The following is a 103,311-nucleotide window of genomic DNA, read 5'->3' on the forward strand; positions in this document are numbered from 1 at the left end:
TATTTTCATTTTGGTATGTTCCAGTACTGCAAAAATCTAATAATTTTTACTATTTTTTCCGATAACATAAGGGAAAAATTCTTATAGTAGTAAAAATAAGTAGATTCTTGCAGTTTCTGGAACAGACCAAAGTTGTTAGAACTGTCGTCGTGATGTTGTTACGACTCCCTTTAAGGCGGCGCTAGAGGGGACCTTCGGCCAGCTTTGCGGTCTCGGGGCTACGGTCCTCAACCCGCCCTCTTCTCTAGCCCATCAGGGGCGAACACGAATTGAAACATTACATTTAGACTGTCACACATATACAAACATTACAACACACAAAACCCTGCTTTGATCAGGAAGTATTGGTTTCCTACTCCCACATTTAACCCTCCCTTCCATGGTTTCCAAAATCCTCTTTATTTCATTTTTTTGTGGAAACCCCACAAACACACCAACTCACCTCATCACCTTCCGGAACTCCCCTTATCTAACACAAATCAACACATAATTTTGTCTATTTTAACAAATTCACAACATAATTTTTATTTATGAATATAAATAAATTTTAAATTTGTCTAAGCAATAAAACACTGAATATCCTAACACCAGAAAAAATCAAAAGAATAAAATGAAAATATTGTTTTCTTTGGGAAACCTAAAGTTTCTCGCCTGCACTCATCAGACACTCAAACTCATTCCTGCCTATTATAATGGAGCTCTCTTATAATGGCCTATAAAACCAAATTGGCTGTAGTTGAATAATACTCTCTAGTTTTCCCTATAAAATTTTCAAGTATAAGGCTGGCGTTAAAATATCCTCACAAAAATTATGATTATAATAGACAACACAACATAAAAATATTAAGTAGTTAGTTATTTTATATCAAAATGTTAAGTTTGCATCGAATTTAATATGTATGGTTTGCCTACTGGCTCAAATATAAATTAATTTAAAATGAAGTAATTTTGAGTTTAGTTTAATAAAAAAAAAAGATTTGGTATAATATACAAAGATTAACGTTTTTTTTTCTCTTTTTTCGTTTTGCTGTTTTACAGATTTTCGTTGGATAACCGCTGCCTTTGGATTTGGCACAAACAAAAAAAATGGCACAAACACAGATTACCTGTCTTATTGGCTTTTTATGTGCAGAATGACGGATTGGCTACAAGGACTTCACAAACCCCAAATAGCACGATTTTGTTTCGATCGGCACCAGTTCGAACAAATCTACCACCAACCAATATTACAAAAACAGGCTTCAGGCTCAAACAAAATAAAACAGCTGTCTGCTGGCACAAATAAACGATCTGGCTCAACCAATAGATATCTGGCCGCAAATAAACACAAATCCAAATTGAAGTTAAGAGGCTCACAACCACTGGGCAGTACAACCAGAAAGAATAACTGGTCCCCACTCGGGCGTTCTTGGAGACCAGTGAATATATCAAATTTTGTTGGGAACCTTAAGAAACAAAACACCATTAGATTTTATTATTTATCACTGTCAATTCAAGTCTGTGCTCACTTTTTATATGTACGTTCACAGGCATATGTTTAATTTAATAAAACGTTACACTTTCTGGCTATCACCTTTATTTGTGTTTTTCTGAAATCTGTATCTGTTTTCGAGGGTTACGCTTTTAGCGGTTATCTCAGCAAAACTAAACTGAAATTTTCCCTCTACTTGTCTTTTATACCACCCCGAATTCGTCACCATTTTCCTTAATTTTCCAATATTTGGTATAAATATTGCAATGGCGTTACCACTAGCTCTTGAAATGGCTACTTATTCAGTGTTGATGCATTTGGTAACCCATCTCCTTACTGAACACAGTTCTAAAATTTAATTGAGATGGCAACACCTTTTACTTCCTCAGTTCATAATTTTCTGAGGTTCGCATGGTGGGCGGCCGCAGCAAACAACCATTTTATAATTCAAATAAATTTGTTTATTTCCCCCGCTGTTAATACCGTCCTAGTCTCTTCCCCGTGAGTGATTTTACCAATAAAAATTGTTTTAAATTCTACCATGAAACTCTAAAGTCGATCCCCCAGCTCAAAAGCCGCCTCAGCAACCAATGCACGCAACAATGTTGTCTTACATTTCCTGCATATCAAACAACTAAAACTTCAAAACAATTGGTATTATATGAAGTCCCAACCATCGAGCTAAAAATAGAATCGGACTGCACACATTGCTATTTTAAAAGTTCCCTTGTCTGTTCTAAATCTGACATAGAATGAAATCAATCAAATCTCGCTTCTTGGAATTTGAAAAAAAAGTCCGAAACGAAAAGGAACAATAATCTGAAAATAAAGAAGAAACTACTTTTGGAAAGAAACAATTAAAAATAAATTAATTAAGCATAAATGGTATTTTTCATAAAAAGTCTCTCCTCCCCGTTCGTACCATTTGTTCTTAGAGATCCCTAAAGCAAGCCGGGTTGTAGATCCCTACATATTTCCGTCACTAAACAAAAGAGTATACATTACCAAAATGTTGTTATAAAATAACAAAATTATAAAATAAAAGTAATTTACGAAATAAAAATACTTAAAGGAGTGCATTTGGAGTCCATGTCGAAATCTGAACTGGTGATGGGAAGATAATTGAAAAAACCTTTTGTAAGATGAAAGAATATCAGTTGCGGAGAACGGAGGAAGTAATCTTTTGCGTTGCAGCGGTGGTGATTACATTGCAATTTTGGATGTAAACTTTTGAAAAACTAAACTGATAAATTAATTGTATTTATTTCATGAATTCGTTTGAATTAATAAAGAGTTTTGTTTTTCATGAAAACCATATTTCAATACAGCATTTCCATTTTCCAAACAATATGAAAATTTCATGCCAAGGGGTTGGTGAAAATGACATGCCAAAGCATTGGTTAAAATGACATGTCAAAGCATGGGTGAAAATGACGTGTCAAAGCATTGGTGAAAATGACATGTCAAATCATTGGTGGAAATGACATGCCAAAGCATTGGTGGAAATGACATGTCAACGCATTGGTTAAAATGACATGCTTAGGATCCAGAAAAGAACGTCATCTTTTGGGGTCCACGCTCATATAAAATTCATCGATGAAGATGCTAAAAAGATGACATGCTAGATCACTTGCACCCATGATTGAATGTCATCTTTGGCATCGAACATTTTGCTGGGTTATTTTCACTTTTGTCATCGTTTGAGTATTTTTGTTTTTCTAGAACACATACAAACAAACAAAGACATCATAAAACAGTTGCATTTTTTGGTAGTTTATGACAAAAAAAACTGGGCTGCTTATAATAGTATGGTGTTTTCGTGCGTTGTTTAGAATAAATGACGCAGCTGTCGACGAAACAGCTCCAAATGACGAAAAAGTTGCTAATGTGAATTGGACATTATCGGCATTTTGTCGATTTTTAGACCAAAAAAGCAGAAATGCCGATTTTTACCCCTAAAACGCAGATTTTTAGTTATGACAAGTTTTTCACATAAAATTTGCGTTTTGTGTGAATATTGAGATTGGAAGCACTGACAACTATACATTAGGGATATAACTTTTTGCACTTTTTTGCAGATATCGAAAATACCACCACATAGCCGTGTAGAGCATGAAAAACTATTATGAAATAAGCTGTAACTTTTTCTCTATCGCGAAAAAAGTTTCCGCACCAAATGCATTGAAGTTCAGTAATGCATTTTTCAATTTTATCTGTTATAACAACATATTTGCTTTTCATTAAATTTTTAATTTTTTGTAATCTAATTTAAAATCATTATCAAAGCGTTCTGGACCAATTTGTTCTCAAATCGGCCATTTCGGACCATATTAGGATTTTTTGACACTATTGCAATTTTTGGTTTTTCTTTATAAACTCGCGAATTTTATGTTTATATTTTTTTTACCTATCGGAAAAGAGAATATGGTGTCATTTGCGAGGGTGCTATTTTGGTTTGGGGGTGTGTAGCAGCTTCTGGATTGGGCCAACTTGTATTTATTGAATTGACAATGGACAAGTATGGTTACCTAAACATCATGAAGCGCAATTTGAACCAAAAATGCAGAAGAACTTGGTTCAGCTACGAAATTTTGGTTGCAACAACATAACGTTTCAAAGCATACTGCTGAGATTGTAAGGTTTTGGCTTCTATATAATGCCCAGATCTGGGTTTTGACGTAAAAATTCCGGTTTGTTTATAGTTAATTATCACTCTATGTATAGACTAACATTTCTACCTACAGTTTCGACAATATTTCGATAGCTTTTTCCATTATTTACCTAGAATTTTCCTTTTATCGATGCCAATTTCTTTGCCCTGGCTTTTCATTCTTGAAATACTTTACTTTTTTAAGTTAAGTGTGCAAACGACCTCACAGAATGACCAATTGTGACAATATTGATTAAAAATGGGAGAAAACTGCAAAAAAAATTCAAAAAAACTAACGGCATTATTGCAACATACAAAGTGAACGCAGACTTTTTGGGGCCCTAATTTAGCAGTTGCAACACTTTTTTACCGTTATCTTCGTAATAATAATATATTTCTGGAATTTTTCTTTTTATTCTGGTAGTAAAGAGTTCCAATAACATATTTATGAAAGAAAAACTGATCTCATTTACCTATTTATTAAAGTTTTAGCATCGTTTTTGAAAAGTAGTAAGGTGAACGCAGACTTTCTGGGCTATGTGTATATACTGTGTTTTATATGTCAATTCCATTGTGTATACGTCAAATAAATCCTTATAAAGGAGGTTAATGCTTGGTTTACATTTACGAAATCCACTCGATTTCAACTGTCAAATCCATAGGTTAAACGTCAAATGAAATCCAGATGAGATTTCATATGACGTTTGAACTATGGAATTGACAGTTGAAATCGAGTGGATTTCGCAAATGTAAACTTAGCATAACCCGAAAAAACCCTATAATATAAACAGACTATTACTTCTTAAAACTATATTTTGGTCTGTTCCTTTACTTTTGAAAATGGTAAAACCGGCAAAAGTTGTGAACTGATCTCATATGAATTGTGTGGTGTCAGAAGTAAAGGAACACTTTTCGAGTAAAAAGTGGTAAAACTTGAAGATTCTTGCACGTAAAGGAACAGGGCTTTTGTATTAGTTGTGTTTAAAGGGTCACACCTTGTCGTGCAGCTCAAAACATATTTTTTATGAACTTTTCTAGGAAAGTACCAGACTTTTTAACAGATATTTTTTCATGAAGAAAGGCATATTTTGATATACCTTCGGTAATTTTTTGTTGAAAAATATTGCATAGTATTGCGGCAAATGACCACGTAAGAGGCACTAGCTTTGTTCCAGAACTAAAAAGTTTTTACTATTTTTACGACTTTTTCACATTTTACCCGAAAACCCGTTCCCGTACACAAAAAAGTTGTAAAATGTTCACTTCTCTTTAAACAAAAATGGCCTTTTTACTCGGTTGTCGGCGTCTGATTGGCTTATACGCTGACTTTGACATTTGTTCCAGTTTTTTGACGTATTTTCCATTTTTCCGTTCCGAACTATTTCAAAAAACTTTTATGTGAGAATAATTTTTTTACAGTTTGCTCTTTTACGAGTTTTACTATTAAAAAGTACGGGAACGTAGCTATTTTCATAGAAACAGAATTGAGCCCCAGCTATGGTTTCATGAACGGCAATTCCCCGTGAATTTTTTCACTTTCTCCCTTAAGTTGCAATAGCGGAAAGACCGTACAGCGAGGCGAGTCATGTCGCGTCGTCTATCGTCTCTGTGACAAAATTTAAAAAATGCACTACGTACAGCGATAGAAAATAATCGTCGATAACAAGTTATTTTTATTTTATTTTTATTCGTTAGTAAAAATGTACGGCGACAGCTAATTTGTTGTCGCCGGAAAATGAACATTTCGGCGACAAAATTTGACGACGTCAGGCGATATTGCCATACGGAATCGAAAAATTGCATTTGACAACGCGACACGACTCGCCTCGCTGTACGGAATCGGCCCATTAATTTCTGGGCCGATTCCGTACAGCGCACGATGGGGCCGATGATATGCTTTTGAGGCAAAAAATCACAGGGGCAAGCTAGACCTTCAAAATTTCGTGCAGATGTTTATAATCGGCCTAGAAGCTAATCTGCCAAATTTGGTTGATATCGGTTCATATATAGATATAGCTCTCATATATATGTTCGCCCGACTTCGAGTAATTGATGGACCAAACACGAAAATTCTGTCCAATTATGATGATATTTGTAATATGTTGCGGAATTCGGACTGGAAATAAGTTTGCCAAGTTATTTTGAAATCGGTTCAGATTTGGATATAGCTCCCTTATATATTTTCGCCCGATTTGAGGTATTTCGTGCAACAAACACGCAATTTCTGTCCAATTTCAAAGAAATTTGAAACGTGTGACAGGATTTGGTATAGAAATATTTTTGCTAAATTATATTGAAATCGGTTCAGATTTGGATATAGGTCCCATATATATTTTCACCCGATTTTAGGTATTTGGTGCAACAAACACGCAAATTCTGTCCAATTTCGATGAAATTTAAAATGTGTGACGAAATTACGTCTAGAAAAAAAAGTATGTCAAATTATATCGAAATCGGTTCAGATTTGGATATAGCTCCCATATATATTTTCACCCGATTTTAGGTATTTCGTGCAGCAATCACGCTATATATGTCCAATTGTGATGAAATTTAAAGTGTATGACGGAATTTGGTCTAGAAAACATTATTGAGACATCATATTGAAATCGGTTCAGATTTGGATATATCGTTCATAAATGTTCTCTGTCGAAGTTAATTGTTTTCTCAATTTAGTTGGTTGATACCGAACTTCCTTGAGAACATAGTTTAAATATTTTTCTTGACAAATTGGCCGAAACAGAGGCGGCATGAATCAAGGGTTTGGTATTGTTGCCGTGTTCATAGCAGACTTCCGAAGCAAGTTTTCCTCCTTCACTATAATCCACATTAGGGCGCCCTCTCTTCTTTTTATCATTACCTTGTTCTAGCGTAAATACTGTGTCGCCAGCTGACCATAATCTTTCAAATTGTAATACACGACTTTTTGACCTCCAATTTTTTATCCATTTTTGGTTAAGGCGTGCACAAATATTATAAATTTGCTTTTTAACTTCCGTCATGAAGTTGTCTTTGACACCTCGATTAAATTTTGCAGAAATCCATTCTATAAGGAGTTTAGGTTTTCGCTGATTTTCCAACCAAAAATTAAAAATATCAAAGTTTTTAAGTTTTACGAAATCTGGAAGTTGACATTTTTTTTATTCGCAAGTATACGCAAAAATTCTTCTCAAAATCTGTTAGCGGACATTGTCACCTTTCACCAGATACATATTTTTACGAGAAAGCACCCTGAAGTCGAAAGTTATACTCCAAAGAACACATGGACGATACCACAGACTACATCAAAAACCATCACTTACTGACACAACAAATTATTGACCACATCTAATATTACATTTACACTTTTAATAATAATCTTAATTTACATACCATTACCCGTATTTTCCATTTTTAAAAAATATATAATATCAACAGATCAGGTTTTGGCGCCAAAATACTTAAATTGTTTAATTACGACTGAATGTCAGAAATAAACGGAATCATAATTATGACATCTTTGACAGCTTGGCATGTCGCCGTGGGTCGTTGCCAGATTGTAATTTTTTGGTTTTGGAGGTTTGAAATTGTTAAGAATATAATTCCGTTATTATTTGATTTCAATCGCTGACTTGAAAAAATGACTTTTTGCCTCAAAAACCTGCCATTGGCCCCATCGTGCAGCGAGGCGAGTCGTGTCGCGTTGCCAGTTGCAATTTTTCCATTACGTATGGCAAAAGTCGCACGACGACGTCAAATTTTGTCGCCGTAATGTTCATTTTCCGGCGACAACAAATTAGCTGTCGCCGTTCATTTTTACTAACGAATAAAAATAAAATAAAAATAACTTGTTATCGACGATTATTTTCTATCGCTGTACGTAGTGCATTTTTTAAATTTTGTCGCACAGACGATAGACGACGCGACATCCCAGCAAACCAAATGTCGGATGTCCGACATATCGAAACAATTTCGGAAGCAAAATCGTTCAGATTTCGTATCGATTTCTATACGATTTTTCGTAGGGGAATTTGTTCAGATTTCGTTCCGATTTCGGAGAAAATGTCGGAAGTAAATTTCCCTTCGAATTTGCTTATGTTTTTCTTCCGATTTCGTTACGAATTCGGATCGATATGTCGGAAACAATTTTCCCTTCGCACAACAACCACCTTTTGTATATATCTAAAAAGTAACATTTTAGTTTGTTGTCGAAAAACAAAATGGTTGGTTATAAAATTCGCATATACATTTTTTAAATATTTTAAATATAAATGCAACATATAATAATTCAAGCTAGTGCTGATAGACTCAACATATTCGTACACAAAGTTTACATTGTTCTACTATAACTACAAAATGATAACAACAGTGAAAATCACTAGATATCATTGAAATTATAATCTTCCAATAAAAAAAAATTATCAATAAAAAAGAGGCATCAAAGAAAAATTTTTTTCCTTCGATAATCATACGAAATTATTCCAAAATTATTCAGAAACCTTTACGAAAGTTCGGAAGGTACCTCCGATTTTCATACGACATTATTCCGAAATCGTTCAGAAATCTGTACGAAAATTCGGAGGAAGAAATTCGAATTCCGAATTTCCCAAGGATTTTGTTCCGATTTCGTTGCGAATTCTGACCGAAATCGATCCGATTTCGCTCCGACAATTCGTTCCGAAATTATGTCAACCACTTCATACAACTTTCGTTAAGATATCGTTACGATTTCTGATCAGATATCGGACGTAACGTCCGAAATTTGTTCCGATTTCGTTACGATATCGGTACGATTGGTTTGCTGGGATGACTCGCCTCGCTGTACGGAATCGGCCCATTCATTCATGATAAATAACCCCCTATTCAGTAGTCACACGCGCAAAATTTTCGGTAAAGTAAATTGAGTTTTTGGGAGAGAGCGGAGAGGAAAGAACCCCTCTCTACTTTTTCCTCCCCGCTCTTTCCCAAATTTTGCGCGTGTGACTACTGAACTACATGTTGAATAAAATGAAATTTAGCCGCGAGTCGGTAAATAAGTCGGCGCTCCTCCGCCGATTGCCTTGCATAGACGTGAGCGAGCGAGCCGAAAAAATCGGTCGGCTTCGTTGTCTGCCCCCCAATGTAAACAATGCTGCTCAAAGGCTTCTTTTGGTTGCTATCTGTTGGTTCACTCTATTGTTCGTTGTTTGTTTAATGATGTTTGATAAATGATTGAGTGAAATTGTAAAAACGGGTTCCTCGTCCTATTTTTTCTATAAACAACTTCTTTTCAGATATTTGTTCATTTCCATTCTTCCTCTGGTTGTGGCAAAAAAATAATAATAATAAACTTACTTTGATCTAAATACACAAAGCAATCACAATGGCTGGTGGTCGTATAATTCTCATTTATTTGGTCATTGCGCGCGCATTCCCAACCCAAACATTGGATTGCGGTTGTGGTAAAACAGACCGGGAACCTAACAAGGATTTTATTGAAGCTATTAAGTTAGAAAATGAGGTGTCTAATGAAGATTCGAAGGTATGTCAACAAAAGGCAAGAACAAATAATCAACATTACCGAGATTATTATCCTGAGCCAAATTATGAGGATATGGCCCTAATTCCTGGTGGAAAATATTTGATTGGTACCGATGAACCTCATTTCCCCGAGGATCACGAATCTCCCGAAAGATTAGTGGAAATCAGAGATTTTTATTTGGATAAATTTGAGGTGTCCAATCAAAAATTTCGAGAATTTGTCAAAGCAACAAAATATGTTACTGAAGCTGAGAAATATGGTGATAGCTTCCTTTTTAAGAGTTTACTTAGTACCGAAGAACAAAAGGAATGGGAAGACTTCCGTGTCGCTGCTGCTCCTTGGTGGTATAAAGTAAAAGGTATCACTTGGCGACACCCTCTTGGAATAGGCACCAATGTTAAGGGTTTGGAAGATCATCCAGTTACACATGTATCATGGAACGACGCTGTAGCCTATTGCAAATGGGCCGGTAAAAGATTACCCACTGAGGCCGAATGGGAAGTAGCGTGTCGAGGTGGCAAGAAGAGAAAGCTATTTCCATGGGGAAACAAACTAATGCCAAAACAAGAACATTGGTAAGCTAAATGGAATGTGCTTAAATTATTCATAAATAATCCAAGCTCATTGTCTACCATTTTAGGTTAAATATTTGGCAAGGTGAATTCCCTGATGGAAATACAAAAGAAGATGGCTATGAAACAACTTGTCCAGTTGATAAATTTCCTCAAAATATTTATGGACTACACAACATAGTGGGCAATGTCTGGGAATGGACACAAGATTTGTGGACACAAGGTGATACCGCTCCAAATCCTAGCCGTGTAAAAAAAGGTGGATCATATCTTTGCCACAAATCATATTGTTATCGCTATCGATGTGCAGCACGTTCACAAAATACGGCTGATAGTTCAGCTGGAAATCTGGGCTTCCGTTGTGCAAAGGATATGGAGTGATATAGGAATTTTTCTGTGCTTAAATTTATATGCAAACAAATGTACAATACAATTTAATTCATATTTTGTTTTGCCAATTCGGGATTAAATTGACTGTTGTATTTTTGCACAACACGGGGAATTGCTGGGGTTTCAGTTGTTTGTTTCACTTCCTTGGGTGCAAGTAATGCCTCCTGCCTGGCCTTTTCCACCATTTCCCTTCTCAGTCTTTCCTTTCTTAGCTGCTCGAGTTTTAGACGTTTTTGTAAGGCATCTTCTTCTTGACGATCTTTGTATTTTTTCTTCTGTTTGTGTTCACTGTGGTGCTTCTTATGTTTCTCCTTTTTATGTTTCTTTCGTTCTTTCTTATGTTTTTTATGTCTTTTTGTATCACTACCTTCGTCTTTGCCTTTTTCGGGTGATAGAACTGGCGTTTGACTTTTGCGCGTTGACCCCACGGACCTCCTTTTTTCTGCACTAGGCTCTGGTGGCAGAACGGCTTTAATAAATGTAAGGGGATCTTGATTGTGTTTCGTTCTTAAATCCTTTTCCACAAACTCTCGCTCTTCACCGACATCGATCCTTTTGGGAGCAACTTCATACCAACTCTTTAAACGCAGTGCCTCATTGGTGTCCTGTCCCAGATATGTTAAATAGCCTATCTTTTTCTCATATTTCTCTTGTTCTTCCTTCTTTTCCCGTTCCAATTCTTTATTCGTTGTCTTGACATGGCTTTTATAGTCGGCAAAGAGATTAACATGTTGGCCACCACTTGAGCTAGCTTCCTCGTCTTCTTTGGTGGGTGGAATTGGAACTTCATCACTGTGTTTCTCTTGAAGTCCAGATTTTTTTCGCAAAAAGTTGATACGAGATTCACTTTCCTAAAAGAAATGATAAACGTTTAAAATATCATGGAAATGGAAATAGCGGTGTTGGCCATTGCAATTTATCCTACCGCAAACTCTAGCTTTTCCTGTTTTTTGCGTTCTTCTTCACGTGCAGCTGCTTCATCTCGTCGAACGCGAGCTATATTATCCTTCGTCCGAACGTGCCATCTCTTTTTTGGTAAGATATTCATTATTTATAATCTTTTTTTGACAATTAATGCGAAAGAGTAGCGCTCTCCTTGGCCCACTCCTACCTAGAGGAGTTTGAAAGATGTTATTATATTATTATTATTATGTTATTATATTATTTATAATGAAATTGAAATGTGTTTTTGTTCCAAAAAATTGTTAGGAATTAGGGAGACAAAATAAAATTTCTGATAAAAAGAACACTGGTTCATTTTGGTGAATAACAGTTCATTGAAACGACAAGAACAAGAATAAAAATGAATAGCCAAAACAAACCTGACGGTTTGAGGCTGTTTACGAATGATACATGAGAAAATTGGTAATCAGCTGATCATTTAATAACGGAGCCAACTAAGCGAGTATTTACCGGCGGAGACTCTATTATACTCTGATTTATTTTGGTAACGACAAAAAGGTTTCAGAATCGTAATTAGTTTAACTATTTTCCCATCCGTCGGTTTTTTACAGTGTTTATTTAACTTGCTTTGTTGTCCGTTTAGTCAAATCTAGTAACTCATTTTTAACACAGTTGCAGTTGACCAATCGAACTGAATCTTGGCACACTGACAATACATGAATATGAAACCAAAACGGGTCCATTTTTTCCTATAACACAGTTGCAGTTGACCAATCGAACTGAAAGCAGAGCAGAAAGTAGTAAAAGAGAAATCCATTTTGGCTCTCTCCTCTCTTTCCGAGTTAAAAATGGTAAAACTTGAAGAAACTTTAACGTAAAGGAACACAGCTTATATCTGAATATGGCTGACTTCCGTATCGTCAGATGCTTTGTAGTTTTTAAACTTCGTCAAAATATTTCAGTTGCACAACTCGAAAATGCAACTAAATACATCAGAAATACAAGTTATACATGTTTGCTGTTTACCTGCTTTGTCATGCTTGCTTACCTTAAAAATGCGCAATTGTGACCTTTTCAAATACATAGCTTCTCATTTGTTAAGTATTAAGGCGTTATCAAACACAATGCTTCAGACATTTGAAGTCATTTGCCAAACATCTGATGATACGGAAGTCAGCATATATTATTTATACATTTATATCGGTTAAGGTTCGATCTAAAATTTAACATGCAAATAAAACACAAATTATGATTCATCTCCTTTACTTTCTGTCATCTCGTTTTCATTAAACGTAACATTTTGATTTATTAAGAGTAGTTAGTTTCAAATATTTTTATTATAAAATAAACAAAAATACACAACTTTTAGATATTTCTTAAGAATAATTGGTTGATTAATAATGTAATCCGGTGATTTTATGTAATCGATCGAATAAAACAAAATTTTGAAAAAATAAAATATTTCCATTGTTATTCTTTTGATTTCTTGCATTTATCGAATGAAAGAGAATTAAAAATGGATGTACAATATGTTTATTTACATCTCAATGTTGCAAGCAAAAGTGCATAACGTAAGTCAAGACTATTGAGTTGAGTAGCATCACAATTATTTTTATTCACTCCAATTATAAGTATTCACTTGTGGGAGAGTTCTCAATAACTTCCACTATTTCGCCCTAGGGTGAGAATGTGAAAAACCTTCCGCAAGTATACATTTGCAATTGGGTTGTTTTATTACGGTTATGATTATTGTGAAAATAACATACAAAAAAATGTATGAATCAACTATTTTTTATAAAAAAAATAACAAATTGTCTGTTCCAGTACTGCAAGAATATACTAATTTTTACTATTTATTTACTATAACATAAAGGAAAAAATTTTATCGTTGTAATAAATACTAGCTTCTTGCAGGTTCTGGTACAGAGCACAATTGTAAAAGTTTCGAAAATATGTAGGTAGATTCTTGCACGTTCTGGAATAGACCAATATTTTCTTTGTGGTAGAGTTTTAACTATTTGCCATATAAAATATAGATTTGGGAATCCACTACATTTACTCATTACCTACCCCTTAATATCTCTTCCTTTTCTCCGTTTTTATCTTTGTACAGATACTTTATTTTCCCCACCTACAAAATGGATGATCACAATGGACAGAAAGGTCTCCGACTAACTTAGCATTGAGACGACTAAAGAAAGAAAAATAAGAATATTTCTTGGTCTAGTATTATAAAAATAAGATCTCAAGTTTCAGTATGGTTAGACCTGACAAATTCTGTATAAACTTATTTACAGAGATGCAGCTTGGGAATTGGAACCGAATGCATTTGCAGAACTTATGGAGCGACCGAGTGAATGTGTAGCTAAGGAATGCCAAAATAAGAATGGACGCAACTACACATCCACTGCAAATCCTTTAATATTATGTTCCACTTGTGGTTCGATTGCAATGCACAAACAATGTTTACCACATCCCCGCAAGGGTCGTTTCCATTGTGCAGATTGTACCATCGCTTTTCAAAAAGACGATAGAGATGACGAGAATGCATTACTGTATGACAATGAGGTAGAAGAAATTGATGTTTGTCACGTCAGTGATAATGAAGATTTGAATATTGTCGAAAGACTCTTATGTGACGATGGCACACAGAACGAAACGGAACAGGACAGTGATTCCGATTGTGAGAATATTAAGATATCACATAGGCGCAGAACGAGGATTTTAAGTAGCGACTCCAATAACAGTGATGCACCGAAAAAACCTACAATGAGTTTAGATTTAATTGTAACAAGCTCCAGCGATAAAGTTGACGCTGCTTCAGATAGAAGGTTGGACATGTGTTTTTTGTGTAAATCTTCTAAAAAGGATGAATTCCAATATGGTGATTTTTTGAAAAATGAAGAAATGGAGATGGCAGTTCATACATTTTGTTTGGTATGTTGCCTTCTTTTCAGCTAGCGACTTGATAATAAACTTAAACATTTACTTTTAGTATTTGTCATCTAATCTTGCACAAAATGGTGCGGACGAGGAAGGTTTCCTGGGTTTTTTGAAAGGAGACATCAAAAAAGAAGCAATGCGAGTTTCATATCTAGTAAGTGTAGTTGTTCTTCTTAACTTTCGTATAAAAGTAATGGACGAATTGAAAATACAACCTGTATTTATTTTTTCTAGAAATGTTGTTATTGTTGTTGTTACATTATATCTTATGCCTTGTTCATACCGAAAGTTGTTCGCTCTCTATTCGTCGTTCAACATCGAACGACAAATTAATTACTTAATCACCCTTATTGCGGTTGGCGGTCGTATTCAAAATTGCAAGTTGACGTGTCGAAACGACTGATTGGCATTATGAATTTATTCGTACTTAAAAGCAAAAATATCAAATTTTAAATAATTCTTTTGGTAACAAAAATTAATAGAAGTGTTAGTAGATCATGATTAAACTTTTAATCAAAAAGAAAAATCAACCTTACAGTTTTTACAATCAAAATAATTGTTTGGTATCACGAACAATTTATGACGACAATTTTGTTGTCTTACAAAATTAAAAAAAAAATGAATTGTAAAATAATTCGTTTGAAATCATCTTTGGAACAAGAACTAAGAAATTGACATTGCTTGAATCGTTATACAAGGACTCTAACAGATTTTCAATAGAAAGATTGTCATCTGATAAAAACACAAAATTTGTCATACGAAAATGAATAGTGTTAGCTTTTTATTTATTTTAGTTATTTTCCAATATATTTCATTAATCATTGGGTGCCACCGTGGTGCAATGGTATGCACGCCCGCCTTGCACGCAGAAGGTCGTGGGTTCGATTCCCGGCCAGGCAACATCAAACATTTTTCAACGGTGGCAAAATACCCCTCAGTAATGTTGGCGACATTTCCTGAGTATTTCAGCCTTGAAAAACTTCTCCACAAGTGGTGTCTTAAGACCCGCCGTTCGGACTCGGCGATAAACAGTAGGTCCCATATCATTGAGCTAAATATTAATCGGGATGCACTCATTGATATGAGAGAAGTCTCCCTTGTCCCGTATGGGATGTTGTGGAACAATGTTTTTTTTGTTTTGCTTTTCATTAATCATCGCCAAAAATTCTTTTGAAATTGATTTGTTTTTATTGTTATATGCTATCGTTAACAAAATCGGTCACGACTCTTTTCTCGTATTTCAACGCAATACGTGATACCGATTTGTTGTTGCCAAAACACAGCATAATTTATATGGAAGTCGTTCACCACTTTTACGACTTTTGCCATAAATTACGGGAACAGACCAAAAGTAAATCGGTGCACATACCCGAAATTGCAACCAAATATATAGGAGTGAAACCCAAAGAGAAGAATCCCATGGGTCGATAACGTATTGCAACGCGAGCCATGTCGCGTCGTCTATCGTCTCTGTGACAAAATTTAAAAAATGTACAACGTAAAGCGATAGATAGCGTTATACAAGGACTCTAACAGATTTTCAATAGAAAGATTGTCATCTGATAAAAACACAAAATTTGTCATACATTTTCCAATATATTTCATTAATCATCGCCGAAAATTCGTTTTAAATTGATTTGTTTTTATTTTTATATGCTGTCGTTAATAAAATAGGTCACGACTCTTTTCTCGTATTTCAACGCTATACGTGATACCGATTTGTTGTTGCCAAAACACAGCATAATTTATATGGTAGTCGTTCACCACTTTTACGACTTTTGCCATTTAATAAAATACGGGAACAGACCAAAAGTAAATCGGTGCACATACCCAAAACTGCAACCAAATATATAGGAGTGAAACCCAAAAGAGAAGAATCCCAATAAAAAGAGAAAGGTAGAAGGAAAGTTTTGTGGATTGTTTGTTTTTTTTTTACTATTTGTTAACAATAACAAAATATATTTATATATATATTTAATATTTCTGATTTTTTATCTTTAATGTATAAAAATATAAGCGTTTAGCATTAAAATAAGTATTATTTTATTTTTATTTTTTCTTTAAATTAATTTTATGTTGTGGTTCGTGGTTGTTTTGTTTGCTATCTTAGGTTTGTTTGCTTTGCTGCTCTATGTTGTTTTGTTGTTGTTGTTGGATTTCCGAAAACTTATTCATTCTGTTGTTGTTGTTTTAATAATTAAATTTATTATTACTATTTTTGTTGTTTGTTTTTTTATTAATATTACTATAAAATAAAAATATTTTGTAATTATATTTAATTGTATAATGTGGTGATTAAAATAAACATTAACAAAAAATGCGCAAAATATATATTTTTATTTTAAAAATATGTATATATTTTTTTATAAAATACAGTGTAAAAATAATTATTGTTTTTTTTTTTCGAAAAAAAAAAAAATAAAGAAACCAAACATAACTAAAGTTGTTTTTTTTTATAAAAAATGAAAATTAAACTTCAAAAAATTAACAAAAATTTTACAAAATCATCTTTTTTTGTTTAATACGTTTGGAAATTTACAACTTCAGTTAAAGAAAAAAGAGTTAACGGTAAAATCAACATTTCCATTAATTTGGAAAATAAGAATTCCAAAATATTGTGAATAAAAACAGGAAGAGCCTACTAAAAATTAATTAATAATTAAAAAAGAACAATTTACAAAATGCATGTTTAATGAATAATTAGAATGATAATAATAATTTTGAAAACAAAGAACTAAAAGTTAATTTTGATTCATTTACAAACAAAAAAGAAGTTGTTAGTTTATTTGCAAGTTTTCTTTTAATTTACTCTGAAAAATTGTGTTACATTCAATAGTGTTTTTTTTAGAAGGAGAGTCTTGATGTGATTATTGCATAGTGTTTTTTAAAAACATTTATATGCTTTTTAACACGGCACGCGACACGGTTGGAAAGTCATGGGCATTATATTAAAAAAAAAAAACATTTTATTGATTGACAAGTTTAAATAAAAAAGTGAAATTTCCTCTGTTTTTAATGTATGCTCTATATTTTTCAATATATGTACATACATGAACATTTACAATACCCTCAGAGAGAATGATTCGAACAGAGGATTATGTTAAAGCAAGCCACTGGAATGATTATGTTGCTATTGCTGAAAACAATGGTTTTGAATAAAATTCTATATAATTTCTTTGCTAGCTGGGCCAGTGACTTTTCAACCCATGTGCTTTTTGTTATACTCTAGGGGTTTCTTACTATTTTTGAAGTAAGTTATAAAAAATTATTTTACACTGTAATTGGGATTTTATATTTTTATTTAATTTTTTGTTTGTTTTGTTTTTCTTTATAGGACCTTTTGTGATTTAATATAGGATTAATGTGTATTTTTATTATTAAAATTACAAATATTTTGAAGTATTTTGTAAATTTGAAAACCTGATTTTTTATAATGAGAAATTTACAAATAGTTTTCCTTTACAGAGTTGTTTTAAAACTTTTTGTTTTAATATTAAATTTATTTATTTTTTCAGACTATAGTGATTTCTTACTTTTTTCTTGTTGTTGTTTTTTAATATAACATATTTCAGCTAAATTTTAAGTGTGTGTGTAATTAATAATAATTACTAAAAATAAGAGCAAAAACAAAACAAAAATGATTTTAAAACATATTTTCTTTGTTTTGCTGTTGTTTTATGGAAATATTTTCTTCTTCTTCTTTGTTATAATTTCAAATTATAATTACCTAAAGAATGATTGAATTTAAATTTTAAAAATATATGAATTATATTTTTTGTGTTTTTGGTGGTAAAGAGCAAGGGGAGAGGAGGAGGGCTGGGTAAACGGGAATTATATGTAATTTTTTCTTGTTTTCTTCTTTAAAATGAATTGTGTACAAATATTGTATACAAGTTTATTTTGTTTTTTTTTACTATCTAAATTTAAACTAAATCATGAAATAAATCGATAAGACCCTCAGTTTGACCCAACGAGAAATTATAATAACCATCCAATGGTGGTTCAATGGACATCAGTGGCGGCAAGTCTTCTAAAACTAAAATGAAAAGAGAAGGAAGAAAAACATAAAACACAAATTAATTAGTTGTTGATTATTTTATTGCTAAGAATGTATAAAATGCGTTATTATTCTATTGTAATGTTCTTTGTTGTTGCTGTTGTTTTTTGTGCCTTATTATTGTGCTTTGAAATTCATGCCAGAGCTGAATCTCATGGTGCTACAAATTTTCAAATACAAAATGTTATACACAACAAAAACATGCAATGCCATTATTTTTGTTTGTGGTATGTGCCATGCAGACCCACGAGAGTTCAGTTCCAAAATGAATTTATTTTTAAAACAGTTTCGCGTTTTTTTTTTGTTTTGATATGATTGATTTTATATAGCGTGTATTATGTATGGATATGTTATTGTTTTCTTTCATAGTCATTCTTTCCAATTTCTTTATGTTTCATTCATTCATTCAACTCTACATAACATACACTTTCCTAAAATGTATTGAAATATGTACTTAAATTCGTGAACACATACATATGTACCTAAAATTTGTACCTAGATTTGTTTTTTACCAGCTGATGTCGTTATAGCAAACTTTGAATACCACAAGGACCCAAAAGAATAGCTTACACCAATACACTGCACCTTCAGAATATGCAACAACTGTTACGAAGAGAGTTTTCTCTCTTTGCCATGTAAGGATACTCTATTAAAGACCAGTAGTGGAATTCTGTAACGTGTTTTTGGGTTACCGACAAAAGTCGGTAAAATTAGAACGCAAAATTATGAATGAAAAGTATGTTGCGTTAATTGCCGAAATTATAAACATTTCAATTTTAACGATTTTTGTCGGTAACCAAAAAAGCGTTAGAGATGCCACTACAGATACAAATTTCTAACATCCAGTATCTTGCATATTATTATAAATCGATGTTTCCCATTCGTTCGACTACATCTACATAAACATTTAAATACTTTTAGTGGCAATACTTGGTATTTGAACAAAATATGTAATTAATTACTATTGAAAATTATGTATACAACTATGCTACAGCATTTCATTATTTAATTTGAAGATATTGAAACATTTTAACACTTTTCAAATTCAAATATTCATACTTAGTATTGATCACCTTTTCAAACACTTTTATTTTTCACTTTATAACAAAAATTTTAATTTAAACTCAAAATAAGAAAAACAAAGCGGGACAAAAGTTTTCTTTTAGAAATTAAATTCAAATTTTGGACTGAAATCTCGTTTTGGGTTTGGATGGTGTTTTGGAAAAATTTTTATGTACATGTATATGAAATAAATATAATTAAAAAATAAAATAATACATGATAGTGATGATGAATTTGGTTGTGATAATAAATAAAAACAAAATAAAATTTAAACACATTTTTTATGAATCACTTTGTTGTTTGTTTTTTTTTTTTCATGAAATTCGATGATACTCGTTTTTATGATGCTTTGGAATTTCGTACACGCTCAGCAAGAACTCAGACTGTGATGCGAATATGAAATATGATTACTTGAAGATTTATTGTTGTGCTGTTGTTGATGTTGCAGCCAAGAAACATAAATGTGTTTGTTGGTGATAAAACAAATAACATTTGACATTTCTGGCATTTAATGATATCTATCGATAATCATATGTGGTGATAAAATAACGCAAACCACAGAAAGAGCTCCCGCCGAGCATGATTCCAGTAATTTTTATTCGATTGTCTTTGAAACAGTTTCTCTCTTTTCCGAATTGTTGTCCGTGATGTTTATTTGACTGAGCGCACTGATAATGGAGAATGTATTCAACACACTTGCAATGACTTTTGGTAATACTTACAGTTATAGGGTGTGGGACTTAGATTAACAGTATCCGAAATAAGTGCGTTCCGGACGCCAGTTGTGGACGAGCTGCCACAATTCGAATTTGTTGTAACGATATGAGAAGAAAGTTGTGGCGAATGCGTAATATCAGCAGGCATAAGATGTTGCTGTTGATGATGGTGGTGGTGTTGTTCTTGTTGGTGGTGATGCTGCTGTTGCTGCAAAGTTTGACCGCCAGCGGACGTTGCTGTTGTTGTTTCTGTGGTTCCAACTGTTCCTGATTCATAACTATCATGCTGTGGTGATGACACTGACGAAGAATTGGCCGATGATGACGATGATGTACTACTGCCTGTTATCAATGCCGCATGTTGCGAACTTGTTTGATGTTCAATTGCACAATCCATAAAATTAACATCGTTACGTAAACCTGATTTCTTTGCTAGAGCATTGCTCGTTGAGATTTGCCCCGTGGGACAACTAGTAAGCGTAATTGTTTGATTGGAATCACTGCTATCCAGATTACTATCACCTGTAATGCGCCGCTGCTGCTGCTGCTGCTGTTGGGCATTTGTCTGGCACACCATCATACCCACCGAAGAAACCATGGCATCCTCTTGATGTTGCTGTTGGGACTGATGCAATTGTTCTTGAGCATGCCTTCTTTGTTGTTGGTGGTGATCTGTGGCCACTTGAGTAATAACAGGTCTTGTTATTGTGGGGAAAATATTGAAATCTTCATCAGTCACAATGGTTGCCTGTTGATTTTGTGGATCTTGACTACTGTAGGCATCCAACGATAAGTCTTGGCGTGCAGCTTCTTCAATGGATTTACTAAGATTACGTTGAGCTGAACGTACATTTGTGGGATATGTTGATGAGGGTAAACCTAAAGGCAACAGCAAACCCAGAAATGTCTTAATTACAACCAAACATATTTTGCAAATATCTTATGGGTTTTACCTAATCTACGCCTTTTCTCCGCTGCCATCATGGGTGTCAAATGGTCCAAATCATCAATGAGTGGGTCATTATGATGTTGTATGGCCCCAGGTGTTTGACGTTGGGCCAATGCCGCCGTTTGTCCAAAGTTTGGTGAATTTTCCGGTGATGTGTCATGGCAAAGGAAAACATTAATTTCACCATTATTTTCGGCTTTAACGTGAATTTCACGCGGATTTAATGAATCAGGTAACTGTAAAAGCAAAAAGACAGTTCATATTAATTACACAAATCGAAGAAAACCGCACAGATATTCTAGAAGAATAGGCGATGTGAAAAACAAAAACTTTTTTGTGTGGATAAGCGCTTTGCTTAAATACATGTTTCCGATTTGACTAAAACAGCGACAATAGCTAAAGATATCGGCACGAATTTTACTATTCTCAATCGTTTAGCCAGTCAGTGTGTATTTTCAGAAAAATGTCTGCGGATATATGTAAAGTTTTTTTAAAGATATTTTAATGGGTTTATAGAGGAAACGTTTTGTTGTTGCTACACAGCAAACATATGATTTCTCACATTTAAATTGAGAGTTTAAGTACATGTGTATGTTGAATGTACGTACGTTTGTCTGTCTGGCTGGTTGGCTGGCCACACAAACGGATACTCTATTATTACCATCTAAATATATTATAGAAATTTATTCTATTAAAGAAAGCAAACATCCCAGCAAAACAAACCAATCCGAAATCGTAACGCTATCTTAACGAAAGTTGTATGAAGTTGTTGACATAATTTCGGAACGAAATGTCGGAGCGGCATCGTATCGATTTTCGATCCGAACGACGTTGCTTCCGAAATTATTCAGACGTGTCGGACATCCGACATTTGGTTTGCTGGGATTGTACGTGTGGTGCGTTTGATGAATATTACAGACAAACTTGTGTCAAGTTTATAAAAATACATTTGGCATAGCGAGACACATATTTATAAATTAAAGGCAATACATGATTAATAATTTAAAAATAATCTCTCAAAAATAATGGAAATAACCAAAATATTGCAAGATCGCCTATACAGATTGCATGGAAAAATCTTAAGTTAGCTATGCAAATGAACATCAAAAAATCGAAACGTTTTGTTTTTCCATTACTTACCACAAGTTTTGCTTCTGGTGGCGCTTTAATAACTATAATTATTTGATCTTTAAACAGATCAACATTCAATAAATCACTATGCGTCACATATGCCAATTGATCGTTACGCGATATTTCGCCATGCAATTCATTGCGTATCTGATCAATCAACATATTCAACTCATTCTCCTTCTGTTCAAGACGTTCACTTTCCAATTTAATGTCATTCGAGCGTTCTGAGGTCAACAGGGAATTGCCACATTTCCATTGAATGTTATTTTTCGATTTCTTCTCAAGGATACCGATACCTTCCAAAACATTGGTAATGTCATAGATACGACGTTTTTGTACCGACAATTTTGTTGAGGCATCATTTAGATCGACCACACCATCGGGCGACTCTTGCAGCAGGTCAACAAATTTTTTGGTTAAAATACCTAAGGAAGTATCGGCACGATTGCCTTCTGGTGTACGTTTAGCTGAGGTCGCGGAATTCGTATTGTTTTGCGAGGAATTTGTGGAGGGTGTGCCGCCAAGTTTATAGAAAAAATTTGGTGCCATTAGCGCTGACGATGAGGAAGTCGATGAGGCTGATGATGGTGGTCGGGCAGGTTGGGGTGAGGGTGTGGGAAAATTTAGAGCAATTTGTTGTTGTTGATGTTGAGAGGATGTTTGATGTTGTTGCAGAAACTGTTGTTTGCCTGAACGCACTGTAGTGACAACATGATGTGTTTGCTGTTGTTGCGGCTGCTGCTGTTGTTGTTGATAGGCGGTTTGATGTTGTAGACTTTGTTTGGCCTGTTTTTTGGGATGGCTATCATTCATGGGAATGCGCCGCTTCACCTGTGAGTATAATAAGAGGAAGCCGGTAAATACATATTTTGAGCAAAATCAATTCTGTTAAAGCTCACCTTATAATATTGTTTCATATCTGTAGACTTGTATTTCTGTTGTTGCGAGGCAGGTGATGTTGAATTTGAATTATTTAGGTTTGCTTGATTTGTAGACGATGGCGACGTCGTCACAGTTGATGATGACAAAATCGTTGCTTGCTGTTGGTCAACTACCACGGTATTGGAAACAACATTAGGTGGTGTCATCGTGACACCATAACCATGATCCAACAAATGTGTTGCCATGTTGGAGGCGGAGGTCCCACCACTTGTTGTTAGTTGTTGCTGTTGGTTGTTTGTGTTGCCGTTATTAGCCTGTGTCATAAAGACACGGGCAATGGGTTTTGTCGTAGTGCCACTCCTTGAGATTGCCGCTGTAACTTTGCCGACTCCTGTTGCCACATTATCACCGAATAGTTTGCGTATCGCACCTGATGTTGTGTTTGTTGTTGGACCCACATTGCTTGTATTCGATTGGTAAATAATGTTGGCATTGTTGGAATTGGCTGCAGCAGTTGTTGCATTTGTTGTACTGATAAAATATTTGGACATTTTATGTAAGAATGGCTGTGGAGGAGTTGGTCGTTTTTGTTTTTTTCTTGAATGATTTCCCCAAAAATATATGCGCTTGCGTTCTGTGGGAAGGGTGGGTTTCTTAAACAGTGTGTAGTAAGTTTGTGCTTAATGGAATTTGTTGTTTTTACCCTATCTCCATAGATCCGAAGACGCTAGAAATATTCGTGTTTTGTTATGATAATTTTAGAGAATTTCTTAAACCAAACAAACCATCCCGTATCCTTCTTCCTTTTCTTATTTCGCTCTTTTTAAATACAAATTCTTTGTATTTTGTTGTGATTTTAGTTTTTGAAACTAAGTTTTCCTATAACTCTAAATGTGTGTTTTTGCTTATAAACAATTATTATCTTTATCTAAATTTGTTGGAGTTTTCCCTTCCTTTTTAACGTTGCAGGAGATGTGTAGCTTATGTTTCGGAGACAAGGAGATAATTTCTTCAATGCTGCATCAACTTTGATTGTTTTGAAATTTATTTTGATAGCTGCTATTATTGCTGCTGTTTACTTTTCTAGGATCTTGTTGACTGAACTTGTTCACCATTTCAAATTTTCTTTTGTTTGTGTATTTTGAAATATGTTTCTATCCTTCTCCGTATTGTTTGCTTAAAATTGTTATTTTGATGTGCTTCAATGTTGCAACTTGTACTGTGTAGATATATTTTGTTGGGGACTTTGTTGTTGTTGTAATTTCTTTTTCTTAATTATTTCCTAATTTCTAAAGTTAGCACCTAAGGATTCCATTATATCTGTAAGTAAAGAGAAGGAGACAAATTGTGGGTAAGTATAAGAGTGAATTATAGAAATAGAATAGGAACTGTAAAAATCAAAATTTCCAAAATAATATCTCTTTGGTATCCTATGTATGTATGTATAGAAGAAAATTAAACGAAATACATTTAGCAAAAAGAATTAATACTTTTTGTTACATCATTTAATATAAAGATTTACTTTCCACATTTCAAGGCCTTCATATCGCACACATTTGGTTTATAAGTTATGTTATGTCCCCTAAATTAGTCATCTTGATGACTTGTTACAAATAAATAATTCAAGTCATTTAGAATAAAAAATAAGTTGAACTCTTGGGGGAAAACTGTTTATTAATTGAAAAATTGACATCCGCGGAGAGAAAATACATGTCATTTCCGTTTCACAGCATAGGGTTGATCAAGTGGTGGCATTTAATGCATCGAGAACACGAAGTTGGCGGCAAAACTTTACAAAAACACAATTTATTAGTTTGGGGAAGTGGACTATTAGGTCAGTAATGTTGTAATGCAAAGTCATATGTGTAAGTATATAACAAAAAGTTATTATTCCCACAAAGAGATCCCTACAATTGAAATATTGAAAATTAACTCCTCTGTCACTTCCAGTTCCTTTTTAATAAAATAACGATAGGCATCCAAATACTCCGGAAATAAGGTATTAATGTGAAATATTGTACAAATAACGGTTGCAGATATAGTGGTAAGGCACATTAAATATAACCAGCCAACCAACCATCCATCCAGTTGACGTGATCACGAAAACATTCTATTGAAGAAGAGCAAATGGTGGCGATAGTAAAGAAATATTATGAATTGTACATAAAAAAATTATAAGAAGAATGAAGAAGCAACATTCTGATAACAAAAGACCTAGAAATACATCATATTAAAACACCCGCTACCTAATTGGAGTTATAATTAATGCAAAATAAATTGGATAAAAAACTTAACAACTGTGTTTCTTTTTTTGGATTTGCCAAACATTTTTTAGAATAATATTTTAAAAATAGAACATCAACGAAGCGAAGAAGAGAAGATACAAAAAACGTCATAGCTCCCACACAACAACTACATAGGTATTGTGTAGAATTTGTTATTTTTGCTTTCTGCTTTGAAATGACATGCGATTTTGTAGGGGTATTTATACGATTTGCCAAGTCAATAAAAAATTTTTAATTCTTAGTAGCAGTGTCGGTTGTTATTTATTGATGATGGTCTGGGCTGGGTGGTTTGTGGTGTTAAAACAAAAACGTGCTAAACTACATGTGTATCCATTTCAATCAATTTACAATTTACAGTACATGGCTTATTGGAATCATAAAACATGTGGAAATCATTTATGATGTTCTTTGCGTTAAGATGATAAGTGACAATTGAATGAATCTCTGAACCTTAAAATTTTAGAAAACTAAAAATAAATCCCAAGAAAATTAAAACACTTAAATACTTAAAACCGCCTTTATATTTGACAGGCAAAATAATATATCAATCATGGCACAATTACCAAAGTAGTGGTATCACACCAGCTGTTCGAATATGAAATCTCAAATCCCTTAACATATTCATGGGTAATTGTGCCATGATATCAATATTACTTTTGGAGGAGTCTTGATATTCTCACTGAAACGAGTGTCACGATGACATCTATTGAAAAGCTCTGTCAAAGAATTTATACGGTACATTACTCCTTTATGATCAATGGACAAGGCTGCTTTTACTCTCATAACAAAGTGGGCGGGCTCACCATGAGAACTTTCTGTGCAGAGAATCAAACCTGTATTATCGACAAACAACAACATTAATAACTTTTAACTTGTTTTGTTTTTTCTATTTTCCGTATTAGTATTTTTTAATGAATTAGAAAAAATCGAAGTTTATTGACATTTTTGCAATAACAAAACATTAAAAATATATTAACTGATATTTTGCTTTTGTTTGCAAAAGTCACAGAGGAGAATCAACCATATGACTGGTATTTTTCTAACAGAGATGCCAACTTTTAGAAAATTTTGTTTACATGGGGTAATTTTTTTTTTCTGAATAAAAACCATTATTTTTTGAAAAATGGAAAATGATATCTCTGTTCCTTTACGTTCAAGTCAAGATTTACAACTTTTTACTCGACAAATGTTCCCTTATAGTACGTTTATATATAAGTGGATTTAACAAACCCACAGGGTTTCAAATGTCAATTCCTTTACGTATACGTCAAGTAAATCCTAATTAAGAAGGTTAACCCTGCAAAAGGCTATAATATAAACATGTGCTCTGTTCCAGAACCTGCAAGAATCTACTAATTTTTACTACGATAACAATTTTCCCTTTATGTTATCGAAGAAAATAGTAAATATTAGTAGATTCTTGCAGTTCTGGAACAGACCAATAGTCTTACTTTGGACAGCATGCAAACGATACATGACTTGACTTTTAATACTTTTGCCACATGGTTTAATAAGAAAGGTTAGCTAAAGCTTCCTGTCAATTTAATTTTTTTCGACTGTACCTAAAACGTCAACACAGTATACACAATCTTTGTATTGGTCTGTTCCAGTACTGCAAGAATCTACTAATTTTTACTATTTTTTCGATAACATAAAGGAAAAAATGTTATCGTAGTAAAAAGTAGTAGCTTCTTGCAGGTTCTGGAACAGAGCATTTGTGTGTGTGCTTTTGAATAATATGCCAAACTATTTTAAAAGCAATCGAATTCAATGGTTTTTGAAATAGTTTTTAGAACTTTTGTATGGAAGAAATTTGTCAGCTTTTCATTGAAAAAAAAAAAAAAACATTTTATCATATGCACAACTCGATTATGTGGAGAAACCTTGGCCTTTTATTCATTTTTCGTGTTTTTTATAAAATGCTCAACATTGGTATTGTAAACAACCCCACTTGTTGCTTTTGTGTTTACTAATTTTGATGTTTTAGGAATTCAGGAAAAACAAGGGTTCTATAGATTTTTTTCCATTTAAATCTACCTCTTTACTTATACCATGTTTTTCCACTTTTACTATTTTAAAAAGTAAAGAAACAGGCCAAATATTAAACATAATCATTCAGTTCAACAAATATCAATTACAAAAAGACTTTAAAGATCATGGAAATAATAACAACGACAATATCTAAACTCGAAAAAAAAGAAATCGAGAACAGGAAATTAAAGAATAAAGAAGGAAAGGACCTTCTTTATTATTATTTTATTTTTATTATGTCAGAAATAGAGCAAGAAATCCGGCGAGGCTTCTTATGTACCGAGCCCTAATTTTGATTATTTCATATAAAAATTAAATTTAATGCACTGCCTCTTTTAATGCGAATCGTGCAAAATAGCGGGTGATGGGCAGGATGCTTTTCGAATTTAACAAAATCGTTTTCAAAATAAGTATTACGTTAAAACAAATCAGTTATATCAATCAATAAATAGGGCCGACTTCCGTATTGTCAGTTGCTTTGTATTCGTGCATGAAACTAGGGGTTCTTAAATCGATTTCCTCACTACTGCAATTTCATAAAATTACTCTAGTATGGAACTCGATTTATGAACCCCTAGTTTCATGCACGAATACAAAGCAACTGACAATACGGAAGTCAGCCTAGCTGTGTCTTTTTATTGTTTCAGTAAGATTTACTCAGTAACTTATTTTCAGAGAGTAAGAAAGATTTTACTCTTTAACACGGAAATAGCGAAAAAATCAAAAAGACAGCATTTAGTAAACTTTAGCAAGATAACAGTTGATTACCAAAACAAAAACATTGGCTACAAAGTAGGAAAGAAAAACTAATTCCAAAGCAGCGAAAAAGTCCTTCAATTTTAAGTGAAATAAATAAAAATTAATTGATATATTGAATTGCAATATTTGTAGTATTTTCCCACAAAAATTAAATAATAATGAACAGCTGACCATTAAGATCTGATTGAAGAACAGCTGATCGAACTTGCTAAATGTTGCTAGGAAAAATTCTTTTAGCAACCTTTATCAAGTTTCGAGCAAACAACTGTTAAAATTGTTCTCTCATTTCGCTTCATTTTATTGAACTTTTGTGTATGTATGTGCATTTAGTAACATTTCGTGCTGAGAACACAAAGTACCATCAAGTCGATTGGAAAGTATATTAGGAACCTTAAAAATAAGAAACTGTGGATCAATATGGTCCATCAACAACTCCATGCTACCCACAAATGCATATACATTTTTTGTAAAATATTAGCAAATACATTAATCACGGAATGTAACGCCATTTTTACATTAGAGCTTTTACCGGGTTAACCTTCTTTATGAGGATTAATTTGGCGTATGCGCAATGGGATTGGCGATTGAAATCCAGTGGATTTATTAAATTCGGTTATATGTAAACATACTATACTCATGATACATATATTGATTTATTTATTGTATATGTTCATATATTTTTTCGTCAAATAAGTAGTCACTCATAGAGGTGTATATAACAATTAAATCACTAGTGTAAACGCTGTTTTTACTAAAATAATACGTCTTACCAGAGACTTGAGCTCACGAATTTCTGTGACAACCGATATGACAACATTTCTTCCCCAATAATAAGGTTCTTTCACATACATAAACACACGCGATTAACTTTCATACATATACAGATCTTTTTAATAGATTTTCAGAAAATTTACGAGATGTGATGTGAACGCAATTCGATTTTACATTGCTACCTAAAAAAAATTAATGTTATCCCTTTTCTTCAATGTCGAAATAATATTAATGCAATTGGTGCTGCTTACTGGATTGTAGAAGAAAGACGACTAACCAAATCTTGACAAAATTGGTCAGCTACTCATCATCAGAACACCAAAATGAAAGCAAAACCCTGTCTAAGGTTTCATTAAAGAAGAGAGTAAGAACATTTTTTCTAAATATCCCCCCGTTCGAAAAAAGAGAACACTAAACATTTTCAAATTATCATCATGACCAGACACCTCCTCAATATCAGTTCAAGAATGCGCTGATCGTACACAAAAAGGAGAACGAAACAAGTAAAAGTATACAAGGCTTAAAAAACAACAGAAGAAAAAAGTCCACGCAGCTCCATAAAACAACAACAAAACTACTAACAATTAGGATGTTGTTCGTAATACATATCAGTTTTCTTGAAACTTGCGTTATGATGGCGACATAAAAATTAAGACGATGACGACGACGAGGAGCCCAGCCTGCGCAGTTAAACATTGAAAAGTAGCTAGGCATTCATTGATGTAACCCGAGTTGACTACTACATGGAAACTTTAGACGACATTTAAGAGAATGCTACTGCTGCTGCTGCTGTTCCACCCACCATTAAAAAACAAAAACTAATACTTGCTTTGCTTGACCCGGGTTAGCAAGTGAGTTTATATTTTCAATTGATTTTATAAGGGTACTATCAACGACAACTTTGTTTTTATTTTGATTTAACCAAAAACTCCTTCAGGTAGGTGTTCTTTTAATTGACGACGGCTTGACAATGTTAATAAAACTGCGTTTCTACTGCCTGTGGCCTGCGGCCCCAGAACATAAAGAAAAAGTAGCTGTAAAAAGTATAAAATTACATATTTCGTCTAAAATTTCATTGCAAAAACAAGAGAAAGACAACCGAAAAAAGATTAAGAAATATTTTTCGTATGAATTCTTGTGTGGACACACGAGTAAAAAATAAAGTCAAATATTTGGTTAAAAAAAAACGCTTTGAAATTAAATATGAGTTTTTTTTACTAATAAATAAAAAATGAAATTTTTTCGATAATTTAGTGTCTAATAGTACTTATACATATAACGGGATTTAATAAATAAACATGGTGTATGATATAATAAACATGGCGTATGATAACGTTTGTATACCCAAAATTTATATGAATTACTAGTGCTTGGTTTACATTTACCACAGGTTAAACGTCAAATGAAATCCAATGGATTTCAGATGAGATTTCATTTGACGTTTGCGCTATGGAATTACCAGTTGAAATCGAGTGGATTTCGTAAATGTAAACTTAGCATAGCATCCATTTGATCAATCTTTCAAACTCATGCTCATTTCACGCATAGGTGTCTTCCCATCATCATCTAAGAAAATGGGAGACTTCTTTCATATCAATGAAAGCAGCTCAATTCTAATTTAAGAGCTCATGTTTATATTGTACCACGTTGTCATTCAATGCACGTCTATATAAGTTTGTGAAATGAGTATTTTCACGGTTGATTTGTTTAAAAGAAAATTATTTCAGGTCGAATTTTAATGAATCTTCACATTTTTACAACCAACAATTCTTTTCTAAAACCATCAGCAATATATAAGTTTGAAAAGTTTTTGTGTAGGGGAACACACCAAATGTTTCTTCTCATAGTTGTATTTTACCTTGTTTTTAAATCGTAAATATTCCACATAAACTAAAATCTTACACGATAAACGGCTACATTACGTTACGTTAGACTAACTGAGGACAAAAATACCCGTTTCACCACACTTTTACTGAAGAAATGACAACAGATTAACATTTCAACAACAGTAGGGGAAAACACATTGAGAATTAGAACTGTTAATACTGAGAGTAAATTGGCCGGTTAAAGAGAGAATACTGTTAAAATTGTTTACATAAGTAGGAAAGGGGGGAGGGGATAGCAATTGCTGTTATCATCATTAACACTCACATGTTAATGATAACAGCAGAGAAAGAGCGCCAACATCAACAAAATACAGCGGCAAATGAAATCATATGGCCGAGATAAGAGGAAAACAATAACAAAACACACACTACAGCTGTTTTGTTTTTGCTGTTTGGCTCTGCTGCTTTTTTCAATTTTTTATTGTGTTTTTGTGGCGCTCTTATTAATAATACTGAGAATGACATTGAGGTAATAAAACATAAAAGAAAAAGTAGAATATAAATAAAATTCAATTATTCTGGAAAGGTAATAGCAAAGTGGAAGTAAATAAATATTCCTTCCCAAAGAGGAAATCAAATCTAATCTACAAATAAAACCAAAGATGATGCTGCTGTTACTCAAGGAAATAGAAATAATAAAGAAAAGAATACATAGTGGGTACATACAATTTATTCTACATTGTAGAATGTATGTATGTATGTTGTTATTGTCAATAAAAAAAACTAAAATAGAGCACAGAAGAAGTAGTTTTTAAGAAATAGAAAAGCAAATAATTTTTTTTCGTTTTGTTTGGCTAAACTCAGAGCCAAACAAACAAGACCGATGAAATGACAACTAAGAGTATTAACGGTGAAACATATGATTGATTTTGATTGTTTAGCTTCAAATATCACAACGTCATCCATTTATCATTCATTAGATACAAAAATAATGGTTGGTTAATGCTTTAGTTTCAATGTGATTGATAATTGTGTGGTTGGTTTTCAAACAAAAAAAAAAAAAAAAAAACAAATCTATACAAACAATTGAATTAACTCTGCAGCAATGGCATAATAGGACTAGGTATTAGATAAAATATCTTGTATCTAGGATTTTGCTAGACTAGCAGGTCAGGTGGAGAAGTCGTCAGTCAGCATGAAAGTTTAGAGATAACAGTAAAATAGTGTTTAAATGCTAATTGTTTGTTGGAATGTGATGACGACAGTATAATATTTGGTATGAATGTGACGAACGCTTGTTGGCTTGATTGTCGTGCCGCGCTGCTGTGTCGTCGTCGTATTGCGGTGTGGTGTTCACGTTTAATTCCCCTTTCTTATCGTTTTCGTCCCCCTTAATGATTTGTTGTTAGTTTTTTTTTATTTGTTTAACGTTAGTGACACATTATTGTTGTATGACCTAAAAGATACAAACAAAAAATTAAGAAATACGACGGACGACAACGAAAAAGAAATATACATTTGACAAGCAGTAAAACGTCAAAGTGTTGCCGAGTGCTTTTTTGGTGGGTATGGGGCCTTTGAATTGATTTTGTTGCTACGTTTTTTTCTTCGTTTCTTGTTGTACATCCGTAGGTACGTCAAAAGATGTGAGTTTTATTTTACTTTCATTCTGAAGAAGAAAAAAAATTGAATTACTGCACATGCCATTTTTTCAGTGATACTTTTGCTTTCTCTTTGCTTTTGGATTTATTTCAATATGCAGATTTTGTTAAATTTTGTCGTGGTGCGAATGAAATTAAAACCTAAAATAACAATACTAAAAAGCAAAAGAAACAATATACATAATAAAGTATTTGCAGTATTAGTATAAATAGCAAAAACGAGGTCGTTGTTGTTATTTTTTCGCAACGCAATGCTCTTTTTGAGAATTTTATTTTACGTGTTGTGCAAACCAACTGGCTGGCGTACACATACAGCATAGATGGGCAAAATTAAATTGAGAGTATGAGTGAGAGAGAGAATGAAAATGCACTGAAAGGAATTCAGTGCAAGCATTTTGTGGTTGCTGTCTTAATGATCCGTAAACATGTACATGATATTGTATGATTTGTGCATTTAAAAAATTAAATAAGAAAATAAAAATATTATTTTAAACACATTTTAGATTGCTTAGAGAAAAATTAAAAAATATATTTAAACTTTTGTATTTTTTTTCATCATATCATTTTTCCATAACATTAAAAAAATGTTTTCTTAAAACGTGTAACACTTTTTGTAAAATAACAAAAATTTTATTATGTTTTTATATACATTTTTAACAACATAATTAATTCCCTGAAAAATAATTATAGATTTCGTTGTGTGTACACAAGAAAATCACGCGCACACCCCATGTGTGTGTTCATTCTTCGGCTTCTCAGCTGTAACTGATTCGAAGAGCGTAAGAATGCGTGAGGGTTGACAATCAACGCTGGCGTGTATGAAAGCCCACCATTGACATACAGCGAAAAATGTTCAAAATGACAAAGAAATTAAAAAAATGTGTGTAAAGGAAGAGGAATTAAATGATTATGACCCAGAAGGAAATAAACATTTCCGAAAGTGGGTAGGTAATTTTATTTTTTATAGAGGAAAATGACTTTTTGTAAATAGTTGTAGGTATTTTTATGCTCTTATTTAATTGTGCTTACCAAGTGAATAAATCTGATGCATGGCCCTGCCACTTTATATTTGGCAAACAATGAAATTTGACGTAACGGCAAGGACTTTATTTCTGGCCAAGCCGCTTCATATACTATTGACACATGAGCTCCCACAGTCTACACAGTCGGACAATAAGCCCAGCTGATTGTTATGTTTGCTGTCAAAAAAATTGTGATTTTAAATACAAAGAAACTTAAATCACAATAATGTAAGTTCTATTATGTTGTCAAAAGTTGTTAACAGAACTCTGAATCAAAAGAGCAAAGATATTTGATGCAGAGCTGGCAAACTATCGATATTACCAACATCAGATATTTTCGATAATTCATTTCAAAAATCAATAGCTATCGATATTATCGTTAATTTGTCATCACCATTAATTTGGAAATAAAAATGGCGGAAATGTCTATACTTGACATTGTGCACAAGTACTTTACTGAAATATAGAGTAGAAAAAACAAAATTGAATGGACATAATTTGATATTCTGTGAGTAAAATATATTCAAAATGTCGGTGGCCTTATACCCCTTTAGACTATGATTGGTTTAGCAAATCCAATCTATTTAAGTTGTCATTTTCATACAAGATACATATGTCATCATATAAGTGCACAGTCTAAACCAAGTTTTAGTCAATGAAATATTTTATTTAATCTCACACATATCACATTTACATTAAGTCTTCAAATGATCAATTCCATTGAATATGTTTTAAGTGGCAGTGTATAGGTATGTGATCTGGGAAAAAAGTTAAGAAAATTTGCATATTTTGCAACAATTTTCACCCATGGCCATTAGTTTTTTAGGCGAAGAATTAATGAAGTTAACAATTCAAACTAAATGTAGTAATTAACTAAACTTCAAGGTGCAAAAATGCCTATTTATTTACTATTAAAACATGTTTCCAGAATACAAAAACACCCAAACTCACTCTCTTTCTCTCACACGAACTCTTTACAACATAATGGGATGTGGAGAAAAAGAAACAGCAAAAAACAGAAGCCAACAAAAACATTGGAAAAATAATAATGATGTAAATGGCCGGGTTGTGTTATCGTAAAATAAAAATAACTCGAAAAAGGCGCAAAACTTGATGTTGTTGTTTGTTTATACAATAATGCATGCATGTGGCAGCATTGCCCAAACCCCTAACTCAATGTAATGCCATAAAGAACGAGAGCTTGAACCCTAGAATGTGAATCAACAACAAGTACAAAAAAAAAACGAACAAAAAAATACAAAAAAGAGAGAAACGGTTTGTGTGATTAAAATGTTGTGGCACGGAATACTACAATAAATATGAAAGAGTAAAATGAAATAAAACTAAAAAAATATATTTTATAAAAACAATAACAACTATGTTGGGGATAAAGAAAAATATAAAAATAAACTAGAATTCTGGAAACGTTGAAGTGGTTATGGCTGGTGGCTACACGACAGACGTTCTCTTGCTCCACCATCAAAATGGTCGTCGCATGGATGAACAATGGTAACCTGCTATCATTTGTGTGTTTTGGCGAAAACAACAACAATCAGATATACTATTGTAGAATCCCAAACATTATTAAGATAATTACAGTTAAATCATTGCAATATTTAATTTACTAAATGTTGGATAATAATAAAAAGTTTAAGTGCCAGGGGGTTAATAAATAAATTGAGGTGTTGAGATGTGAAAATAATGCCGTTTCAAGTTTCAACGTTTTCCAATATGAGGAACATTTATTGGTTAAAAGGGATTCATATGTATGTATATACAAGAGAAATATGAAGAAAAAAAAACAAGTAAAAATAGTAATTTCTTGCAGGTTCTGCTACAGAGCTAATATTTTACTGCATACACAAAGAAAGGGGAGGTATTTCAAAATAAATTTTGTAATACATAGAAACATGAGCGCGGCGTATAACTTTTAAAGAAATTTTATTTTCTTTTTCTAATTACTTGTGATTTTTTTAAGGAGGGCGTAACCCCGCATTTTGTTTTACAACCTGTTTCAAAACTTTGTTACATAATTTTGTGTGATATGTTTACATAACAACAATTACATATCTATAGCCTAAGTTATGTTGTATGTAGTTGGGACGTTTCTTAAAAGTAATTATAGTTTATGAGTAAGTGAAAAGTTTGAAATCTTTGGTTATTGAGGGGAGTGAACCTTGACCTAAGGGCTTTTTGGCTCTTAATCATCCATGTGGTTAAAAAAGAAACTATTATCTCATTAATTACAATAGAATGGTATGTAATATACCTAATAACGGTATTTCACGTGGTAATACACGTGATCATTGGAAATGAGGTATGACATAAGATGTCAAAATAGGAGAATCAGGCAACGTTCAGATGGTAAGAAATACAAATGATATGACAGAATTTCAATAGAATAGCCATGTGTGTGAATAGCGCAAGAAATCCGTTATATAACTTACGGTTCTGTTGAAATAAATAACGGGAAATTGTCGCTAGTTAAGACATGTCGAGAGAACCTGTATTTGGTTACTTAACTCAAAACAGTACATTTTCATATAACTAGATTTAGTAAATCCATTGGATTCAAAAAGTCAAATCCATTGCGTATACGTAAAATAAATCCTCATAAAGAGAGGGTTAACCAGTCAAAAGGCTCTAATGTAAACATGGCGTAAAATTAAAAAAAGAATCTTAAAAATTCGTATAAGAAGTCGCTAAAACCACGTTTAGACTAATAGGCCATTTAGATATGAGTTAATTTGCCGGATTTAAAGCATTATGAGGATTTATTTGCTTAATCGAAACAATGAAAACAGCAATTAAAAGAAGGAAATCGAACATAATTGAATAAAAAGTTCTTTAATATTTGTACCTATTAAGTGTAATGTACTTTTTTGTTTGCTGTTTGCTGTTTTGTATGTTTACATAAACAAAAATCGGCTGATTGCCAGTTAAATCCTCCAAAGGTATATTTAAATGCAGTAAGATTTGTACAGGATTTATTAAATCCAGTTGAGGATTTATGACTAGTCAGGCATAGCAAGCGAATACGTCTGATGTATGGTCCTTTCACTTTATATTTGGCAATTAAAAGAGAGAAACGATTCGACTTAACAAGAAACCACTTAAGGTAGAATTAGACGTGACATAGCTATAACGCCATAATAATAGAAAACTAAAACCCAATTGGTTTCTTCTGGTTATGGCTATTGCATTATTTTATGTTACTACTAATCGAATACATTGACTTCCATAGGTTTGGCTGAATCAGCTGATTGATATCACCTTATGGCTTTATGGTTATGTCACGTCTAATTCTACCTTTAATGTTTGATGTGTGGCCAAGCCACTTCATGTACTATTTACACATTAGCTCTGTGCATATCCCTCATAAAATGAATCAAAAGAGCAAATCGACTTAATGTGAGAACACTTATTTTAGGTGCCAATGTAAATTAGGTTTTATAGGTTTTTTACATTTACGTTTTAAATGAACTGGTTTTATGAAATCCTAGAAATAAATGTTGCCTGTTTTAGCAAATAAATGACGCAACGGCCCTAAAACCTGTTTTTTTTTTTGCTAATGTACAAACCCTATTACACCCTTTCGAGAAAATGGCTCAGCCAATTACAAATAAATGCATTGATGGGCAGAAATGCTCTGCCTCACACACAAAAGTGTAAAAAATACATGAGTCTCTCGCAATTTGCCCATCAGTGAAATAAATGTCACCTACATTGCCTATTGTGCAAAACGAGAGAGTATCTATGTCAAGAACAAAACATGGACAATTTTAACATATTGCAAACCGCTTTTTACATACTATATGTATATATACATACATATATACCTATCTACACGCAGAGAAGAGATATTGCGGGAGCAATCATATTCAATCAAAAATGAAAATATATATTGTTGTTTCAACCATATATTTTGTGTCAGTAAACATAATGACACATAATATATTGTTCCACTGACACATAATATATTTTTCGACTAACAATATATATTTTCAGATTTTTAAAATACACTATTTTGCTCTTAGAATATGATTGCTCTTACAATATCTCTTCTCTGCGTGTATATATGTATGTATGTATGCACATAACATACAATTGGCGTTAATGGCATTAAATTGTGAATGCATTTCATGAAATATTAATCAGTTAAACTTTGATAAGGTGGTTTTGCGCTTCAAAAGCGTAAAAAAGTATTTCTTTTTTCACACGCTACATGAATTCACCGCACAATAATACCCCAAAAAGAAATTTTTTACTGTTTGGTCGATAATATTCAAATGGTTTTTGGGGACGATAACACTACGTATGGCTGGTTGGTGGTGGCAGTTCGTGGTGATGACATGTATTCGTGTGTTTATATTAAGTACAATAACAAAAAATTGTGTTATCACATTTGTTGGGGCTTCTTTAAAGTGGTTGACCTTATAAACCAAATGTACACATTCTTCAAATTAAAATATATTTTACTACAAAATTTCGGGGATAGGTGTATTTGTTATTAGGCTTATGTTAAAGGGGAGAAGAAAACATGATCCCATGAACAGGTCCCCCAGCAAGATCAGCTGGCTGGTGCTATTTAAGTCACAGTATGCAGTGTAAAGAAATAGGTAAACATTTTGAAATAAGAATGTGATAAATGTCAGTTGCACCAAGTGGAAAACAATTAAATATACATTATTTGAAGGGTCACAATCGAGTGCATAATTTACTTTGTAGTATTTATTGCTTATCTTGGATTTGCAGAAATGTTACTTTTTAACATTTTTTGTGAGCAGTCTAAAACATTAAAAGTTATCTATGCAATAAGGAAGTCATTTTGTTCTTACTATTAGTAAATAGTTACACAATTATTTTAATGGCACCATACAAAGTATTTAGTACTTTATAATAACTTAAAAAAAGTTGAAATATTTGTCTTGCACATAGTGTCATTATTACATATCCACTTCAAAACCAAAAATGATGTAAAAGAAAACAAACAAAACATACAAATAAGAAGAAAAAAATTAAACTTGAACAATTACAACAAGAAAATCGTTTTATCGTAAGTTTTTCCTTTTTTTGAGGTGGAATCAGTGCGCGCACTGATTTTATTTTGTGTTTTGATTTCATTACAATTTTTGCTGTTGTTGTTGTTTTTTGTGATGGCTGACTAGAAGAAAAATCAGAGCAAAGTGTATTCTATAAATGTCATTGAACGTTGAAGTATCAACAGCAAGCAAAACGTACAACCGAATAGTAGTGGTAAAGTAACTGACACACGACAATTCATCGCCGTCATGAACATCACCACCATCGCCGCCGTTGTATAGAAATAAAACAAATTCACTCAACTGTTGTTAAAAGAGAAATAATAAATATGAAAAGGCACGAAAACACTTGAAATTATGTTATTTACTATAGAATAAGAACAAGAAAGGCTAAAAACAACAATAACAAAAAAGCAACCAACATACGTGCATCGAGCTGTAAAATAATTTATTGTCTGCATGAAACAGAAACCCGCCGTTCATGAACGAAAAAATAAAGGGGGGCGAATAAAAAAAAAAAATAAACATTGACCATTTCTAGCCTAGCCGCTACCACAAAAGAAACTCTTCCTAGTTTAATGACCTTATAAAGCCCAGTTTTATTTTATAACATACGGGATGTTGTTGTTCTATAATAAGCAAAAATGCTAATAAGGTCACACAATGTTCCATCAATAACTCTAAAGAAAGGTCAATAATTTGTCACTCGCATACGCTTGCATGGAGTAACTGATAAAATATTCTCCGACTTCACGTGATAATGAAATAACAACTGACATTTTATGATGGTATCGCCACCACCACCACCGTCATCATTATCGTAACGTAGGCGTAACGTTTGTTCTAACGTTTAGAGAATAAATAATTATGCTCGACAGAGAGCAGAACGTAAATTTTATGCTTTATAATTAAATGACATGAAAGGGGACTTCTTCTTTGATGCACTTGCCTTCTTACACAATAAAAAGCTACCGTTCAATAATTTTGTAATTCTTAGGAAAATAGAAATTATTTACACGAACCATGTCTAACCTCAATAAAAACAATTTTACGAGCATGAGGTTAAATGGGGTTCATTTTATTTTAAATATAGAAAACATTTCTTTGGTCGCTTATCCTCAGTGGAACTTTTGAAACTGTATAAATGTACCTTTTACGTTTAATCTAAGGTCATGTTTACATCAAACGGATTTTAGTAAAACTGTGTTATTGCCATTGCATATTCTATATGTCAAATAAAACACATGTTTTACAATAGCCATAATTTGTTATTTATCACTGATGAGTGAACGTGAAACATATAATAGCTCAGTTCCCGTACTTTTTTTTTTAATGATAAAAGTTGCAAAAGAACAATACTGTCAAAAATTGCAACCACATGGAAACTTGTTAAAAAGAAAAAAAATAAACAAAAAAAAAAAAAATGGAAAAAGGGTAAAAACACAACTAATGTGTCAAGGAATCATAGATTTCTCGCCATATTTACATTTGAACCTTTTGTCGGGTTAACCTTTTTAGGAGAATTTATTTGAGGCAGGGTTTAAAAGCCAGCATCTAAAAACATTAGCATTAGCTGTACACTTCAACTGCTACACAATATTGACACACACGGCCAAATAAGCAACCGAACGCATATTTATTTTTGTAAGTTTTTGCTTATTTCGTTTTTTACGCTAAATATTTTTTTCGTTAGGCATAATCGACAACCACGCTACATATTTAGCAATCGACTGACCATTCGTCGCAGCGAATTAACAAGCGAAGGTGTTTTAAGTGATTAGGGTTGTCAACGCAGTAATAAAAAAGGTGTTATTTAATGTCAAAATGCATCCATCATATGATAGAACCTAAAGAATACTAATTATTATTGTTGTTTAAAATTAAAAAATTTATTTTGAACGGCTTCACCAAAAATTCATATGTCCTTTGAACGAAAAAGTGGAATTAATTATACTGGTAACCCTGATCTCAAAAACAATTGTTTGCTGAAACTTTGCTGCGTATTCTCTTTTCTGATATGCGTTGATCATGTGTGCTGCGTGTCCGATGCTTTTTTATTATAGCAACAATATCAAATAGCATCAGCATCATCAATATTTTTGTGAAATTTGTTGCTACATGTTGCCGTTGTTCATTGTTGCTAAACATATTTCGAAGAAATTTTAGCAGGTAAAGCTGCAAATATGCTGTGCTGTTGCTAATATGGCGTTAGCATTTTAAACCCTGATATGAGGTTTTCGCAATGGACTTCAAAGTTTAATTTCACTCGATTAACTAAATCCAGTTATATGTAAATATACTGTTAGAAACTCACTTGAGATTGATGACATCTCAAACTTGCAATCACTACAAGGAAACCTTGCAACCAGTAAAGGCCATCACTGAATCAATCTTTGCTTTCTTTCTTCGCTTTTCGAAGCCAAATGGAAAGCATAGAACGACGGCGGAATAGCAAAACTGCTCTAGGATTACTTTATACATTTGGAAAGTGGACAAAGCAAGCGCCCTAAGACTTACACAATTTTGTGGTTCCTGAAAATCACAATTTATTGAAGCGCGCCAAATGGGAATTAATAAATTTGGAGCACGTATAGAGGCTTTCGTAACCCCTAAATAACTTCTTATAAACCATGTTATCATACAAAGAAAGTGAATCTTGTGGAAACCATGAGGTACACATATGACAAAATCGCGTCTGCACCGAATCGGAGTCTGTAAAAGTTGGCAGTGAAAAATACTCTTTTCTGGTATCCCAGTACAGCAACCGAACGATGCTACTTGAATAAATAAATATACGCTTTACTAAGCTGACGGAGCTAAACCTTTGCTTAACTGTTTTGGAACATGTTGTTTGTTATGTTGGGCCCCGTTATGTTGGGAATTATGCCCGGAACATAACTTTTTATCCTCAAGTGTGGGAAATAATTTTTGGAGCTTAAAAAAAATAATTTTTAACATTTGTATTTTTTTAAACTGATACAAGCTCATTGGTTGCAATGGTAAAGAACCTCTTCGACGCATTCTATAGAAAGATTAACATATTTATGAATTGACTACAAAAATCCATCAACAGCTACGTGTTCAGATTGTTCCTATCTATGGTCCGCCATGTTTTATCTCTACTAATTACAGTTTGAAATTTTCATTATAACATCATGTTGTTTTGATTAGAAAACAACAAGGTTATAACATGGGCTAATTTCATTACAGAATAAGTGCAGATAAAAATTATGTCTCATTATTAATTGAAGGAACCATGTTTCATAACTATATTGCGCTTTTAAGCAATCAATCACACTAATATCATTTTAAGATGTTTTTGTTTTCTTTGTAATTGATATCAGGTTTCAAATTACTTTTTTCACAATCCCTTCTCTTAGCGAACACAAGGTGGTATTGTGCCAGAAACAAACAAAAAAGTATCGATAAAAAACAGAATGTGTTGAATATTTTGTTTCACTGTGACAAAAATAGTTTCATCTCAACAACAAAAATGTTATGTGAATAACTGATACCATTAAAAATAAAATACATACATAAATGGAGGCCATTGAAAACGTCATAAGGTTTGGCAGGCAGGGGCAACGGCGCATCATTCAAATGTGAAAGTGACAAAAAAAAAAACACCTTAATATATGTACTTCACAAGAATATGGCAACTATTGCATTTGAGACTTAGGCTTTGTTTTATTGGAAATAAAATGACATTTACACTGGCACTTATTATTACGTTTAACATATCTTTATTGATTTATTTGACATAAATTGTGTGAAAATTTATGTCAAATAAACCGGAATACAATACTTATCATGAAATAGTACGACAATGTTAATTTAAAGCACATTTACATTGAACGAAATTTAGTTTAGTGCCACTGCAAATTTATTGAAATATGTTTGACCTCATGGAGTAACGATGTAAAGACAACAATTACAATAACAATTAGACTGCACCGTTATATAAAGTATATTATCTTATTTGTTTGACGTAAAATGCATCTATATAACTAGATTTAGTTAATCAAATAAATCCTCATAAAGGCAGTTATCCCGGCAAAAAGCTCTAGTGTAAACATGGCCTCAGTCTAAACGTGCTATAGAACCAGCTGATGCATTCTCTTGCTGTCAAAACTTGTTATAAATGACAAAAGTATGTTTTGATGTAGGATTTGAAATGTCAATTCCATTGCACACACGTCAAATAAATCCTCATTTTAAATCCAGTGGATTTTTTGACGACACATTAAATTCAGTGGATTTCGTAGATCTAAACGCACTATAACATTTGTGAAACATATTTCAACGTTTTCTTCTTTTTCACAGATTCCTGTCAAAAAGTTTTTTTTTTTGACAGCATGATAAGGTTTTTGCCTGAATTTGCTTTCTGTGGTGTACACACTGCCATAACAAATGAATTATTGAAAATACATTCGTTATATATTTTAACGCTACGTTACGTGTAATTTGTGACTAATTTGAGAATGATGTTGGCATGCATATAAGCGTTGAAATATAAACACTTTTGCTTGATTTTTAATGCTCGCGCACTTTTGACATCTACAACAAATCCAATCAAATCAATTGTCGATTGTATTTTTTATGGTTAAGATTGATATTCTAGCACACAAACACACACGGATTTCGCATTAGAAGAATCAGCTGATTTTGTAATTATTTTTGTAGTATTTTTCAACATTTTTTTTAAATATTTTATCACTGTTTTTACTTTTTTCAATTTTGTTTTTAATTATTTTATTCATTTAAAGTAAGTAGTATATTTTGCTGAAATAGAAAGGTAAAGAAAAAATACCGAAAATCCAATAAAACAAAATATTTTAATTTTTGTTGTTTGTTTTCTTCAAGTCTATTTTGCTGCTGCTGGTGGTGTCGGACGTACCAAAGTGTGTCCGTCCGTCCCTCCGTTCACATATCCACTCAGACAATAGTACACCACAAAATGTTTCAAACACCACAGCTTTTTCTATTGTTGTTTTAATCGATTAGATTTCTTTCTCTACATTTGCTTGCTTTTGACGTTCACGGAAAGCCAGAAATCCCCAAGTGAGTGGTTTGCTCGAAGAAGAGCCAGCCAGCCAGTAAATACAGAAATAATAGTTGTTTCAATAATGAGTAGAAGAAGAAGAAGAGGAAACACAGAGCCGCTAGAGCGCTTAGAAAGCACTGCGGCAGCATATGAAAGAATAAAATTAAATCAATCACTTTTTGAGGTTCTGGGGGCCGGCCAACCAATCAATTTTCCCAATTTCTTTGGAGTTTTAAGTTTAGTTTTGTCTTAAATCAATTTTTGGAACGCCATTATTGTTTACAAAGGGATTACTTTTTTTACTCTGGTCGGAGGCAGGCGACGGCCGATGGTCGGTCGGCTTACGAGTTTGCTTGTTTTCGTGCGCTGTTACCCTGAATGACTGTTGGTTGGTTGGTGTTTACTTGGCACTATCAGAAGAAGAAGAATTGTCGTGTCAGCCAGTTTTTGATTTTGTTTGCTTTTTTAGATTTCCAGAATTTCAGGGGGAGCATTGTGGTGATACAGCACGTATCTCCACTTCTCTTCGTTTTTATAAACGAAGAACTCCGCCTCTGCTTGGAACCAAACAACAACAAGAAAAGCAGAGCAACAAATGTTTTACTGACTGATGGTGCGTCAGAGTGTATCTGCTGCGCTGTGTGTTGCTTGCCGCAATGATGACGTCTACATGTAGATAATTGCTTGATAATTAATTATAGTATTAAATACCAACAACAACAAAGTTTTGTTTTAACTTTTTTATGATTTGGTAATAAAAATTCTTGGCATAATTATAACACATATGATTTGCAAAGCCATTGAATTGAATTGGTACTTTGATTTCACTGACTATAATGTGGGCGGCAGAGAGTGAGAGAGGGAGAAGAGAAAGCAGCAGCAGCATCCAAAAACCTTCGTTTATTTATTTAAAAATTTAACAGAGTTTGAATTTTCTGGTTAAGGGGGTTGCGTTCGTTAATAGGCATTGGCGTGGCCAAGTTTTGTGTTTCGTATTATTGCTTTTTTCACATTGTTTTTGTTGTGTGCACCTTCTAATTTTATTTTCTTCTTTAAAAGTTTTGTTGTTACTATTTTTTAATTATACAAAATAGGTACGGCTGGCTAATAGCAGATTATGGCAAATTGGTTGGTATGTTCCACTTGATTCCACTTTTTTAGAGTAATTTAAAAATATTCATACGACCTGATGCCCAGATACGTAACTCACAGTAGCATTGATGGGAAGATCCCCCCTCCCCCTTCCACAATGACAAAATTCGAAAGTAAAGTGGCTTAATTTGGTCAGGGTTCAGGTCAATGCGTTTATTTACTGCATTACATTTAAAATATTTTTGCACAATATTTTTCCAAATTCTTATGGTAGGCAGACGTTCCAACTTTCTTTTCGGAGGAAAATCTGATATACACTCACGCACATTCTCCAAAAGAAAACATAACAAATCAAGGAGAAATCAGAAAAAATTAAATGCGGAGACAATATTAAAAGCGATAATGTTTGATGACGGCGGCGATGACGGTGTATTTAGCAAAGACACGACCAACCGCGACCAAATGCGACCGACCGACCGGTAGAAGAAAAAAAAATATTTTTTTCTTTTTGAAACGAAGGCAACGATGTTTGAGCATTTTGATAGGTTGTTATTGTTGTACCTTTTTTGTTTTATCTAGATACTATTTTAAGGCCGGTTTCTTTTTATAGATTTTTTTCCGACGAAGTATTCCGAATTCTTGCCATTTTTTCTTCAACATTTACAATAAAGAAGAACCTTTTTATTTTGGAATTTTTAATTTTTTCATTATGCGAAAGAAAAAATTCAGGCGCATTTCAATTTTTCGTTTTTTTCTTATTATACAACTCCATAGGTATTATCTTAATATAAAAATCATACAAATCATTGATTCGTACCACACACAGACGTACCACAATCACATAAAAAATAAATCAAAAATGAATTTATAAAAAGGTTCGATTTGTCGTCGTTCACACAATCCCAAAGTATTTAAAAAAATTGTATATTTGTCGATATTTTAATTTTTTTATTTTCTTTAATTTTATTTTCTTCTTCTACATCAGGGAGAAAATTACACAGACAACCATCAATGAGTGTAGCAAACGAAGCACTAACTGTTCGTATACCGGGAGAAAAGCCAACAAGTTAAAAATCCCATTGTCGCCCAAACAAAAACAGCGGCAACACTTCTGAGAGAAACACAAAGAGAGAGAGAGAGAGTTCCTTACTTTTTGCTCCCAAACATATTGTCTAGTTGGCTGAATGGCCGGCCTAACTCCCAGACCCCAATGGGAGAGAGAGTAAAACATACTCGAAAACTGTGATAAAACAATCAACAAAATCCCCCAAATAACATAAACAACAACAACATGAAATGAAAAAAAAAACAAGAAACCCCCACACCACGGACTGAGGGAGAGCGAAAGGTACAATTAAAGAATTTAAGAGATTACCAACAAAACCTTCTTTTAATTTATTTCATGAATTAATTGAAACAATCCGGAGGACATGTGAAACGTCTTTTTGAATAAATATTGAGGCATTAAAATGTAAAACTAATTGGAAACTTTTAAAATACCCAATAAGCTGTAAATGACTGCTGTTTGACTATGAAAATTTCTGAATTACCTAAAAAAGTTTGTTCGGTTTCTTCTTCTTTTGCCCCACATGTTTTACTAACGTTGAAGTTCTTTTTGTTCTTTAGTTTTCTTTTAGTCCCCCACACACACATTTTTTCTACTTAGGTATGATGTAGTTGTTGTTATATTGGGTATTGTGACTCTTGGGACAATCTTAATGAGAATCGCTTGATTGTGCTCCACACAGTACACGACTGTAATATTAATAATTGTTCGGTTTTTTTTTGGAAATGTGAAAGACGAACTCTATAGGCATGAAACCTCAATAGTATTATCATATTTCAAATGCAGCAGTACCGATATGATTGTGGCATGGACATTGGAGGAGGCCGGCTCCGAAGTCATCAACTGTGAATTTTGCAAGGAATTTTTGAAGAACACTCAAGTTAGGAATGTTTTTTATTTTTTGGAAATATGTAAAAAATAAAGATAAAGTTCAAAGGACAAAAGATGAGACCTTTCTGACTTTAAAATAAAAGACAAAGTTCGGTGGGACAAAGGTGAAACCTTTTTGGCTTCAAAATATTTTGAATGCCGTGGTTCCACTGTTGACGGTAACCTAGCACAGCTGGAACATCGAATGAGAACATCTTTTAAGACATCAAATGTGGGTTTTTAAAGACATTTTGAGACCGGTAGTCCATCATTGGCCGTATATAAAAAAATGGCGCCCAACGTGGGGTTAGTTTGTACGAACGCAAATAAAACAAAAAATTAGAATTTTGTTAATAACCGGGATTTAGCAAACACAGTGGGTTTAAATTGTTAAATCTATCCCAAAGAAGTCCCCATAAAGGAGGTTAACCAGATAAAAAGCTTTAATGTAAATATGACCTAAAATTATATAAAATTGTGGCTTCTTTTTGTAAGACGGCAATAAAATTGACAAGCAATTAGCATTTCGGTTTCTTAACAGGTTAGACTTAATAGGTAAGTATGATTGCGGATTTGTGGATAGTCGGAGGTTAAAACATCTGGTATCCAGTTTCACCCCGGTGGATGAAAGACCCTGTAGGGGTCTTGTACAGAGTAGAAGACCTTCGTAGGTGTATTCAATAGCCTAGAATACCTCCGTAGGGGCCTTTTGTAAAATAGAAGACCTACGTAGTGGCCTTTTATAGAATAGAAGTCCTCCGTAGGGGTCTTCCATACAATAGAAGACTTCCGTGGGGGCCTTTTATACAATATAAGACCTCCGAAGGTGTCTTCTATAGACGAACCCCGTAGGGTCTTTCTATAGAATTGAAGGACTCCGTAGGGGTCTTCTATAGAATAAAAGACCTCCGTAGGGGTCTTCTATAGAATAGAAGACCTCCGTAGGGTCTTCTATAAAATAGAAGACCTCCGTAGGGGTCTTCTATAGAATAGTAGACCTCCGTGGGGGTCTTATATAGAATAGTAGAGCTCCGTGGGGGTCTTATATAGAATAGTAGACCTCAGTGGGGGTCTTATATAGAATAAAAGACCTGCGTAGGGGTCGTCTATAGAATAGAAGAATTCCGTAGGGGTCTTCTATAGAAAAGAAGACGTAGAAGACCTTGTTAGGGGGTCTTTCTATAGAATATAAGACCTTCGTAGGGGGTCTTCTATAGAATAGAAGACCTCCGTAGGGATATTGTATACAATAGAAGACCTCCGTTGGTGTCTTTTATAAAACAGATGACCTCCGCAGGGGTCGTCTAAAGAATAGAAGACTTCCGTAGGGGTTTTCTATAGAAAAGAAGACGTCTGTAGAGGACTTCTATAGAATAGAAGACCTTCGTATTGGTCTTCTATAGACTAGAAGACCTCCGTACGTGTCTTCTATAATATAGAAGACTTCCGTATGGGGTCTTCTACAGTTTCGTTATAACAATTCGCTGATGTACTTATAATCAACGTGTAAAATTTTTTACCTACTTTTGGTACTGTTCTAGACAAAAAAAAAAAAACAAACTTTGCTTAACATCACGAATTTAAACAGTCTATGGCGTCAGTTGTTCATTAAAACTTTTTATCGCTTAAACTTCTTTATGAGGATTTATTTGAATGGAATTGCCATTTGAAGTCCAATGGTCAAGTGCCGGCAGGTTACTACTTTTGTCGACTATTATGGCATTTCCTACAGGTTTATTAAATGCAGTTACTTATATGTAAACGTACTATTAGTATCATTTGTTCTGTAAAATACTCAGGTGCTTATTTAAAAATTCTTTTCTAATATTCTGCGGAGTACTGTATTTCATACGTGAGTGCAGTCAGCACTCAAATACTGCTGAAGAGTAAAGCAAATAGAGAGATAATAATCGAAAGAATACAAAAAGAGAGGGAGAGAGAGAGAACAATTTATACAATATGCTAAATAGTACGTACTCATATCGGCAAGGGTAAAAATTTAAAAGGGAATTTGTTAAAAATAAAAGGCAATAGAAAAAGTCCAATTAGGTATTGCAGGGTAGATAAATTCCGGTCATATAGTTAAAAATATAACAAATTCAATTGCTCGCCGACTCTTGATAACAATATAAATGATTGGAACAGACAAGATCTTTGAGACTGGAGTGCCCAGTGCAATTGCAACATGACGCCCTTTATTACGTTTCTTTTCTTTTCATTGATGTTAATTGAAATACAACACCCACCCTACGCTATTAGCATTAATTTCTTCTCATGCAATTTCAATGAATCATTTCTCTTTTACATTATCAAGGTTTGCCAATGCGTGCTTGATTTAATGAATATTTGTATATTATAAAAAATGAAAAAAAAACTTCTCTGAGAATAGAAAGTGGAATTTGAAATGTCCAAAATTCCGGTTTGTCGCCGCTTACAATGCCACATAAGTAGCCTTTGTATACAAGAAAAGAATATAGAATTTTGTTTTGTTTTTTAGTTTCGTTGATGAATGGTGTTTACGCGTTAAGTAATTATAGTGGCAAAAAGCGACAATAAAAGCAACAACGAATAATTCTTTGCTAATTCCACTTTTAATAAAAACAAAAAAACCCTCTCTTGTTTAACTCTTCTAAAACGATGGTAGAGGAGGTATGTGGCCACAAACGACCGCATTTTACACACAACTTGTAGTAAACAAGTTTTTTTCTTATTCCCGAGGAATGACACGGCAAAGCAAACAAAGTAGGAGAAGAAGCTTAAGAAATGGCAGCAGCAGCAGTAAAACAAGCAAATTACTTGTAAATTAAAACAAAACACAATTCACAAAAGATGAGAACAGAACAAACAACCAAATCGTACCCCAAGTCTTGTACTAAAAACGCCAGCAAATAAATTTTAAAAAAATCTACTCAAAAATAAAAGCAGCAAGCAAAAACAAACTGCCTGAGTGTGTGTGCTGTGTGAGTGTTCGGCTGGTAAAAACGGCAATGCCATATGTTATACTCTTCTGGTGCGCTTCGTTGATCGGACAATAAAGTAGCCAAAAACAAAACAGGAAACCGAATATAAACGGAATGGTATGGAACACCGACACCACCAGAAAAATCCGACAGTATTCACCACACAATTGCCACTCACTTCACTCAGCGCAAAAACGTAAAACGACAACAGCAAAGTCTAGTTGGGTCGGGTCCCCTTTTTTGTTGTTATCGAGAGAGGGAGATAAATAAAAGAAAAAAATGAGTTTGGGAGAGAGAGAGAATAGATAATTAAAGAGCCAATATATATTAGCATTAACGGAAGTGACGTATTATTTTATTTGCTCTACTTTTTGCTGTTGTTGTAGTTGTCGTAAACATATGTTATAATATAATTTCAGAGAATATACACAAGCGGGAATGTGTGTGAGTGTGAACGAACGTGTTGTAGTTGTGGCAGGGAGATACAATTGCTTGTGGGTGACAATTCCACAGCAGATACTGAAAGGTGGGTTTTTTTTTATTTTTGCATAAATGTAAACAAACATGCAAACATTTTGACAACTTTGTCAAATTGACAGTGTCAGTTTACAGTGTTGCCATCTTGTAAGTCTTTTAAAGTAAGTATTTATAAAAATAATGTTGAGTGTTTTTAATATCAAAAGGTAATGTATAAATTTTAATTTAATTTGAATATGCTTTTTGTTTTATTTTATAGTTAACATTGTCCCATGCTGCGTATGTTTAATAATGTATTTATGTAAATCATACGACACATTGCACAAAGTACGTCATGTGGCGAGACAGAGAGAGATGAATGAGGGAGACGACATGTATACATTATTGCAAATTATTGCAGAGGGATTAATAGATCCTGTGGTTTAATCATTACCGTTTACATATATCAATGAAATGATTTAAGTAATAGTTGATTACTTATTGTTCACATTCAAATACAAATTCATTATGTCCCTGTACTTTTTTACGAGACCGTAAAAACTGCAAAATTTGCAAACACTCTAACAGAAATGTAATGTGCCAATTTCTCAGGAAGTATGGATATGCCCCCGAAAAAAAATTGTACACCACATACACAACATCTTGCCAAAAATGTAAAAGCGATCCCAAACGAGTCCTTAAACTGCACTCTTTCTAAATTTTGTGTGGGAGGTATCCGATGTAGTTAATATTCGAACATAATCCGAGGGTTGTATAACTGTTGCCGGCAGGCTTTCTTGGAGCTTTTCAGCCATCATCTCAAGAAGTATGAACTTGCCCCCGAAAAATGCGCTGTCGTAACAGGGTCCGCAAGAAGAACTGGTTGCAAAAAAATCAAAACGATACGAGACGAGCTGTTAAACTATACTTCCGAAATTTTCTGTGGGAGGTACACGAATCAGTATACCGATTTAATCCATATTCAAACCTGATCTATCCCTGAAAGTAATATTACCCATTCTCATTATTTGGACATTTGTGCGGGAGGTACCGGAAGGAATAGACCGATAAGGTCTATCTTCGAACGTAAACTAAGTTTGGACAAAATATTACAATACCCATATTTGAAGCAAATCGGTTGATCTGTTCGAGAGTTATCATGCGTACTAGCCAGATAGACAACCGGACGGACAACTCCAAATTGTCTGAAACGGATGTAGTCCAAACATACTTGGGTTCTAACCAATGTTTCGACGAGGCACAATTTTGGTCGTATCAAAGTATTAAGCTACAGACTGAGTGAAAATCCGCATTAGCACAAGACAATGTATATACCTGTCTTGTGCTAATGCGGATTTGGACTAGAGATGGACACGTGTCGTGAGTAGTGCGTCTTGTGCCTTCTCGAAAAACGCTAGGTTTCGGTGGGTTGTGCGTGACCGTGATTTTTAGTAAAATTGAAGCACGCAAGACACGATTTAGCACGAACGACACGATGGGTCACGATCGTGCTAAATTTGAGTTCATCTCCATGAAATAATTATTTTAGATCCCACAAAATCCATATGTTCATATTCAGCGTGCAATTCAAAATCGATATACATATGTCCGTCCGTCTGTCCCTCTGTGTTAATCACTCTAGCGTCCGAGCGGATTGAAGTAAGTGGATACAATTTTAGTATTGAAAATGAGCTATATACATAGGTCCACGTTTTCGTGTAGGCACTATACAAAGTGGCTCGTCGATGCTTACAGAATTTTGAAAGTATTAGTCCCATTTACCTTCCGAATCGGTTGCAATTCAGGTATTTTGAATATCGATGTTTTGAGCCCAAATTGAATGTAATTTAGCACTTAGCGTTCGAAGTGACCACAGAACTTTTCCACCAAAAATAATGGATTTCGGTCTATATTTTGGAATGGACCTCATATAACGAAACCGTCCGATTTCAGTTATTTTGAAGTTTCGAGTTCGATCCAATTTTCAAAAAAAAAAAAATGCAGGAAAAATTACGAACATCGGTCCACGTTTTGGAATAGCCCCATATAACGGTACCTCGCGATTTCCGATTTTTTGAAGTTTTTATCGACGTTTTCGGCCCAAATAGGATGTAATTTAGGGTTCGAAGTGGTCAAGAAACTTCTGCACCAAAAATAAGGGCATATGTAAGTCGACGATTTGGAATAGCCCCATATAACGCTACCGCCCGATTTCAGATATTTTGAAGCTTACATGATGTTTTCGGCCCAAATTGGTTGTGATTTTGGCATTTGGGGTTGTCATGGGCCAACACAAATTGTGTATATTGGTACTTTCGTAAATCCCGATTTACATTAGGCGATTTTACTCGTTCCCTTTTAAAATTGCTTCTTGTATCTATCTATACAAGCTAGTCAGTTCTGGTAGATCTTATTTTAATGACATTAAAAATTTGTCAAACACGAAAAATATAAAAGCAATTGCCTGCAAATTACCAATACGACCAATTTTTTCCATTTCCAATCCCCTTATGTATCTACCCTTTAAGCAGAGACTTGCCGCAGGTAAACTTGCCTAATGTTGATTGGGACTAAATTGTCGTGTTAGTGCGTAAAAATGTATAACAATTTTGGTCCTTGTTCGTGCATGTCCGTGTCTAATTTTTTAGGCACACATCCATCTATAGCTTGGACCGACATTCTACCTACTGCATAAGGACACCTTCTAACAACCACACATACCACAACAAGGCTCTCCGAACGTCTGTATAACCCAAATACATTATGACCGAAATCCCATGTATAATATTTTTGTGGAGAAAAACATTTTGGGCGTACGTGCGTATTTAGGTATGCATGTGACCCAATAACATCATCCTAATAATGTCTGAATTTGAAATTATGTGATAAAAAATCAGCAGTCTGAGAGTTTCGAAATGAGATTTCAGACAAGCTGACAGACAGTCTTATCATTTAATATCCTACTAAAGAATACAATGGGTCTACGAACATTGCCTATCAACTTTGAAAAAAAAAATTGAGAACGACTAAACGTAAAAAAATCCAGTCAATAAATATCACATTTTTGTCATTACCCCATATAACGTTTTTAACATTATACAAGCTATAAAACAAAATATTTAAATAATAAATTAAAGTTTGCTCGAGTATACCCCTTAGGTTTTATACTCGAGCAAACTTTATTTCCCGCACAGCTTTTAACACGCATCAATGCAATACTATATTTTCTAAATTTTTTTAGCTTTCTAAAAAATCTCTGCAAGTGGTGGTGTCCAACTATTTGAGGTTACATATCAGCAAACATCCAAAAATTTATCTAAAATTAGTATTGTATTAATATAACTATTTTATGTTCCACATCATCAAACATTGAAAAGATCTGCATAGAAATTAAGCAGAAGAAGTCTCCCCCTGGGTCTGGTTAAACTAGAAATTTATTTTTAATAATTAATATCGGTGTGCATTGATATGAAGAGAAAAAGTATTCCCCTGGATCGGGTTGAAAAACATTTTTATTTTCAATAATTAATTTTCATTTTTAGAATACTTTTCCAATTAAGTGAATTATTTTTAACATTCCTCACACAGTCAGTCATAAAATAAAGAAAGAGAAAAACAAAAACAAGTTTTCCATAGATTCAATTTTATTCTGATCATTCATAGGCAATTTTCAATGACTCTTAGAGTAATGACAATAAAACCACCGAGAACAGCAGCAACAACAAATCTAATGCTTTAATCTGTGAAATTTTTTAGGTGTGCTTTGTGCCGCTCACTCATTCCTAAGTTTAATAAACTCTTGTTCACACACATCAGCCGTGTTGCCGTGTTGATCACCCCTTTTGTAAAGTGTTTTTGAAATATAAAAAATATATATTTCACATGGCAGCATGGGTTTGAGTGGCTTTCTTGTTTGCCTGCTAGTTTATTTTGTGTCTGACAGACAGCGTGAGTAACACATAATTTACCAAAAAAAAGCTCAGGGTGATTTTTTATATTCAAACAATTTTTTTTTGTTTCATAATGTGTACGTGTTTGTCTGAGGCATTATCCTTTGGGGGTAAATCCTTGTGGCATCTTTTTTTTATGTTAAAAAACTTCTCACGAATGTATGGTTATGAAAAAAACGCTGTTCCTTTTCTTGTCAAAGAAATAAATTATTGTTTGTATGTGAAAAAACGTCCATCAAACAATGACAGAAACACAATAAGTCAATCATATATAAATATATATTTTTATTTTGCTAATTATTTATTATCTTAATATTTGTAGATTATAAATACTTTGCTTGATAATGATCTAATAAATTATGTAGTTTATTTCCGGGTAAAGATAGTTCGGTGTGTAACTTAGATAAGATTACTAAAACTATGCAATGCACTACGATATGATAGCAGTGCATCGAATTATTGCTAGCAATAGGCCGGAAGAGTTGTCAATGAGTCAGAAAACACGGGACAACATCAATGACTGTGCCAAGGTTGTAGGATGTTGTCTTTTCCGCAAAATTTGACATTTGTTTGAGAGAAATGTTACTGAAAAATAGAGTTGGGCAATTGAATGACTTAGTTCACTGTCCTAGTTCAAAAACGTATGAGTAACGTCATACAAACTAACGTGTGATATTAAGTATACGTAGTTTGTTCATACAAACGATCGGTGTCCATTGAACTAGATAGTGAACTAGGTCGTTCAATATAGTTCAATTGGCACAACTCTACTGAAAGAAAGAGGGTTAATGTAAACAATAAATGGTCAATTTCTATTTCTATTGATAATAGAAGTGATTGTAAATAAAGTATTTTTGTCTTGTTTTCATGCTGCCTGGTTTCACGATAAACTTTAGAACTATGGCTAAAAATAATGCTTTGTACCGCATTACATAAAACGGATTTCAGTAAAAGTCTTCATTTACGTCAATTCCATTGAATATACTTCAAATAAATCTCATGGTTTCATAAATGTCAGCTGATTATCACGCTAGTTGTCAAAATGCATTATTGTGAATAAAACTACATACAAAAAGGTAAACGAGCAATTCACAGTAGTGCGTTATTGTAAACAAATTTTGATGTTTGGTGTGGTAAATGGCCCGATTATTTTTATCGACGGTGTAACTTCTTATTCCGCCATGGTAGCCATTAAAAAAGTTACGGTAAATTCTTGTTTTCATTGGGGTAAATAAAGATTTTAGAATCGCCAACATTGAGAGGCCGTTGCAGAAAATTCGTGTTTGTTATTAAAGAACATTCTAAAGATTGCTGAATAAATTTAAACTATATTTAGGGAAGATTTTAGGGTTCAGTTCTATAAATTTATAATTTAATTTACAGCCTGTTTCTGTATATCGATAAGAAAATGAATGTGTACGAAATACTACCAAACTCGTGTTTGTGGTTATTTTTCGATTATTTTCCATTACGCCAACTAACTATTTTAACATGGGGATGAGCAAGGCTGTGGACAATTGTCCATCTCTGCATTACTTTTAACTAGTTATAAACCAACTATTTTTAACTAATTTATATCTAACTATTTTTTAACTATTTATAGTTAGTTTAAAAATGTTATTTTTGTCTTAAAGAGAGAAAAAACCTTATATTTTATTCATTTTAATTATTTTATATTTTTGAATTCTCTCTTTTGCTTTTATTTTTGACTTTTTATTTTGACACCAGTTGCTTCTCAGTTATTTTTCCTTGTTGTTCCTCTTTTGGAATGTCGAGTCTATCAAAACTAGCTTGTATAATTGTATGTTGCATTTATATCGAAATAATTACGAAAGTGAATATGAGAATTATTTGCGTCGAAAACACACTATTGAACATTCAACGTTTTCAACTGGTTGATCCCTAGATGACTTTTCAACTAATTTAGAGTTGGTTGTAGAAAAATTGCTTTGTAACCGACTATTTTCCAACTGGTAAATAACTAGTTGAAAAGTAATGCAGAGATAGTCAGTTTTCCATTTTATTAGTTTTCAATCTGGTTGTTATATAGATGACTTTTCAGCCAATTTGTAGTTAGTTGTAGAATAATGCATTTATAACTATTTTGTAAACCGGTTGAGAAAAGTCCCGCAGGGTAAAGTTTGTGTGTGTTTCATTCGCACACATTTTCGTTTCGACATACAGAAACAGGCTGTTGGTCCATACCCAGCAAACCAAATGTCTGATGTCCGACACGTCTGAACAATTTCGGAAACAAAGTCGTTCAGATTTCGTTCCGATTTCTAAACGATCTTTCGGAGAGGAAATAGTTCAGATTTTTGTACCGATTTCGCTCCGATTTCGGAACGAATGTCGGAAAGAAATTTCCTTTCCGAATTTCCCAAGGATTTTCTTCAGATTTCGTTACGAAATCGGACCGAAATCGATCCGATGTAGCTCCGACATTTCGTTCCGAAATTATGTCAACCACTTCATACAACTTTCGTTAAGATATCGTTACGATTTCGGTTCAGATATCGGACGTATCGTCCGAATTTTGTTCCGATTTCGTTACGATGTCGGTGCGATTGGTTTGCTGGGTATTTACATTAGGCAATTTTCCTTGTGGGAATTGTTACTTTGAAGGAGAGAGGTGAAGCATATGGTAACCCTTTGCCTCTTAACACCCCCTCTCACCAACAAACTGACAATTGCAGCGCGTTCATATTACCCAAATACTTTACGACCAAAATCCCGTTTAAAACAAAAAACCGCGATGAACAAATATATTTATATATAAATATATAGAAACAAATTATTTTGTTCTACAGATAAATACATTTTATGTTGTTTTTTACTTATGTATTCGAAATACAAAATACACACATACAAAACATATACGCCCTGTCAATATTGAATTTGTTCAAATTTATATTTTATACGCACGGCGTATTTTCCTTTTTGTGAGGGAAAATGCTTTGTGTGTACGAGCGTATTCAGGCATGCTTGTTCTATCCAGTTTAAAGTTACTGCAGTTTCAAATGCCATATAGAGAAGCTTTAAATCTTGTTGTTAAACGAAATAGTCCACTGTATATTGTTTGGTTCAATCCATGGTGGAATAAGAAGGTGTTACATCAAATCATACCAAACGTCAAAATTGTTCACAATAACGCATTACTGTGAACTGCTTGTTTACCTTCTGTATGTGATTTTATTCACAATAATGCATTTTGACAACTAGTGTGATAATCAGCTGTTTTTCCCGTTCTACCTGTATTATTGTGAAATGTGTTCAATCTATGAGGGATGGAATCAACAATTTATTGCAGAATCGTGTTAAAGCATGTTTATATTTTGAAATTTAGTGGACTTCAACTTTCAATTCCATTACAATGAAAGGTAGGTAAGTTTGAGAAATAATAAAGAATACAACTCTGTAGTTAGGGCTCAAATGGCATGGAGCAATAATAAAGATATAGACCCGTACATCTGAATAGTTAGTCAATTTTACAAAAAGATATGTTTTTGTTGAAAAGTACCGCACATTACCTGGCGTTTTCACACAGACAATTTTGAGCAGGCAAAACACCACAATTTTACATTTCTCAACATATATGAAAATTTATAAAGGTATTGATGATGTTGTATTGTTGTTTGCCCAAAATTGTCGTTTGTAAACGTCAGATTATTTTATTAATATAAAAACTAGTAACTACTTCTTCTTTAGAAACCATAACTAATCGAAGCGTCCCCGTACTCAAAAAATATCAAAAATTGTACCCTTACTTAGGAGAGTGGAAACAAAAATGCCATTCTCTTATCTTCTAATAAACAAGTAGTAGGATCTTTACAATATTTTTCATTTTTCCGTTCCCCTACTTTTAGAACAAATTTCAATTAAAAACAACATTTGACAATTCAATCTTTTGCTAGTATTACAATTTAAATTCAATTTTTGTCATTGTTTTAGAATTTTAAAATGTGTGTTACAAAACAAGTTTTTTTGTTGGAACAATTCACAGATGCATCTACCTTTATTATTGCCCAAAAAGTTCATCCCTGCTTTGGGCAGAACATGCCATAATATGAGAAAAATTTTAATCAGCTGTGACTTACCTAGTATTTATTGCACCATAGCGTATACATACGTCAAATAAAACTCGCGGATTTTAGATGAGGATTTATTTGACGTATGCATATATAAGTTTAAGTTGGGAATTTGCAGTCATGACATTGTTTTATAAGGGGGCGATACAGAATTGAATTGAATTTGAATTGTCCCAATTTGAACTTCTATATCTCAAAAACGGTAAAACCGACGAGAATATCATAAAGGTCGATCTTGTAGAGAATTTTCATAGCTACAATATTTGTTTTAATCCCATTTTGATAGGAAGTGCGGTTTCCAAGCAAAATCGCGAAAACCTAAACAACCCCTAAAAATGTCAACTTAAATCGCGATTTATTTAAAAAGCGCTCCGGCGATTTTTTTGTTTTTTGATTGTTCTCATCTATGGACATTGTAGTTTCAGAATTCGCAAAAACTTCCGAGGTGTAAGCACCTTCCATTTAAAATTGTTTCAAGAGCACCATGATATGCAATGGAATTGACAACTTAAATCCGATGGATCAACTGAATCCAACTTAATGTAAACGTATTATAACGAAGATGATGTTGGAATAAACGTTAGTTTTTTAAATTTTTGATTTATATTTTCCTTCTTAGGCCATGTTTGCATTAGATCTTTTTGTATAGTTAACCTTCTTTATGAGGATTTATGTGACATATAGGCAATGAAAATGACATTTGAAATCCAATGGATTTACTTAAGTTGTCTTTTAACACACTTTGTTCACACTTTGTTTACAGTTCTTCACTAGGAACTTGCAAGTTTTTACTGGAGAATTTTCTTCTAGCAAGAACATGCACACATTAGCTTTGCTCCTTTACTTTTTTAATAGTAAAAGTAGCAAAAGAGAGAAGTTCTCTCTTCTTTCAGAAAACTGTGATAATTGCTCTCACGTAACAAGTTTTGCACAAAAGTAAAGAAACTGAAAAAATAGTAGATCTGGCAGCAAAAATAACAAACAAAATAAATTTCGCAGTTTAAATTTTTATTATTTTATTTCTTTTTATTTTGCTTTGACAAAGCGCGTAGTTTTCTTTTTTCCTTTTGCCTTAATTGTCTAATAAATGTTAAATCAGCAGTTTGACAGATTTTCCACTTTTTACACAACGAAATTTGTAGAGCAGAAAGTAGTAAAAGAGAAAGCCACATTGGCTCTCTCCTCTCTCACTCTCTTAAAAATTGCTTCCAGTTTTACTAGTTTTTTGGGGTTAAGGAACGCTTAACGAGTTAAAAATGGTAAAAATGGCAAAACTTGAAGAATCTTTAACGTAAAGGAACAAAGCTATTATATGTAAACGTACTACATATTACAAAATTTTCTAATGAGATATATCCAAAATTTCCCTACCATCAGGAAAAGTGGCAATACTCGCTAATGTATAAATGTGTGGCAACACTTGCAGGCACATTGACAATGAAAACAAACAATAAACAAACAATAACAACACATCTGAACTGAATGTTAAGTAAAACAGAAGTAAAGACGACAGCCGCCGACCCGACCAATTCAACGAACATACCAACCAACAATCATCACACTGCAGTACACACACACATAATTTAGTACACAAACAAGCACATAAGGAAAAAAGAACGAAAAACAACGAATATATAAAATAGAGAAATGCAGATGACGATAATAGAAGTAATAAAACAGAAAAATTATAAAAGAAGAAACAAAATAAAGAAAAACAGCATTGGAAACTACAGTAAAAATAGACTAATTTGGAGAGAGAGAGTATGAGACGGAGAGGGATTGAGACATAGATGTCAAAGTGCTACCCATAGTGAGAGTTTGGATTTATTCGGAAATACAAAAACAACAGCCAGTCAGCAATTCCCAGCCATTTTGTTCTCAAATAGAATGCATTTTCCATTTAAAATGAAATAAGACTTACTTAGAAAGGAAGAAAAGTTTAAAGCGGCCATACATAATACCACAATTACTAGGGTGCTGTTGGGGTACAGTAGTAGATCAGAATGATGTTTCTTTTGCTTAATAAGGATAAAAAAGGATATTTAATTTTGAATGCAATGGGGTAGAACACAACATTTGAAAGGGATGATTTTTCAAAATTTGCCAAATGGTCTGTCAAACTCTGGTCATATTCAGAAGTTTAATTGGAATTAAAAGAGCTATGAAAAAAAATCAAATTGGACTTGGTATATACTTATATACACGCGTATGTATGCATACACTTATATAAATATTTATGTGCATGCATATGTATGTAATATACAAAAAGGTCGATTTAGCAAAAAGAAACAAAAAATAATTTTAGGGGTTATCATGAACGGCAATTCCCCGTGACTTTGTCACTTTCTCCCTTGAGTTGTAACGGCGGAAAGACAAAACTCACGGGAAAATTTCATTTATGATAACCCCCTTTAAGTTATCTATTAAATTGTGGCTTCGCTCTAATACATCGAGTTTTCGAAATATGAACATGCAATTTTGACACAATCTGAAATAGATTAGTAGAAAAATATAAATTACCTATATTTAAAAATAAATAAAAATAAAAATGCTTAGGACAATCTTTGAATAAATGAGCGTTATATGTTGGGGTAAGAAAAATTATTCATTCTTCGAAGCAAAAAAAAAAAAAAAAATAAACGCTGTTTCTCCCTACATATCGTTTGCATTTGATGTCTATATAAAATATTGATTTTAAACCAAGGGTTTTCTCAAAATACGTGAAATAAGTAGGCAACTTTAAAATTGGAATTTTCTAATTTGCCTGAAAAAGTATTTTATAATACTTTAAAATCGATTTATGACATGGGACACAATTTTTGTATTCCAATGTTCGCCAAAGCTTCCAAAATTACCGCTTTTCCTATGGAACCATCCTAAAAGAAATTTGTCGGAGATGCGGAAAGTTACTCAATCATCACGGACCACAAAGATCAAGAGATTTGCCGTCTACTGTAGCTGTTAAACAGTACTTTTTCCAAATTTTGTGTGGGAGGAACACGAAGGGGTATAACGATTTAATTCATTTTCAAACCTATTGTGCTTTTCTCTAACTAATTTTTTGAGTTACCGACAAAAATGGGTAAAATTAAAATACTTATAACTTCGGTAATTAACGATATTATTCGGTAAGTTAGCGAGCAATGAAAAGTAGTCGTAGTCGTAGTAACAGTGTTGTTAACTTTTATTTGAACTTTTCATTCATAATTTTGCGTTTCAATGTTACCTATTTTTGTCGGTAACTCAAAAAATGGGGTAGACAATCGCACTACTGATACATGCTTGGAAGCAATATTATCATATGTATGCAAAGCTATAACCAATTCGGTTACTCCCTTCCAGAGTTATCGTGCACACCATTTTAGGGAGCATTTTTGAACATTTGTTTCTTAGGCACTGGAAGGAGTGACCGATACGGCCTATCTTCGAAATTAAACTATGTTTGGACAAAATGTTACGATACCCATATCGGTTGATACCGTTCGAGAGTTATCGTGCTTTCCTGCCAGGTAAACAGACGGACGGACGGCCATGGTTAAGTCGATTTGTTGGTCCAATCATGTCATTGGTCCCTTTAACAATATGCATGATAACATCTACAATATTTATTGTTAGAAGATTATTTTAAATGTTGTGGTGAAAAAATTGTTGAGTTTGGATTTTTGTATTTTTTTTTTTTTTTAAATTTCTCCAACGGTGCGATTCTCTATTGTTATGTTTCTTATTTCTTCTTGGGTAGGTGCAATGTGGAACTATTAATTTACCTTCTCGTCTATCGAGTATACCAACAACATAATCTGAAATATTTTGGAATCTGACTTTATGTTGTTTTCAGCAAAACTTGTTGGGGATTTTTCATGTAGCATTTATGCCAAAGTTATTTGGAAAATGTATATGCGAATTATATACAAATATTAGATAAATTGGTTTTCTAGGATGACCGTTTTTTTAAGTTAAAGTTTAAAAGTTTTGGGCCATGTTCATGAGTACAATTTGTATTGTAGATTATTTTAACCATATTCTCAATTTCGAAAATTGGTTTTGCGAAAATTGAGTTTCGAGTTTTCAATTGCGATGATTTAACAAAATAAAAGTTTAACATAAATATATTTTGCTCCGTGGTCAGACCTCTGCTAGGCTTGGCTAGCCAATTATTTCAGCGGCCGGTAATCTTTTTGCTTACTTTATTCTGTACAGAATTAAAAAAATATGTTTCTAGAATTTTTGTTTCTTGTGAACATCCGTAGAAATGCTATCCCGACGACACATCTCAGGATAAAATTCGACAGCAAAATTAATTTTGCGGTTTATGGTTTCGCATACATAAGACATTCGTAATTTTCATATTCAATTCCCAATAAATTTTGAACACTAGGGTTATGACTTTTTTACAATCGCATATCCCTGTATTATAGCGTGATGAGTTTCTACATAAGATTACATAAAATCTTAATTATAAAGTGATTCGATAAAAAAAGCTGCCGCACAAAAAGCTTTTAAAGTTTTTATTGTTCAGAACTTTTGAACAATTTTAAAAGTCACTATAAGCTGATATTTAACTGAAAACGAGATATAGGGGCACACGACATAATCGATATGACATAACCGTTGGTTTCTCACTATTTTATCGTCGTATTATTACATATATATAATTTTGTATTATATATAACATTACTTCATATATCATTAAAATTAAAAGTGGTTTGTTGGGGACCTTTTTCAATATTTTTATGAAATAAAAGTTATGTTAGTCATTAATAGGCAATACGTCATTCATTCGTGCAACAGGAAATCATTTTTTGAGATAATTTTTTTCATTTCATAGTATTTAAAAAAAAAAAAAAAAAATCAGATTGGTTTGTGCGGAAACTTTTTTTATAATAAAATGGAATGAATGCTATTTTAGGCATTAGTAGACAAAAGTTCATTCATTCTCACTAAAAAGTCATAACCCTATTGAACACCGTCTAAGGAGTCATAACTCTCTTATGAACGAATAGGAAATTAATATTTTTTTACTCCTTTTTTAAGTAGCCTCTGCTAAGATAATATTAGATTTTTTTTAATTTTTACTTACACTTTAAATTTTATTAAAAGTATTAAGTAGTTCCACAGTTTAATTTCAAACGGCCGGAAAATGTCAATGACGTCTTTAGAAGTTTTTGGGAGAGATTCCTTTTTGAGTATTATCCGTTTTTAGGTAAATATTGGAGTAGACACAACTTAGTGGCATCGATTTAAAGTTGTAACAAAATAGGTTGAGTTATATAAAATAAGCGTAGATTTTGGTTTTGGCTTGTTTTGTTGTTTTTGGTTATTTAACGATTTTTTTATTTTGCAAAAGCAAATAATTAATTTTAAATAATTTGTAAAAAACAAAACTTTTTAACAAACTTAAATACAAAAAATATGGCAGAAAAATGATGATGATGAACATAAACGTTTTTGAAGGTGTCTTTTGTTTGTTAAATTTCACAAAACAATAACAATTTTAACAAATAATAAACATAATTTTGTAAATTTATAAAACGAAATTTCCATTTAACAAAACAAATATGGAAAATTTAAAACAAAACTTTTTTTAGCGTTTTTGTTGACGAAACCAAAACATTTTTGGGTGGTGAATTTTCGGCTTTTTTACTCCATTGAGATTTTTTGTTTTTTATTTAATTTTAAACACATTTTGTTTCACAATTTGTTTAATTTAGTTTGGCCATATTTTTGTTTGTTGGGTGGTGGTGGTTGCAGTGTTTGGTTTTGTATAATATTTTTTTGTTAAAGTAATCCTAATTTATTGGTGGGCTTCTGCTTCATTTTTTGTTGTTGCTTTTGTCACTTGTTTAATCTTTGTTTCAATTAAATTGAATTAAAAAAAAAAAAACATAATAAAATTAATTTCTTTTTGTTTCTCCACAACAAATTTAATTTGTTTAAAATATTAGTTTCCTTGTTGTTCTTTCTTTTTTTCGTTTCAATGTTTGTTGGAGTTTTGTTTTTTTATTTTCTTTTTTTGTAGCACTACTTCCTGCAGCGTACGTTTCGTAAATGTTGCGTGTGTTCATCAATAGCGCAACGCTCGACTATCACTCGAAATATTCCTTGGAAAGAGTCAGACAAACAAACCATAAATCCTCACCAACACCATGGCATGCAACATAGTTGAAAGTTCTCACACACATACACACACACTCGTCGCATTAGTAAAAGGAACGGCAACTACACTGCATTACATTGTTGTTGTATTATATTTTTGGTGGTGCAACATTAAGCCGGTCACAGATACAAAAATGAAAAAAAAAAACCCAACCAAGTGCATTTTGTTGTGCTCTCTAAATTCTCTCAAAATCTCTCTCTTAATTATAACAAAAATTCTCTTAGTAAGATTTTTTGCGAATTACTTACATTTCAAAGAGAATAATTCGAATAAGAGAAATTGCTGCGTTTTGTAAAAAGAGTTTGCAAATTTAAAAAAGGATCAGAATATTGGATTTGTCATATGAGAAAAATGTGGAAGAGTAATGCTAATGATGCGTTTTTATAAAGAAATATATTAATTTAATTAATATAAAATATCTCAGTAAAACCGCTTAAAATTTACCATTTGTTTTTTTTGTTTTTATCAGACAAAATAAATTAACTTGGGATACTATGTTGTTGTATGCTGTGTGAACACTAGGGCGACCCAAAAAACAATTTTTTTAGTACCCCCACATCTAAATTTTTTCCATTTGATCCAAAATCCTAATACAGTTAGTCAAGTTATTTTTGCAAAAACACTGTAACAAATTGCACATTGATTGTTCATTTATGGCAACAAATTATGTAAAAAACTATACGGTTTTTTTGTGCACATCTATTGCTATTGCTCCTCAAAACAATATTCCGGAAAAATATACAAAGTTGATTTACTTTGCCATAAATGAACAATTTATATGCAATTTTTTACAATTTTGGTTTTTCAGCACATTAGTTGACTAACTGTATATTAAAATTTTATGGCGATACGTTAACGTTATCCCGTGTCAACCGAGTGATCTTTGTTTCCATAGTAAATTGTATGGGCCAAAGGTGCATTTTCACGAAAATTATGGACCAATCGATGAAAAAACTTTACCAGTAGGAGTTCCAAAACAAATTGTTTTTTTTTTTTGCCCTCAAGGAGTTCTTGTCTTCATTAGAATATGATACTCTCCCGGAGGTTTTCAATGCAACCGCACACACATCACTTAACCCCGACCGTTGCTGTTACAATCCTTCATCATCAGAAGTAGTGACATTCGATCCTAGGTAATGACCAGAGGGATATAGCTGAACTGATTGCTCTACGTTTTGCAGGGTCAATAAGGACGCCCCCATCAGAATAAGCGGAGTGTCACAGTACGCCACACATAACCATCGTGCCACCACGTCTGAAACATGATATCACCTGGCAAACCGTAGTTTTATCTTGGGGCAGACTGCCCGATTTCATAACCTCTGAACGCCCTACTTTCATTAACCATGTGAAAGCTAGGTCTAGACCTAACAAAAGTTCATCAATCACCGCTTTAGAAAATTGTTCAACCGTTCTGATATTGAGATAGCAGAAAGGATGTTCCGGGACATAATCAATGCTGGACGAATACCCGAAATGAGACCACATTTCCCGGCAGAGTTGGCGGGCTTAGCAAAAGAGCGCGATGAGCTTCGTCGAGTCAAACCCAGTATGTCCAGAGTCAGGGAGATGGTGAGCATAAGTGGAACAAGTGGCTAGAACATATGAAGAGGTATAGCATTGGATCCGGAATAAGTGAATTGTGGGCAGCGGTTAACTAATCATCGAACCCTGAGAAGAAGTAACATATAATGTCAGTCTCGTTTTGGTACGTAACGCTGACTGATCCGAAGATGAGCGCACAAGTTATTTTAATCGACAATTTGTCAAGCAGTGACAATTTCAAATGGATGATGTTGCAAATATCATTAGGAATGCTAAATGCCGACGGCATCTTTATGATAGTGCTGAAACATTTGGATGAGACGGGAGTTAAGTATCTCTACAAGCTGTACTTCAGCGCCCCGGATACCCAAAATTAGACAAAATTTCCTAGAAGAGGCGACGGAACTACAAAATGAACGTGATGAGCCTCGCCGTACGGAACCTGAAGGCCTCAGAGTTAGGAAACATTATCCTAAAGTTAACAGATTTGTAGTCGAACATAGGCGAAAAAGTGGCTACCCCACCTAAAACAATGCAATATTGGTAAAGAATTATGTAAATTTTTATCAATGGTTAAATCATTCTCGAATCCGGCAAAGAAGGATGATAGAACGCCTTATAGAGTACCCCGAGAGTGATAGGACGATAAGGAGTGTGCTACACCGTATAAGAGCCCTCTCAGCCCAGAAGGTACCACCACAAGTTACGATGAGTGATGTTGCAGACGTCATCCGAAATACGAAATCATCCAAAGCGTTTGGCCCACACGGAATCTCTGGCATTTAACAATTAATCTATCGCTAGCCACCCATATTGTACCAGAAGAATGGAAAGTTGCAGAGTGGTACCGTACTAAAGTCATGCAATGATACCAGCAGTGGCGAATCCTACAGGCTGATCTCCCTCTGGTCGCCACTAGCGAAGATTCTAGATCTACTACTTCTACCCTTGATAAGAAGCAGATTCCCAATTTCCAAACATCAGCACGGAAAGTGGACAGCTCTAACAACAGCATCACCTATCCAGACATAGCAGTTGAGAACAACATTTCCGGATGTTTGAAACGTTAGATAATCGTCTATATGTTTGGGCGCCAGTCGTTAGTGGAATTCATGAACAAGAATTCAAAGCCATGTAGAGAGAAACAGGAGAGGTGATATCTCCGGATCATTTTAACCTCAACATTTCACCCCCTCAAGACGGTATTTACCCTAATGTCATTTGTGAAAGGCTGAACTTTTATTTAATAGATCTTACAATCTCGCGAGGAATAAACAAATATCCGCTACTAAATCTAAATCCACTTTGTTTCACCAATGAATTGAAGATATTAGCACAGAGGTGCTGAATGTCCTGATCGATGGTAACAGAATTCCGACCATTGAGAACTTTATCAGTGGACCATCTGCATGACGATATGAAAATTCTTCCAATGACATGATTTCGACGCAAAACTTGCTCGGGTGTTACCGTGATAGGATACCGACCGCCCTGACATGCCAAAAGCGATCATAATGATCTAGCAGGTTTGAACAGCATTCACACAGAATCAGTCGCAGATGGCATAAACAATATCGTGTGATTGCGGTTCTCGGAGTACATCCCTCATATAACGTTGCTTAAGAACTCCAGATGCGAAGATAAAACAGTGTAGTTTTGGTTCAAATACTTTCGGTAAGGTGCAGCCATCCTATAAGGCAAGGATTGATGACACCTTTTAAAACATCTGTCCGTTCGACACACTGCACCTTTCAATTGACTCACTAAAATTTGTTGACATGGATCCATGTTTCGTTATAGCCTCTATGTAATGGCACTCACAGATTTCAAGGCTTTTATATCATCAACCCTTAGGCTGAAGAGGGCATGTACTTTCATACGACCAAATGTGTCTCATCAAAATACTGGTTTTAGACCTCAAGTATGTTTGGACGAAATCCGTTTCAGACAATTTTTAGTTGATTAAGCAATGTACGTCCGTCTGTCTGGCTACCTGGAGTTGACGATTACTTTTGAACGGATCAATTGATGGTCCAAAATTTTGCTCTCGTAATATTTTGTTGAAACTTAAATCATGTTCGAAGATGGGCCATATCGGTAAACTCTCTCGGTTTAAATAGATGTGTGAGAGTTCGCATTGTCATGATGATTCGTCCTTTCTTGTTCGTTATTCGAATTTCTCAGGAGACTTTAGGCATATAAATTGTAGTGTAGCACTCAGAATTAACAGTCCTACATTTCTCAAGCCATATAGTCGCCACACGGTCGGTTTTTATAAACGTCGTTTGAAGCACCGCGATCGTTTTTATTGGCAATTTCTTTGCACCAATCGATAAGAGCCTTTTTTATGCGATGGTCCAACTTTGGCGGATCTAACGAGAAAAATTCATTTTTCCAAAGATTTAGTTTGATCGATGCACTCTTACCGTGATTATCCACGTCGAAAGTTGTGAAAAATTATCGGACCAAAATGTTCACAAGTAAATTCAATTTTTTTGCAAAGTGATTTTTTTCAAGTCACTGTAAACAACACAACGCATGGTCGTATGTCAAACTGTCCTCAGTACGTTTAGGCTAAAAACTGTCAAACTTAAAAAAACACAAGTAAAACGCGTTAAGTTCGGCCGGGCCGAACTTGTTATACCCTCCACCACAAGTTGTATTGAAGTAAAATGGAATAATTAGTTTCCTTTCGTGTATGAAGAAGACTTAATACTAAATTTCAGCAATTTCGGTAAAACAATGTGAGGGACCGTTCTATGGGGGCTATTTCAAAACTTCGATCTATACCGACAAATTTCTGACCGAAAGTTTTTAGAATCAAAGAAGACTAAATACCAAATTTCTTATATTTCGGTTAGAGAATGTGGCTAAAACTTAAAAAATACCGAAAATCAAGAAGTACGCTTCTATGTGGATATAGGAAGACGTGGACCTATACTGAGAATACTCTTCTGGAATATTTTATAACTCTTGGAAATTGTCATGCAACTCACGATCATCTTTTGGACAACAGCCTCAAAAAAGAACGTAAATGTTGTCACTCAAATAATTTTGATATGAATCATTTACTAACATAACAAACTGCTAATACGTGAAGCAATTTACTAATACCTTTTTTCCCAACAATGAATGATCTTATTAATATTTTACAAAACCCATTAAATGCATCACAAATAATTGATATAATAAAATTTTTAAAACATTGTAAACTTTATAACTCCGTATAAAAATCCATACATATTTGTAAAAATTATCTGTATTTATAAAAATACTATGATTACACTGTGCAACATTTCTAAGGTGATCTTGTGCAAACAATTCAAACTGAGGATTTTTTAAAAGTATAGATCCAAACTACAAGAAACCCTAGTTGGGGTTTGTTGTGTCAGATCCAACTCGGATTTTATGGCCCCATCTAAACATGGTTAAATATTGAGTTTTTAATTAAATTCGGGGCTATACCTCTGAAACCAATGCGAATCTTCTTCTGACCCTTGAAGCAAATTTGTAGATAAGGACAATAATAAAATATTTGGAGACATAGTGATCTCGAAAAACTACATTTATTGTCTCAAATTTCCAAATATATGCAAAAATTCCACAATTTTTATACATTTCGCACCGTATCTCCAAATCCGTTAATTTTTTCTGAATATTTTCTTTTGGAAAAATATTCCCTGAAATGTAATACACAACTCTTCAGAACATGTCATTGTTGCCGTTGTTTTCAGTACATTTTTCAACGACGATTTAATAAAAATGTCAATAATGTAGTTAAATCCGAAATGCGAGAATAAACTGTTGGTGTGAACTGTGTTTGAAATACGTGTTGTAAAAGATATGATGCAAAATACCGCGGAAACAACATGAAGTAAGCATTTTAGAGTTTCAGAATGTTCTAAAGAATTGTTGATTTGGAAGATTTTTGCAAAAGGTTACTTTGTTCAACTCCCAATAGTTTAGCCGATACTGACCAGAATTTCAGCAATTATGTAAAATTTTCTATATTTTATAGATTTTGATGCCCTAGATGGAGTTTTTCTTATGTGGTTTCTTCAAAAGATAATTTCTACTAGTTTATGGCTACAATATTGCTAAAGACAGCAAGGCCAAATTCCTATTCGTTTCGGAGATAAAGGCCTGATAAATGCAAAAAAGTGTAGATTTAGCCCGGTTTAGATGAGGCCGTAAAATCCGAACTGGATATGACAGGACAAAACCCTACTAGGGTTTTTATAGTCTAAATATGTACTTTCAAAAAATGCATACTAGAAGTTGTTTGCATTTTCAGTGTTGCACAGTGTTATGCTTTTTCTTAACACACATATTAACATTGTAAATAACATCAACATTTAGCTTAAGGCCTAGTAGCCAGAGCTTCTTTATTATTTTATATTTGTAATTTATTTATAAATATAATTGTTAATAAATAAATAACTCTTGGAAGACTAAATAACGAATTTCAGCCATTTCGGTGGGATATTGACGTCACAATCTTCAGTATTACGAAAATCGGGAGGTACCGTTCTAAGGGGGCTATATCGAAACGTGGACCTATACCGACGAATTTTTTGTCGGAAATGGGGCAATATGAAAGCGTGGACCTGTGCAGACAAATTTCTGGCGATCAGTTTTATATCACATTGAAGACAAAATACCAAATTTCAGCCATTTGGTGGAATATTGAAGCAACAACCATCAAAATACGGAAAATCGGGAGGTACCTTTCCATGAAGGCGTGCACCTATACCGACAAATTTAAAGGTGAAGTTTGAGTACCCCCAACGAAGTCTAAATACCAAATTTCAGCCATTTCGGTGGAATATTGAGGCCACAACGTTCAAAATACCGATAATCGGGAGTTACCGTTCTATGGGGACTATATGAAGGCGTGCAAAATTCTGGGGGAAAGTTTTATACGCCTAAAGAAGACTACGTACCAAATTTCAGCCATTTCGGTGTCATAATGAAGCTTAAACCTTAAAAATACCGAAAATCGGGAGGTACCGTTTTATGGGGGCTATATCAAAACGTGGACCGATATATCCCATTTTCATTACCAACCATCCTGCAAGTAATAAAAACTTCTGTACCAAATAGTGACTCTCTATCTTTAAATTTGCGAGCTGTATCTGGATTTCAACAGACAGACGGACGGACACGGTTAAATCGACATAGAATTTTATGCTGATCAATAATATATATACTTTATAGGGTCTCCGACGAATATTTCGATGTGTTACAAACGGAATGACAAATTTAATTACACCCTCCATATGGTGGAGGGTATAAAAATGGCGCCTGGCCACAAGCGTATGCATATATGTCAATAAACATCCGATTGAACTCCTAGAAGGGTTAAGAACTAGTCTTTTATTTCATAAGGATTAGTGGATCCTAATGGAGACCCTTGACGCGACTGGACTTACCACAGCCGACGAGAAAACCACGTCACAATTTTATATGTTTTTAGTAAAAGTTCGTATATCAATGAGGTATATTTTGGTGGAGGAACTGAGGTCAATGTCACATTGTCGGGAGAGTTAAAAGCTCAATTGCTTTGTTTGTATTGAATGGAACATTATCTAACTTCGAAGACCTTTTATAACTCTGAAAACCGTAAATACCCGTAGTCATTTTGAAAACATTGGCTTATCTTTCTCATTCTTGTTCTCTTAGTTGAATGAAAGACTACAAATCACCTGGAATTGATAATTACCATACCATTCATAGATATGTTTGCTGCCTCTTTTCTATCGTAAGACTACATTCAATTCCGAACATTTAAAGTGCATTTACCCTTCGGGTGATTAAACAGGTAATAACAGCAAACACAACAACCGTGACATTTATTCATTACTATTATAATTTTTACAAATGCAATTTTGTGTCTCTATACTTGTAAGTGAGTGACTCTATGCTCTCTGAAAGGACTACGGCTCTTTGACTTCCTTCCCATCGCCTATTCTATGCCTTGGATATGAATTTACTCACACACACACTCTCTCTGTAAGTACAAAAATAAATCCAAAAAAATCGCAATAGTCGTGCATTTTCTTTCAAAGCCGGCAGATTTATTTTTGCACACTGCCACCAAGCCACCCTAATTTTTCAACCATAAGCAACAATAATTCTGAATGTTCGAGCGATTTTAAGGGATGCAGGCCAAAGTAAAAAAAAAAAAAAACGCAGGAACAAACCAAAGAAACAAATTTTTTTACAACTTTCATGCACAGCAGCCAAAAACGATAACACCAACAACAACCACATTGCCATGGATGGAAACAATACGCACAAGGTTAAACAGCCAAACAGAACTACCACTTGAAAACAATACCGTCTGGCTTGGCTGGATGGATGGATGACTGGACCAAACCAATGCCGCCGCCAGTTGCATTCGGTTAAATCAGCAGCAGGCAAAATCTGGAATAATTCCTTTTTGTGGAAGAGGAAGCCTGCTGCAACATAACAACGGCCACCATGACAATGATGGTGCTGCTTCTGCTGCTGATGATGATGGGAGGCAAAGTTAGTGAAATCGAGGCGGCAGTCGCAATCAAATTCATGTCGCGTTTTCTTTTCACAAAGCAACGACGACAATTGATTTTAAGCCAAAATGCAATAACAAATGTTCGCTGCTCTGCACCCTTTATTTTCATTTTGGAAATTTGAAAACAGAAATCTGCCTGCCATGTATTTTGGTGGGTTTCTTTCATGCATGCACATAGCTATAGCTGGCTTTGTTCATTCATCAGCGCCCCTTCCACCATTTTTCGAATAAAGGATTAAAGTCACACCAATATTTATTGACGAACAAATTGTGTCGAATTTTTATTTCGAATACATACACAAATACATACCATATATTCAGATAATTATTTACGCTGGTGGTTAATAATTTAAGCGTAACTAAATTCTGTTAATAGCGTTTTTCAAACTTTCCGCTTTTGCCAAACACATGTGAGAATTATAAGTAGGTATGCATTCGTAATAAGTAAGGATGTTATTAGGCAAGCAAGGTTAGGGAGCTGAAACCATTCATTTTCTTGGTAGGCGTCGAAACAGGTGCACAATTGTTTGGGTTTACACCAATCGACCACATCAACGTTCTAGTTGTGTTATCCTAACAATATTTGCTATAACACCTTTTATTTGAATTGTTTTCGTCCTTGACAAATCTACGGCAATAACATGTTGCTACCTGTACCACCGAATACGAAAATTTAGCATAATCCTTGAAATAGTCTCGTTAACATAAAATGTTTTATGCAAAATTTACAAGCGCATAGCCATTCTCGAAGGATAATAAGGTTTGTAGACATAATTATTAGAATAATAAAACCTAATCGCCGAAATCACCCATCGCCGTAAAAGGTGTGGACAAGAAGTTAATGGTAACAAGATAAACTTCCGTGGCATAGGTACAGTATGTGCAGCATTCTTCCTGTAAGTAGGTTACAAACACCATGTAGAGCACACGACAAGAAGACATTATTTTAATGGGCGAGAGCCACCGTAGTGAAGTGTTAAGAACGTCCGCCTTACACTCAGAAGGTCTGCGGGTCAATTCCTGACCAGAACATCAAAATTTTCGTAGGTGGTAAATTTCATCATTGTAATGTTGGCGGCATTACACATTTTATCCATGAAAAACATCTCTACAAGTGGTTTGCGCCGCTCGGACTCTGCGATAAAAAGTAGCTCCCATATCATTAAGCAAATCTGAATCGGCGTGTACCCATAAATTATGAATTATTTCTACGAGCGCGTAGAGAGAGTATATGACCTCCGCCCTAGTCATGTCATTAAGATTCTTCTAGGACATTTTAATGCTAACATTGGAAGGGAAAACTCGGTCGGCAAGTTCTTTACAGCAGCAAAAACCCGGTAGTGAGGAGCAACAGGTCCCAATACCTTGGCATACACAAGGTAGATCAATCATGTTCTGATAAACAGAAGCCACTCTTCCGGTGTGTTACGAGGGCAGTTCGGAAACTTCTTAGCCTAGCACAAAAATCGCGGTATAAACAGAAAAAAGTTAAGTGTTTTGGAAACTTCCATCTCTGTTATGAACAAATGTTAAATTTTGTTCCGATATGGCAACTCCTTCATATAGAAACAGGTGTTCAAAAAAGACGCATCCGCAATTTTTTTACAATGGAAAAATTAGAAATACGTGCTGTCATTAAATATTTACATAAAAAAGGTTTATCGGGACAAGAAATTCATATTGATATGAATGTGTGAATGTGTTAGGTGAAAGTGCTCCTTCATATGCAACAGTAAAAAATTGGGTTGCTGAATTTAAACGTGGTCGTACAAGCATTGAAGATGAACCACGTAGTGGACGTCCAAAAACAGCAACAACAACAGAAATTGTAGCCAAAGTGCATGATATGTAGACATCGGATTTTGCATATTTGCATATTTTTTATTAATAAAGATACGAAAATTCTGATTGGACCTAAATTCGTTTTGAAGAAAACTGAATGCAATGACAGGCTAAAATTTTTATTTTTTCATATTTGCATATTTTGCATATGCACAAGATATGCAAAAAATATGCAAAATATGCAAAAAATATGCAAAATATGCAAAATATGCAAAAAATATGCAAAATATGCAAGTAATTTTTTTGACAAAAATCATCAAATTAAATTTGGAAAGTCATCAAAAAGTGTTTCAAATTAAGTTTATTGCCGTTAAACGTCGATTTCTTAGCAGATTATCATGTTATTAATTATTATTCCGCCACAGCAATAAATCTGGACTAAAAGACTTAGAAAATTTCCTATAACCCAGCCTTCTTATTACAGCATAAGTTGCTTTCTAATACAAATTTGTTCAAAAACTCAATTAGAAATGTCAAAATGTACGTATCCAAATATGTTGATAGTTTCTGCTCGGCCAAAATTGTCTGACAGAATAACAAATGAGCTAGAAATTAAGACTAAGAAAATATTGAATATTACATAAAATCTTTCATATTTTATTAAAAGCATATAAAAAATATATACGGTGCCATCATGAATATTTCCCTCTGAATTTTCCACACGGAAAATAATTTTAAAAGGTGAAATTCTTTTAAAATCAATATTTGTTAAAAGTTGAAAACTACTAGATTCGCTTCATTATGGCGTATTCTAGTCGAATCGACACAAATATTCCCTTTTTGGGCATAAATACGGAAATAAAAAATTGTGAAATTGGGGAAAGGAAACAAATTCTGCACGGAATTTTTATTCATGATTTCACTGATAACTATATTTTAATACCCTAAGGGTATTATGTTTTACTGAATGAGTTTGCAACGTGCAAAATGAAACGAAATAGACTCACAGTTTCTTTTGATGATCTGCATAGATTCGCACTTATCCATCTCGCCATGTCTTTTTGAAAACAAAGCACGGGTCACATTTATAGACCACTTCGCATAACAATTGGGGATTGTTTGGCCCTAGGGCGATCCCTATTTTGGTAAAAATCGATTCAGATTTGGCGGTGTCCGAATTATCAAACTGTTCGGATTAACGAATTGTAAGGAAAATAAATTATTTTATATGATTAAATCACTCGTGGAAGTTATATAATAAAACTTTTTTAAATTGTAATTGCTAATAACGAACACTTAAATGAAAGTGCTCTACGTTTAAAAAATAGTGCGATTATTCTACTCGACAATCCGGAAAAAGAAAACCAGTAAAGAAAGGGTCAAAGTCGGGCGGGGCCAACTATATGATACCCTACACCACTGTGAATATGTAAAATATAATTCGGAGCTATATCCAAATCTTAACAGAGTTCGATATAACTTGGCACATTTATTTCCCGACCGAATTCAGTCACACATTCCAAATATCATTGAAATCGGACTTATGTAGCGTGTTTGGTGCAGCAAATACGCGAAATCGGCGACAAATATATATGGGAGCTATATCCAAATCTGAACCGATTTCGAAGTAATTTGGCACACTTATTTCTAGACCAAATTGGGTCAAACATTCCAAATTTCATCAAAATCGGACGTATATAGATTGTTTGATGCAGCAAATACGTGAAATCGGGCGAAAATATATATGGGAGCTATATCAAAATCTGAACCGGTTTCGATATAATTTGGCACATTTAGTTCTAGACTGAATTCAGTCACACATTCAAAATTTCATCGAAATCGGACATATATAGCGTGTTTGGTACAGAAAATTAGTCACACATTTAAAATGCCATCAAAATTGGACGTATTGGTGCAGCAAATACGTGAAATCGGGCGAAAATATATATGGGAGCTATATCCAATCTGAACCTATTTTCACCAAAGCAATTGCGTTCTTCCTATGGCTTAAAAAATTGTCCCCAATTTTCAGCTGAATCGGACAAAAAATGCGACCTGTACGTTGCGAACAAAAATACATTGACAGACGGACAGACATGCATAAATTGACTCAGAAAGTGATTATATGTATATCCCCAAAAGGAACTATTAATCTATTTCGTTTCCTTTTGTATGTTACATACAAATGCATAAAGACATAATACCACTTACCACAGTGTGCTGTAGGGTATAAATAGCGATGTCTAACTCTAGCTCCTTTGTTTTTCTGCTACTGAAACTATCACCATATTTGGACACGTTGATTTTGACATTTCTGATTGAGTTTTTGAAATTTTTCCATTATCTATCTACATTTGTATAGGAAGCAAATTATGTTGTAATAGAAATGCTGGGTTATTTGACATTTTCTCACCTTGTGAAAACTGATTTAAGTCTTGTTAGTCTAGATTTATTGCTGTGGCGGAATATCTGGAGAGTCTCAATAACATAATAATCTGCAAAAAACTATGTTAAACGTCAAAAAACTTAATTTAGAATGCTTTTTTGATGTTTTTTGTCAAAAAAACACTTGCATATTTAGCATATTTTTTGCATATTTTTTGCATATATTTTGCATATATTTTGCATATTTTTTGCATATATTTTGCATATTTTTTGCATATTTTTTGCATATTTTTGATATGACCCCAAATATCGAAAAATTGACCCTCAAAACGCCTAGATCCAAAATTTGAGTCCAATCGGATAAGAAATAAAAAACATGCTAAAATCCGATGTCTAATGATATGGTATTAAATGATCGACGAAAAAATGCGTGAAATTGCTAATATCATGGGCAATTCAAATGATCGAGTCCATTTAATTTTGCATGAAGAACTACAGATGAAAAAGCTTTCTGCAAGATGGGTGCCGCATTTGTTAACAGTCGATCAAAAACGCATAAGCTTGTTTGGATCGTTTTAAGCGAAATAAAATGGATTTTAAGCGTCGTTTCATAACTGTTGATGAGACATGGATCCACCACTATACTCCAGAGACAAAAGAGCAATCCAAACAATGGACTGAAGCTGGAGGAAGTTCCCCAAAGAAGGCAAAAACAATTCAATCAATGGCAATTCAATGGCAACGGTTTTTTGGGACTTCAAAGGTATTTTATTGTTTGACTATCTGCAAAAGGGTAAAACAATTAATTCAGAGTACTATTGCAACCTTTTAAATCAATTAAATATACAAATTCGAGAAAAACGTCCTGGCTTACAACACAAAAAATAATTTTTCATCAAGACAACGCACCAGCGCACAAGAGTAACGAATTAAAGTACGAGTTGCTTGACCACCCACCTTATTCTCCTGATTTCGCTCCCAGTGACTTTTACTTATTCCCAAATCTAAAAAAATTCCTTGCTGGCAAGCGTTTTACCTCAAATCAAGATGCAATTACAGTTGTAAACCACTATTTTGAAGACCTTGAGGAAAACTATTTTAATCAAGGGATAGAATTGATAGAAACGCGTTGGACTAAGTGTATTGAAGTTTCAGGAGATTATATTGAAAAATAAAAATATTTTTGAAAAAGTAGCTATTCTCTTTCATTGATAGGCTAAGAAGCTTCCGAACCGCCCTCGTAGATGTTCTATCGGTCGATGAGCGAACATCGATCCAGTGGAAGATACCAAGCAACGGACTTCTTGGACCCTCTGGCATCTCAAGTGGGCACTGACCTCCCTAGGAAAGCTGCCTATAACACCCCTTAAAGGTAGTGAGCTAAAATGTGCAGCGCGTTCACCGTTCACGGTAAAAACTTGGGTAGACCAACGCCCTAGTAGCCTAACACGTCGAAATACAGCAAACTATGAAACAAACAAAGAACAAGTAATAAAGTATCAGTCGGCTTGGTCGACAGAGATATACCCTCCGCCTCGGACCTAAAGAAAAGAAGTAACACACAATACATTTGAACCAAATCAGTTTCTCCCTTCGGGGGTTATCTTACATACGATCCAGTTTGGGCAGGCAGGCTTTTTTTGGAACTTTTGGGCCATTAACTCAAGATATAAGGACTGGTCCCCGAAAAAAACTTGTCCCGTCGTAATGCGGAAAGCGAATACAAATTGTAACAACAAAAATCAAAGGGATTCGAAGGTCAAGTTTTGGACCGATTCGGCTGATCCGATTGAGAGTTTTCGTGCTCTTCAAAAACTACACATGGTGCCATAGGGGTTTTTACAACATTCGGACCATTTTCTCAGGAAGTAAGGACCTTCCCCTGTAAAAACGTGTACTGTCGTAATGGGGGCAGCGAATACAAGTTGTTATAAAAAGAAGCAAAACGATTCGAGAGCAGGCCTTAAACGGCACTTTTCTCAAATTTAGTGTGGGATGTACTCATAGACCTATATAGTATATATTCGAACCTGATATATGTCCCGTAGAGATATTATCAGAGTTATCCTGAGCCCCATTTAGCGAAAACTTTTATGGGGGAGAAACCTGAAGGAGTGGACTGATATAGCCTATCTTTGAACTTAAACTAAGTTTCGACGAAATATTATGAACGCCAAATTTTGGACATAATCTGATGGTTCCAGAGTTATCGTGCGCTCCAACCACTACACAGGGTGCCATAGGGTTTTTTTACAACTTTCTCGCTAATTTCTCAGGAAGTATGGACTTGCCCCTGATAAAACTTGTACCGTCGTATGTTACAACAAAAATCAAAGCGATTCGAGAGCAGGTCCTAAACTGAACTTTTCCGAAATGTTGTGTGGGAGGTACCCGAAGGGGTGGACCGATTGAGTCCATATTGGAACCTCACCTAAGTCGGGTAGAAATTTCACGATGTGCAAAGTATGGACCAAATCGATTACTCCCTTCAGAGTTTTCTTCCGAACATTTTCGAACTTTTGTGGGGGAGGTACCGGAATGTGTGGACCGATATAACCCATCTTCAAAATTAAACTAAGTTTGGACAAAATTTGACGAATGCCAAATTTTGGACCAAATCCGTTCATCCGTTCGAGAGTTATCGTGCACAGCAGCCAGTCAGACAGACACACGGACATTGCTAAATCGACTCCAAATTGTCTGAAACGGATTTCGTCCAAACATAATTGGGGTTCAAAACCATTAGCAAACCTCGGGGTTCAAAACCATCAAAACCTCGTTAGCATAAATGCTGAGGGTATAAAAACGCCTCTTAAGTTGAGAACCCCGGCAAACGTTTTAAGGCCCATGATCTACGAATCTGTAGGAGCAGTTTGCGCACTGGCGGATGTACATGGTAAGTACAATGCTGATATTATCGCCTTACAGGAAGGGGGATGGAACCGGGCAGACGTAAAGATCACAAATGATTACGTACCGTATTATAGGTGCCATGAAACGAAACATGACAAATTCAGCCTTCATGAGGTTATTGCCGTAACGTGTTTTTATTTTATGTTTGTACGTTCATTTTCTGTTTAATCTGGCTCTGGGTCTATCTCCAGTTGTAGGAATGTGGCTGCTTCGGTGGGTGGGCCCTATAGGAATTTAGACGGGTGCACCATCCCAAGCGTAGTTGAACCAAAACTACTCTGGTTTATCGTGGTAGCTTACGCTCCCCAGCTGCGACAGAGGGGGATGTCCGATGACAGTTATTTGTGGCATTTGCGACTGCATCCGCGTGAATGATATTTGAACTTGATAGGCTTATTGATTTAGGGGTTCTCTCTTGTAAAGCTGGACCTCTCTTTCTTTATCATGAAAATCCCACTTGACCTGTATGGGTGGGGGGGCCTATCCATCATATGGTGATTAGGATGTCTCTCACTGTATTACCCGAGCAGGTACTGCAACGAAAGCATGCTATTGTGTTGTTGTACTGGAAGAATTTTTGTCTCCTCCTGAAGACATGAAGAGGCACCCTGTTGCAGTTCTCAAGGCGGTGTTTCGACAATTTTGAATATTCGCCTTCCTCTTATATTCGCAGATCGACCTAATCGCTTTATATGTGGTCAACAAAGTATCTTTATCTGCACCCCAAGTACTGCTGGCTAGGGATTTGAGGACCATGTTCCTACATCTCAGCTTGTCGCATGCACGGACGACATGAACATGCGGTCGAATGTGAACCCTAAAATTTTGATTTTGTTTGTGGTCGGAATTCTGCTACCATCGACCATTACATTCAACTCTGTTCTCACCTCTTCCGTCAATGTAGTGAACAAAGTGGCCGTAAATTTAGTGGCGGAATATGCAAATACCTCGCGTAGATAAAGGCGGTAAGATCAGTTAGAGAGGAGTTCAACGTTTCACAAATGACATTGGTACCAGATTGGATTTGGAATTCTTGTTTCTCAATTCCACGTACGACTGGCGTCCACACGTATAATTGATTATCCTACGATTCAAATTTGGCCGGAGGGTTGTCTGCTTAATGTCCTCAAACAGCGTGGATTGCTTGACAGTATCAAAGGCTTTTGATAAATCAAGTGCCACCATCACTGTTCTGTCATACGGCTTGCTCTGGTTCAGTCCTCGTCTGATATGTGTAGAGATGGCGTGCAGCGCTGTTGTCGTGCTGTGCTGCTTACGGAACCCATGCTGGTGATCGGGAATTGGGTAGCTATTCCTAACGCTGGGGAGGACTGAAGCCTCATGGGTATTTGGTACGGGCGACAAAAGCGAAATCGGTTGGTACGATTCACCTCTGCTGCCATCCTTGCCTGGCTTCAGTAACGGGACACCTTGGTTATTTTTTCAGATTTCGGGCTCGATGTGGTTTGCTAGCGAGAGGTTCAGGACTTTATTGAGATACTCAACTCCCGGCACACCCAGCTGTTTCAGCATTACCATGGCGATTCCATCAGGGCCCAAAGTTTTGGATGGTTTAGCGTTCCTAATGACATTCGCAACATCATCAGTTGTAAATGTCCTGTCACTCCCGGGGTGTTCGACAAACTGTCGATTGAAATAACTTGCGCACCTCTTCGGATCAGTCAGCATAACGTCGCCAAACGTCACTGATGTCCTATCTTTCTTCCATCCACGGTTCATGAGTGACATAACCGGTTCCAATGTTGCAACTTTTCAGATGATTTAACCACTTGTTACGCTTATGCTCACCGACCAACCCGTTAACTTCCAGTGTCAGCTCATTGACTCTGGGGTCACCGCGGTTGGCACGACGAAGCTCATCGCGCTAATTTGCTAGTTCCGTCGCCTCTGGTGGGAAGTTTGGTCTCACTTCGGGTATTTAGGTATATAGCGAGCGGCTGCAGTAGTGATCATGTCTAGGAACTTCCTTTCTTGTACCCGAATATCAGAAGGATAGAGGAGATCTCTGAAGCTGTGATTAATGAACTCTCTGTAACTCGGCCAAGTAGCTTTGACGAAGGTGCGGCGTTCAGAGGTGATGAAATCGGGCGGTCTGCTCATGGAGACAATTATGGGAAGATGCTCTGTTGCAAGGGAAACGAAGGGTTGCCAGGTGACGCCATTTGTCAGACCAAGGGGGTTACTCTGTATTGCGATGCGTTTGCGTTTGGTATTTTGTTAGCGCAAGATATTTGCGTTAACGCACGATTTTCACATATGCTTTTGTATTACTGATTGCGGCGGTGACAGAAAGGAAAAAAGGAACAAAAATACTTGCGAAAGGAGATACGAAAACGTATTAGAGACGCATTTAATTTCCTTACGCATAGCATTTTTCTTACGCATCGCAATAGAGAGTAACCCCCCAGGTGACACGACAGTTATATCTGGCGAACTGTGACACTATCCGCTAATTCTGCTGGGGCATCCTCATTGACCGTGCAAAACGTAGAGCTATCATTCTGCTTAGCAGGCATTCCGGGATATGCTGCTCCCAACACAGAAAAAGATACAAATACAAACATGTATACACTGAGGTGGCAGCCGGTGGCCGATGCGGATGTTGTATGGTTAGGGCTAAATCCGGTACGAGAGAATTTTTTTACATACGTCTGGCTACCAGAGTTTTGAGGTATATTCGATGAATAATCCATCAAATAATTCACCGATTATAATTATTCTTTACCTGTGCACGATATAAAATTGGTTTCAGTAAAAAAACAACTCAAAGAACTGATGAGGATATTGTGGTGAAATCCAAAACTTTAGTCTTATTTGGCTTTCCGGCAGCATATTAAATTTAGCCATCTCTTATTTCAAGGACATTCAGTGTTAAAATTTACTCAGAAAGGCTGAGGAATCGAAAATTTTTTACTAGACTATGTTTCCAAACCAATATTTTAAACGGAATCGAGTTGACGAATTCATTTCCAATTCATTTCAAACATGTGTTTGAAAATTGGTTCGTCAATTCACCACATTGAATTGCGCATTCCTTAATAAAAATTCAACAGTTTGCAACTCCGCAGAGAAGACCCAATATAAAATGAAAATTGATAATCAGTCGTTTGTTGATGGGGCTTCGATTGAGATAACCTAAAAACTGAAACGTACCTGCTACTCAATCGATCATTACAAATTGTAAAAACAAATAATAATACGAAAAAAAAATCAATCATTTCCTAAATGGTTTCTGTTTGGCGGTAAAGAGTTTTCATCGTTCCGACTGAAATGTATGAAATTCGATCGTAATTGTGGTACGTGCTAAAATTCGTTTTTGAGGTATTCTGAAGCAGTCAGACAGACAGACAGACAGACAGACAATTCATTCGTTTATTTCAACTGAAATTGTTAGAGCTAATGATGATAGTAGCGGAGCGGTAGAGAGCTGAACAAAATTTACCCTTGAAATGAAAGATATCCTTCAGCTACAAACTTCAATGGTAGCCACTCATCAGTGCGTATTCTTCAATGCGTAAGTTCATCCAATGCGTATAAAATGTATAACAAGCTCAATGGTGGCGTAGAAGAAGTTGCCTTGAATGTGTTGCAAATTGCAATGCCAAAAAAAAATATATTTAAAATTCTCATTTTCATTCTTAGGTATTCCGAGTTGAATGAAATAAAAGCAATTTCAATTCGTGACGACCAACTGCTGCGGATGTGATCTTCTTATTAAAGGCTACCGACTTGGTTCCGCAGCCATGTCCAAATGTTATGGCACAAACTTACATTAACATTTTCGAAATTGTCATCTTGTTGTTGTTGGGAATCTATTAAAAAATGGAGCAAAAGTTCTAAAAGATATATGCATAGCAATGTGTTATTGAAGCGTAGCCCTGAGAAATTTCGGAAACCATCTTAATTGAAGAGTGCTAAAACAAGGGAAGTAGAAGAAAGGACTTAAAATGAAGTGAAATGTTGTGATTACAACTGATTGTGTAACTCGGGTCCTCAGTTGAGGAAAAAATCGTCATCGTTTAGTAACGGATAAGGCAGGGAAGACTATTGGGGTTATTCTGAACGAAAATTCCCCGTGAATTTTTTCACTTTCTCCCTTAAGTTGAAACGGCGGAAAGACAAAAACTTACGGGGAATTTTTCAGAATAACCCTTTATATGTTTGGACCTCACCACACACCATTATAAGCTCACATAGTCTTTCGCTTACGAATATGGAACTTCGAAGTATCAACTGTTTCGTCGATCCCCATGCACCAGCACATCCGCATCCACCACACTCAACCTACGGTGAGATGCTATAGAGCATTTCTATGTTGCTGCGTGAACACAGCCCTCAGTTAGTCGTCGTTGTCTTCGTCATGAGAATACGAGACTTTCCCAAAGCCCCGCCCCCCCCCCCCCACCAGCACCCACACACGCAGCTTTTAACACCGGTCGTGCTGCTCCAGTCCCTGAAAAATCACTTTTTTGCAATTTAATTACAATGGAGGTAAGATCGAGGAAATACATATTGGATTTTATGAGTCGGAAGAATACCATAGTCGCGGCGGTGCAGGAACTCAAGCTCAACAACAACTACAGCTTACAGATATGTGATGGTTATAACGTACTGAGGAAGGATCGCACCAGAAGTGGGGTTGGGAGATTAACTTCCCTATTGCACCATTAATACACACCTATCTCGCTTGGGCCTGGCTCTAATGACCCGTACATGGAATGTATGGGGATAGCTGTCAGGTGTGGAACTGCCGAGGTAGAGTTGCTGAACGTATACATCCCGCCGATAAATAGCTGTACTCCAATCATAACCGACTGGTCCTGGGGGACTTTAATGCTCATCGTGAGTCATGGCATTCGGTCCTCGGAAACGACCTGAGGGGTAAGATGCTGCTTGAGTAGATTGCTAGCTCTACGTTTTGCACCGCAAAGAAAACGACGCTACCAGAATCAGCGGAGTGTGTCACAGTTCGCCAGACATAACCATCCTGTCATCTGGTCTGACAAATGACGTCACCTCGCACCCTGTCGTTTCTCTTGGCACAGAGCATATAATTGTCTCCTTCAGCAGACCGCCCTTACTTAATCAGCTCTGAACGCCCAGAGCCAGATCAAACAGAAGAATGAATTTACAAACATAAAAACACTGTTACAACAACTACAACCAATTGTGTTCAAGAGTTTGACCCTGTTTACCACCTTGGTTTGGTGCAGAACACCATCTGCAACTCTTGCTTTTCTATGGCTCGGACAGGCGGTTGATAATATAACTCCACATTTACGACAACGACTTTCCTCGCGATTTGGTTTCAAGCATAGCCACCACGATACTCATACAAGGGGGCCGACACCAACTATCAACGTAGATCCGAGGACCAAGGGACAAATGGTACTCATGGTCCCCAAAATTAAGTCGTACGACCACGTAACGAAGAAGAGTGTTACCAGTTGCTCCGCAAGCGAAGCCGGGACTGTTGGGCCGCTCACACAGATGAAGTGATGTTTATTTTTTTTTATCGAAACACCTTATATATTGTTTTTCAAAATAGTCAGGCTTAATCCCATAGTCGTTGTTTTAATATTTTATTAAAACAAGTAAAAAAAGTATCAGTCGGCTTGGCCGACAGAGATATACCCTCAGCCTGTGTATATTGAAACATTTTTTTTCCAAAAAACGTATGTATTTAGAGGGGTTTAAAATATTTGTTGATTAGATTAAAGAGCAGAAGTTTTGCGGAGGAAATACTTAAAGGAATGGATCGACATTGACCATTATGGTAGTCGATCTCCAGCCACTACATATGGTGCCACTAGGGGGGGGTTTTACTCAAATTTTGTTTGGGAGGTAGGGGATGAAGTGGACAAATATAGTCCATATTTGAACCTGATCTATATCTGGTAGATATATTAAGATGTGTAAAGCATGGACCAATTCGGCCACTCCCTTCAAAAGTTACCGTAAGAACAATTTTTCCGAACATTTTTGAGATTTTGTGGGGGAGTACCTGAAGGGGTGGACCGATATGGCTTATCTTCGAACTTAAACTATGTTTGGACAAAATATTACTAAGGCCAAATTTTGGACCGAATCGTCAGATCCGTTCGAGAGTTATCTTGCGCTCCAACCACTTTTTGCAACTTTCAGGCTATTTTCTCAGGAAGTATGGACTTGCCCCTGATGAAACTTTTACCGTCGTGTAGGGGGCGGTGAATAGAAGCTGCTAAAACAAAAATCAAAGGGATTTGAGAACAGGCCCTAAACTGAACTTATCTAAAATTTTGTGTGGGAGGTACCAAAAGGAGTAGACCGATTGAGTCCATATTGGAACCACATCTATGTCTGGTATATATTTCACGATGGGCAAAGTATGAATCAAATCGGTTACCCCCTTCAAGATTTATCGTGTGCAGAAATTTTCCGAACATTTTCGAACTTTTGTGGGGGAGGTACCGGAAGGAGTGGACCGATATAGCCCATCTTCGATCTTAAACTAAGTTTAGGCAAAATATTACGAAAGCCAAAATTTGAACCGAATCGGTTCATCCGCTCGAGAGTTATCGTGCGCTCCAGCCAGCAGGACAGACAGACAGACAGACGGACGGACATGGCTAGATCGACTCCAAATTGTCTGAAACACATTTCGTCCAAACATACTTGGGGTCTAAAACCATTATTTCGATGAGGCACATTTTCATCGTATCAAAGTGTATATGGCGAATCCTTTACAATTCCATTTGAAAAAAATTAAAAAAATTTTTTACGAGCACATCTACGATTTTTGGTACAGAGGTATAGGAAAAAAATCCGGTTTCAAATCTGCTCGCGTTCACGAAATTGGCCAATGCGCGCAAAAGTTATAGCGGTTTTTATTCTCATAAAAAGAAAAAATATTTAAAAATATCTTTTTTGTTGTTGTGAGAAAATGTATGCATAAATCGTTAACAGCAGTCCATATCTATTCGTAGATGTTTAAATAGTTATTAAATTTATTATTATTTTCGCGGAAAGTCAACAAATAATAAAAAATTTTTGAAGTAAATCCAAATTATCCTGTCCCAGAATCCGTACAAACCCTCAAAAAATAAATTAAAGAATATATGCGAAATCTAGACAATGCGTAGAAAAATATGATACCAAATTTATAGAGATTGGGTACATAAATTGCATATTATAGCAACAACAAAAGAGAAAAACTTATTGTTGGAAAATATTGTTGCAAATATTTTTTGGTTTGATTCTAAAAATTAGAAAAAAATATTTGGGAGTTCTCCAACTATTTTGCTAAAATCCCATAGAATAATGAATGTATACAGTTAAAACTTCATCAAAACATATGGTTGACCATCGCGAGAGCTTAACTGATTACTGTGATAACTTATAAGGGTAGGAAATTAAGAGTAATATTGAAATTACAAGCATTCAATTAATATTATAATTAAAAAGCCTGTTATTCGCGAATTAGTTAAAGTCGGTTGATGCGCATCCGTTTTTGGATACAGCGAATCAATCTCTGTCAAAATTTATGCATATTTCGATGTTTCACTCAGGGGCCATTGTGTGCCACCAGTTGCATCATACACTGCAAAAAACCTTAAAGTTGGTAAAAGTCGCGCAATGTGCATACGATTTTGATGCGCATCCGGTTTCGTCAGCGCCTATCAAAAATACGTCCAAATATACCAATTTTAATTAGATTCTTCAAGAACCGCGGATGTGCCTCCACATTCTATTTTTGGTGAAAAACCCATATTACACGCGAATCTTTGTAATTTATGACACGCGTTTTCGCAAATATTATAATCGCGTATAAAGGATTCCATTTACGCAAAAAAAATTCAAGAAAATCGCGGTTTAGTACGCGGATTTGTCGAAATAATTTTTTGCTGCTTTTCCTATTTTCAGGGTATCTATATCCGCGGTTTTAGTGGATGGATTCGATCGCGGAAGGTCTCATTAGATCCGTCGCGTAAAAAAACTAAATTCACGCGGGTTACAAAGGAAATTGAATGGCACTTGTAAATTTTAAACGCAAAAAATAGGTTTTTTAAAAAAAATCACGCATCAAATATTGACCTTTAGACTCCAATTACTAGGATGCTGTAAGGAGCACACTCATGAGATATGCATTAAACGATGTAGAATCACGAGTTTTATAATCCTAATGTGAGTTTTGAATATTATCTTGTTGCGCGTCCGAGTTATTAAAACAATGCAAAAAACCCCGAAATTCCGGCTTCAAAATGTCAGCATCAATTTTAGGTGGATGCAGTGGATATATCGAAAAATGATACACTAGTATCATATTGCCCATGAAGTATTCTTTGAGTCTTTCTTTGGGCATATGTCTATAAAATGTAAGGTTAAGCCTAAAATCGGAAGGGAGCATAAAAAAACTTGTTGGCTTCAACCCATTTTTACCTATTTTTCTACATTGATGTCAACACAGCTTCCACGTAAATTGATTTTAATAGTCGGCCTTATGGGATTCCTCCTAAAACACTTCAGTTTAAAGAATGTATATCATACTATATAGAATATGTTAACAGTTCGCGAATTCTGAAAGGGTGAAACTCGGATTCATCGATTGTAAAAAAATTTTGTTTTTCGCCATATACCCTCCTTAGCCTAAAGGCTGAGGGTATAACAACTTTAATTTATTAGTGGGGAAAAATTGGCGATGCTTACCAAGGGGTAAGGCAGGGAAGACTATAGTTTCAGATCATCTTCATCAGTTCCCTTGTTTCTTGTTTTTCAACAAGAAACTTTTTATACCCAAGTATCAATTTCTCGCTCAAATAGATACGTGTGCAAAGAAACACTTTGATCGAGAATTTCTTTGGCACTACCTAAACTCGAGCAACTTCACTTGCAAACAAAACCAAATCTTGCCCACTGCTATGTGTTCGTTGATTCTCAGCGAAAAACACATAACTAATTTGTTGGTATTGCATACTACAGCAATAAACACCTTATATCTAAAATTTTATCTAATCTTAAATAAAGACTCATCAAAATATAATACAGCAAAACGAGGTCGTATAAAAATCTAGATTCGCTTCGATGTCATTACGTTGGAAATTCTTTTTGAAGGCTACCCATGAAGTTTTGGTTGTTGTTGTTGTATCATGAAAACTACGTTTAAGCATAGGATTGATGCTGGGTTGGCAGCCGCTGGCCGAAACACTATGGTTTCGGGTCAATCCGGTACGTAAGAACCCGCTGCTGTGGGATTGTAGTGGGATTGAAGTTATGATGGCCAATCCATACACATTGCGCCTTCGTGTCACTGTTCCCCTGGGTCGATTCCAATAGGCAGAGGATAATGGGATCTCTTTGCAACTAGCAGAAAATCCTTCATTTTAAATCAATATGTTTAATAGCTGTCAGGAGTAAAAGACTGCTGTTGGGAAAAACAGCCCATACTGTGCTTTCTTCTTTGCTAAATCTCTCAGACCGAGGTTTGCTACTTCGTTACTTGTTTTGTTTGCCATTCCCATAGCATTATTTCGGAACCATGATTCAAACAAAATTTATTTATAGAACAGTGTGTTTAGGTCGTAATATTTATTTAAAAATAGTTTGTCCTTCAACCTTGAGATATGGGGGACTGACTGTGTCTCACTCTATAATGAGCACCATTATTGCAAAGTTTTCTTGCTTTGCAAAAATTAAAAAGACCGCAATGAACTCATATACATAGCAGAATGTCAAAGAAGCTAAAATCAAAATGAAGAAATCATCAAAATAAGAAAGAGACGAAAATCAAAGGGTTCACTCCTTTTGATTGTAATGGTAAGCGGCATATCCTTAGGCTATTTGTCCAATAAATTTTACCCAGACAAAATGCGTTGGTAGTAGTGGCGTTTTGTGAATTTGTTCCTTCATTCATACAGGCAGACAGACATATTCGAGGAGTGTAGTACTTAGAATGTCTGGATGGATGGATGGGTGAGTTGAGTGACCATCATTAAGCATTAGGGCGAATGCAGATTACTACAATAACAAAAATAGTACGGACCACAATGGTAACAAACAGTTGTATAATTATTGTTGTTTCATTGAATAGGGTTGCCAGAAGTTTAAAAAATATATGCGTTTGTTCTTACATACGTACTTTTAATGAACTAAAAGAAGTCGTTAATTTGTAGATGGGGAACAAATTAGTTAAAAAACAAGTAAAAAGTTGTTAAGTTCGGCCGGGCCGAACTTTTTATACCCTCCACCATAAAATAGTCTTAATTAAAATGAAATAATTAGGGTCCTTTCACAATTTTAGGTGGAACAACTTTTCGACAATGGATAGACGCCTACTGCCTCCCACTATTGCTTAAATTACACTGTAAACACAAATGTTGGGGCAGAGATAATTCCTTTTGGAGATAAAAGCCATTGATGTGTGTATATTAAACCCCGAAGGACAGATGCGCCGTGAGTCGAACTTCCGTGTAATGGCGTGATGAAGTTTTTGCAAGAGACCCTGTAAGCCATCATTAATTAGCATTATATCTTTGTTTGTTGTTTTTATACCCTCAGCCTTTAGGCTAAGGAGGGTATATACACTTTGATACGATGAAAATGTGCCTCATCGAAATAATGGTTTTAGACCCCAAGTATGTTTGGACGAAATGTGTTTCAGACAATTTGGAGTCGATCTAGCCATGTCCGTCCGTCTGTCTGTCTGTCTGTCCTGCTGGCTGGAGCGCACGATAACTCTCGAACGGATGAACCGATTCGGTTCAAATTTTGGCTTTCGTAATATTTTGCCCAAACTTAGTTTAAGTTCGAAGATGAGCTACATCGGTCCACTCCTTCCGGTACCTCCCACACAAAAGTTCGAAAATGTTCCGAAAATTTGTGCGCACGATAACTCTTGAAGGGAGTAACCGATTTGGTCCATACTTTGCACATCTTGAAAAGTATACCAGACATAGATAAGGTTTCAATATGGACTCGATTGGTCCACTCCTTCGGGTACCTCCCCCACGAAAATTCAAAAATGTTCGGAAAAATTGTTCGTACGATAACTCTTGAAGGGAGTGGCCGAATTGCTCCATACTTTACACATCCTAATATATCTTCCTGATATAGATCAGGTTCAAATATGGACTATATTTGTCTACTCCATCCGGTACCTCCCACTCAAAATTGCGGATAAGTTCACTTTAACCCCCTGTTTTTGTAACTTATTTTTGTTCGTTCGTCTATATTCGTAATAATTTAGGCATTCATAGCTCAGCCCCCAGATGACATACACATCTAATTTTTCGTATACCCGTTCCATATATCGTGAAGGATTCCTCATTTAAAAATCAGCGCTCTACATTTGCGCTAAAGCGGGTAAATCCATCTACAAAATTTGACAATTCGTGTGAGAAGAACAAAAATTTTTACAAAAACTGGGGGTAAGACCTGATATCGAATCACTTTGATTTTTGTTGAAGCAACTTGCATTCGCTACCTCAATTACGATGGTAAAAGTTTTTTTAGGGGCAAGTCCATACTTCTTGTGCAAACAGCCCGAAGAGTGTAAAAACCCCCTATGGCACCATATGTTGTGGCTGGAGATTCACTTCCATAACGGTCAATGTCGATCCATTCCTTGTAGTATCACCTCCGCAAAACTTTTGATGTTTATTCCTAATCAACATTTTTGTCGGTTCAATTGCCCAAAATTTTTAAAACGCCCTAAATACATACGTATTTTGGGAAAAAATTGTTTCAATATACACAGGCTGAGGTAATCAAATAATATGTATTTACCATTATACTCACTCTAAATTGTTCTTGCTATGCCCTCTTTCTTTAATGCTATCATTGTTTGGAAATTACTTATATTTTTCATATCCGCTGCTGGTACTTTCAAATCTTATCCTGCCATCAACATTGCACCAAATGGGTAGTACATATAGAAATTCCATGGACGTAACTAAGAACTTAGTATCTTAGCAAAACAAAAAACTGGGGTAAAGATATGTCACATCAACGACCAAAGTTTGGTGAACAAAACCGATGAGTTTTAAGTTAATTTTTGTGGTGTAGCAATCTTCGTAAAAAAAGCGGTAAGTGCAAAGTTTCATACTAAATCAAGTGTTGGAGACCTGATAGAATATGTGTTTATTGACCTAAAATCACATGCTTAGAAAATGTTAATCGGTTGTTTATACAGGCCTAACAATTGCATTGATATAGGCCTTTTTCATGACATAGTACTAAATGCAACGTTGGGTTACAATGGCATCATCATCACAGGGGATTTCAACTCAAATATTTTTGTTGATCCCTCATTATCTAATAATATGCTTTCACTAGGTCTTTATCCTACTAATAATAGATTTGTTTTATGTTAATAATCTGGATAAAGTCCTTCCTGGCTTTCTAGGCATGACCTAATATTTCTTGCCTATAACTTTAAGACGAAAGTACAAATAGAAGAACAAACATACACATTTCGGGATTTTAGAAGTGATAACTATATTGACTTAGAGGAGAAATTTCTCCAAGTTAATTGGAATGAAGTATAATATACCATCCGTTGATCAATAGCTGGATTTCTTGCAGAAACATATTTTTGATCTATTTAACTCAACACTTCCTTGAAAAACAAAAAGAACCATTTCCGATAGCAAACCTTGGTTTAATTCTTCAATAACAACTTTTATAAACATCAGGGACAGGGCTTACTCCCGGTGGAAGCGCTATAAAACGCCAGAACTGCATGGTGAATTCTGTGCTGCAAGGAGAAGAGTGAATAGTTGTATTAAGTTTGCTAAAACCGAATATTATCTTACTCGTTTCTGTTCTGCCGTAAGTAAATTCAGTTATAGTTTTTTTGTGGGCTTTTTCAGACTTAAACCACTATAACTAAATGATTTGTTAACTGATTTAAAACAATAATAACTTATTCAAAAGACATTATTCACCCCTTTAAAAGCAAGAAGGATCGAAAGAAATCCGTTGTGGAAAAAATAAGATATGCCCGTTTAAATTTGAAAATATAAGAAACCCAGATTTTCACTACTTTTAACGTTATAAAAAAAAAACAAGTAAAAAAGTATCAGTCGGCTTTGCCGACAGAGATATACCCTCAGCCTGTGTATATGGAAACAAATTTTTCCCAAAATACGTATGTATTTAGGGGGTTTTAAAAATTTTGGGCGTTTGAACCGACAAAAATGTTTATTAGGATTAAAGATCAAAAGTTTTGCGGAGGAGATACTAAAAGGAATGGATCGACATTGACCGTTATGGAACTGGATCTCCAGCCACAACATATGGTGCCATAGGGTGTTTTTACACTCTTCGGGCTGTTTGCTCAAGAAGTATGGACCTGCCCCTAAAAAAACTTTTACCATCGTAATTGAGGCAGTGAACGCAAGTTGCTTGAACAAAAATCAAAGTGATTCGATATCAGGTCTTAAAGTGAACTTATCCAAAATTTTGTGTGGGAGGTACCGGATGGAGTGGACAAATATAGCCCATATTTGAACCTGATCTATATCTGGTAGATATATTAGGATGTGTAAAGTATAGACCAATTCGGCCACTCCCTTCAAGAGTTACCGTACAAAAAATTTTTCCGAACATGTTTGAACTTTTGTGGGGGAGGTACCTGAAGGAGTGGACCGATATGGCTTATCTTCAAACTTAAACTATGTTTGGACAAAATATTACTAAGGACATATTTTGGACCGAATCGGCAGATCCGTTCGAGAGTTATCTTGCACTCCAACCACCTCACACGGTGTCATAGAGGTTTTTTGCAAGTTTAATGCTATTTTCTCAGGAAGTATGGACTTGCCCCTGATGAAACTTGTACCGTCGTATGGAGGGCAGTGAATACAAGTTGCTAAAACAAAAATCAAAGCGATTCGAGAGATGGCCCTAAACTGAACTTTTCCGAAATTTTGTGTGGGAGGTTGCCGAAGGAGTGGACTTATCAAGCCCATATTGGAACTTCATATTACCCTCGTAGAAGGTTTACGCTATACAAAGTATGGACCAAATCGGCCACTCCCTTCAAGAGTTATCGTGCGCACAAACCTTCCGAACATTTTCGAACTTTTGTGGGGGAGGTACCGGAAGGAGTGGACCGATGTAGCTCATCTTCGAACTTAAACTAAGTTTGGGCAAAATATTACGAAAGCCAAAATTTGAACCGGATAGGTTCATCCGTTCGAGAGTTATCGTGCGCTCCAGCCAGCAGGACAGACAGACGGACGGACATGGCTAGATCGACTCCAAATTGTCTGAAACACATTTCGTCCAAACATACTTGGGGTCTAAAACAGCGTTGCCGACAGTTTTTGGTCTGAAATCGTCAAAAAAATCGTCAAATCGTCAACAAAATTTGGAAAATCGTCAAAAAATCGTCATCATGATCCAAAACTATGTTTGGTTACCGTTTAATGCGATTTTTTAGCCGATAGGACATAAACTGACAACATAAAATATACAACCCACGGCAATAAATATAACCCAATCGTACATGTTTGTAAGCGTTTTAAGAACCTATTAATCTTGCCTTAAGGCGAAACGGAATTTTACACAAACTTTTTTATAAAAAAATTTAACTGTCAAAGTCAAAATTTCGATTTTAACGAAAAAAAATTGACTGTTTTTTGTCAAAAAATCTGGCAACATTTTTTTTAAAAACTGTCTCGCTTAAGGGCAAGTCTTTTCTTTATTTAATAAGCTCACCAAAACATGTGAAGATCGGTCAATTCGGTTTCGAGCTATCGTTGGCACCGACTTCAAAAATGTCATTTCGAGAAAAACGCGTTTAACGTATCTATGCTACAAACAAATCTCAAGAAATTGTTCCCTTCTTGAATTTTTTTGCGGCATACTCTACACTACCTGTACTTCAAAATAAGCCAATACTAAGTCGAGGGACAAGTCAGAAGATGATAGTTTTCCGGTGGTTTTCTAATTTGCAGTATTGCAGCAAGGTAAAGCTCAAACATCGCTTGCTTGACTGTGTGACCGTCCATGTTTGTCGGTACACGTACATTTGGTTGATGGGCAGTCGAAAATCGATAAAAAACTCTCATCAAGGCGGCCAACAGACCATCTGCTATTTCACATGTATGTTGTCACTTTGGGTATACTAATATACAGAACAGCTGATGTCATATATGTGAAAAAGCATATGGTCTGATGGCGGCCTTAAGAGGACATGGGTCGGAAGTATTATATCTCGAAAAATTTTCAAGGAAGATTTTCATTCATTAACAATCCTATATGAAAATTATCAGCTGATGTAAATCCAATATGAGGCAAAAACTATGAAAATACCTCTATTCCAGATATGTGCCTAAATAAAGCCAATCCGTCTCGAAATTGTTTAAAAACATTAAAATGGCTCATGAAACCGAGTTTGGAATATTGTTTCCCTTAAAGACATTCGTGAAATTCTGGTCAAAATATAGTTATCATGTTTTATTTCATGCAATTCGGGATTACGTGAAAAATCGTCATTTTGGACCATAAAATCGTCAAATCGTCATTTTTCAATTTTAGGCCAAAAAATCTTCAAAATGACGATAAATCGTCAAATTCGGCAACACTGGTCTAAAACCATTATTTCGATGAGGCACATTTTCATCGTATCAAAGTGTATATACCCTCCTTAGCCTAAAGGCTGAGGGTATAATAAAACGAAGTGACCCAAACGAACTAAAGGCATTGTCGTTTTCCATGGATCCCAACACGATGGAATTTTGCATCAGAACGCTTGAATATTTTTCTGGTCAACTTTTGTAGCACAGAGCCATTTATCGACATTTTCCGAAAAGTTTGCACCTTCTCAAGACCAAAACCGCCTGAAAAAGCGTTCCAATGCTTTTGCGATGTATTAGAGAGTTCGTAATTACTGCCTTGGCAACAACTTTTGTCTTTGTGTTGGCTCGAAAATCTCAATGGTTTGGCTGTTATATGCCAAGATGTCAAAAAACGTAGATAAAAAAACTTAAAGTCAAAATCGGGAGGCTCGATTCTCATCGTAGACATATGGTCCAGTAGACTTTTTTGTTCAGTTCAATCCCAGGAATCGGAAACGCGAAGGGCCCATTAAGGTTTTCAAATCGCCCCGGCCTAACCAACAGTCAACGCAGATCCTTCCTTTTATGATCGTGATGATGAAACTAATGGGGTAGTTGGTGACGGTATTTTTGAATTCCGATGTATCACTCAAGGTGAAGTACTCAATTGTTTTGGTCAAGTTAAGTCCAATGCCATTAGACCTGATGGAGTGGATCCCAAATTTATTCGCATAATCCTCCCTCGCCTTCTTCCATACCATTGATGACAGCCAGGTGTGCTTTTTAGTCTTACTTGACCACTCTAAAGCCTTTGACACCGTAGATCACTGCAATTTGGCTTTTAAGCTTAGACGATTCTACAATGTCTCTATTACGTCGACTAACGTAATAAAGTCCTACTTAACACATAGGTCACAATCTGTCTACCTAGGCAACATAAAATCCAAATTTTTGCGCGTTGACAAAGGTGTACCACAAGGTTCAATTTTAGGTCCTTTATTATTCTTAATGTATGCTAATGATCTACCACTTCAGTTATCATATAGTCGGATGCACATGTATGCTGATGACATTCAGATATATTTAAGTAGTCATCGGAATGATGTAGCCCAGTGCATACATAATCTTATCGCAGATTTATTTAATGTATGTGAATGGGCCAAGTCAAACGGATTATGTCTCAATCCACTCAAATCGAAATGTCTTGTAAGCCATGAGAAAGTAGCTTTAGTTTCCAGCGCGATAAATCTCGGTATTTTGTTCAACAACTCGCTGAGTTGGTCAAACCACGTCAACCTTATAGTCGGAAAAACTTTCGCGAAACTAAGAGTACTATGGTTAACGCACTCATATACACCACTACAAATACGATGTCGTCGTAAACTCAACGTAGCACGCAACAATATAATTTTATTTTTTTTATATGTCCTTTATTTATTTATGTATAATTTTTGCTAATACAATTGTTATATACATAAACAAAACGTTCACGAAGAACATAGGGCATTAACAAAATCTCTCCATCCCTCTCTATCTCTTGCTAGCATCTTGACTTGGTTCCATGAAAGTTGAGCTGCTTCATATTCTTGTTTCACACATCGTATCCATGTATTACGTGGGCGCCCTTGGCTGCGGTGCCCTTGAGGATTCCATTCAAATGATGATCTTGATATTTCTGATGGTGGTCGTCTAAGCGTGTGACCAATCCATGTCCACTTTCTCTTCCTTATTTCAACGGATAATGGACTGCAGTTGCCATAAAGCTTCGTTTGAGATCCAGTTGGGCCAATAAATGCGTAATATTTGCCTCAGACAGCGGTTCACAAATGATTGTAATTTCTGTTGCGTTGCTTTTGTAAAGCTCCATGTTGTACATCCATATAGCAAAACAGACTTGACGCTGCTGTTGAATATTTTAAGTTTAGTTTTCTATAATACGTTACATTTATGGTCTACAAAGATCTCAACATATTTCACCATTTTCCTAATTACTATTTGGTCTTAGCTTCGATTCTCTTCTGAAAATGGAAGCTTTGCAGATTTTGCGTAAAATAATTAATAAACAATCGCCGAAGTATCTATTTCGAAGAATAAAATTCGCATGATCAAATAGAGGTAGAACAAGTAAAAAAGTATCAGTCGGCTTTGCCGACAGAGATATACCCTCAGCCTGTGTATATTGAAACAATTTTTTCCCAAAACACGTATATATTTAGTGGGTTTTAAAAATTTTGGGCGTTTGAACCGACAAAAAAGTTGATTAGGATTAAAGATCAAAAGTTATGCGGAGGAGATACTAAAAGGAATGGATCGACATTGACCGTTATGGAAGTGGATCTCCAGCCTCTACATATGGTGCCGTAGGGGGGTTTTTACACTCTTCGGGCTGTTTGTTCAAGAAGTATGGACTTGCCCCTAAAAAAACTCTTCCCTTCGTAATTGAGGCAGCGAATGCAAGTTGCTTCAACAAAAATCAAAGTGATTCGATTTGAGGTCTTAAAGTGAACTTATCCGAAATTTTGTGTGGGAGGTACCGGATGGAGTGGACAAATATAGTCCATATTTGAACCTGATCCATATCTGGTAGATATATTAGGATGTGTAAAGTATAGACCAATTCGGCCACTCCCTTCAATAGTTACCGTACGAACAATTTTTCCGAACATTTTTGAACTTTTGTGGGGGAGGTACCTGAAGGAGTGGACCGATATGGCTTATCTTCAAACTTAAACTATGTTTGGACAAAATATTACTAAGGCCATATTTTGGACCGAATCGGCACATCCGTTCGAGAGTTATCTTGAGCTCCAACCCCTCACACGGTGTCATAGGGGTTTTTTGCAACTTTCATGCTATTTTCTCAGGAAGTATGGACTTGCCCCTGATGGTACTTGTACCGTCGTATGGAGGGCAGTGAATACAAGTTTCTAAACCAAAAATTAAAGTGATTCGAGAGATGGCCCTAAACTGAACTTTTCCGAAATTTTGTGTGGGAGGTACCCGAAGGAGTGGACCTATTGAGACCATATTGGAACCTCAGATTACCCTGGTAGAAAGTTTACGCTATACAAAGTATGGACCAAATCGGTCACTCCCATCAAGAGTTATCGTGCGCACAAACTTTCCGAAAATTTTCGAACTTTTGTGGGGGAGGTACCGGAAGGAGTGGACCGATATAGCCCATCTTCGAACTTAAACTAAGTTTGGGCAAAATATTACGAAAGCCAAAATTTGAACCGAATCGGTTCATCCGTTCGAGAGTTATCGTGCGCTCCAGCCAGCAGGACAGACAGACAGACAGACGGACGAACATGGCTAGATCGACTCCAAATTGTCTGAAACACATTTCGTCCAAACATACTTGGGGTCTAAAACCATTATTTCGATGAGGCACATTTTCATCGTATCAAAGTGTATATACCCTCCATAGCCTAAAGGCTGAGGGTATAAAAATTAGACAACTAAGATGGAAAAGCCTGGTTTCAGAAATTCAGTTTATTGTTAGAACCATACGTCTATGGAATGCCCTACCGCATAACCTACAAAGTACCAGCAACGTTATTAAATTCAAAAATATGCTTCAAAACTTTCTTTCATAATTTAAAGTTATATAATCACCGTGGTGCAATGGTATGCACACCCGCCTTGCACGCTAAAGGTCGTGGGTTCGATTCCCAGGCCAGACAACATCACATTTTCAACGGTGGCAAAATACCTCTCAGTGATGTTGGCGACATTTCCTAAGTATTTCAGCCTTGTAAAACTTCTCTACAAATGGTGTCTTAGGACACGCCGTTCGGACTCGGCAATAAACAGTAGGTCCCATATCATTGAGCTAATATGAATCGGAGTGCAGTCATTGATATGAGAGAAGTCTCCCTTGTCCCATGTGGGATGTTTGTGGAACAATTATATTATGATTATAATCATAATTTGTTTACGTGTGGTCATAGCATTTTCCACAATTGCTTATTTTCATTTTCCTTTTCCATATCATTAATTTTAAGCTTAAATACCATAATAAATATAAAAATGTTAATGATTTTAATTCTTACGCCTTTTGTCAAAATTTAATTATTTTTTGTTATAATTTTATTTAAATAATGATTTTAATTTCTTACTCCTTTTGCCAAAATTTATTTAACTTATTGTTATAATTTGGTTTAAATCATTCATTAATTTAAGTCGGATGTGTAAATATATTCATAAAACTGCACTATCATTTATAAGACTTTTGTCTTGTTGTGCAGACATTACCAAATAAATAAATAAATACCGAAATATAACTTTTTTACATTTTAGTACGTTGACATCAACTGGACATGGGCAAAGTACCGTTATCAAGAATTAAAAATTTTAATTTTTCCACCTATTGCCACTTTGGCTCTTGATTTCCGTTAATTGTACATCTCTTCCGAAGCGAAATGTGTAAAAACATCCTGTTACCTGCTGAGATATATCGGTTCAGATTTGGATATAGCCCTCATATATATCTTTTCCCGACTTTGCTACAACTCGTTCAATTTTGATCAAATATCCTTCAAACTTAATATGTGTTATTTTCTTAGGCCCCTGATTAGCTTCATTTTTTACAAAAATCGGCTCAGATTTGGATATAGCTCCCATATATATATATATATATATATATATATATATATATATATATATATATATATATATATATATATATATATATATCTTTCCCCGATTTTGCTATAATTCGCTCAATTTTTGATGAAGAGCCTTCAAATTTAACATGGGATATTTCCTCAGGCCCCTGTTCAGATTTACCCACTATCACGATGTATGTATATATGAACGATACATGAATACAATTCAGTCAAGATCCCAAAGGTATTCCATAGCTATTCAAGCAAATTTGTTTTTTGCTGGTTCGAAATATGTCATCCTGCACTCTGTTGAATGGAGAATTAGAAACAATCAGGAAAGGTCGTGACAGCAGGCTCACAGAACTCATGACTACATGTGTCGATACTCAGGAAGCCCTAAAAGGTCTCGAGCCATGGACCATACACCACCGAGCTATTCTCTCTATGTTATACTTTGTTGGGTTGCTGGTCAAAGTAATACATACATATAATGCGAAAGGAATTGCCGATTAACTGGCTGGGGGTCGAACAATTACCAATTAATGAATCTGTTAGGCCACCAATGTGCGACTGCATCGGCAAACTTCGCGAGATTTATGTACGTTGAGAAGGATGTGGGATATGCAAAGCAATCTGGACATGATAAGTAAGGAATGAATATCACTGTGGGACTTATTACGGGTTAGATCTATAACTTCAAGTTGGAATGACAAGTGTGTTGGCTACTGTAATTTATGCAGATCTACTTTGCAGGTGTTCCTTTGGTGCACACCAGAAGACACCGACTATTGGATAGATGCGAGATCGATACTCAGCTTATCGGACCCATAGATCCCATTACCCGGTTTAAATTTGTCAAAAAATCGATCATGGCTTCGCAAAAACACGGAAGTACACTCTTTCTAACTCTCTTTCTTTTCCAGTATTAACCGTCGAGCAACATACAGAAATATCCCGGAAATTAATCACTTCACCAACAATCAATAACCATTGAATTTTCTCATTATCATCTTCAAATCTTTGAGTGAAGCGGTCACTGTTCTTAGGTGGCTGCGCATTCTTAAACCTAATCTGTTTTTTTTTCTGACTCCCAGCAGTTATTTTTGAAATAATATCCGACAATTAAAAACAGAAAATCAGCTTCACGACAACTATCAGGATCATAGTTGTATTATCGATATCTTTCCAATTCTAGGTAGAGTTCGCGTTTTCTATCCACGACGAAGCCTGCGTATCTTCTGCAAATCGTAAATCTCAGTACCATTGTAACCAATGCAAAAATCTCTCACATCTAAATTATGACAGTACAAATGTATAGAGGCTTGAAAACAAACAAAAAATAAAAACAATTAAAAAAGCAAACCTAAGTTATGGGAAATGGGATATAAGAAAAACTGAAGATATCCTGTTTTACGATGAGTGGTGTGAAATTCTCATGATTTTTTAACAGGCAGAACTTGGCATAAAAAAACAACAGAACAAAAAATTCCAAAAAACCAAAAAAGGAGAACAACCGAAACAAAGACAAATATCTCCTAGGCTGCCAGCATTTCTTGTGAAGCGAGAGAGTACTAAATACATACATGATCTTTATTCTTTCATTTTCCCACAAACTCGGAGAGTAAAAACCAGTCAAATCATTTGAATTCCTGTTGTTGGGTAATTTCAAATCCTACTATTTTGTGTGTGTGTTATTTCAATACCCGATCATCATCATGATTGTCATGATTATCATTGGCAACATTCCATATGAACTGCACTAACAATATTGTCGATGATCATCAGCCTAATTATTATTGTGGTTGTTAGTACTCCATTGCCATTATCAACGCTTTTGTCCCGTTTTCAATCTTTTGCTTTTAAATGTTTTTATTTTTGGTTTGCCTAACCATTGTTGGGCCACAGGAGGCAAACAGATGATTTTGTGGTGCCGACGAAGACGAAAAAATATCCTCCTTTGGCTATGTGAACGATGTGAATGAGTTAGTGAGCAAAAACTGTTTTTAATACTTAATAACAAACTAACACAACATCTCCAGCCATGCAGCAGCAAGTCTGTCCGACAGTCTGCTATCCAACCCAGCCACAGTCAACCTAAGAGCACCACTCTTACCACTCTAAAAAGAGTCCAAAATGAAGACAATCTTTCAATGATTTCTATTAAATAATATCTTCTTCTTCGTAACATGTTTGTGGTTCTTTAGTAAGATGCTGTTAATAGTCCGGTCAAAATAGACATGCGTATAAGGGGGAAATAGCAAAAATTCCCACAAAGCTGAATTTTGGTGGAGAGCTAGGGTTGGCCATTAGAAGCAACGTCCTAAAAGTCCCCATCGATCCCATGTGTGCAAAACAAGTTATTCGGGGTCAAAGGTCATTTTTGGAGGCATTATTCAGTTTTTTTTAATTTTTCTCAAAAACGGTAAGAATTAGCAAAAGCCGGCTAAAGTAAAAGTTGTAGATTCAATAATTGTCTACAAAAGTGGTCTTTATGACACTTAAAAAATACTTTCCATTTTCGAGATATCGCGATCTAAAGGTCAAATAAAAAATTGGCCGCGTAAGTACATTATGAGGCGAACCGGTTAAAGTAACGACACTATGTGTTAGATACTTCCGTAAGCTTTCAGACGATATCCACTTTGCAGTAATCGGTTCAGTAGATCCGGGTCTAACCCGGTTTTTGAATTTGGCCTTTCGGGTCGAATAACCGGCGAACCGGATCCGCAATCGTTGAAAATTATACATTTCCGTAATCAGCGCAACAAACCTTACTTTCGGACAAAACTTGAAAAAAATCGGAGAGTTTTCGTTGGGGTCGTTCCCTTTGGGCTTTCGATTACACATGTTGGTTAAATGGGCTATTTTTGCATAAAATGACTCTATCATTGAATAACTCTACTAAACACGCTCCGATTTTGTTGGAATTTTTTTTAGAAGATAGCAATAAATTCGCTCTTCAAGAAAATATATATTTTTTTGGGGGACAGACCCGATTACTTCGCTTATTTTAGCCGGTTCGTCTGAATATGTGCATATTTCCCTTATAAGTGCATAAAAATAATGTGTTTTTTAGAACAGCTATATCTCAAGAATGGTTCCTTCTAGGAAAAAAATTATAAAGGTAGATAATGTAGATAATTTTTCTGTCTACAATATTTACTTTAGTCACTTTTTGATTAGATCAACCGTTATCATAAAATAAATCCGAAAACCAAAAAAACCCTTAAAATTTTACCTTTGACCCCGGATAATTTTTTTTGCACACATGGGATCGATGGGGACTTTTAGGACGTTGCTTCTAATGGCCAACTCTAGCTCTCCACCAAAATTCAGCTTTGTGGGAATTTTTGCTATTTCAATGTCTATTTTGACCGGACTATAAGTTGAAGGTACGGGATGTCCAAGATTGGGCGCTGAACAATCTTCTACTTTTTGAGCTTTTTTTGGGCATTACAGGAAGATGAGTTGAAGTCTCAAGTTAGAGGCGGTGTGAATTTTAGAAATTAACCCTGCACTGAGCGAAAATTTTGCATGTTTGGGCATGTCGCAATGAGTCACTAGTTATTTTATAACCACTAGAATAATTATTCTATGGTCACTAGAAGTTGAACAAGTTAAATAGTTAAGTTCGGCCGGACCGAACTTTTTACACCCTCCACC

General features: G+C 34.9%; 4 protein-coding genes across 6 annotated transcripts; 2 read left to right on the forward strand and 2 right to left on the reverse strand.

Annotated features, from left to right (window-relative positions):
* The first annotated feature begins 9,235 nt into the window (after positions 1 to 9,235).
* On the forward strand, positions 9,236 to 10,660 carry LOC141405040 (formylglycine-generating enzyme). Its single transcript, XM_073989002.1, has 3 exons — positions 9,236 to 9,258; positions 9,371 to 10,193; positions 10,259 to 10,660. The coding sequence occupies exons 2-3, from the start codon at positions 9,460 to 9,462 to the stop codon at positions 10,569 to 10,571; spliced, it is 1,047 nt and encodes a 348-aa protein (XP_073845103.1). The 5' UTR covers positions 9,236 to 9,258; positions 9,371 to 9,459; the 3' UTR covers positions 10,572 to 10,660.
* Positions 10,574 to 11,867, reverse strand: LOC141405052 (leukocyte receptor cluster member 1). Its single transcript, XM_073989028.1, has 2 exons — positions 11,506 to 11,867; positions 10,574 to 11,431 (listed from the first exon to the last, which is right to left on the reverse strand). Exons 1-2 carry the CDS (start codon positions 11,626 to 11,628, stop codon positions 10,625 to 10,627), a joined length of 930 nt encoding a protein of 309 aa, XP_073845129.1. The 5' UTR covers positions 11,629 to 11,867; the 3' UTR covers positions 10,574 to 10,624.
* A 1,763-nt stretch (positions 11,868 to 13,630) lies between these two features.
* On the forward strand, positions 13,631 to 16,814 carry LOC141405044 (uncharacterized). Its single transcript, XM_073989016.1, has 3 exons — positions 13,631 to 13,646; positions 13,781 to 14,420; positions 14,479 to 16,814. Exons 2-3 carry the CDS (start codon positions 13,824 to 13,826, stop codon positions 14,827 to 14,829), a joined length of 948 nt encoding a protein of 315 aa, XP_073845117.1. The 5' UTR covers positions 13,631 to 13,646; positions 13,781 to 13,823; the 3' UTR covers positions 14,830 to 16,814.
* Positions 16,815 to 17,924: 1,110 nt separating this feature from the next.
* Positions 17,925 to 50,072, reverse strand: E2f1 (E2F transcription factor 1). Of its 3 annotated transcripts, none has more exons than XM_073988806.1 (6): positions 45,589 to 50,072; positions 23,241 to 24,543; positions 22,351 to 23,172; positions 21,215 to 21,446; positions 20,268 to 21,140; positions 17,925 to 18,462 (listed from the first exon to the last, which is right to left on the reverse strand). In XM_073988806.1, the coding sequence occupies exons 2-6, from the start codon at positions 23,772 to 23,774 to the stop codon at positions 18,350 to 18,352; spliced, it is 2,574 nt and encodes an 857-aa protein (XP_073844907.1). In that variant the 5' UTR covers positions 23,775 to 24,543; positions 45,589 to 50,072; the 3' UTR covers positions 17,925 to 18,349. The 3 variants fall into 3 exon arrangements, with proteins under 3 accessions (XP_073844907.1, XP_073844919.1, XP_073844911.1); XM_073988818.1 differs by lacking the exon at positions 45,589 to 50,072 and adding an exon at positions 43,518 to 43,827; XM_073988810.1 differs by lacking the exon at positions 45,589 to 50,072 and adding an exon at positions 26,312 to 26,430.
* Between the last annotated feature and the right edge of the window lie 53,239 nt (positions 50,073 to 103,311).

The sequence above is a fragment of the Musca autumnalis genome, unplaced genomic scaffold (genome assembly GCF_047663935.1).
Source record: "Musca autumnalis isolate F117 unplaced genomic scaffold, ASM4766393v1 scaffold_1, whole genome shotgun sequence".
NCBI lineage: Eukaryota > Metazoa > Arthropoda > Insecta > Diptera > Muscidae > Musca > Musca autumnalis.

Bases quoted from the DNA above. Each gene is read 5' to 3' on its own strand.
- LOC141405040 (XM_073989002.1), top strand. From the start codon at position 9,460: ATGGCTGGTGGTCGTATAATTCTCATTTATTTGGTCATTGCGCGCGCA. The intron at 10,194-10,258 runs GTAAGCTAAATG...CTACCATTTTAG, and splicing joins ATGCCAAAACAAGAACATTG to GTTAAATATTTGGCAAGGTG.
- LOC141405044 (XM_073989016.1), top strand. From the start codon at position 13,824: ATGGAGCGACCGAGTGAATGTGTAGCTAAGGAATGCCAAAATAAGAAT. The intron at 14,421-14,478 runs GTATGTTGCCTT...ATTTACTTTTAG, and splicing joins CAGTTCATACATTTTGTTTG to TATTTGTCATCTAATCTTGC.
- E2f1 (XM_073988806.1), bottom strand. From the start codon at position 23,774: ATGTCCAAATATTTTATCAGTACAACAAATGCAACAACTGCTGCAGCC. The intron at 23,173-23,240 runs GTGAGCTTTAAC...TTATACTCACAG, and splicing joins ATATGAAACAATATTATAAG to GTGAAGCGGCGCATTCCCAT. The intron at 21,141-21,214 runs GTAAAACCCATA...TGTTGCCTTTAG, and splicing joins GGAGAAAAGGCGTAGATTAG to GTTTACCCTCATCAACATAT.
- LOC141405052 (XM_073989028.1), bottom strand. From the start codon at position 11,628: ATGAATATCTTACCAAAAAAGAGATGGCACGTTCGGACGAAGGATAAT. The intron at 11,432-11,505 runs GTAGGATAAATT...CATTTCTTTTAG, and splicing joins AGGAAAAGCTAGAGTTTGCG to GAAAGTGAATCTCGTATCAA.